At 58.0% G+C, this 127717-nt stretch overlaps 3 protein-coding genes across 3 annotated transcripts; all 3 read left to right on the forward strand.

The window, feature by feature from the left end:
• Positions 1-268: 268 nt before the first annotated feature.
• Positions 269-66959, forward strand: LOC144722805 (F-BAR and double SH3 domains protein 2-like). Its single transcript, XM_078601239.1, is given in 21 exon segments — positions 269-626; positions 3564-3661; positions 9326-9371; positions 32118-32191; positions 33052-33205; positions 33569-33705; positions 33945-34011; positions 34134-34262; positions 35174-35296; positions 35841-35933; positions 36949-37071; positions 39171-39296; positions 47797-47958; positions 52020-52151; positions 55394-55477; positions 56169-56234; positions 56236-56377; positions 58859-59133; positions 59290-59407; positions 62557-62636; positions 62794-66959. Coding segments are annotated over 21 exon segments (2328 nt in total). The 5' UTR covers positions 269-605; the 3' UTR covers positions 62872-66959.
• A 5954-nt stretch (positions 66960-72913) lies between these two features.
• NWD2 (NACHT and WD repeat domain containing 2) lies at positions 72914-89662 on the forward strand. Its single transcript, XM_078601283.1, has 9 exons — positions 72914-73031; positions 76526-76791; positions 78414-78530; positions 79982-80200; positions 80714-80846; positions 81302-81900; positions 82509-86622; positions 88334-88389; positions 89630-89662. The coding sequence occupies exons 1-9, from the start codon at positions 72914-72916 to the stop codon at positions 89660-89662; spliced, it is 5655 nt and encodes a 1884-aa protein (XP_078457409.1).
• Positions 89663-108357: 18695 nt separating this feature from the next.
• On the forward strand, positions 108358-124057 carry LOC144722806 (uncharacterized). The gene is made up of 11 exons (XM_078601240.1): positions 108358-108423; positions 108605-108756; positions 112918-113066; positions 116972-117061; positions 118080-118379; positions 118682-118966; positions 119719-119916; positions 120369-120434; positions 120554-120610; positions 120773-120844; positions 121729-124057. The coding sequence occupies exons 4-11, from the start codon at positions 117016-117018 to the stop codon at positions 121869-121871; spliced, it is 1167 nt and encodes a 388-aa protein (XP_078457366.1). The 5' UTR covers positions 108358-108423; positions 108605-108756; positions 112918-113066; positions 116972-117015; the 3' UTR covers positions 121872-124057.
• The last annotated feature ends 3660 nt before the right edge of the window (positions 124058-127717 follow it).

Here is a 127717-nt window from a genome sequence, read left to right on the forward strand (position 1 = left end):
CACCTCCTCGATATGCCGCCGCCAGCCCTCTTCGTAGGTGCCGCTCACTCGCAGCACTTGCCCCAGCGCTCTGTTGAAGGCTACACGGGGCACCTTTGTCTTTGCAGCTCCGCGAGCTCAGGGCGGTGGCTTGGCACCACGTGCTCCACCCGAGCCCCTCCCTCCCTCTTTCCACCCCTCCCCCTCTCCGCCCCGCCCCCTCTCCGCCCTGCCCCCCTCCCCCTCTCCGCCCCGCCCCCCTCCCCCTCTCCACCCCGCCCCCTCCCCCGTCCCCGCCCGGGAAGCGCGCAGCGGCGTTCGCTTCGCGGGTCCGTCTCGCGCTCAGCGCCCTCCTCCTCCTCCGTCTCCTCCTCCTCCTCTCACTCCTCTGTCTCTCGCAGCAGCAGCACAAGGCGATTCAACATCGCCATCAGCAGCATCATCAGCAGCATCATCATCAGCAGCAGCAGCAACATCATCAGCAACATCACCAGAAGCAGCAGCAGCAGCAGAAGGAACAACAAAGGTGATCGCCCCCGATGGAGGCTCGCCAGTGTGATGCTCTCTGAGCTGAGCCGAGTTGAGCCCGAGTCTGGGGCCCCCCACGATTCAGCATCAGCGTCATCATGCAGCCCCCCCCACGGAAGGTAAGATGAGCCCAGCCGGGGGTCCCGGGGATGATGATGATGATGGTTGTTGTTGGGGGGGGGTGCATGGAGTAAGAGGCGGCAGCAGCAGCATCACCCCTGGTGTGGTCCCGCAGTGCACGAGACCACGTTTGTCTTTCGCGTTTATTTAAACAACAAACAACAACAAGGATACACATCTACATCCCGTCAGCCACACGGCCCTTTTGGGAGGTCATCTTCGTCATCATCAACGTTGGTTAAACCCGGGGGGGAAGTCGTCAGGACCGGCCTTGATGGAGCCAATGTGGGACGTATCAACTTGACAGGCGCACATTGTGGGCCGGTTTCGACACTCGGTGTCTCATCAGCAGCGCCAGGCTTGCTCGAGCTGGCGAACGAGGCGATGTTCATGGGCAAGGAGCCCCCCCTCCCGCCCTCTCTTTAAGATAGGGGGCCCCCCTCGCTCCACTGCTACTCTACTACATTACACAATGCTCGCTGGTGGCCGCTGTCACTTGTTTGGGATGAGGCCCAGAAAGGTCGAAACCAGGCCACAGCTTGCCTGCTGCTCCTGCGGCTGGATGCTCGTGGTCTGGAAGGCCAACACGGGCTGATGGACTGAGCCGTGTTTGTATGGGGGCGGTTTGACCATACTTCACCACGCTGGTCATGCCGTGATTATGCAGAACCGTGCCCTTTAGCCGCTCGTAGAATCACCATCGATGCGAGTGTGGTGGAGCCGGGATGATGATGATGATGAGGTGCTGCTGCTGGTGGGGGGGGGAGAGTTGGCGTCTCACTCTGACGGCGTGGTTAGGGGAGCAGCAGCTGTTGTTGTTGTTGTGGGAGTGGTGGTGAAGTTGTGGACATTTTGTGGAGGTTGTTGTTGTTGGTGGTGGTGTTGTTTTTGTTGGAGTCACGGGGGTTGATGGGGAGAGTGAAGTGGTGGGTGACTGGGATGGGGGGGGGGCAATGTGAGGACACAGATGCAGAGATGATTGATGGGTCCCAAACGTCGGATTGTTATTAATCGTAATTTTCCATCCACTGCTGCTGATGTGCGGGCCAACTCCACGCCGCGTGGGTTGCGTTGGGGTTAATTGACCATACTTCACCACGCTGGTCGAGCATAGGAGTTCAGTACAGTAGCGGGTTTTCTTTTGACACGCTACCCTCTGCTGCCCACGTGGTAGCCACGCAAGCGCCTGTGACAGCCTCTGCGTGGTGGTTGCATTCCAAGCGCTATCCAGGCTCATCTATGCTTAGCTTCTGACGTTATCGCTCGCTACTGATGTTAGCCGTGTCCGGGAATCTAACTCAGGTCTCCGGGTGCTAACCACTGCACTAGCGCTGCCCCTTCATCTACGATCCCGTAATAATTATACTCAGCAGGTGATCTGCTTCTGGGTCCTGTCGAGGTGTGAAAATGCATGGCAGACAGGAAGTAGTGCTGGTGGTGGTTCTCCTGATGATGATGTTGGTGGTGGTGCTGGTGGTTGTGGTGGTGGTGCTGATGATGATGATGTTGGTGGTGTTGATGATGATGATTATGCTGGTGGTGGTGTTGGTGGTGGCGGTGGTGGTGCTACTGATGATGCTGCTGGTGGTGGTGGTGCTACTGATGATGCTGGTGGTGGTGCTGATGATGATGATGTTGGTGGTGGTGCTGATGATGATGATGTTGGTGGTGGTGGTGGTGCTGATGATGATGCTGGTGGTGGTGCTGATGATGATGATGCTGGTGGTGGTGCTGATGATGATGCTGCTGGTGGTGGTGGTGCTCATGATGATGTTGGTGGTGCTGTTGATGATGTTGGTGGTGGTGCTGATGATGATGTTGGTGGTGGTGCTGATAATGATGATGATGCTGCTGCTGATGATGATTATGCTGGTGGTGCTGCTGCTGATGATGATTATGCTGGTGGTGGTGCTGCTGATGATGATGGTGGTGGTGGTGGTGGTGCTGCTGCTGATGCTGGTGGTTGTGGTGCTGATGATGATGCTGGTGGTGGTGGTGCTGCTGCTGATGCTGCTGGTGGTGGTGCTGCTGATGCTGGTGGTTGTGGTGCTGATGATGATGCTGGTGGTGGTGGTGCTGATGATGCTGTTGGTGCTGATGATGCTGTTGGTGCTGAAGATGGTGCTGCCGCTGCAGCTGATGGTTGTTGTGTTGATGTTTACAATATCGACACGTGGGAGTAGTGACAAGCACATTGTGTTGACGTCGCACACACTCGGCAGTGATGATGATGATGCTGGTGGCAGCACTGCTACAGAGACCACGTTTTGAGTAATAATAATACATCGTGAGGTGTCGTAATGACAGCAGTGGTCCTCACACAGTCATGAAGCTAAGCGTGGTGACGTCCAGCAGTTGTCCAGGAAAGCTTCGTGGCGTCTGCGAACTCCTGACCACGAGGGATCCCGCTTCATTCCTTTAGAATTAGAATGTAAATACAACTCACAACATTGGTGATTAACGCTGTGCGGTGTGTAAACATCTGCACTGGGGAGACAAAGGCGGCCGGGCGTAGTGCTGGCCACGCCACCTGCTCGTGTGCCGTGCCGGCTTCAATAGGTGTTCGCTAACAGCACTTGCCCCAACAGCCTGTTGACGGCTATGCGGGGAATCTTTGGCTTTGTCTCATCCATTGTTTACATTCCTAAAACAAATAGAGGAACACGCGTGCGCTCGTGCGCTGCGTTTGGGATAGGGCCGATGCCATCGGTTTAACATGGGTTTTATATTCACCGTGTGGAGGCTGGCTACACAGGGGATATTCATCTTGTATTGGTGGCAGCAGTGATGGTGGTGGTGTTGGTAGTGCCGCTCGCTCGTGGCGTTGATGGTGGTGGCGATGGTGGTGGTGGCGCTGATGGTGGTGGCGTTGAGTGGCGGTGGTGATGATGGTGCTGATGGTTGTGTTTGTGACGCGCTCTGGTGTTGTGGTGCAGGCGAAGGTGACGCAGGAGGTGCGGTGCGCGCAGACAGAGCAGCTTGCGCGGCTCACGGCCAAACACCAGCAGGAGAGCGACCTCCTGGAGGACATCCGGTGAGACGTGCACACGTGCCTGTTCGTACGTGTGTGTATGGATGTGTACGTGTGTGTGTACGAGTGTGTGTGCGTGTGTGTGTACATGTGTGTGGGGAGCGCTGGTGCGGTCGTGAGCACACTGCTCTATGAACCCGGTGACCCGAGTTCAATTCCCGCTCGCAGCGTCGGTGAAGATGATCTGATTATCTGAACGGGTCCTGGGCCTCCGCTTGGTCGACCCAACCTTAATGACATTCGCACCTGATTGCGGTGTGTCTCAAACACCAGCACTGGGGATACAAAGGCAGGCGGGTGTGGTGCATAGCAGGCCGCCGTGCCGTGCACCGTGCCGGCCTTCGGAGGTGCTACTCACTCATGGCACTTGTCCCAAAAGTCTCGCAAGTGGATCGGGGCGGCGATGATGTGTGTTATTGTTGTCGTGCGTGTGCGTGCGCATTCGGGCGTGCCAGCTGGTCACAAGGCTGGCTCTGTGTTGGCGTCGAGCGATATTTAATTCCTGTGAGAGCGCTGCTCTATGTGCCCGTGCGTATTCGGTTGACACAACGCAACACGAAGTGGAACCACGGCGCAGCACGGCCTGACACACAGCCTACACACACAGCCTGACACACACAGCCTCTGCACACACACAGCCTATACACACACAGCCTCTACACACACACAGCCTACACACACAGCCTGACACACACAGCCTGACACACACAGCCCGACACACACACAGCCTACACACACAGCCTACACACACAGCCTCTACACACACAGCCTACACACACAGCCTATACACAGACAGCCTATACACACACAGCCTACACACACAGCCTGCACACACAGCCTACACACACAGCCTGACACACACAGCCTACACACACAGCCTCTACACACACACAGCCTACACACACAGCCTGACACACACAGCCTGACACACACAGCCTACACACACAGCCTGACACACACTGCCTCTACACACACAGTCTCTACACACACACAGCCTACACACACAGCCTACACACACAGCCTATACACACAGCCTACACACACAGCCTGACACACACAGCCTACACACACAGCCTATACACACACAGCCTATACACACACACAGCCTACACACACTGCCTACACACACAGCCTGACACACACAGCCTGACACACACAGCCTCTACACACACAGCCTCTACACACACAGCCTACACACACAGCCTACACACACAGCCTACACACACAGCCTACACACACAGCCTGACACACAGCCTATACACACACAGCCTCTACACACACACAGCCTACACACAGCCTACACACACAGCCTGACACACACAGCCTACACACACAGCCTACACACACAGCCTCTACACACACAGCCACTACACACACAGCCTATACACACACAGCCACTACACACACAGCCTACACACACAGCCACTACACACACAGCCTACACACACAGCCACTACACACACAGCCACTACACACACAGCCACTACACACACAGCCTACACACACAGCCACTACACACACAGCCTACACACACAGCCACTACACACACAGCCACTACACACACAGCCACTACACACACAGCCACTACACACAGCCACTACACACACAGCCACAACACACACAGCCACAACACACACAGCCTACACACACAGCCACTACACACACAGCCACTACACACAGCCACTACACACACAGCCACTACACACACAGCCTACACACACAGCCACTACACATACAGCCACTACACACACAGCCACTACACACACAGCCACTACACACACAGCCACTACACACAGCCACTACACATCACCTGACACACAGCCGATAAAATCACTACCACTTTGTGGGGAGGTCAACAGTGGGTTGTCTTTTGAAGAGGCCCCCCCCCCATCAAAGGAACGGGGAATTTCCACCGCCAGCTCAGCGCCGCGAACGGGAGACAAGCGCTGGCTCGATGGCCGTCACCAGCCGGTGTGCGCTGCTGCGCTCGACTTGGTGGAGCGCGCGGGTCGCTGGCTCTTTGGACGCCGCTGCGCCGGACGGGGAGGGGGGTCACGCTCTGCTTGGAGCTCGCCTCGTGTTTACCGGCGATGTCGTAGACCCCGAGGCTTGCGTCACGCGAACTCCGGGTTTGGGAAATTGCGACCGCGTAGACGAAAGTGAGGTCATCCTTGCGCCACGAATCCGTGCGGATTCCAGCCGTGGGCTGGGGGCCGGGGGGCTCGGAGGGCTGGGTGGGTGGCGGCTCCCACCGGGACGGTGCATGGAATGTGCATTCATGACAAACAGTCAGGGGCTGATCTCATCTGGGATTAAATCATTTCCGATCTCTTTCTCAAATCACACAATTGGGATTTGTAGCCAGTAAACCTGAGAATGTTGGTCCCAACGTCAAACCAACGTTGGCGTTTTGGATCTGTGACCTGTGCCGCCACGGCCCACGCGGTGTGGGGTCGCCGTCATCCAGCAGTGGATTAACAAGAGGCGTTGTGCTGGGTGACGGGGCTTGATTGTGCTACGTGCCACCAGCAGCAGCGGCAGTAGTTGCGGCATCCGTCTCTAAACAGCCTCGCGATCGCTGCTGCTGGGAGTCGTCAAACGACCCACTGTCACTACGACCTAATGACCGAGTGAGTGACCCGGTGAGCGACTTGGCGGGCGGGCGACTGGACGGATGGGCAGCAGAGCTGACTCAACAGCATGTTCTCGTTTTTTAAAGAATCTGAAAAATTCCTGGCAGGAAGCCACCAGCTGGAGGATGCGTGAACCATCGCCGCGTGTTTACTCTGCAGTGCAGTGTGACTCCGTCCACCAACCACCCACCAACCACCAACCAACCAATCACTCATCAACCACCAATAACCACCAACCAAACACAATTCAAGCACCAACCAAACACCAACCAATCACTACCCAAACACCAATAACCACCAATAAAACGCTCACCAACCACAATCGAAACACTTCACAGTCCACCGCGGTGCTTGATGAGGGCACGGAGCGTTAACTCCGTCGCACTCCACTTGGCACGGCCGCCGCCGTGAGCTGGTGGCGGTGAGCGGACACCTGAGCGCACACCTGAGCGCGCGCTCGCCCGCGCGCTTCGCCTGCGCGTCGACGCGTGTGACTGGGCGCGATGGTCACGCAGTCGGCTTGCTGTGAATAAGGCCTCGAGACACTGTGCGTGTTTACACGTTCCACGGTGTAGGTGTACGTGAGTGTATACGTGTGTACACATTTACGTGGACGTGCGTGTGTGTATGCGATTGTGTGTACGTGTGTGTGTGTACGTGTGTGTGTGTACGTGTGTGTGTGTGCGTGTGTGTGTGTACGTGCGTGTGTGTACGTGTGTGTGTGTACGTGTGTGTGTGTACGTGTGTGTGTGTACGTGTGTGTGTGTACGTGTGTGTGTGTACGTGTGTGTGTGTACGTGTGTGTGTGTACGTGTGTGTGTGTACGTGTGTGTGTGTACGATATATCAACGTTACTTGACACCTTCAACACCTTACAAACGATCCGTGTGCAAGGTGACCTGTTTGCAAGGGGCTTTCAAGGTGAAATATTTCCTTTAAATAAATAATAAAACTTCCGCGTGGTGGTTTATGATGGTAGGGTGGTGGGGGAGAGGGGTCGGGGGGGGGAGGAGAGGTGCGGGCGGCCTGACCCCGAGGGCGGACAGCGCGGGCCTCTGTTCGTGCCGAGTGTCGCGCTGGACTTTGGCCCAGGGCCAGGAGGAGACGAGGTGCAGGAGGAGAGCGAGACAGAGAGCGTCTGCGTGTGTGTGGTCGTGAGTCCTGGTGATGCGTCCCAGGGTTAAGGGTCGTGCCGCGCATGTCATCCGGCGCAAGGTCCGACGTTTGGCTTCCCCGCGTCGGCAGCTTCGTCGTGGTCGAGGAAGCTTCTGGCATGTGGAGCGAAGCTTTGGACGTCGCGTCGAACAGCGGCAGCTCATCCCGCGAGAAAACCTGCGCAGGAGCGGCCCCGAATCTGTTCACGCAGTGCCGAGCAAAGGTGGCACGGTCCCGATAGCCTGGGTTGGACTCTAGGCCACGGCGACCACGAGCTGGCGCTGGTCGCTGTCCCTGTCCTGGGTAGTGGCGCAACTCTCGAGTGTGAAGTTGGTGCAATTGCACCGGGGCCCATGCCAACCACGCTACACCCCGAGGCCTACTCCTCCCTTTGTCTGAGTGCATAGAGTTCGCCAAATCCATGGCAGCCTTAAGAGGCGCTCGCTCGCAGCTCTTGCCAGTACAGGCTGCACCTGCAGGTGTTGCGGGTGGACTTGCGTCACCAGCCTTGGCGATACGGCGCCACCGCGTGGACCTTGAACGTCGATCGTGAACTCTCTCCCACGATAAGGGACCCCCGTCCACGTCTCTGCCCCCACCCCCCTCCCGCCCCCCTCTCCTTTTTTCCGCACTCCCCCCCCCGCCCCCATTCGCATTCCTCGGCGGGGTTGCCGCTGGCCCCGCCGTGACGATTGTGTTTATTTTGGGACGGTTAAGGCGGTGGCCACGTGCGACCACCGCCCGCGTTCCGAGTGCTGGGCTCGCGGTGGTGATGTCACGGCCAGGAGCTGTCCACCCTCACCGCAGTGTTCGGGGCTCCCGGTGTCTGCGTTGGTGTCGATTTCTCGGTAAAAGTTTTATGGAACCGCACCACCCCCGCTACTACACGGCGGATTAAATCGACACGCATGGATTCTCACCGGATGGTTGGGGAGGGGGAGCCCAGGGTGGGACCAGTGATGGAGTGGCAGCCGAGGGCTGGCCACACGGGGAGATGCTGGAGGGTTCCCAGGGTGTCTTTGACGTCTCGGCCTACTCGTGCCTTTTACACTTGCGGTCGCTGCCCTTTTGAATCTCGCTATCTCGTCAAATCTCCCCACTTCGTCTGGGCCACCGTTGAAAAGGAGCCCCTTGGCTCCACGAGCATGTGCGTCGCCCCACAGTGAGCTCACTGCCGAGCGAGAGAGAGAGAGATTTGTTGTCCCCATGGCGATGTTTTAGGTGGTCTGCAGGGCCCCACACCGCTTCAGCCCGGCTGCCCCCGAGTCCTCCATCCTGCCAGATGAGCTGATATCAAGGATGGCCCAAAAGTCATGGCACACAGGGTTTTTATATTCATTTTAACAAATGGTCAAACTAACTTCGATTGGCATTAATACATGCATGTACGTACGATTTATCTTTTGAAATTAATTTAATATTTTTTTCGAATATTACAGCAGCTTTCTTTAGCGTGCATGACGAATTAAATTAGTTTTTAGGCAAACTAAGGGGGCAAGTTTCTTCAATGCCGCCCTCCCAGCCCCCCCCCCCACCTCTCCCCCCCCCCCCCAGCAGCACGGATGGGTGACAGCACAGTTGTTGTGTGATGGACGGGTTGTGTGTGGTGGGGCAAAGTGTGGGTGACTCCCACCTCGTCCAGAACGTGGCAGAGTAGGGCCCAACACCATCAGGTGGGAACCCCCAGAGCTTCATCTCGTGGGGGTCCCAGCAGGGGTGGGGGTCCCAGCAGTGGGTAGGTGGTGGGTGGGTGGTGCGTGTGTGGGTGGTGCGTGTGTGGGTGGTGCGTGGGTGGGTAGGTTGTGCGTGTGTAGGTGGGCGGTGCGTGTGCGGTGCGGTGGCAGTTTGTGGAGTTCAATTTGTTTCTGTCGGTCCGCAGGTCGTTCTGCAAGCAGCGGGCAGCCATCGAGAAGGATTATGGACAGGTAAGGCCACCTGTATGCACACACACACACATATCTGTATGCACACACACACATCTGTTACAGACTTTTGGGGCAAATGCTGTTAGCGAGCACCTATGAAGGCCGGGATGGCACACGAGGGACGGCACACATCGCACCAGGTACTCATTTGAGGCCGAGTCGACCTAGGGGAGGCCCAGGACCGGTTCAGATAATCGTCACCGGTGTTGGCCGTGAGCGGGAATCAAACCCGTAGCGCAACGCGCTAACCGCTACACTACCGCTCCCCACACACACACAGACACACACCTCTACGCACAACCAGGGTGTGCCACTCACTGCATATGAAAAGAAGTCTCAGTGTTGTAGGATGTCTCCCTCCTCCCAGTTTGTTACACCTGAGAATCTCATTCGACTCTCTTCGTAGTCAAAGAGCCCTCAGAGTCCCCCCATCTCCTCCTCTTCTCTGCGTCTGTGCCTCTACACTGTGACTGTACGTATATTGAGTGGAACCCTACTACTCGCCTACTCACTCACCTACTCGCTCACCTACTTGCTCACCTACTCACTCGCCCACTCACCTACCCAGAATCAGAATCTTTGTTTAGACGGGAGGAATCCGATGAGCTATGAAGCTCTTTTCCACAGACGCCCAGTGTGGGCGGCAGGTCACCTGAGAGGGCCGCCTGTTGCTCCTCTGCGTCTGTGCTGTCTATCGACTTTGATCTCCGCTCCATTGGGCGCCCCGTCAACATTGAGGGATCGTCTCGGTTTAACCGGCAAACAAATACAACCGGGAGGCATGGACCTTGAAAATAACAAACTTGACTTTTAAATGGCACCCTAATGTCCACACACAGGTGTGTGCACACCTGCGTGTACGCACGCCTGTATGAACACACGCCTGCATGTACGCACTCCTGCCCAACACCCTCCCTCCCCACTCCCTCCAATGTGGATCCGTGCACCGCTTGCTGACCGCACCGACCACTTGTTGCACGCACGATGGTGGCTTGCGTCATAGTAACGTGGAATTTCTACCGCTGGATCGAGGCCTCTTTCTTTTTCTTATTTTGTTCCCAAATGTGCGCTACAAGGACGGCCAGAACGGGGGCCCCTTGCAATGACACGGTCGACGTGAGCTGTGTGCGTGTGTCAATTTGTGTCTGCCCGTCAAAGCTGGGGGCGGGTCAGCGTAGCGGCCAGCTCACCGCACTCCGAACCCAGTGACCCGAGTTCCATTCCCGCTCTACGCACAGAAGCTCCTCCCCTCTGGCAGACCCGCCGAGGTTCGGCGAGGCCCGGGACCGGGAGGCCCAAGAGGGCCGCCTTTGTTGTGGGGCCCTCTGTGGTGTGAGACACGGGGGTCAAATTGCCCCGACCCCCACCTCTGGGTGGCCCTGCTCACACGTGTTCGTGTCTTAGCTTGTCTGTCTTAGGTTTTGTTGACACCGTGGTTGCGAGTTTAAACTCGGACGTCACACTGACTTGGCACAGCCTCTGATGGCCGTCTTCTCGGCTCTAGCTGGGCCCTGGCTCGGGTCAGGCTCGGCTCTGACTCAGGTCAGGCTCGGGTCAGGCTCGGTTCCTGGAAAAATCCACCGGCTCAAGTTTTGAGCTGAGCCGTGACTAAGAAGAAGGGGTCTTAGTGTCTCATCATCATCATCGTCATGGTCATCACTCGTGTGAGATGTTTATGTTTTGTGACAATGCTGCGTGTTATGTGTAATGAGAAGTGGCCAAACAGTTCAGCACAGTCGTTTATTTGCCGAAGCTGAGGTTTCGGTGTAAATGTGTGGTGTGTGTACACAAAGGGTGTACTAAAGTGCGATTGCGTAGATACAATCGCTAAAATTCCACACACGTAAACCACACACACGTAAACACACCAGAACACACACACACAAACACACACATACAGACACACACAGACAGACACAGACACACACAGACACACACGTAAACCACAGACAACAACAACCACCGTTCGCCAATAAGTGGCGGTGACGTCACCACGACGCTTGTGCCAGGCTATGTGCACCTTGAGGCACATGAAGTGTCGAACGCCCGTTCGCAGGTCACGGGACAAACCCAGGTGCCACGGGTCGACTGACTGAGATGACTGGCCGATGCACCACCTGTACCCATACTGTGCCAACTTGCTGTGCTTTAGCCACCCAGTGCTCCGCTCATTGTTGTGAGCGTCGCTCCTCCCCCCTCCGTTGTTGGAGGGCGACTGCCTCCAACCACCCAGTAGCGTCCTTTACGAGCCTCCTCCAGAGGCCGATCTTGACACTGCTGGTACCAGTCATCGGCCAGTCCACTCAGCTCCCCATCCTCCTGTACCACATCACTCCATCTCTTCTCGAGCCCGTGCCGTGCTCGTTCAGCCTCCTCTATCCGGCTGAACAAAAGCTGTTTAGGCATGCGGTGGCTGGGCATGCAGACTACATTACCCAGCCAACGCAGCCTTGCCTGCCGGAGGAGCTCACACAATCCAGCCTGGTTAAACCCAGGATGGATCGTAGGCAGGCCAGGCTAAATGTTTCTAACCGGCGAAGATGTTCCATTAGGGGGTCCACGTTTCGCAAGCATGGAGAAGGGAGGGAATGACTGGCCGAGAAGACCTGGAGTTTCGTGCGAAGTGACAGACCAGGTAGCTTCCACACAGCGTTACGCAACCGATGAAAAGAAAATGCCGCTCGACTGATTCGGAGTGAGACCTCTGGTCACACACACTGCAACGCACACACACTGCAGGACACACACACTGCAGCACACACACACACATACACTGCACACACACACACACTGCACACACACACACACACACTGCAGCACACACACACACTGCAGCACACACACACACACACTGCAGCACACACACACACACACTGCAGCACACACACACACTGCAGCACACACACACACTGCAGCACACACACACTGCAGCACACACACACACTGCAGCACACACACACACTGCAGCACACACACACACTGCAGCACACACACACACTGCACCACACACACTGCAGCACACACACACACTGCAGCACACACACACACTGCAGCACACACACACACTGCACCACACACACTGCAGCACACACACACACTGCAGCACACACACACTGCAGCACACACACACTGCAGCACACACACACACTGCAGCACACACACACACTGCAGCACACACACACACTGCAGCACACACACACTGCAGCACACACACACTGCAGCACACACACACACTGCAGCACACCCACACACTGCAGCACACACACACACTGCAGCACACACACACACTGCACCACACACACTGCAGCACACACACTGCAGCACACACACACACTGCAGCACACACACACACTGCAGCACACACACACACTGCAGCACACACACACACTGCATCACACACACTGCAGCACACACACTGCAGGACACACACGCACACACTGCAGCACACACACACACTGCACCACACACATTGCAGCACACACACACACACTGCAGCACACACACACTGCACCACACACACTGCAGGACACACACACACACACTGCAGCACACACACACACTGCACCACACACATTGCAGCACACACACACACACTGCAGCACACACACACTGCACCACACACACTGCAGGACACACACACACACACTGCAGCACACACACACACTGCACCACACACACTGCAGCACACACACACACACTGCAGCACACACACACTTCAGCACACACACTGCAGCACACACACACACTGTACTCTGCGTGCCACAGTCTCCCCCCCCCCCCCCCGCGGGGCCAGGAACTGAGCAATGCGCCGTGGCTGCCAAGGAGCGAGGGCCCCGCGACTCGGGCGTGAGATGCTCTTCAACCGCCCCCCAGAATCACGTCAACATGCCATCTACTGCTTTAATGTGGAGATATTTTTATTTTTCTGCGGTCAAAATACTATTGCATCAATGACTCACCCCGTGGAAATATTACTGTCCCCTTAGTGGGGTCAGAAAGAAGGGCCGGGGTACAAACTCGATGGCAGCAATATGACCCCCACCACCACCCCCCACCACCCCCCGCCCTCCACCTATCCCCCACCACCCCCCACCCTCCCACCTCCCTGCCCCCCTTGGGCAGATTCCTCTCCAGTGAACGGATGTCTACCCAAGGCTAATCACAACTTTGTTCCAATCGCCGTATAACTAAATGTGCAAATGCCAATAGGCCAACCCCACCACAGTCACAGCCATGGCCCAGACTGGTTTGGGCGGGGGGGGGGTCACGCTACCACACAGAGGGGGGGGGGGGTCACGCTACCACACAGAGGGGGGGGGGGGGAGTCACACTACCACACAGAGGGGGGGGGTCACACAAGGACACCTACACCTGTCTCTCTACCTCCACCTGTCTCTCTACCTCCACCGGTCTCTCTCTCTCTGTCTCTACCCAACATGTTGGCTCGGCCGTGCGGTTTGAATTCACCAGGCATGCGGTCGGACGTGGGACAACATTGTGTGTACTGTGTGTGTGTACCGTGTGTGTGTACTCTGTGTACTGTGTGTGTACTGTGTGTGTGTACTGTGTGTGTGTACCGTGTGTGTGTACCGTGTGTGTGTACTGTGTGTGTACTGTGTGTGTACCGTGTGTGTACTGTGTGTACTGTGTGTGTGTGCTGTGTGTGTGCACTGTGTGTGTGCACTGTGTGTGTACTGTGTGTGTGTACTGTGTGTGTGCACTGTGTGTACTGTGTGTGTGTACTGTGTGTGTGTACTGTGTGCATTGTGTATGTGTACTGTGTCTGTGTACTGTGTGTACTGTGTGTGTGTACTGTGTGCATTGTGTATGTGTACTGTGTGTGTGTACTGTGTGCACTGTATGTGTGCTGTGTGTGTACCGTCTGTAGTGTACGCGCTGCTTGGCAGCTTTCTCCTTGTGCAGTGCATTGTGGGTTTGATGACCGTGCGTTCCATGTTACGCGGTTTTGCTTTGCATGCCTTCTTGTTTGGAATGTATTTACCGTATAAAGTGAGGGAGACCTGCTTCCACTATAGAACTTTGACCCCCGGGTGAACATCTTGTACGTAAACTGTGCTATCTTGTACGTAAACTGTGCTATCTTGTATGTAAACTGTGCTATCTTGCACCTGCAGTGGCCGAGCAGTAGCGCGTTTACCGCTTGCTGTAGAGGTTCAGGGTTCGAATCCAGCGGCCGCCCTGGTTAATACTATGGTGTGTGATTACTGCAGTAACACTACGTGCCGTCCCCTTCACTCGCAGCGGGCGTTAAAGATCCTGTGACGTCACTCACAAGAGAGTAGGGCCATTGTGTGCGCCGGCGTCACGGTCCACGTTTGCCAAATTAGTAAAATAACGCCGCAAGTTACTTAACGTCGCGACCGTCACCCCCAACCGTGAAACGGAGCCTCCTGAGTCCTGAGACTTGGTGAGGCATCCTGGCTGAACAGGCCCCGCTTGGGCCCAGCTCCGCGGCATCGCGGGCCGTCGGTTGGCAGGCCGTGGGTCGCGGGTTGCTGGCGATCAACGTCACCGCTGCCGCTGCTGGTGTTTGTTTAGAGTCGGGGCGAGCGTCGTCGCCCGCCTACTTGCGGTTTCCTCTCCGGAGCGTTCACATCCTGCTGCCACTGCGAGGTGGCGGTGGTCGGGCGGTGTAAGGCAAGGGGCGGAGGGGTGCTTTTAGCAGACGACCGGGTGGTGGCGGCGGTGGTGTACCCCCCTGGTCACGCTGTGTGACGTGTTACCCCTCCTGACATCCTGTGACCTCTGGGCCAGGGGCAGGGTGGGGAGCGCTGCCCTGTGCCTCTCACCCTCGGCTCACCGGCAGCAGCAGCAGCTCACTATCACCGCCCTCCACCTCCCCGCTTCCCTCCCCGTCTCGCCAAACTTTTGTCTTGAAGCGAAGTCCTCCATCGCATCACGCTCACCGCCCCCTTTGTAACAGTAGAGTCGCTGTGCCGAGGTTGGCACAGCCCTGCTCTCTCCCGCTCCCTCGGCCCAGGCTCTGCCAGCGGGGCTGGTGGCGGTTCGCACTTGCAGAGCGTCTCGCGGGTGCAGAGCGTCTCGCGGGTGGCACGGTGGGGCAGCGCGGGACTCACGCCTGCGCCTCGCAGCCAGATGGCCCTGGGTTTGATTCTCGACTCGTGTGGGTTCTTTTAGCTCTCTCTACATGGGTTTCCTCCGGGTTCTCCAATTTCCTCACAGCTATTAAAAAGATATAACTGGTATTGGCCAAAATATTACAATGCTGAAATATTACTCACAAATTAGTCAATTGTGATCACACGCAACATCGCCTCCCTACTGCGGAAACTTGGCAGGACCATCCTGAAAATGAGTCTTGAGAGTCAGCGAGACTTTCCAGGGGGAACAAGTGGAATTATAATAATAATAAACATTTCACCTGGGTTCACCCTTCCATCCAATTTCAAATTTTATGCCAAGCCGTCGATTTTGTACGATAACTCTGGGTAGACTCGTCCCTGCCATAGTAACGTGGAATTTTTGCTCTTGGCTCTGCACGGCGGCTGTAAACGGAGGCCGAGCGCCAATTCCTGCAGCGCCCATTCGAGCCGCAGGAAGTCGCTTGGACCACCGCCTAAACGCTGACGACGATGTCGCCGCTCCGTCTCGGCCACCGCCGGCCACGTTAGAGGCCTGTGTGGCGGACGTGGATGCCACGCGGGATGTTGTTGTTGTCCTAGTTGAGAGGCGTTGGCAGCGCGGGAAGCGCTGCGTGCGCCGATCGGTGTTTACCGCGGGGCTCGCCGCTATTACCCCCGAGTCAGCGAGCGGCAAAAAGGAACAACATCATCAGCAGCAGCGTCAGCGTCATACATCAGCAGCAGCATCAGCAGTAGTATTTATCCTCATCAGCAGCAGAATCATCATCAGCAGCAGTATCATCATCAGCAGCAGAATCATCATGAGTGACACTGGGACAGTGGCATCGCCGAGCGCTGGGACTTTTCCGTTTGTTGTTGCAGAGGTTCGCAATTTGAATCCGGCAGGCCGACCCGGTTATTACTGCGGTTGTCATCATCATCATCAGGCATGGCATCATTACCCACACACGTGGAGCCTTCCCAGCAGAACTCTTTGCTACAGCTGTCCGATCGATGGATTTGCCAGTCATGCCCTGTATTGTCCGGTTCGATGTCCGACGTTTCACCCCGCGTGCTGAGAGTTGCATTACTAGCAGAGGTCGCAACTGGGTACCTGATACCCGTACCCTACCCGATACCCGACTACCCGTACCCGGCTGGGTACGGGTACGGGTACCCGTTTGCGACCCTGGTGCGGCCGGGTACGGGTAGGCCGTGAGTCACCGGTGAGTAACTGTTTGTCACTCATTTCCCAACGTCTTGTCTCTTCTCACAATTCAAGTTCCTAAAATCAACCCACTCGCGCCTGCAACATGGCTTCATCCCAGAGGTCGCAATCAGGTACCCGATACCCGTACCCTACCCGATACCCGGCCGGGTACGGGTAGGGTACGGGTACGGCCGGGTACAGGTACGGGTACCCGTTTGCAACCCTGGTGCGGCCGGGTATGGGTAAGGAATGAAAACCCGTTTGCGACCTCTGATTACTAGAGAGGGGGTGGGGAAGGTTTTGGGATGGGGGGCGTCGAAACGATTGTTCTCCAGTGCGGCGTGGAGTGGGACTTCCCGTGCTGGACGTGTTGTTGCACCACCAGTCAGCTCGATGGTGAAAGCTGCTGACGCTGCTGCTGCTGCTGCTGATATCCCATACCTCCTTTTAGCACGGTTGGCTATGTACGGTGCGAAAGAAGTTTACAATACATACCTAGCACGACTGCTACCTCCCTGACCTGTCCAGTGTGCCACAGAGAATGCCGGGCTCTGATTGGCCTGTTCAGCCATCTGCGCACTCATCAAAACCCAACAAAATGACAAATGTGCCGTGGTCATCATCAACTATGATGGACGAACAAGAGAGAGAGAGACTACCGCTACTCCTGCTGTTCATGATGCTCATTTTACTAATGCTGCTACAGCCGCTCATATCACTCCTAATGCTGCCACTCTTGCTGCTGCTGCTATTGTTACTTTCTGCTCCTATTGTTGCTGCTGCTATTGTTACTGCTGCTATTGTTACTTCTGCTATTGTTGCTGCTGATGCTATTGTTACTGTTGCTATTGCTGCTGCTGCTATTGCTACTGCTGCTGCTGTTGCTGCTGCTACTGCATTGCCCACTCCACGGGAGGGGCGCACTGGTAAACACAGCCACCTGGCACGCACTCCGACCTTCACACGCCGCGGTGCGATGAGCCACGGTGTGGTTCGCAGCTCTACGATGAGCGTCGTAATTGGCGTTCGTGATTGCAATTAGCGACGGCGTTGCCAGGCGGTGTGGTGGCACGGTGAGATGGAGAGCTAACTTAGAAATGATGCGTTGAGGTAGGATTATGGCATGGCGAGGTTGTGTTGGGGTGGTGAGGTGACCGTGTGGTGAGGTTTGGCGGTGACTTTGTGATCTATTGGTAAGAGATGGTGAGGTGGTGCAGTGGCGTTTGGGGTGGTAGCGACGTGGTGAGTTGGCGTGGGCGGGCACAGCGGCGAGTTACGGTGCTGGCGAGGTGCGGTGGCGACTTGGTGAGATTTGCGAACCGACGCGGCGGGGACGGCAGCGCCTCGGCGAGGCGACATGTCGGCGCTTTGGGGGCGGCGGGCGGCAAGGGTGGCAATGTTGGCAAGCCGCCGCCCGCGGCGGTGCGTGCGGTTGCGGCGTGGCGGCGGCGCGCGGTCCATCGGTGCCAGGCCACAATGCCCCGCGTGGAAGATTGATGTGCCGGGGCGTCTCTGCGGCCACGCTCGGCCTGTTCGGGAAGGGCGGCGTGCGGAGGCTCGGCAAGCAAACGTGCGGTGCGGCCACAACGGGCTCGCTCGCTCACAAAGCCGCTCGTAAATAAGTAAACAAACGACCCCGCCGCTCCCACCGCCGCCACCTCCAGCTCCAGAGCGGCACGCAAAATCAAGCGGGGGCCGCCCGGCCGATGGGACCGCGCTCCGCTGGGCCGCCCGGACGTGCGCGCTCCGCGCTGATCCACGATCGCCCTTGGGTCGACCTGCCCGGCGCTGCAGTCGGAGAATCCGTTGAGGGCCCTGGCGGAGTGGTTCAAAGCCCCGCCGGGCCCCCGCCCCCTGGTGAAAGTGGAGACACCGGCGGAGCGAGCGGTGCGAGCGGACATCGCACGCCGTGCCGATTGTTGTGGCTGTCGCGACGCGTCGTACCGTGCACCGCTTTGTCCCTCCGCGTTAAATATTTGATGACGGGAAGGGCGGCAGATCGCGTGCCCGGTGAGAGACGTGTGGGGAGGGGGGTGGGGTGGTAAGCAGTGGTGAGTATTGGTGGGGGGTGGGGGTGTCGGTGTGGAGACGTTCAACGGGTCCGCTCTCCTCCCAGGAGGCAAGGCAATTGCCCCCCCCCCCCCATTCTTGTGTATAATTATAGTAGCATGATGTGTCGTCTTGGCTACCTAACACGCGTCCCCTTGGCTCCGCCACCTACACGGGGACCATCTCGGCTACTCCGAATGGGCCCCCTTGGCTCCTCGACAGGGAGGCGGGACCCCCTTGCCTTCGGGGGTCCCGCGTTTGTAGGAGTATTAATATCTTATTATTTTGATTTCATTGATGTTTTTTTTTCCACGAAGCTAACGCAGAAAGGGGATCTTCACCAGGATACAGAGTGGGTGGAGGCGGGGGGGGGGGTCGCCTCTGTGGTCGAGACTGGACGGACCGAGAGAAGAACCTTGCTGCGAGCTAAGGCAGGGGCGAGAGGGGGAAGCAAGAGATAGGAGGGGGAAGCGGAAAGAAGTGAGAGAGAGAGAGAGAGTTTGTCGAGGAGGAGGTGACTCTAAGCCTGCCTGGCCCAGCTGGGGAAGTCGCGCCCTCGTGTGAGACGATTTGTTAACGGAGCGTTGGGGAGATGGGTGGGGAAGGGGGGGGGTACAGTTGATGACGAGGGCCGATAGGGCCACCGCACCGCCACGGCCGTGCGACGATGCTGAAGCATGGTGACTTCAGCGCGTGCGTGCGGTGTGTGTGACCTTAAAAGGAAAACATAATTTTAAGACGACGTTTCAGGGCAATGATCCTTCTCTATAGCATGAATGGAAAAGATGATTTACCGCTTCGCTACTCCTCCCGACCCAATCGTCTGGCTCATCAGCCACCCCGATGTACAATCACAGCTGCTGCTCTGCATCAACGTCACCCACGTGAGGAAGAAGATAGCATGTATACGAAGAAGGGGTTGTGGGCTCCATAACACCTGGAGCACACAGCCTGGAGCACACAACCTGGAGTGCACGGACTGGAGTGCACGGACTGGAGTGCACGGACTGGAGTGCACGGACTGGAGTGCACGGACTGGAGTGCACGGACTGGAGTGCAGGGACTAGACCACGTGTCCCCTCTAAGTTCATGGCCTCTAGGCGGTGCATGTTGTCGCACAGGCGATGCATGTTGGTGGGGAGGGTTCGTGGTGGCAGACAGAGGCAGACTGGGGTGGAGGGGGGGTACAGAGGAGACGGACGAACAGGTGGGAGGGGGTGCGGTTCCCACGCGCCACAACACAGGCGCGGGTCACGTGATGAACCCCCCCCACCCCACAGATCTCCCGTGGGGGCAGGCGGGGGGAGGTCGGGGGTCAAGGGGGGACGTGCGCGTACTGGTCTGGACGGGAGCGCTGGGAAGGAGAGGAAGATGCAGTGGCAGCAGAGACGGGAAGAGAGCGTGAGGGGAGAGGAAGATGTGATGGGAGGGGACAGGAGGAGGAGGAGAGAGGTTGCTGGGGAGCACGATTATGATAATCGCTCCGCTCCGCGCTTTTGTCTGGTGCGAGCGGCAGATTGAAAGTGGAGTGTGCGTGGGGGGAGGGGTGGGAGCAGGGGAGATGCGCCTTGCCGGAGTGAGCGTGCCTCCTCCTCCGAATCCGCGGTGGTGGCCGCATCGGAACTTGGATGGGCCAACCGCTGGAGCTACGATTGGGCCCATGATTGGTCATGGGGGCGTGAAGCCTCGTGGCGACGAGGTGATGCGCAGAGGGGCTCTGACGGCACCGCTTGCTCGTTACACCGTGAGCCCTTAATCCTTGCCTTCCTCTTTGCCCTTTGACCCCCGGATCTCCAAAGTCTGCGCCCCCCCTTGTGGGGTGGGTGATCTGACCGACAGGGGCCTGCTGATCGATATACGTCAGCCAGTTCAGCGGCATCGCTACAAGCGATCTTTCTGCCGATGAGACGCTGAATGTCGAAACTGGTCCCTGTGCTTTGCTTTCATTGAACCAATGTGGCTGAAATGCACTCTCAGAAGGCCGTACGGCTGATGGGATGTGACAGGAATACTGTTACACTTACTAACGTGGGGGACGAGATGTGGGAAGGTGGCGGCTGTCTTTCAGTGTTTGTGGCGTGTGTGTGTTAGGGGTGCAAGATGCTGCAATCGATGTTGATGCTCAAGGTTCCCACGGTCGTCATCATTGCCTCACCACGTCATCGTTTTTATCCCGATCTGGGCGGCCTGGTGGCCCAGCAGTAACACTCACGCCGTGCAGCAAGAAGCGCCTGGGTTCGATTCCCGCCATAGGCGCATTTCTGGTGTGTTCTGTTGTGGAGGTCGTGTGTTTTCCGCCTGTTCTGCAGAGTGAGATTGAGTGAGTGTGTTGTGGAGGTCGTGTGTTTTCTCCCTGTTCTGCAGTGAGATTGAGTGAGTGTGTTGTGGAGTTGGTGTGTTCTCCCCCTGTTCTGCATGTGTTTCTTCTGGGGTTCTTCCATAGCTATTAAAAAACACCGTACATTATACAGTCTGACGGTGGCCAAAACATCTCTATAGAGAAACATTCACCTGCAAATAACTCAGTTGGGGTCACGGCAGCAGCAGGAGTGACATCGTCACCCTACTGGAAAAAAAACACTTGGGCAGCCCCCTCCTGTAGAAGAGCCCTTAGACTTGCTGTGGCTTTCCTGTGTTCGCAAGCCGAGAAGTAATTGTACAATAGAATGTCCCTGGGTATAAATATTCTGCTGTGTTTTCCATTTGTGCCCCTCCAACAATTGCTTTCTTTTGTTTAGCGGAACCCTCGGCCGTGACTTGTCTGTGTTTTTTGCTCGTGCTTATTTTTAGCCACGCTTTGCTGCCGTCCTTTGTTGAGTTCATATCCTCTCGTTTGTTCGGAACGGTTTTGATGTATGTCTCTATGTATGTATGTTAAACTTCTTTTTCACCGTACGTAGCCAACCGTGCTAATCGTTGGGCCAACCTTGGGCCCAACGATTGGCCCAGCGGTTTAAACCAAAATGCCAACGCTGGCCCAACCGCTCGGTAGATGTCCGTGAGACGGAGCGTTTAGCTGCCAGGCTTGGCGATTGTGCCTCGCTGGAGTTTGGACGGCTGCATCCAACTCTGAATGTCGAGACCCATTCTCGACGATTTGCTTGTGTCCACGCAGTGCTGCTGAAAGTCGTCGCTGCCAGAAGGAAGGCCGCGTGGCTGATGGGATTTGTTTGAGGGGAAAAAAATTGCAGTTCAGGGACAGAAGCTCGAGGGAAGGCGTATCTTTGTCTGCTCGGTCATTTTGTTGTTGCGGATTGTCACGGGCAACGTTGTCACTGGAGGCATTGTCACGGGAGGCATTGTCACGGGAGGCATTGTTACTGGAGGCATTGTCACGGGCAACGTTGTCACGGGAGGCATTGTCACGGGAGGCATTGTCACGGGAGGCATTGTCACGGGAGGCATTGTTACTGGAGGCATTGTCACGGGCAACGTTGTCACGGGAGGCATTGTCACGGGAGGCATTGTCACGGGAGGCATTGTCACGGGAGGCATTGTCACGGGAGGCATTGTCACGGGAGGCATTGTCACGGGAGGCATTGTCACGGGAGGCATTGTCACGGGAGGCATTGTCACTGGAGGCATTGTCACAAGAGGCATTGTCACAGGCAACGTTGCAGTGACAGCAGCAAGAGTGGCAAGGCAGCATTCCATCGGGGTGGGGGGGGGGTCAGGAGCTGTGAATGATTGGAATGTGCGAGGTCGGTCTGAGTAACACCATCGGGGTGCACACACCTAGCAACCTGTCCATACTTCACCTTTCCTTTGTTAATGTTAAACACAAGGTGGCCCTCCCTTCCCTGGGGGACGGGGGGTTGTGATGTGGTGGGGGGGGGGGGCTTGGTGGGGGGGAATCTCCTTGTTTGGGGTGGAGCGGTGGCGCAGTGAATCACCCGCTGCTTCATGAACCACGGCGACCTGAGTTCAATTCCCAGCCACGGCTAACATCAGTGAGACCTGAATTGGTTCAGTCCCCACAACTCCCTCCGTGCCTCCCCCGCCCCATTCACTGACCCGTATCACCGACCGCGTGCTTCACAGACATGCAGGTCTGCACTCGCACAATGCTGCACGCACCTAGGACTTACACTGATACACAGACATTGACGCACGCATAATTACAGTCCTATAGAGACATACAAAGTTCGCGCACCGCGCTATGAACCTGAAAATCCTGAGTTGAATTCCGGTCACGGCTGACATCAGTGCCGAGCGATATCTGAACCGGTCCCACCACGAGTCAACCACTTTCTCTAACCCACACTGACCAGCGTGGTGAAGTATGGTCAAACAAACCCCATGACCGGTTCAGGTTCGCCGCTGGCCCCGGTAACAGTGAAACTTTACGTGAAGCGGCCAGCCCGGCGAGGGCCGCGAGGCGAGGCCTGGGTCCGCAACAAGAGACCACGCCGCTCGCAGAGAAGAGTGCTTCACAGAGACACAAACCGGGCGAGCTGCAGAAGTATTCACGCGCAGGCGACGCGGCGGCGCGTTCGCTGTTTGTTGCAGAAGGTCACGGTTCGAATTCCAGCGGCCGCCCCAATTAATACTGCCGGCGTGAACGCCGTAATAATATCGCTAGCCGCCGGCTTCACTCGCAGTGGACGTTAAAGATCCCGTGGCGTCAATCGCGACAGTCGCCCGTCATTGTGCGAGGCTGTTTACCAGCAGGGCGGGCGGGCGGAGAGTCAGCCTGGGTTGGCCTCCAGTAGCTACGAGGGTGACGTGAGCCCAGCTGCCGGGTGGAAGAGTTTGTTTTGGTTTGTGCACGGCATGACACCTGACCCTACAGTGCTTCCTGCAATACACTCGCACGGACATACCGACCACAACACCACAGACAGACAAAGATCCCACGTATTGCCTTCAACAGGCTTTGAAGAGCAAGTGCTGTTGTCGGGCAACTATGAAGGCCGGCGCGGTACACGAGGGTGTGGATGGCCAGAACCGTGCCTGGCCGCCGTGCTGATGTTTACACACCGCACCAGGTACTCGTGTAAGGTTCAGTCGACCTATAGGAAGGCCATGACCGGTTGACACATTTGTCACTGCTGTTTGTGGTCGTGAACGGGAATCAAATTCGAGTCGCCGGGTGCGTGGATCAATGCGCGAACCATTGCACTCCCACTCCAGCGCACACGCACACACACACTCCGTACGCACACACGCACACACATACAGACACCGCACGCACAAACGCACACACGCGCACACACGTACACACACACACTCCGCACGCACACACGCACACACATACAGACACCGCACGCACACACGCGCACACACGCACACACACACTCCTCACGCACATACGCACACACATACAGACACCGCACGCACACGCACACTCCAGCACAACACTCCACACGCACACACGCACATGTACAGACACCGCACTCGCGTCTTCAGATTGCTGGGTGTGTGGGTGACACTTGTGCACTGTAAAAGGGGCAAGAGCTGAACTCTGGAGAATTTTTTCTGAGAAATTAAAACAAACAAACGCGGAGCAGCCGCGGAGGAAAGCTTCTCGTGAAGGTAATGAAGCCAAGCCCTGGGCCCCGGGGTGGGTGCCACACCAAACACAAAGCTCCCCCGTATAGCCTCAACAGACTCTTGGGACAAGTGTTGCTAGCAAGGGGGTGGGTGGCCGGGTAGCAACCACGCCGGGCTGCCTCTGACCCCAGTGCTGTTTCCACAGCGCACCAGGTACTCCTTTTAAGACTGCGTCGACCTCTGGTGAGGCCCACGACTGGTTCAGTGTCAATGTCCGGGTGCCAGGCTAGGTGCCCATCTGCTTGTCATTCTGGGTGCTAGACTTGGTGCCCAATGGGTGCATTGTGCGAGGTTACTCAGTTGGGAATCTCGCTTGGCACCGAGCACATGACCCAGGTGCCAAGCTGGGTGCCCAATTAAGTTCCGTTCTGGGTGCTCAGCTGGGTAAAGGGATTCCTGAAACCCCGTGCCCTCGCCTCCGGTGCGCTGCCCGCATCACAGAGGCAGGAGGCCACGTGGTGGATACACAGTCCTCTGCTATTTCTGTACGGCAGGGGCTGAGTGATCTCCCTCAGAGCGACCTTGATGACTCACGGCGAGACACAGGCACGGGGAGAGAGAATTCGTTGTTTCGGGGCCGGGGGGGGGGCTGCAGACGAATCCAAGTGGCGATTGTGGGGGGGGGTCCCCCAGGAGTGTGTGGCGCCAGCGCCGAGTCTCCGGGAACCGGTTGGGTGACGTCTCGTGTTGACGGCGGGCGAGATCTGAGCGTGCCGTTCTATCGCACGTGTGCGCGCGTGCTTGTGTGTGTGGGCGTGCGCGTGCGTCCGCGTGCGTGCGTGCGTGTGCGCGTGTGTGCCGTTAATATTTGGTTCAGGTGACCCTTCCAGCCACTCGAGGCGCTACCATCCACCCATAGCTAGTGATAAACTCTGTAACTTGGCATTGGTCAAAACATCCCGCTGCTGAAAAATGACACCGCAACTATTTTTTATTTTACCAGCTAAGGCCCACTGAGATATGTTCCTCTAATTCAGCAGCGACCTGGCCACAAATGATAGCTCAAACAAAGTGGCTGATGATTTGGAAATGTATAGCCGCCAAACACTCTTAAACGCAACATCGGCCCCTTTCCTGCGAAAACCTGGCAGGACCCTCGTTGGTGAAGCAACGCGAGTGACAATGCCTGCGACGCAGTCCCTCAAGTGGCTTGGCCTTGCCCCGCCGTCCCCAGGCAGCACCGTGGGTGACAATGCCCCGGCCACGCGTGGTGGAGCCGGGCGGGCTCTCGGCGCCACCGCAGGGCCCCACGCACTGGCAGCTCCAACCCAGCCCCGGTTTCATTTCCCCGTGCATTACCTCCCTCCGCCTCGCCTCGGCCTGCAAGTGATATGGCAGCGGTTACTGTGGCGATTGGGCTGCGCCAAGTAAGGGGTGAGGCTTCGTGTGGGGGGTGGGGGGCGTGAGATTTTGCTGTTGCGCGCAAACACGAAGATCTTTTTCACCTGCCACACGCCCTCGGCTGTGAGTGGGGTCCAGGCAGGACACGGCACGGTCGGGGAGGCACGGCGGGCGACCGTCAGGAACGACAGTGGAGAGATATCCGAGGAACGGAACCGCGTGCGTGTGCTCCGTGGATGAGTACGTTGCGAGGTGGTGGCGTCTTGGGGAGGCCTTCATCCAGCAGTGGATTGCCCGTGGCTTCTGCTGATGATTATAATAATTCACACACTCACTCTGTTAGTGATGACGGGGGGCAGTGGGGGTTGAGGGGTAGTTTGTTCCGGCCCTCTGTCCCGCCCCCCTCCTGGCTCCGCCTTCTCCGTTGGATGTCTTCTAGGTTCACCGCCGGAACGTTGCAGGTCAACAGCGCCACCACCACCACTGCGGTGGTGGCGGCGGCGGTGGCGACGGCGGTGGTGGTGGTTGTGGTTTTAATTAGGGGAGGAAGAAAGAAAAAGTTCTCTGTGGTTTCGGTTCTTGCGGCGCGCGGCGCCAGATGGGAGGAATTAGAGGCCACTCGGCTCGTGAGGGCTCCACTCGCCCCACTTGGGGCCAAACACTCCTCCTTACTGTGGACCAAACACTCCTCCCTGCTCCAGGCCAAACACTCCTCCCCACTCCGGGCCAAACACTCCTCCCTGCTCCAGGCCAAACACTCCTCCCTGCTGCAGGCCAAACACTCCTCCCCACTCCGGGCCAAACACTCCTCCCTGCTCCGGGACAAACACTCCTCCCCGCTCCGGGCCAAACACTCCTCCCTGCTCCGGGCCAAACACTCCTCCCTGCTCCGGGCCAAGCACTCCTCCCCACTCCGGGCCAAACACTCCTCCCTGCTCCGGGACAAACACTCCTCCCCGCTCCGGGCCAAACACTCCTCCTTGCTCCGGGACAAACACTCCTCCCCGCTCCGGGCCAAACACTCCTCCTTGCTCCGGGACAAACACTTGATCATTTGCTCACTCGCCCACTCCCTGATGCCAGGGAGAATTCCCTGTGATGTATCATGCATCCCTCCTTGTCACTCCAATGGTTCCTGTTTCCGTGAATTTCACTCATTGATTCTTCCACCCGTGTTGAGGACTCGGTCCTCAGTTGACCCCCCCACCGACCACGTGGCCCCCCTCCGGAGTCGCCGCTAGTGAGTACACGTTCCGTGCACGTGAGCGTGCGGTTTTGAGTCGGACTCGTGATAGAGTACAGATGGGAGGAGCAGGCAGCCGCCCCCCCGCCCCCCCCCCCCCAAAGGTTCCTGGAGGCCTGGGGTAAAATGCCACGTGGGTGCCTCCCCCTGGCCCCCTTCCCCCCTGTCGGTGGTGGTGGTGGTGGCGAATGTGCACACTGGCGAATGCACCAACCGGAGGGCAGCGAGGCGGTTGGTGGATCACATAAGTGTTGGAACTCCCTCCCCCGTGGGCGTCGAGGTGCTGAACCCTGGCTCTCCAAGAGAAGGCGGTACAGCAAGTGGATTCCTATCCATCTCTGTAATATTCATCTCGGTTACTGGACCAGCCACCTGGAACGCTCTCCCACTGCACACACGCAGCATCCAAGCACCGTCCACCTTTAAGGGACAGCTCAAGACTTTCACCCGTCCAGACTCTCACCTGGTTCAGTCTCTCACCTGGTTCAGTCTCTCACCTGTCCAGTCTCTCACCTGGTTCAGTCTCTCACCTGGCTCAGTCTCTCACCTGGCTCAGTCTCTCACCTGGTTCAGTCTCTCACCTGTTCAGGCCCTCACCTGTTCAGTCTCTCACCTGTTCAGGCTCTCACCTGTTCAGGCTCTCACCTGTTCAGGCCCTCATCTGTTCAGGCCCTCACCTGTTCAGTCTCTCACCTGTTCAGTCTCTCACCTGGCTCAGTCTCTCACCTGTTCAGGCCCTCACCTGTTCAGGCCCTCACCTGTTCAGGCTCTCACCTGTTCAGTCTCTCACCTGGTTCAGTCTTTCACCTGGTTCAGTCTCTCACCTGGCTCAGTCTCTCACCTGGCTCAGTCTCTCACCTGGTTCAGTCTCTCACCTGTTCAGTCTCTCACCTGTTCAGGCTCTCACCTGTTCAGGCTCTCACCTGTTCAGGCCCTCACCTGTTCAGTCTCTCACCTGGTTCAGTCTCTCACCTGGTTCAGTCTCTCACCTGGCTCAGTCTCTCACCTGGCTCAGTCTCTCACCTGGTTCAGTCTCTCACCTGTTCAGTCTCTCACCTGTTCAGGCTCTCACCTGTTCAGGCTCTCACCTGTTCAGGCCCTCACCTGTTCAGGCTCTGGCTTCGGACCGCCGAGTTCTCGATCGAACATCACGTCCGATTCGCGAGATGACGCGTGCGTGATGCATTGTTTATTGTTATTGTTATAATTTTATATATCAATTCCATTCGGGCTCTGTGGGCCATGTATCTGACCAGTGGTTCAGAGTTGTGTGTGCCATGCACCAGGGGGGTTGTGTGCCCGAGGATCGAGTGATGAGAGTGGCAGAAGTTTAAATGCTGTGTGGGCCGTGTGCCTGAACCCGTGTGTCAGGAATTTGGTAAAATAAGTCGCCACAAATGATTCGCTTAGATTCCATACAGCAATCATCGCCCCCTATGGCGGAACCTTGGCAGGACCCGTCTGAAAAGGAGTATTGAGACTCAGTGATGCTTTCCTGGGTAAACAAACATAATTATAATATAATTTAAAACATTGTCATGTGTTACGGTCATATGATTCATTTGGCAGGCTCATGTGGTCATTGTGAGGTTCATGTGGTCATTGTGAGGCTCATGTGGTCAGTGTGAGGTTCACGTGACCAGTGTGAGGATCATGTGGTCATTGTGAGGTTCATGTGGTCAGTGTGCATATCACAGTCTCGTGGCTCATAGCGACTCATCCCTTGGGAAGTCCCACGTGTGTCCTAGCATCTCCCCTAGCACCCCCCTTTCTCCCCACATCTCCCTATGCCCCCCTCTCCCTGCATCTTCCCATCCCATCTTTCCCGTGCCCCCCCACGCGCCCCCCCCCCACGCGTCTCCCCCCACGCGTCTCCCCCCACGCGTCTCCCCCCACGCGTCTCCCCCCACGTGCCCCCCCCCCCCACGCGTCTCCCCCCACGCGTCTCCCAGGTGAGGGTGGAGGTGTGAGAGACCAGAGTGCGCCACGTTCCCAGGCGCCGGCACCGCCGTCACGCACGGCGGTGCCCGCCAGGCCCGGGCGGTGAGCGCTGCCACCGCCGCCACCGCCCTGGTGGGGGCGGGGGGGGGGCGTCATCCTCCACTTCCTCCCGGGAATCCGCGTGGCCAGGAGCTCCTGCGGAGGTCTCGGCGCACAGCGCGCCGGCGGGCGGCAGAGCCAAATCGCGATTCGGTGCGGTGGTGGTGGTGGTGCGGTGACATCACCGGCACCACCACCACCACCGCCGCTGCCGCACCACCTCCCACGTCCGCACAGTGGGCACGGGCAGGGTGGCGCAGTTGGGGACGCGTGTACCCAGCAGCAAGAAGAGCATGGGCTTCACTCCTGGCCCGTGTGTGTGAGTGTGTGCACACGTCAATTCCCATGGATCGCTAGCCCTTAGATTCACTTACTATGGTGGGGGGGGGGGGTTTCACTGAGTGGTAAACATTAGCCTCCTATCGTTGCTCGGCAAACTCAAAGGTTGTTGGTGGCTGTTGGGTGCCGCCGTTACGGTCCGCTTTTTCCAATTTCGAAAAAATGACTCGCGCGTCGCTCCATGGGATTCCTGCACAGGACGCATGGCACCACCGCCCCCGCTGGGACGCAGCTGCAGCAGCAGCAGCGCCTTCCGTGGCGGTGTCGCCGCACCGCACTATGAGAACGATCGCGCCACGAGAAGAGGGGTTTGGGGGGGTGGGGGGTAACGAGGGACGATGGAGAGGGCGGAATGTTGCCCACAGATGGGTTTCACTCTCCTGACTCCCCCCCCATCCTCCCGCCCCCCCCGCCGACTCCGTCCGCTAGAAACTAAGACCCGACAGGAAGCGGGGATGGTGCGGAGGAATGCTCGTGTTTGTGAGCGGGCGAGCGAGCATCTGCCAGATTCTTCTGAGCCAGAAGTCTCATTCTTGCGTTGGCGTCGGCTGTTTGAAACTATTCTCTCCATGTGCTTGATGTCTCTTCTGGAGTCACGTGCTCGGTGTTTACATAGCGAGTGACAGACTTGCACAGAGACCCGGAGACTCACTTAGACACCCGTAGACTTACATTTGCGTACATGATCCGTAGATTAACGTACAGACACTCACATGATGCTCTAGCTCTCTGTGGGAGTGTGGTTCTCTCCCAATGCCAGTTTGTGGGCCTCTAATCTCTTCTCGACACGAGCCCAACCCCTCCAAGTCTCTTCTCGCTGTCCTTCTTGGGGTTATCGGTCACAATTCAGGCCAGCGACGCGTCACCGTGCCTTTGTCACAACAGCGGCTGCTGCGTTTGTGCGTGTGGGGGAGCGGTAGCGTAGTGGTAAGCCCACAGCACCGGGAAGAGAAATCGGCGGGGTGTGGTACAGGCCACTGCACCCCCTCATCCGTGGATCGTTCCGGCCTTCATAGGCGCTCGCTCATGGCACTGTGCCCAACAACCTGTGCAGGCTCCCCGGGGTATCTTTGTGTTTGTGTGTGTATTGTACGCGTGTCTCTTGGGCCGTACAGTGCGCACTTTACAGGGCTTGGCGGTGCACGCCCGCGGAGCTAATCGGGGACTCCTTCAATACCTCCTTAATTGAGTTGTACTGGGGGGGGGGGGGCTCGTGGAGAATGCAGTGTTAAAGGTTAATGGGGCCACCCCCCCCCTCCACCCCCATGCGTCCCTCCGTCTGTCCGTGTGAGCCCTCACCGATGGCCTCACGAGGGCTCGAGTGCGAGTTCGTCCTTGGCTGCTACTGCCCACTAGGACCGCTCCTCGTGACACGCGTGACCGGCAGTGGGCCATCGCGACCTCGACAACGGCCAGCCAGGCGTGGTGCTCGTTGCCACCGGGCCTTTCGATTCGAACCCTTCGTCGAACCCCGATGGGTCTCTGTGTTGCGTTTCGCGTGTGCGATGTGTGCGTGTGTTGAGGAGCGGTGGCACAGTGGTTAGCGCACTGCGCCATGAACCCCACGCCCCGAGGTCGATTCCCACCAGTTCGTGGAGCCCTGGCGTGGGCCCTGTGCCACCAGCAGCAGCAGCGGCAGCGGGCGCCTTGGCCAGTCGTTACGGAGGCCTCCCACACGGAAGCTCGACTGGCCCCCCCATCCGAGAGGAGCCGGTAGGCTCCTCCCGCTCATGGCCAACATCGGTGACGAATATCTGAACCCCTCCTGGGCCTCCTCTAGGTCAACTCCACCTCAAATGAGACACCCGATGGCGCGTGTGTGTGGGTGTAAAACATCAGCACTGGGAAGACAAAAGTGGCTGGGCGTGGTTCTGGCCACCCACCTCTTCCTGTTCCGTGTCAACCTTCAAATTCGCTCACGAGTAACACTTGTCCCAAGAGTCTGTTCAAGGCTATACGGGTGATCTGTGTCTGTGTTTGATGTGGAACCCACCCAGCCTGCATAGGCTATGGAGGTGGGGGGGTGATCTTTGTGTTTGGTGTGATGTGTGCAGCTGTCACACGGGCCGTGATGATGATGGCTGTAATCCGGTTGTTTAGGGCACGCAGGTGTCACTCAACTCTGGGGTTAATGGGGGAACCTGGAATGCCCCTCCCCCCACACAGCAATTCGTGGTTTGAACATTTATCCTGTTTCTATGTATTTACAATTGACATATTGGGCACATCTCGTTTGCAAGGGTTTCTAGATTTTATTTGAGAATTTATTTAAAAAAAATTCTTCTTTGCGTTGTTTCTCAATATATTTCCTATAATAATGTTCGCTTGTGACACCGCTCCACTGCCGCGTGGTCGTCGCCCTCTGCAAGAAAGAGAGATGGGCCGACTCAGAGGTGCCATGAGGACGAGGAACCACAGAGAAGCAGGAAGGCAGCAGCCAGCAATTACCCGAGCTTTGCAGTTCTCTACGTATCAAGGTGTTAGTGGGCAATTCATGTGTGGGAAGGAACCGGTGTGACCGGGGAGATTCCACGGCGCCCACCGGGAAGGAGTTTCACAACAATTGTGTCATCCTCCAGGCTGTTCACAATGCTCAACACATTTTTTTATGTTATGAGCATATACTTTGCATATTCTTTGCATCGTCATTAATAATTGATTCGCTCACCCAAGATCCTACGGGTGTGTTGTCACCTTAAGGTCCGATTTGTATTTGAGGACTTGTTGCGCACCTAATTCTTGACGTGTCTGTATCTGTCGCACACACACACTCGCACGCATACATACACACACGCATACACACACGCATACACACACGCATACACACACGTACACACACGTACACACACGTACACAAATGTGTGCAGGGCCTGCAGAAGCTGTCCTCGCAGTTCCTTCGGAGAGAGTGGAGCGTGCAAGAACCGGAGGGAGGGAACAATAGGTACACACACGCACACTCGCACACGCACTTGTACGCGCACTCACACACGCGGACTCACACACGCACTCGCACACTCATGAGCACACTCACACACACACGCACTCACACACGCACACGCACTCACACACACACTCACACATGCGCACTCACACACGCACTCACACACGCACTCACACTCACACACGTGCACAAGAACACTCGCAAACACTTGCGTGCATATACACCCATACGTACGCCCTGCTCTCGCACACACACACGCTATACGTACATGTGCCTACACACACACACTATATGTACATGTGCCTACACACACACACGCGCGCCTACAATAACAACAGCCGCCACTAAGTGCTGCTGATGTCACCACAGCACTTGTGGAAGGGGACAGACCCAGGTGGCATGGGTTGACTGATTGAGAAGGGTGGCAGATGCACCACCTGTGCTTCCCACTGTGCCACGTGTGCACACACACACACACACACGTACACACACAGGTGTGCATGGTGTCGTGTGATGACGGTGGTGAGTGGGGATGGTGTGCGGGTGATGAGTGATTGCCCGTGATGGTGGCGGTGTGTCGTCGTGGTGTTACCCTGCCCGTGGTGGTGGTGGCGCATGGGTGGTATGCCCTTGACGTGCGGTGTTAACATCGTCCCTGTGCCGAGTCGCCGGGAACTCGGCGTGGGACTTCCGTCCCCGCACGCCCCCCTCTCTGTTTAGCGGCGCTCACGCGGTGCCATGCGACCGAACCCGGTGGCGCGTGGCGGCGTACAGCGCGGCGCGCGACGGATCGCGGCGCCACGCGCGGCCGCCCGTAACTCGGCGCGTGGTGACCATCGCCCCCCTCCGTGTCCCCCCAGCGGCAGCAGGAGCGCGTTCGCCGTGTGGCGCCTCGTGCTGCTCGGCACGCTGCAGGCCGCCAACAGCCGCCTCGTGGCGGCCGAGAGCTACCGGAGCCGCGTGGCCGAGCCGGCCAAGGCGGCGCGGGCGGCGCGCGACGCACAGCTCAAGAAGGTGCGGCGAGACGCGGGACCCCCTCCCCCGCTCCCCCTCTCCCCGGGCACCCACACGGGGCACCCGCACTGCTCGCCCATTGCTTGTGTAGCCCGATGATCGCCCACGGTCACCAAACCTGACCAATGTGTGATTGTCCGTGGGTGTGTGTCCATGTGTCCGTGTGTGTCTGTACGTGTCCATGTATGTGTGTCCCATGTCAATGTATGTGTGTCCCACGTGTCCGTGTGTGCCTGTGTGGCCTGTGTGTTTGTTCACGTCCGTGTGTCCACGTGCATGTGTCTGTGCATTTGTGCCATTATGTGTCCCCGTTTGTGTCCCCGTGTCCCCTCCCTCGGTGTGTATCCCCGTGTGTCCCCGCAGTGCTCGGACCGTCTGGTGACTCTGCAGGCTGAGCTCGCCGACACGGTGAAGGAGCTGGAGAAAGCCAAGAAGAGATTCTCTGAGCTGGAGCGAATGGCCAATCAGACGCGAGGAAAGAGTGGGGACACCGAGAGCTGGTAGGACAGGGAGATGGGGACATGGGGACACGGGGAGATGGAGGACACGGGGACATGAGGACACGGGAAGATGGGGAGATGGGGACACGGGGAGATGTGGAGATTGGGAGATGGGGACACGGGGAGACAAAAACATGATTACACGGGCACAAGGAGACACACGAACACGGGGACACAGGGCACACGGGGACAAGGTGGCTGGAGCAGCGTGTGACACGCGTGTGCGCTGGGTTCTCCAGGCTCAAGCGGAGCGAGTTCAGCAGCCTCTTCCACTCCAAGGCGAGCCTGCAGAAAGCCAACGCCAGGGTGAGTCCGCCTGCACCGTCACTGGCGCCAGCGCCACGATTGTGGTGTTTGTGATGTGGTGTTGGTCGTCGCCCGCGTCGTGACGTTGACCGCGGCGTGGCGGTGTCGCGCTTGCCCACCAGATGGCGGCGAGGCGGAAGGAGTGCCACGTGAAGCTGCGGCAGGCGCGGAACGAGTACGTGATAAGCGTGGCGGGCGCCAACGCTCACCAGCAGCGCCACGCCAGCACCGACATCCCCGCGCTGCTCTCGGTATGCGCCACAAATTCTCCCTCCCTCTCCTCTACACGACCTCTCCCTCAACCCTCCACAGTCTCCCTAAACTCGCGATCAAACTCTCCACAAACTCTCCACGAACTCTCCACGGCCGCCACCCTCGGCGGCGTAGCCCGGTTGGTGCGGGGGGGCACCCTGTTGCCGTCGCCCCGCCTGGGCACTCGGGAGCCGCGCCACCCCGCGGGCTTTACGGGCCACGGGCCGCCAGCGCCGCGATCCGGGCGGCGTCGAGTTGACCCGCCACGGCCGTGCCCCGCTGCGGGCGGCGTCCGCTGGTGCGGTGTCGCCACCCAGTGGCCGGTCGGCGGTGAGCGTCGCGGCCAAGCCCACGCGGCCGCAGCCCGGATGGCGGCCCGGGGGGAGGACGGTCGAGAAAGGTGACGCGACGATGAACATAACCGCCGAGTGTGGCTCTGTGCGGCGCCAGCGCTGGGGAGACAAAGGTGGCCGGGTGTAGGTGCTTGCACCACACTGGCCTCGTGCGCCTTGCCGGTCTTCTTGGGTACTCGAGCTATCTGGTGACACTGACGCTGTTGTTGTGATGGCTGTGGTGCAAGCGCACAAATAACACGTTTGTCAATAATACAACCCTGTGGCCTTAAAGATATATAATAGATGACGATTTGGGCCACGGCCTTTCGTCATGGCACATAAATAAGAGTGCGAGAACAGCACTCGCCCCAGCAGCACTGTTGGGGTGACACGGCCCCCCCTCTCGCTGTGAGTGCGAGGAGCGGATACCGCGCGGTAGCGGTGGCACAGCATCGCGAGTTAACGTCTTTACGATGATTATTGCCTGTGTGTGTGCACGTGTGTGTGCACGTGTGTGTGTGCACGTGTGTGTGCACGTGTGTGTGTGTGCACGTGCGTGCGTGTGCGCGCTGCAGGCTCTGGATGGCGACGTCTACGAGCGGCTGTGCGAGTATTTCTGCGTGCTGGGCCAGACGGAGCTCGAGTCGTGCCAGAGCACGCAGGAGCCCTTCGTGGCCCTGCTGCAGGCCGCACACGGGGTACGCACACTGGCACGTGGGGAGCGGGGGTGCAGTGGTCAGTGCACCGCGCTACGAACCTGGCGACCCACGTTCGATTCCCGCTCGTGGCCACCATCGGTGACAATTATTTGAACTGGTCCGGGGCCTCCCTCAGTTAATTTCAGCCTTAAATGAGGACCTGTTGCGTTGTGTAAACATTTCCACTGGGGAGACAAAGGTGGCCGTTCTACACCTTTGTCTCTCCAGTGCTTTTTTAAGGCTGAGCTGACCTCGGGGAAGACCAGAAACCTGTTCAAATATTTGCCACTAATGTTAGCCATGAGCGAGAATCAAAATTGGTTCGATGGATTCATAGCGCAGTGCACTAACCACTGCACGCACACAGACGCACGCACGCGCAAGTGCGGTCACGTATGCACACGCACACACGCATGCGCACGGTCGTGCTGTACGTGTGTTGCACGAGTTCCGTATACGTACTGGGCGTGCCGTGCTCTGCGCGAGGCGGTGTGCTGTCTGTGTATGGAGCGCTGTCCCGAGCGTGCCGTGCGTGCCGCCGTAGGTGTCTCGCGAGCACGACCTGCAGCTCTTCCTGCGCGAGAACGCGGTGGTGATGGAGCTGCCGCCCTTCTGCGCGCACACCGGCGACGACGCCGTGAGTCCCTCTCCCGTGCTCCATCCGCTGCCACGCGAAGGCCCACGCGGGCCGTCGCCGCGCGAAGGCCCACGCGGGCCGTCGCCGCCTCTCGCGGTCCTCGTTGCCTCCGTGCACGGGTCGATTCCACCGCTCCGTCTCCGTGGCGGCGCAGCTTTCCCGCTCGGCACCCGCTCGCCGGGCCGCACCGCTCTCCCTCTCGGCCGGTCTGGCCGCTCACCCCAACGCCCAAACGCGGGCCCCCCTCCCTGGCCCCGGCGGGGTGCGGGAGCCGTTTGGAGGTCGGGGGAAAGACCTCAATAAAGATGAACAAACGGAGATTTAATTTGAGAAGCCGCGTGGGCGCACGGGCGTGCGGGCGGGCACGCTCGACCCGGATTGAATCGGCTCCTCTGTGCAAACATCCCCCTCCCTCCCCTCCGCCGCCGAGTGGGCGTGACCTCCACCCAATGAGTTTCTTTGACTGCAAAGTTCGATGCGCGTAGGGTGTGTGTGTTGTCGTGGGTAGGCGTGTGTGTTGTCGTACGTGGGCGTGTGCATTGCGTATTGCCCTGTGTGTCCTGCGCGTGTGCTCCGTCACGCGTGTGCTCTGTCACGCGTGTGCTCCGTCACGCGTGTGCTCCGTCACACGTGCCGGTGGCGTGTACGCAACTGCATGTTCTATTTTCATCGCAAGTTTTGTTCCCAGCTCCGCCATTTATCACCATGTATCCCAAAATAGACTCGTATTGTTCTGTACTTCTGTGCTCCCACGTCTGTGTCCCCCGCCAGCACCACTCTGTACCAACCAACGTGGCGAAGTATGGTCACAAAAACCCCACAAAACCCGCGCTCTGTGGGGAACCCTAATCCAGCAGTCGCCCGAACTGTCCCTCCTCTGTGGTCTGTCCACCTGCCTCTATTCCCTGCCCCCTGTCTCCTCTCCCGTTTCCCCTGTCCCCTGTCCGCTATCCCCTAACCCTTGTGCCCTGTCCCCTGGTCCCTATCCCCTTTTCCATCTTTCTCCTGTCTCCAGGGTCCCGAGCTGCTGGGCCCTGAGGAGGGAGCGGAGGAGGTCGACCAGAGCCTGGACAAGGAGGCCCGCAAGTGGGCCTCGAAGGTGGCACGAGACCACAAGGTCTCCGTGCACGCCCAGTGGGTGAGTCTCCCACCCACCCACCCAGTGGGTGAGTCTCCCACCCACCCACCCAGTGAGTGAGTCTCCCACCCACCCACCCAGTGAGTGAGTCTCCCACCCACCCACCCAGTGAGTGAGTCTCCCACCCGCCCAGTGGGTGAGTCTCCCACCCACCCAGTGGGTGAGTCTCCCACCCACCCACCCAGTGGGTGAGTCTCCCACCCACCCACCCAGTGGGTGAGTCTCCCACCCGCCCAGTGGGTGAGTCTCCCACCCACCCAGTGGGTGAGTCTCCCACCCACCCACCCAGTGAGTGAGTCTCCCACCCGCCCAGTGGGTGAGTCTCCCACCCACCCAGTGGGTGAGTCTCCCACCCACCCAGTGGGTGAGTCTCCCACCCACCCAGTGGGTGAGTCTCCCACCCACCCAGTGGGTGAGTCTCCCACCCACCCAGTGAGTGAGTCTCCCACCCACCCAGTGGGTGAGTCTCCCACCCGCCCAGTGGGTGAGTCTCCCATCCACCCAGTGGGTGAGTCTCCCACCCGCCCACTGGGTGAGTCTCCCACCCGCCCAGTGGGTGAGTCTCCCACCCGCCCAGTGGGTGAGTCTCCCACCCACCCAGTGAGTGAGTCTCCCACCCACCCAGTGGGTGAGTCTCCCACCCACCCAGTGGGTGAGTCTCCCACCCACCCAGTGGGTGAGTCTCCCACCCGCCCACTGGGTGAGTCTCCCACCCGCCCAGTGGGTGAGTCTCCCACCCGCCCAGTGGGTGAGTCTCCCACCCACCCAGTGGGTGAGTCTCCCACCCGCCCACTGGGTGAGTCTCCCACCTGCCCAGTGGGTGAGTCTCCCACCCGCCCAGTGGGTGACTCTATCACCCACCCAGTGGGTGAGTCTCCCACCCACCCAGTGGGTGAGTCTCCCACCCACCCAGTGGGTGAGTCTCCCACCCACCCAGTGAGTGAGTCTCCCACCCACCCAGTGGGTGAGTCTCCCACCCGCCCAGTGGGTGAGTCTCCCACCCACCCAGTGGGTGAGTCTCCCACCCGCCCACTGGGTGAGTCTCCCACCCGCCCAGTGGGTGAGTCTCCCACCCGCCCAGTGGGTGAGTCTCCCACCCACCCAGTGAGTGAGTCTCCCACCCACCCAGTGGGTGAGTCTCCCACCCACCCAGTGGGTGAGTCTCCCACCCACCCAGTGGGTGAGTCTCCCACCCGCCCACTGGGTGAGTCTCCCACCCGCCCACTGGGTGAGTCTCCCACCCGCCCAGTGGGTGAGTCTCCCACCCGCCCAGTGGGTGAGTCTCCCACCCACCCAGTGGGTGAGTCTCCCACCCGCCCACTGGGTGAGTCTCCCACCTGCCCAGTGGGTGAGTCTCCCACCCGCCCAGTGGGTGACTCTATCACCCACCCAGTGGGTGAGTCTCCCACCCACCCAGTGGGTGAGTCTCCCACCCACCCAGTGGGTGAGTCTCCCACCCACCCAGTGGGTGAGTCTCCCACCCACCCAGTGGGTGAGTCTCCCACCCACCCACCCAGTGAGTGAGTCTCCCACCCACCCAGTGGGTGAGTCTCCCACACCCACCCAGTGGGTGAGTCCTTCATCCAACAACTTCAAACACCTGTGAAACGAATGTCAGCTGTTAAACAGCGTGAGTGACGATGTGAGCTCCTCTCGTCTATCGTGCACTCCGCTCTCGTCTGTGCTCTCAGCCGCGATGTAAACGGTGACCACGAGGTAGAGGACGAGAGGCTGCGACGCCCATCCCTCCGTGGCATCAGTTGCGTTGAATGCCACATTTTTCACGAGCAGTGTTTTTGCTGCGACGATAACAATCTAACAGGGGGGCTAGGCCTTCCAACTTGCCCCCCGACACTACACGGCTGTGCGGGAGCGTGGTGAGGCACCTCGATTGCGGGCCCCCTTTAGGTCAACTAAACCTAAAATAAGCAGCCGCGTGATGAAACACAAGACTCCCCGTGCCGCGTCGGCTGTGACGGGCGCTCGCCGACCGCACCGGCTGATGTGGGTCCCTGTCTGTACTGCGGCTGATGATGATGGTGCTGATGATGATGGTGCTGATGATGATGGTGCTGATGATGATGATGGTGCTGCTGTAGGTACTCGAGGGGCTGGAGGGGCAGATAGCGGGCGCGGGGGGCCCGGGGGGAGTTCCGGATCCGGCCGCCAACCTTGACATGGAGGCAAAGATGGAGGAAGCACGGGAGAGCATCCGGAAAGCGGAGGTGAGACGCTCGCTCGCTCGCTCGCTCGCACGCACGCACACACAAAGACAAGGATCCCCCGTATAGTTTTCAACATTCTGTTGGGGCAAGTGCTCTTAGCGAGCACCTGTTAAGGCCGGCATGGCGCACGAGGGGTGGGGGGGTGGCCAGCCCCATTCCCGACCCTCTTTGTCTCCCTCGCGTGTTGAGGCTTGTACATTTCACCGGCTACTAAGTTGGTCGCCGTGAGCGGGAATCAAACTCGGGCTGGCCGGGTTCGGTGCCACGGTGCACTCATCACTGCGCGACCGCTCCCCCTTGCGCACACCCACACACGCAGTGACGCACATCTACAACATCGACACCGTGTGTGGCCTTAGACGGAAAATATATCGTAGGCAACGTTTCCGGTAATGGCCCTTCTCCATAGCACCTTTATGTGCAGTGTTATTTTATGCATTATTATAATTGACAAATGTGTTGTTTGTGTGTTGAGCGTGCTCCCCATCAGCGTGCGATGTCTACTTCTTAAAGTGTCTCCCTATCATCTCTCCGTGTCTCTCCCTCCGTGTCTCTCGTTGTCTCTGTCCGTGTCTCGTCTCTCCATGTCTTTCTCCCCGTGTCTCTCTGCACACGTCTCTCTCCCCGTGTCTCTCCTCGTGTTCCTCTGCCCCCTTCCCTCTCCCCGTGTCTCTCTGCTCGTGTTCCTCTGCCCCCGTCTCTCTCCCCGTGTCTCTCTGCTAACCGCTCTCAAGTGCAGGATTTCTGAATCGTTCTCGTGCCGCGAAACAGCCGTGGGGATGAGTAGCGAGCGAGCGGAAACCATTGCGGAGGTTTCAAATGAGACGCGGCGATTCCCTGTGGCATAATAACCCCGCTGGTGTTATTATAATAATTATAATAACCCCGCTGGTGTTATTATTATAATGATTACGCTGCCTATCGGCAGCGTCAGGAGTGACGATGGTTGGGTTTGGGTGGTGGTGAGCGCCAGCGGGGGGCGGTGGGTTGACGTCGGTGATGTCGGCGTTGTCGCGATGGGCGGTCTCGTCGGGATGTTGACTTTGGTGGGTGAGCAACGATTGTGCGATGTTGCTGCAGGGCAAATCCGCAGCGGTGACTTGATGCGTATCGGTAGGCGATGTTGCTGTGACGATGATGGTGAATGTAGGCGTCACGAGTGACTCTTCAGGCTGGGTGGGGGGGGTGTTGATTGGCTTATCGTGAGAGGCGGGCAGCGGTTGGGGATGTGTCCGTGGGGGGGAGGGGTGGTGGGGTGGCGTGTAGGAGGCTGTGAACGAGACGAGGCTTGACACTTAATTAGTGGAGCGAGTGGTGGCCGTGTGGAGTGGCGCCGCCGATTGATTGACTCCGTTAATCCTTGCGCTGCACTCAGCCCCCCCCCCATACACTCACATAGAGACCCACGTGGGTCTATGGGTCTCTATGTGAGTCTATGAGTCTCTATGTGAGTCTATGAGTCTCTATGTAAGTCTATGGGTCTCTATGTGAGTTTATGGGTCTCTGCATCAGTCTTTCGGTCCAAAGTGTGAGTAGGATGAAGATGTTCTGATCGGGGTCCCGATGGGGTTTACGGTAAGGGGGCAGTGGGGGGCAGGTTTCCTTGGAAGCTGGCAGGGCGGAGTGGGGTAGGGTGCACCAGTGGTATCTCACCATCATCAGCCATAGTAAATCCACTGCTGGATGAAGGCACTCCCCAAGACGAGGCGGCAGCTCAACTGCACGACGATGATATCGATGATGACGATGATACTGATGACACTGATGACGATGATGACGATGATACTGATGACGATGATACTGATGACACTGATGACGATGATGACGATGATACTGATGACACTGATGACGATGATACTGATGACACTGATGACGATGATGACGATGATACTGATGACGATGATACTGATGACACTGATGACGATGATGACGATGATGACGATGACGGTGATGATGCACACTCGAGAAACATTAAAACAAAATCGAAGTTTCCACCTTCCTCCCAATTATCCTCCCGTTGTGCTGCAATCAGTGGCACGGTGAAAGGAGGGGGGAAGGGGGGGAGCGATCCACTCACACGCAGCCCCCCCCCCCCACGGCTTTGGGTAATGGCCTCTGGGGGGCCAAGGGGGGTTCTTTCATTGGCTCAAACACACGGTGCTCTGCCCCCCCCCCCTCACCGCCCCCCTCTCTCACCGCCCCCCCCCTCCACGGTTTTGGAGATCAAGACCGTTAATAAATGGCCGACTAACGAGCTGGGGAGAGACAGTGGGGGGGGGGGAGTGGTGAGGCGAGCTGGTGAGGGGTAAGGTGCAGTGATTTAGTTGAGTCGTAAGGAGAAGCGATGATGTGGAGTGGTAGAGCGGAGTGGTGGAGCGGTGAGGTGGAGCGGAGTGGTGGAGCGGAGTGGTGGAGCGGTGTGGTGGAGCGGTGAGGTGGAGCGGAGTGGTGGAGCGGTGAGGTGGAGCGGAGTGGTGGAGCGGTGAGGTGGAGCGGTGAGGTGGAGCGGTGAGGTGGAGCGGTGAGGTGGAGCGGTGAGGTGGAGCGGAGTGGTGGAGCAGTGAGGTGGAGCAGAGTGGTGGAGCGGTGAGGTGGAGCGGAGTGGTGGAGCGGAGTGGTGGAGCAGTGAGGTGGAGCGGAGTGGTGGAGCGATGAGGTGGAGCGGTGAGGTGGAGCGGAGTGGTGGAGCGGAGTGGTGGAGCGGTGAGGTGGAGCGGTGAGGTGGAGCGGTGAGGTGGAGCGGTGAGGTGGAGCGGAGTGGTGGAGCGGTGAGGTGGAGCGGTGAGGTGGAGCGGTGAGGTGGAGCGGTGAGGTGGAGCGGTGAGGTGGAGCGGTGAGGTGGAGCGGAGTGGTGGAGCGGTGAGGTGGAGCGGTGAGGTGGAGCGGTGAGGTGGAGCGGTGAGGTGGAGCGGAGTGGTGGAGCGGTGAGGTGGAGCGGTGAGGTGGAGCGGTGAGGTGGAGCGGTGAGGTGGAGCGGTGAGGTGGAGCGGTGAGGTGGAGTGGAGTGGTGGAGCGGAGTGGTGGAGCGGTGAGGTGGAGCGGTGAGGTGGAGCGGAGTGGTGGAGCGGTGAGGTGGAGCGGTGAGGTGGAGCGGAGTGGTGGAGCGGTGAGGTGGAGTGGAGTGGTGGAGCGGTGAGGTGGAGCGGTGAGGTGGAGCGGTGAGGTGGAGCGGTGAGGTGGAGCGTTGAGGTGGAGCGGTGAGGTGGAGCGGTGAGGTGGAGCGATGAGGTGGAGTGGTGAGGTGAACACCGGTTCACGCTGCCACCAATGGAATCCGCCGTGTTCTCTGAGCGCCCAATCGGGAGAATGTCGCCAAGTGAAATATAAATATATAATCGTCGGATGTTGGCTTAAATAAATAACGAAGACATTTAATTAGGTCCCTCGCTTTTCAAATCGTTACTCACTGATTGGTAAGCGCCGTGCTGGGAGGAGATGTGAGGAGGCGTGGGGGAGGGGAGTGATTGTGGGTAATCTGGAGCCACCTGTGACCCCCCCCACACACAAAGACAAAGCTCCCCCTATAGCCTTTACAGACTCTTGGGACAAGTGCTGTTAGCGAGTAGCACCAAGAGGGGGTGGTGGAGCCGCACGCACGCACGGGGGGGACATTCACACAAGACTCCGCTCTTGTATACCCGCGGACACCTCGGCAGCGCTTGTGCCAGGCTAGGTGCGCTCTGAGGCCCTCAGCAGTGGATAGACCACGTGTCATGGGAGGTTTTTTGTCTCGCAGTGCATAGCCCGTGTCACATGATGATGTAGGGGAAGGTATCCAGCAGTGGACAGACGATGTCTCGTGACGACGACGATGATCACGACGGCGGTGACACGCGGAGCTGCGGCCGCGTACGAGAGGGACGCTCTGCGAGTCTCGTCACCCACACGGCGCCCCGCGCCGGTGACGATCGCCGCCTCGCCTCGCTCGCCTCGGAGGCGACGCGAGTAAGGGAACCTCCGCCTCGCCACCGTGACGGAGGCGGCGTGACACGGCAGGAATACCAACGTGGGAGGCCCCTCCCCGCACGTTACCCCCCCCCCCCATGCTACCCGCGTTCTGAATTGGAATGCGGCCCCTGGCTCTGGCTCGGGTTGTCGCTGCTGCCCACCGCTCCCCTCGCCCTCCTCCCTTCCTCGCCAAGCACCACCACCTCCCTCTCCTCTGCAATCCTCCACCTCGACACCCAAACCACACCACCACCACCACCACGCATCTCCCCTCCTCATCTTGGACCATCACCATCCCCGTCCCACCTGACACCACCTCCGCCCCTCCTCCATCCGTCCACCCCTCGCCCCGGGGCTCAGATGCACACCGATCCCCAGTCCAGTGATTCATCTGCCCCCCCCCCCCTCTTCCAACTCGCAGCGATTTTGTGATTGGTCACGACTCGGCGTAGCGATTTAATTTCTCAGAGCCGCTTGTCGATAACGCACAACTCCCCATTTGCGTCGCTGCTCGCGAATGTGCAATGAGGCTCCTTCGTACGGTCGTCATCCCCTCGCTCCCTGGGCCTCCGCGCTGGCACCAGGCACTCGACTCGCTCGTACACACGCCCTGACTGGCACGTACACACGCTCCCACTCGCACGTACACACGCCCTGACTCGCACGTACACACGCTCTCACTCGCACGTACACACGCTCCCACTCGCACGTACACACGCCCTGACTCGCACGTACACACGCTCTCACTCGCACGTACACACGCCCTGACTCGCACGTACACACGCTCCCACCCGCACGTACACACGCTCCCGCTCCCACTCGCACGTATACACGCTCCCACCCGCACGTACACACACTCCCACTCGCACGTACACACGCCCTGACTCGCACGTACACACGCTCCCGCTCCCACTCGCACGTACACACGCTCCCACTCGCACGTACACACGCTCCCACTCGCACGCATCGCCATCGCTTCTAGGCACGCGTCGCCATCGCAATGCGGCGGGGGGGGGGGCTGTACAGTGGCCCCCCCAGGGAGACCGTGTGGGCCCCCCTCATAGGAGGGTGGTGGGGGTGTCAGGCGGTGCAGTCGGCCACCACCGGCACTTCTATGGCCGCCATCGTGAATATCTGATTTGGGGTCTCCCCGTTCTTGCGGTTGGTTGTGACGGTGTTGTTGTGTGCGTGCACTCGTCCGTGTCTACATGCACGTGTGTGTGTGCATGCGTGTGTGTGGCAAGACTGCCCGTATGCACGACACGCACGCGTGACTTCCGGCTCGGAGAAATCTCTATTCACTGCCCCCTCCCCCCCTCCTTGCCGCCGCCACATCTCTCCCCTCCCCGTCTCTCCGTGTCTCCCTCACTCCCCCTCACTCCCCCTCACTCCCCCTCACTCCCCCTCACTCCGCCTCATTGCTCATTTATTTCCTTGCTGCCGCATAGCTCCATTCTGCGATTTCTCGTGCTTCCCTCGCTCCCTTCGGCTTTCCCAATACCGTGTCCCTTCCCTCCCTCCCTCATTTGATTCTCTCCCCCCTCTCTCTGCTCCCAGCAACGCTTGCCTTGCACTGCACATTCATGAAGGGCAACGTGATTTGATTTACGCTGGATGTGCAATATTTGCGTTTTTAATTTGCCCTAAATTATAGAATTGTGGCTGTAAATTGCTCTGGCTGAGAGTAATAATGAATAAAGTGTGCGGAGGGGAGGGGTGGTTTGGCCGTGCGGGGTGGGGGGTATTGGGGAATGCAGGGGATTGTGGGAGAAGCGGTGGGGTTGTGGGTAGAGATGAGTACAATATTAATTGTATGAGTGTCTGCTATACGAGTTAGAAGAATGTGTGTGTGTATATGTGTCACGACGTGTGCTATGTGTGTGCGTAGTTGCGAGCAGCAGTGGTTGATACGCTGCACTACGAACCAGGTGACCCGAGTTTGAGTCCCACTCAAGACCAATAGCAGTGGCAACCCGGGCGACCTGCCAGGTTACACCTGTGACCTCTACAGCAGGCTGTGAATGCCGCGGGGCCATATTATTGCGCCTATTGGGAATAATAATAATAATGTTTCCTTTTATCCAGCAACGTTCACACAAATTGCATCTCACAGGAGCCGAGGAACCACAGACGAGTGGAGGGTCAGGAGCCGGGCGGCGAGCTGGCGCTACCAGCCGTTGTGCAAGCTCTGCAGTGCTTTACATATGAAGATGTTTCCAGCCAATTCATGAGTGTCTACACATATTTGAGGAAACCGTAGCACCCCGAGAAAACCCCACGCACGTGAGAGGCGCGGCACGTCGATGCCGTACAGATGGCACCGACGGAGATTAGTCCGCACTTTGCCGCACCGCCACCTCCTGGCCAGCCAGGGCACCGCGTCGATGCCCACGGGAACGGAGTTTGGCGAAACCTAATCGACCTCCTCGGCCAATCACCAAGGAGGTGGCAGTGCCCCCCACCGCCCCCCTTCATTGCGGCGTTCTGAGCTGTGTTCACACCGAGTCGCTGGTCCGACTGGAGCAGTCGGCACGTGGCTGGCGGTTTACCTAGCCAGGGAGGTCTCCAGTGTTTATTGCCTCTCTGTCACGGCCGCCCCCCCACTCCCACCCTCGTGAGAAATGCGGCGTGCGGCTGGTTTGTGTGCATGGTGCGATGCGGGGTGTGTGAGCGTGCATGTGCATGCGAGCGTGCATGTGCATGCGAGCGTGCACAGATGAGTGCATGTCTTTGTGCATGTGCGGCGCATGTGTGTGCGCGTACATGTGTGAGCGTGCGCATACGTGCGTGCATGTGTGCGCCTACGTGCATGAGCATACTTATACGCTAGCACACGCGTGCTTGCGTTTGTGCGCGTGAGTGCATACGTGCCTTGCCATTCAAGCGTACCACTGCCAATTACAGCTGCCAGACAGAGAGACATGGGGCCCCCTCCCCACCTCTCCCTCACCCACCCACCCACCACTCAACCCACACCATTAGTGGGGGGGAAGTGCGTTGTGTTCGTGGTGACGCTTCGAGTGGGAGTGACTATGAATGGGAATGGTTGAGGTGGCACTATCGGGAACACGGGGACGTAGCAATGTGGGACACGGACACAGGGACACGGGAAGATGAGAACACGGGGACGTGGGAAGATAGGATGTGTGGACGTGATGACACGCGATCGTGGGAACATAGGAGGAGGGAATATGGGAACATAGGAATGCAGGAAGATGAGAACACGAACCAGGGAACTAGGGAACACGGAATCATGGGAATCCAGGGAGACGAGGACATGGGGACACAGTGCCAAGTCGGCCGTGTGTCTCTGACGGAGTGAGACCCTGTCATCTCCGCTCCCCCGCTCAGCATCCCCGTGACCCCCGCGACGCCGCGACCCGCACCGCGCTTTCCCGCACCGATGCCATCACCTGCGGAGTCGCGAGTGGCGCCGACTCCCCATGATGGCAGAGAGAGAGACGTTCACTCGGCTCCAGTCAGCACGAGCATCTGCTCAACAAATCAGCCTAATGACCGCAGCGTTCCTGCGTGCGTGTTGTGTGTGCATCGTCTGCCAGTGTGTGCAAGCACCTATGCATGCATGTGCACGTGCGTGTGCACGTGTGTGTCGTGTAGCGTGCAGTAGTGTAACGGTTAGTGCGCTGCGCTACGAACCCAGCGACCCGAGTTCAATTCCCTCTCGCGGTCAACACCGGTGATGATTATCTGAATCAGTCTAGGCCTCCTCTAGATCGACTGAGCCTCAAATGAGTACCTGGTGCGATGTGTAAACAGAGAGACAAAGGCGGTTGGGCTTGGTGTTGGCCACCTACCCCCTCGTGTACCGTGCCGGCCTTTATATGTGCTCGCAAACAACACTTGCCCCAACAGTCTGTTGAAGGCCATATGGGGGGTGTTTGTCTGTGTGTTGTGTAGTGGCTGCACACATGCGTTTATTCGTGTGTGCGTACTTGTGTTCGTCGCGTGTCCATTCCTTGGTGGACATCTGTGCTTTGCGTGTGTTTGTGTGTGTACGTGCCTGCTTTCACAAAAGCTTGTTTTCATGTGCAAGTGCTCTCACGCTTGCGTGTGTGCGAGCAGACCTTGATAGGTGTGCACGCTAACAGCACTTGTATCAGTGGTCTATGAAAGGCTCGACTGGCGGTCGTGGCTATGCACGTGGCCTGTAATCCAGCACTCTGGACACAGCGAGGGTTGGTGGAACGCGCAAATGTTGTGAAACCCCTTCCCGTGGGCGTCGAGGAGGTGTTAGACCTCGGCTCGCCAGGAGAAGCCGGTACGACTCCCACACTGATAAGTACTCATTTAATTGGCTGAAAAAAATCTTGCTACATAGAGGACTGCAGAGCCTGGGCAATCGTTTGTAGTACTGGCTCACCGCCTGGCTGCTGCGACTGCTGCGGCCGCCTTCCCCGCTCGTCTGTGGTTCCCCGGCGGGTGTGAGGTTGAGCGATTTTACTGAAGGACAGCGCCGCGTGCGAACGCGATCGATCGCGATTGCGACCGCCATTGTTCACCACGTGGCCGCTGCGTGTGGTTGCGCCCGCAGACGGACCGGCTCAAGGCCGCCGCGTGCCTCTCGCTGCTGCGGCGCGTCGGCGTCGACGCCGACCTCTGGCTCGACGGCGCCATGACCAAAGCGACGGCCGAGCTGGAGAGCGAGCGGCGCGCGAGCGAGGCGCGGCGCAACAACGGGGAACTCTCGCCCACGGTGAGGACTGCGCTGTTCCTGTGTTCCCTCCTTCCTGCGTTCCCTCCTTACCGCGTAACCTCCTTCCTGTGTTCCCGTGTGGTGAGGGGCGATTGCGAGGGGGATTTGCGTGCCAGTCTACTCGACGTTAGCAGTCAAACTCTTGACTCCACTCTGTGTTTTTAAATGTCAATGTTGAAGGGGCGCCTTCGGTTCTCCCAAACCATCATTAAGAGGTCAGCCAATTAGCGAACTCCGCGATTCGTTTTCTTTGACGTCCGTAGCCAATTACCATGCCTGGTCTTGCTCGGAGCGCCACGGTCTCTGGTGACGTCACTGAACGATCCCAGCCTGCATCTTCAGACTCTGATCTCATCACAGTCAGCCAGGCTTTAGTCTCTGGTGGGTAGATGATTGTGATTGTGGTGGTGATGACGATTGTGGCGACGATGTGGCGACGATGTGGCATGATGTTCACGCATACCAGCGATGGCACACAGCAGGAGGAGGAGGGAGAGGGAGAGAAGGAGGGAGACGCAGGGATGAGGAGGAGCAGGAGGGAGACATGGGGGGAGGAGCAGGAGGAGTGAGCGGGGTGCTGGATCCATTCTAATTACGTGGGGCCGCTCGCTGCTGCCCGGGGGGGGATGCGGCCCAAATGCCGAATCTCGGCTGGAATATGAATGAGGGTGGGGGGCCGCGTGACCCCGGTACAGCTGGGCCGGTGGGTGGGGGGAGGGGGGGGGGATCTGGGGACCGCACGGCGGTGAAGGTGAGCGTGCACGCAAGTCTGCAGGTGTGCTCCTGTGCGAGTGCTTGTCGTGACACGTGCACGGTGGTTCTCGCGCACTTAAGGCCGAGTCGACTCAGGGGGAGGCCCCAGACCGGTTCAGATATGATGCTAATGATGATGCTGCCGCCCACGGCCGCCCTGGGCTTCGTGCCGCGGCTGGAGGGCTGGGAATCTCAACGCGGCGCACCGTGGGCTTACCCAGCGGCAGCAGGGATGCAGTCGCAGGTCTCCCCGAGTCGGAGGGACGCGAGTCCCCGTGCGAGTCTACGAGTCCCCGTGCGAGTCTACGAGTCCCCGTGCGAGTCTACGAGTCCCCGTGCGAGTCTACGAGTCCCCGTGCGAGTCTACGAGTCCCCGTGCGAGTCTACGAGTCCCTGTGTGGCCACGGGAAATGGCCGTGAGCCTGGACTTGGGACGGGGAGGCAGGGGGGCGGGGAAGGGGGGGGCCCGCAGGGAGTGGACGGGGGGGGGGGTGTGCGGGCGGGGGAGGAGCGGCGACCTCCCCCTCGTTGTGGGGAGCCTCGTTCGATGGCGTGGCGCGGTGATGGAGACGGGAGGCTGAGGAGGAGGGGGGGTGGTTGGAGTCATCGCACGGAGACCCATAGACACACAAACTACTGTCCCTGATGCCCTCAATCGGAAGCCGCCATTGCCATTTGGCTGCAGAGAGGCGCGTCGTGTGCCCGGTGAGAGCGTGCCCGGTGAGAGCGTGCCCGGTGAGAGCGTGCCCGGTGAGAGCGTGCCCGGTGAGAGCGTGCCCGGTGAGAGCGTGCCCGGCGAGAGCGTGCCCGGTGAGAGCGTGCCCGGCGAGAGTGTGCCCGGACCGCGAGAGCGTTGAATCAGTCGGAGGCCTCCTCCTCCTCCCTAGCAGCGACTTCACAATCGCAGCCTGTCCTTCCCTTCAGCGCGCCGCCACTCATCCCACCCATCCCCACACTCGCGTGACACTGACTCGCCACCCCCACACACTACTCCCACCCCTCCCATCGGCTCTCGCCCACTGTCTGCTTACGTTAATTAATGGACGAGTGAGCGGCATAGCAAATGGCTTCTCGTGCTCAGCTTAACTTCCTGCGTGACACGGAGTGGCACGGAGTGGCTCGCCGTGGCAGTGGCATATGACAAAGCAGGCAACCCAGGATGGGTTCTGATGCCACTCGCCACTGATGTTTGCCGTCGTTGGGAATCAAACTCGGATGGCCAGTTCACAAGGCAGTGCGCCAACCATTGCACCACCAACTCCTGCCTCCCCATGCTTTTATATATATATAAAAAAGCCCCCCCCCCCTGGTTTCCGATCGGGGGGGCACCGCCGGCGCCCAAGCGGACGTCCACCGCCGACAACAAGATCGGCTCGTGGCCTGGGGGATGCCTTCTTCCAGCAGTAGATTGATCACAGCTGATGGTTAAAAAAAATATACACAACAATCATCACCCCCACCCTCCCCCAACTGCGAAAACTTGGCAGGACCCTCCTGCTGGACGAGTCGCGAGACTCGGTGAGGCCTTGCTGGGCAAGCAGGCATTGCGATGATCATGACGACGACGATAACAAAGTGGGAGGATGGTGCCGAGCGAAGCCGCTTCCTGCGCGCTTCCCCCATTAACGGGAGCCGCACTGCAGGCCCTCGCGCTCGGCCACTCAATTATTGACGAGCGCTGCTGCTGCCGCCGCTGCTCTGCCAGACGTTGTGGGGAGGGGGTGGGCAGGGGGGGTGCAGGGGGCTCGGCGGGTGGGGGGGGTCAACAGAAAAACCGAGCGATGGGAAGATGTGCGTAGGGGCACGGAGGGGGGCGGATGTGCGGCGGTGTGGGTAGTGCGTAGTGTGTGTGCGTGTGTTGCCCATGTGTTGTGCTGTTGTTGTGAGACAAAATGAGCAATTACTTTGAGCCATGTCATTTTTATGGCAATTACAAATGTAATGAAATTACTTATTTAAATTACGTGCAATTGAAATACCGGAAGGGTGGCGCAGTGGTTATGCCCAATTACTGACGGGGAGGGCGTCTCTCAGTGTGTTCTCCCCCTGCTGTGCCTGCGGTATTCTCCCGTTTCTCCGGTTTACTTCCACGGCTATAAATAATAATGCAGTGGTGCTGGTATTTGCCGAACGTCCCAATGCTGTGAAATTACCTGGAAATGGGATTGCATATGGGAACAAAAGTACTCTCTGGATGAACTTTCTGAGCTGAGCTCAGGCTTCTCTCCGGTGGAGGCCACTCGGCCCGTCCAGCTGCCTGGTGGCCCTGGGAGGACCTGGGGCGGGGGGAGGAGGGAGAGTAAATCATTGATGTAAGCCGTGATGTCTTCCAGCCATCGATCGCTTGGCTGGGTTGGAAGGCGGGAGGGAGAGAGGGTGGAGGTGATGGCAGTGGAGGAAGAGGCAGGAAGGGAGGGAAGCAGTGGGAGGAGGGGGATGGCGAGTTGGGGTTTGTGACGTCGCTTGGTCGCCGTGACGGCTCGAGGTGGCTCAGCCCCGAGGAGATCCTCCCCTCCCTCCCTCCCTCCCCTCCACCCCCCACCTTCCTCCCCTCCCTCCCGCACTCCCTCGGCACGGGCAGTTTGTGCGCTGACCTGAATATAATCACGCTTCCTGCAGTGATGCGTGCATAAGGGTGTGCGTGCGCATCTATGTGTCTGTGTGCGTCTGGGTGTGTCTGGGAGTGTCTGTGTGCGTCTGTGTGTGGGGAGCGGTGGCGTAGCGGTTATTGAGCTGCGCTACGAATCCGGCGACCCAAGTTTGATTCCCGCTAACGGCCACCAACACCGGTGACGATTATCTGAACCGGTCCTGGGCCTCTCCTAGGTCGACTCGACCTCAAATTCAGTACCCGGTGTGCTGTGTAAACATCGCCACTCGGGAGACAAAGGTGGCCGAGCGTGGTGCCAGTCTTCATAGGTGCTGCTTGCTAACAGCACTTGCCCCATCAGTCTGTTAAAGGCTATACGGGGGGATCTTTGTCTTGTGTCCATCTCTTGAGTCTGTAAATGTGCAATTTTTTTAACACAGGTGCCAAACACAAGGACCCAAAGGGCCAAAACCACAAACGGTTCGCAACAAACAGCACTCATCACAGTTGTAATGGATTCGAGTGTAACGCATTACGTGAATCGGGCAAGAGCTTGGGAAAAGCGACATTGGGAGGGAATTCCAAATCCCGAATATCTCCCCTGCCTCTCGCCCCGTCTACAGCGTCTCAAGACCGTGGTTTCCATCGATATGTAACGTCCATACTTCACCGTGCCCAGGTACTGATACCCGCTGGCTCCCTGCCCCTCCCCCACCAGGAGGAGCTGTCGCTGGGAGGATACTACGACGGCGAGGAGTTTGAGTCGGACACTCTGGATGAGAGTGGCTCCTCGCCCTCGGGGACCTGGCGGCAGTACCCACAGACGTGCCGCGTCCTCTACTCCTATCAGGTGCGTCAAACATCCACGCACACACACATAGACACGAACACACATGGACACGCACACGCACAGACACGCACACGCACAGACACACACGCACAGACACACACGCACAGACACACACGCACAGACACGCACATACACACACGCACAGACACGCACAGACACGCACACGCACAGACACGCACACGCACAGACACGTACACACATAGACACGCACACTCATAGACACGCACACGCACAGACTCGCACACGCACAGACTCGCACACGCACAGACACGCACACGCACAGACATGTACACACATAGACATGCACACTTATGCACATACACACATGCACATATACACAAGTATGCACACGTGTGCACACACACATACTCGAGCGCACACACACATACACGAGCATGCACTTACACATCCACACACATACGCGCACTCAGGCACACACGCACGTGCAGATGGAACAGGAGGAGTCCACGCTCTGTTGTACCGCTTTCTCCTGGCAACCCAGGGTATGGCACTTCCTCAACGCCCACAGCAGCAAGGGAGATTCGCAACATCTGTGCGGTGATCCACCAACCCTCGCTGCTTCCTCCACAGCGATGGACGATTACAGGCAGCCACGTGCAGCAGCGTAGCCACCGTCGCGTGTGTGTGCGCGCGTGTATGCGAGTGTGTGTCCGCGTGTATGCGAGTGTGTGCGCGCGTGTATGCGAGTGTGTGTCCGCGTGTATGCGAGTGTGTGTCCGCGTGTGTGTCCGTGTGCGTGTTATTTATTTCTGTGCCAACCCTCTGCTTGCTCGGGCAGCGTCGAGTCGTAAATCCGGGTGCCACAGCCGCTGGGCGCACATCGCTCGAGTGGCCGCACCCGGCCTGGCGAGCTACGGAGCGCTGGCATGGCGGCGCTAGCACGCTGCGCGACGGACGCCGAGACCCGAGTTCGATTCGACCTAGGGGGGCCTCCCTTAGGTCGACTCGTCCTCATGAATAACTGGTGCGGTGTGTAAACATCAGCACCGGGGAGACAAAGGTGTGTGCTGTGCCGGCCTTCGTAGGCGCTCGCTAACAGCACTTGCCCAACAGTCTGTTAAAGGTTATACTGTGAATCTTTGTCTTTGTGTGTATTTGTGGAGTTGTATGTTTTCATCTGTTTATTTGTCCTCGTGTGTACACATGTGTTTGCGTACGTGTGCATTTGTGTGTGCAGGACGTGCGTGCGTAAGTACGTGCGTACGTGCGTGCCTGCGACTGGAGGAGCATATACTGGAATGAAAGAAATGGGAGTGGCAATGGGAAATAGAGAGGCAAGAACAATGAGAGAGAGGAACACGGGGAGAGGGAGGGAGAGTTAAAGGCAAGCTCTGATAGTTGACAATGGAGGAGCAGTGGTGCTGTATCAACCCGATTGAAACATCTGGTGTGAAGTAAGCTGCAGATGTACCAAGACGGGGCGAGAAAAAGACAAGGAGAGCCAGAGAGCACGACAGGGCACAGGGCGAGAGAGAGAGAGAAAGAGTTAAAGAGGAGAAAGCGAGAGTGGGAGGGAGAGAGAGGGAGTTGGAGAATTAGGGTGCGAGAGGGAGAGAAAACCAGAGAGGGAAAGATGGAAGGAGCCAGAGAGCCAGAGCGAGAGAGAGGAAGAGAGCGAGAGAAGCAGGGCGAGAGAAGCAGGGAGAGAGAGCGAGAGAAGCAGGGAGAGAAGCAGGGAGAGAGAGCGAGAGAAGCAGGGAGAGAAGCAGGGAGAGAGAGCGAGAGAAGCAGGGAGAGAGAGAAGCAGGGATAGAGAGCGAGAGAAGCAGGGAGAGAAGCAGGGAGAGAAGCAGGGATAGAGAGCGAGAGAAGCAGGGAGAGAAGCAGGGAGAGAAGCAGGGAGAGAGAGCGAGAGAAGCAGGGAGAGAGAGCGAGAGAAGCAGGGAGAGAGAGAAGCAGGGATAGAGAGCGAGAGAAGCAGGGAGAGAAGCAGGGAGAGAGAGCGAGGCCTGTTCCCGGCAGGGCGGTGTCTGCGTGGGGAAATAAATCCTGGGCCTGCGCCCGACGGGCCCGGGCGTCTGGCAGCGCGAGCTGCACTGCCAGGCCGGAGCTGGCGCCAGCGGCAGCCGCGCCATGCCGCCCCGCTCCTCGTTATTTATGCCACATGGTGGGGTTATGTGCGGCGTGTGTGTGTGGTGCGTGTCTGTGTGGTGCGTGTGTGTGGTGCGTGTCTGTGTGGTGTGTGTGTGTGGTGCGTGTGTGTGGTGTGTGTGTGTGGTGTGTGTGCGCGTGGTGTGTGTGAGTGGGTGCCAGCGTGTGTTGCAGTCTGTGTTGTTTGTGATGGGTGTACGATGGGTGCGGTGTGCGTGGGGGTAGAGAGGATACACGGCGCAGGTGTAGTATGTGGGGTGTGTGTGGTGTGGGTGTAGGGTGAGGGTGTTATGGGTGGTATGTGCCTGGCAGTGTTTGTTGGGCCATAGAGTGGGTATGGTGAGCGTACGTTGTGGATGAGTGTGTTTGTCGAGGTGGGAGGGTGTCAGGGTTAGGAGGGTGTCAGGGTTAGGAGGGTGTCAGGGTTAGGAGTGTGTCAGGGTTAGGAGTGTGTCTGGGCGGGAGTGTGTCAGGGTTAGGAGTGTGTCAGGGCTGGAGTGTGTCTGGGCGGGAGTGTGTCAGGGTTAGGAGTGTGTCAGGGTTAGGAGTGTGTCAGGGTTAGGAGTGTGTCTGGGCGGGAGTGTGTCAGGGTTAGGAGTGTGTCAGGGTTAGGAGTGTGTCAGGGCTGGAGTGTGTCTGGGCGGGAGTGTGCCAGTCGCTCATTAGCTGGCGGTTGTCAGAAGGAATGAGCAACAGGGATGCGCATCCCCGTGCATCGTGGCACGCGCGCAGCCCACGGTGATGAAGAACAGAAGCCCCCGCACGCGTACACGCTCACACGCACGCAGCAGTAACGTCGGGCGTTCGCCACTTAGTAGCCGTGATTTCACCACGGCGCGTGTGCCAGGGTAAGTGCACCCTGAGGTCACTTGAAGTGTCGAAAGCTTGCTGACAGGAGATCACGGAACGGACCCGGGTGCCAAGATGACCGGCAGATGCACCAGCGGCTGTGCTGCCCACTGTGCCTCCTCGCTGCGTTTTAGCCGCCCGGCGCTCCGCTCGTTGTTGTGAGCGTCGCTCCCCTGCCCTCCGTTGTTGCTGCAGGGCGACTGTCTTCGTGCGTAGCGATCGCGTACGTGTGCGTCCGTGTAGGTAGGCGACACGGGGTGCTTTTGTCTTTGTCTGTGCAGGCGAACATGCCGGATGAGTTGACGATTGACAAGGATGAGATGCTGGAGATCATCGAGGACGGGGACATGGAGGACTGGGTCAAGGTGAGGACGTCCCACGATCCACGTGTCCCGTGGCTCCGACGTTCTGCCATCCGTGCGAGCTGAATATCAAATCCCCCACACATTGTAGCTGGCATTGACCAAACTGACAACCTGCAAATCACTCCACTAGGATTTCACTGCAGCAGCAGCAGCAGCAGCAGCGTCACCCCCCACCACCCCCCCCCCCCCGACTGCCAAAAGCTTGACAGGACCCTCCTGAAAAAGAGGCTTGAGGTTCACCGAGACTTCCTGAACATGTTACACGATCTACAAGTCTCATGAGCGCCCATCCTTACATCACACCGTCCCACATCACATCATCACAGGTGCCACCGCCACCACCACACTTGAGCTCATTGCCCTTTGTCCTGTGTCCGTGCGTGTGTGGTGCGTATGGTGTGCTATGTGTGGTGTGTCTGTGGATGTTATGTACAGTGTGTGTGTGGTGCGTATGGTGTTCGATGTGTGGTGTGTGTGTGGAGTTCTATGTGCGGTGTGTGTGTTGTGTGTGTGGATGTTATGTGCAGTGTGTGGTGCGTATGGTGTGCTATGTGTGGTGTGTGTGTGGTGTTCTATGTGCGGTGTGTGTTGTGTCGGTGGATGTTATGTGCGGTGTGTGTGTGGTGCGCATGGTGTGCTCTGTGTGCTATGTGTGCTCTATATGGGGTGCGTGGTGTCTGTGTGAGCGCAGGGCCGGAACGCGGCGGGCAAAGTTGGCTACGTGCCGGAGAAATACCTCCAGCCGCTGGAGCCCGGCGGGGGGGGGCGGGGGGCCCGGGGGGGGGTTCGGGGGTGGCGGCGGGGCCAGCGGTCTGCGTGGCAGCACGTCGGCGGACGTCATCTCCTACACGTCGGGCAACTCCATCGAGCCCGAGCTGCCCACCGAAGCCTCGCTCGGGGGTGAGCGACCGTACGGAGACGCCGGTCCCCCCCCCACCCCCTCCACCCCGACTGCCCCCCCCGCCCCTCGATAGCCTGAGCGTTGTAGAGAGCCAGGTCGATCGCTTGCACTCGTCCTGGGACCCTCTTCACCGTCCAACCCGTCCTCGTCACTCGACTTGTCGCCGGGCTTCAACCAAATGAACTTGCCAAATATAAAACTTCACTCTTTCCTGAAGGTCGACGAGACAAAAGACAGCGATCCACCCTCGATAGCCTGAACACACTGCAGGTGCTGTTTGCGAGCACCTGTCCAGGCCAACACGGCATTGACGCACTAAGTGGGGCTGATGCTTCCTACGCACTGCATCAGGTACTGATTTCAAGGCTAAGTGGACGTCAGGCGTGAAGCCGGGGACCAGGTTCGGAGATATTCGTCACCGATGTCGGCCGTGAGCGGGAATCGAACTCGGCTCGCCGGGGTTGGTAGCGCAGCTCGCCGAGCGCGACCCTGCCGCTTCCCCGGGCGTACAACACACACGCGCAGACATGCGCACACGCGCAGACATGCGCACACGCAAGACATTGGCTGGAGCGGGAGGGTGGACACTCCTGGAGCACGGAGATGTAGGGGTAGCTGGCAGAGGGAGCCAAGGGGAGGGAGGAATTTCTGGACGGCGAGGGGACAGATTGGCTACGTACTGTGGGAGAGAAGTTCTACAAACATACATACAGAGGGACTGCAGGAGCAAGCAGTTGGCTGTGCTCAGCACCACGGAGAGCGCCCAGGCCCTGCTGCTGCTGCTGCTGCAGTGGCGGCTATTGATCTGTGGGCAGCCGTGGCGGAGATCGCAGCCACGGCCAGAGACGGCATTGACGCACTAAGTGGGGCGCGTGTACCTACGTGCGCATGCGTGCGCGTGTACGTGGCGACGCGTGATGTCGCTGCGCTAATGCAGCTCCCGAGCGCCGAGGCACATTCCCCGCAGAGAACCACGCTTCTCCGCTTCTCCGCTTCCCCCCCGCCACCCCGCCCTTACTCCCTCCGCAGTGGTGCGCACTGATGCGTGTGTGAGAGTGCGTGCGAGCGTGTACGTGTAGGAGTGTGGAGAGTGAGTGTGTGTGGAGGGTGTGGATTGTACGTGTGGAGGGTGTGTGTGTGTGGAGGGTGTGTGTGTGTTGAGAGTGTGTGGAGTATGAGTGTGTGTGGGGAACAGTAGTGTCGTGGACAGCGCGCTGCGCTACGAACCCAGCGAATTCAATTCCCGCTCACGGCCAACACCGGTGACAATTATCTGAACCGGTCCTGGGCTTACCCGACGCAGCTTCAAATCGGTATCTGGAGCAATACGTAATCACCGCTACTCGGGAGACAAAAGCAGCCGGGCGTGGTGCTGGCCACACTTCCCCCCCTGGAGTGCCGTGCCGGCCGTCATAGCCGCTCGCTAGCAGCACTTGGCCCAAAAGCCTGTTCGAGGCTACACGGGGGACCTTTGTTATTGTCACGTGCGCGTACAGCCCCTCGGCGGCGATCGCCTTGGCGCTGCTCCACTCGTCGCCCCCACCTTCCCTTCCGCTCGGCGGTTTGGGGGGTGGGGGGCTGCGCTCTCCGTGTATTGCCGACTCGCTGTTTAATCCGCCGCCGGGCTGAGCCGCGTGCATTGTGCTGGGCGGCGTGGGGATTTGCACCCAATGAAGTATTTAGCGCTCTTTAAATATTTACGACGTCGCTTTGTTGCGAGGACTTTCCGAGTCTTACGGACGCAGAGAGACGCGGGGGGGGGGGGGAGGGCCGGTGCGGGGGTGATGGAGGGGTGGAGGGTGGGGGCCGTGCAGAGCGGAGTGGAGGGTGGGGGGAGGAGTGGGGGCTGGGGGGAAACAGAAGAGGTCTCCTTGCCTGCCCCCCCCCCCACCGCATTGGGAGTTTGAATTTCGGTCAAAACTGAAAACGCCGTCGCCGGGCTCCGGTGGATGCCACCGCGTGGAGCCCGCCGTCGCGCCGGCTATTTTTTATTCTCAGCCAGGCGGGCGCGGTGCTCACCGCACCGCTGCTCCACGCAGAGCTGTTGCGCTGACGGACGATCCCGCGATTCGACTCCAGTCGCCCTCGCTGTCACCGTTCAGCCACCTCCTCGTAGCTTTCTTACAGCTACTGCCACGGTCGTTGTTCGTGTGCGCTTCTTCACACTTCGGTATCTTTTCCCCGAGTCGAATACGTCGTGAGTATTGACGCCTTCAAAGGGTGGCGGCCCTTTGACCCTGTCATCATGGGCACAGTTTAATTCGTATTGGGTCATCGTGACCCCCACGTTACGCACGGACGGACGAGCACAGCTGCCGCGTCAACGCGGTCTAAACTCGCGGGCGCAAGCGCAACGGCGGCGCCACCGCTCCCCCTCCCAGGTGCCTGCCCTTCCCCTTCCCGCCGCAGCCCCGTCGGCTGAACCCCCGAGCGCCGGGCCGTGACCCCCGTCCGTCTGCGCGCGACCCCCCTTCCCGCAGTGTGGCTGGCACGGGCGCTGTACGACTACGAGGCGCAGACGGAGGACGAGCTCTCTTTCCCCGAGGGCGCCATCATCCGCATCCTGCACCGCGGCGGAGCCGACGAAGAGGTGGAGGAGGGCGACGTGGACGACGGCTTCTGGAAGGGCGAGCTCAACGGCCGTGTCGGCCTCTTCCCCTCGCTCGTCGTCGAGGAGATGAGCTCCGGCGCCGGCGCCGAGGGCAGCAGCGGGGGCAGCAGGAGCCCCGACGAGGAGCGCCGGCCGTCCCCGCTGGTGCGTGCTGCCCCCCCCCCCCCCCCGCCCCACCCCCTTACTGTGACTGCGGGACTAGCGCCGTCGTACTGGTCGGGTACCGGTCGGGTACCAGTGGGGAATTGTTGAACTGCCAATGACGCCCACTGTGTGTGCGTGTGTGCGCGTGTCCCGTAGTCGCCCGCCGCCGGCCTGTCCCGCTTGTTGAGGCCGGTTTCACTGGCGCACAGCGGCCCCCCGAGCCCCGAGGTGCCCCGGCCGGCCCGGCCCCCGCGGCCAGCCTCCGCCATCATCGGTGAGTGCTCCTGCCGCTGCAGCAGCAGCAGCAGCAGCGCATGAATCGTGCGGTGCACCCAACACGCTGATCTTGCAGCAGGCCAATCGCACACCGCATGAGCCATCTGGGGTCTCCACGGATCCAAACATTTTATTCCCTGGATGTACTGGTCTCTGTCATATGAATGTCGAGTTTGCAAAACTGGCTCCGAGTCATAATGCATCTTTGTGGACTGAGACGCTATGACTTTGACCCGACGTTTGAAGAACACAGTGATGATGATGATGGTGGTGGGTTTGTACGTGACGAAGGCAGAGCTGACGACGACGATGACGACGACGATGGCTGTTGTTAGCGAACCCCGCCCCGACAGCTCCGAGTGCGTGGGGCTTGAGGCTCCCGCGCTCTGAGCACCTCATCGTCGCTTTCATTGCCCCCGCAGAGCCCCCCCTCCGCTCCTCATGAACCGCCACCCCCACCCCACCCCGTGCCAGCCTCTGAGATGTGTAGAGAGGACAGGGTACTGGGGGAGAGAGAGAGATGGGGGAGGGAGATGAGAGAGAGATGGGGGAGGGAGAGAGGGAGATGGGCATACAGAGGGGAGTGATGGCGATGGGTTGGAAGGGATGAAAACGAAGACTAATCGGTGGCCCTGCAGAGTGGGTGGGGGGGGGCGGGGGTCACCTGCAACGTCGTTTTGTCGTTTCCCCGACGTCGCTATTGGCGGCTCGTCGTGAGACCCCTCGCGCAACTCTCGTAGAGCAGCGCAACGGCCCACGGAAGCGGATATTACAGAGCTGGCTCGGATGGAGGAGAGGCAGGGAGTTGAATGGAGAAAGGTAGGGGGAGAGGCGTGAGGGAGGGAGGAGGGGAAGGGTGGGAGGGTTAAGGAGGCGGGGGGGGGCCCACGAGGCGAGCGTCGCTTGGGAGAGGGCGGAGGCGGTGACATTTGTCAGGATTTCATTTCCCGTTGCTCGCCGTGGCGATGAGCGCCGCGCCTGGCACGAGAGACGGTACGAGCGGGCGTCTCTCCCCCCGCGCTTGCGCTGGAGGAGAGTCGCGCGCCGCCCGGTTCAGATTTGTTTCAGCGGCGTTCTTCGTCACGAACGCCACGAATCGCCCCGGAGCAAATATAAAAAAACACCTTCGCTCGTCGCTGAATAATGTGAACCAAGCACGGGACGGCGATTTCGCGCTCGCTCAGACGCGAGTTTTCCCGCTGGGATTAAATTTAACGTGAAACCGTACGCGTTTTTTTACTTAAATATATTTATTGTTTGGCGATGCGATTGGTTTCGTAAAGTTTCCGGCGTGCTGCCTGCGACACCCGTCGGGCGATTGTCGATGTCACGGTCACTCCAGGGTAGACGATGCCCGGTAAACGCGCCCACCCACTATACCACCGACGTTGCTGGCACATCGTACTTAGCGTCCATGTGGTGGGAACCGTTGGCCCAACGTTGGCTGAAGTTCAACGATTACTGGGCGCCTCTGCTCCGTTCGCCTTTCGCTCTTACAATCCAGTTCGGGTGACGGCCTCGCGGAGACAAACGGTCTTGGTAGCATCCTGTCCTCACGTCTGCCACAGGGATGTGGAATTTCTCTCCACTGGCTCTGAGCCACGACTGGAGGTGATTCGCTCCCTCTGCTCATGAGAACAACGGAGACTGTGACACGACTTTTGCCCCATCGAACTCCAGTTCGATTCTGGGCCACGGCTAACATCAGTGGCAAGTGATGTCCACAACGTGCTTCACCAACCCCCCCACCCGCACCGTCCAGCATGACGAAGTAGAGTCAAACAACCCCCACGAGCGATACAGCATGGGGAGGCCTTCATCCAGCAGTGGATAACTACAGAGCCGTACATGCAGGGGGGTGACCCGGGGCTCGAACGCCGACTCTTGGAGGATCTGGCGCAATATTCCGTGAGATGGGCAGACTCGGCAGACTCCGGCGTGTGTGGGCGGCTCTCCATGTCCACACGCCCCATCGTGCAGTTGCCTCGCCACCCACAGCTTCGCGAGATTTTTTAATTGACTCAAACTTATTATCGATTCCAGTTCCCCCCCTCCCCCCTTCCTCCTCCCCCTCCTGTTGTTTGTTGTTATTGTTATTGCTATTTGGTGCCTTCGTCATTGAGTGCAACTCTAATGAGATCTCGCCGGGGCTGGAGCCAGGCCGGCGCTATTGGAAGCTCATTAACGAGATGCTGCCTGCTGATTAATCACGTCCACTGGGCAACCCCCCACCCACAATCCACCACCCCTCCTCGGATGGTCTAAGACGCGACCGACGTTGCGTGCTCCGAGCGCGAGTCCCGTCCGCACGCAACACCTCCATGCCTGCCGTGCCAGGAGCAGGCTCAAGGAATCCGCGCCCGCATACCCACACCCCTCCATGGAGCGGCCCCCCTACAGTCCACGGTTTCCCTCCTCCACCATCCCCCCCAGCTACTCGGGTTAGCCGAGCAGAGGCGTTCGTGTTCAAGTTTTGAAGAAATATCAAAAACTCGGTGGTGATCACCTCCACGCCCCCCCCCCCCCTCGCACGTGGAGATGATCATGGGGAGGCCCTGCACCGGCGTAGACATTCATCCCTGGGGTTGGCCGTGAGGAATGGGATCGAACTCGGGTTTTTCCGAGTTCGTAGCGCATGGCACCTACGACAGCCCCACCGCACGCTCCCCCACCCTAACCACAACCTCAGCCACCACCACCGCTACCATCGAGATGGCTGCGCCAAACGCAGCGAGTGTTGATGGTGGAGAGCAGGCACCGTGCGACGACACTCACCACGTCGCTCACCGTGCTTTGTGCCGTGTTCTCCGCGTTGTATGACCACGCAAATTGCTATTTTCTGGATATTGACTGGAAAAACACATTTCAGTTGTTATCCATATAGGGGGCGCCCCCCCCCCCACTCCGAGGAGGTTTCCCCAAATCTAACCTCGCTACGAACTCGGACATCTGGGTTCAATTCCCGCTCGGGACCAATATCGGTGAGGAATATCTGAACCGGTCCTGGGCCCTGCCCTAGGTCGACGCAGTCTTAAATGTGTGCCCATTGTTGTAGTGTGCACATTGCCAGTGTGTAACGGTGATGTGAAATGTGGGCAGGTGTTGAAGCTACGCGGGGGATCTTTGTCTTTGTTGTGTGAATCTCAGCTGGATCTAGCGGATGTGCCAACGGAGACATAGGAGGCGCATTCCGGCTCCCGCCCATACAGAGACCCTCGCTGCGGCCGGTACGACGCACCTGCCGCTCCGCGTGAACCTGCACGCACGCACGCACAAAGATGTATACACACACGTACGCATGCACGGATGCACACATGGTGTTGACCACAATGATGATGGCCATGAAGACCGTGGTGACCTTGATGACCATATTTTGTCCCGCAGGTGAGGGCAGCTCCCCCGCCCCCAACAAAGAAGGCCGCCGCCCTGCAGGACGAAGGCTTAGAGGTCACGCTGGTGTGACCTCGCCGACCCCATTTCGGGGTCAAAGTGTCAATCGTCCCTGCTCTCCCCCCTCGCCCGCTGGCCGGGAGAAGTGTCCCACGCAGGGGTCTCGCTGGGGGGGCCCCAGAGCCCCCCTGCCCCGCCCCCCAATCTTCCTGTGGTTGCCCGGGTCGGTGGGGTGCGGGGGGTTGGGGAGGGGGTGACCCCCACACCCAGAGCCGTGTGGATGAACTCCCCACCGGTCGGACGCCAGAGCCGCCCGCGAGGCCCGGAGTCGCTGTCCGCCCCTCTGCGTGCCCTCTCGCTGAGGCTTTGTTGTCTGTGCTCTCATAGCAAGTGTAATATATTGTTATTATAATAATTATTGTTATATGATTACTGTTATCGGCGCGTCGGTGGCTCATACCTAGCCCCCCCCCTCCACCCGCAAAATTCTGCCAACTGCCAAAGGGGGGGGGGAGGGGGGCACCCAGGGGTAGCCCCCCCCCCCCCCCGCCAGAAGCCAAGCTGTGCTTCCCCCATCTCGCCCCCCCTCCACCTCCCCCCGACCCTCGGTTCCCCAGCCAGCCTCTGCCACCGTAAAAAATATGCCGTGGCATTTGAGGCCGGTGGGAAGTGGCATTTAGAGCGAGCAGGTGGCACGGCAGATCTGAGTGGTGGCTCGAACTCGGCTCTCGCCGCCTTGGCCGCTCGCCAGTGAGCAGCCCCCCTACCCCCCCCCGCCCAAGCAAGCCACCCCCCCCACCCAAGCAAGCCCCCCGCTTCCCTCTTCATCCTCTCTCCCCTACTAATTCCACATCCTCTTCCTCCCACCTCAATTCATAACCGAAGGAAGTTGGGACCATGGGGGGGGATATGGGTAACCCCAACCCCAAACGAACAGACAAAGATCCCCTATATAGGCTTCAACAAACTGGCTGGGCATGTGCTGTTGGCGAACACCTTTTGAGGACGAAGAGACGCAGAAAGGTTTTGGGGTAGGTGGCCAGCACCACGCCCGGCTGCCTTATTGTCCACCAGTGCCGATGTTTACACACCGCACCAGCTAATCATTTAAGGCTGAGTCGACTTGGGGGAGGCCCTGCACCGGTTTAGATATTCATCCCTGGTGTTGGCCGTGAGGAATGGGATCGAACTCGGGTTTTGCCAAGTTCGTAGCGCATGGCACCTACGACAGCCCCCCACCGCACGCTCCCCCACCCTAACCACAACCTCAGCCACCACCACCGCTACCATCGAGATGGCTGCGCCAAACGCAGCGAGTGTTGACGGTGGTGAGCAGGCACCGTGCGGCGACACCCACCACGTCGCTCACCGTGCCTTGTGCCGCGTTCTCCGCATGGTGCGACGCAACCTCGCCCCATCGTCTCTGGATTTTCAAGAAAACGTTGGGGGGTCCCTCGTGTAACCCGGTGGGCGTGGGGCGTGTGTGTGGCGGTGCTCGCTTACAGCACTTACTCCAAAAGTCTATTAAGTATGTGTCTTTGTGTGTGGGGAGCGGTGGCGCAGTGGTTGGCACACTCGCCCTACGAACCCGGCCACCACCGGTTGTGTTCCTCCTCACGGTTTAATTTTTACGAATATCTCGAAAGGGTCCTGGGCACTCCCCTAGGTCGACTCCGTGTAAAAAATGTTACCTGGAGCGGTGTTAAACAAAAAAACATCAGCACTGGGAAGACAAAGGCTGCCAGGCATGTGTGGTGCTGGCCACCCCCACCCTGGAGGCTCTCCAAGGGAGCTCCCTAACAGCACTTGCCCCAACAGCCTGACAGAGACTATATGGGGAATCTTTGTCCGTGGCCAAATTTGTGTGACTATTGACACCGGCACAAGTCCGGGATGCGCCTCGCTGGAGCGTCTTGAAATCCAGGGAGTACAGCAATAGGACAATAGTCACAACGAGTTCGAGTTCGCGTTAGTCCACTGCTGGATGGAGGCTTCCCCACACCGTTCGGGTCAATCATCGGGGTTGTTTTACCATACTTCACCACGCTGGTCCGTGCGAGTTTGGTGAAAGGGGTCGGCCAACCCTGAATCTATTTCCCAGCATCCGGCACACCACGTCGAGTATGCGCCTCGCTCTGTGGCGACTGCGAGCCACGTTCCGGCCTGGGGAATCTTCAGTGAGACGATGTAGGTGACGTTCCTTCTTCAGGGCCATGAAAAGAAGGGTCCTCGTCCGAAACGTCGGTTTCGCTGCCGTCTATATTGTTAATTGTGTGGGACGATGGCCAGCGGTCAATACGTGCGACTGGAGTGTGGCAGTCAAAAGAAGACGCCCCCCCCCCCCCGTGGAGACGGAGCGATGAGGTCAGCTCGCGTTTCCGGAGCCGGGTGGGTATCATTGCATCGCACGCCGAGTCGGAGCACGCCGACGGCTCGTGGGGGGCCTTTGTCCAGCAGTGGAGAGACCATGGCGGCGCGATGATGATGGAAGCCGCGGTGGTGAGCGCGGTACCATGAGGACTTTCTGTTCGGCGCCTCCCCAGCCCTCCTTCACCCCCTGCGATTCAGCTCCTCGTCGTCGATGTGCCATCACTTGTGCTGCCGTTGCAACGAACTCGATTCACAGACGCCCACGTGGATTGAAGCAAATCGATTGTTGCCGCCGACTCTATGCGCGAATCGTGCCCTCCGTAGACGATATTAATCGATGTTAATCGGCGTGTCCGTCCACCCGCACTGCGTGACGCAGAAGTGGGGGGCGGGGGGAAACCCACGACCCCGTAACCCCGTGGACCCAACCCGACCCGCGACTTGGTTTCACACGCGCCGCGAGCACACGATGCCGCCTCGTACCGCTTCCAAAACGGCGGCCCGCATTCTACTATTGAGCCTTCGCTGCACGTCTCCTAGCCACACTCATCGGGTGCCGGGCGGGGAATATTCCCGACCTAGCGACAATTTAAGATGTGCAAGTGACCCGAGGTGTGTGTGTGTCTGTGTGTGTGTGTGGTCTGTGTGTGTGTGTCTGTGTGTGTGTGTGGTCTGTGTGTGTGTGTGTCTGTGTGTGTGTGTGTCTGTGTGTGTGTCTGTGGTCTGTGTGTGTGTGTCTGTGTGTGTCTGGGTGTAGAGTGGCGGCGCAGTGGTTAGCGTGCTGCGCTACGAACCCGGCGATCCGAGTTCAATTCCCGTTCGTGGCCAACATCGGTGACGATGATCTGAACCGGTCCTGGGTCTCCTCTAGGTAGACTCAGTCTTTAAGTGAGTACCTGGTGAGGTGAACATCAGCACCAGGGAGACAAATGCGGCCGGACGTGGTGCTGGCCACCCCCCCGGCCATCATGGGTGCTCGCTAACAGCACTTGTCCCAACAGTCTGTTAAGGCTATGGGGGGTGGGGGGTCTTTGTATATCCGTGCGTTAAAGCATTTGGTGATGCTGCTGCTTTTGTCTTGGCAGTGGTGAACACAGCAAGTTAACAATGGACACGCTCATTAACGCTGTGCTTGGCCTTTAAAGAAAACATCATCATAGGTGACGTTTCGTGCAATGACCCTGAGTTGTATAAAAAACGGTCGTAAACTGAAACGTCGCCTGTTAGAGATGTTGTTCCTTGTAATGCCGTGGTGTTATGAACGAATGTTGAGTGGTGGTGGTGACCTGCCCAAAGTGTGCGATCATTGCCACTGGGCATTCGGTGCAGTCAACGTTCATCGCCGTTTCCGTGTTTGTGCTGTCCAGCAGCTCTCCGGCTGCGTTTGTGCGTTGTACTCGCGCGTTCTTCGGCATCAGTGTCCGACGTTTCGCTCCGGTTCCTGAAGAAGCTGCCACTACCACCGCCGTGGACCGAAACGTCGGACAATCATACCAGACAACACGCGGGTTCAAGCAGAGAGGACACCGAAGCGTTATCAATAACGGAAACTCTGCCCGCTGGTGACACGTGCTCGCACACAGCTCCTGCGCTCCATCTCCTCCTCCCTGGCTCCTGTGGGGTGATGGTGATGGTGGGGGGGGGGGGTGTCGTTAATTTGAAGCTGACCCAGCAGCCAAGAGGACGAGTAACGGTTCGAGTCCCGTCCTTTCGATTTCTGATTCAATAAGCTCCGTGACGGTTGTGGTTGTTGCGCTAAAAGGCAAATAAATTGTACATTTCTCTTCGCAGCGTCGAACACGCGTCCACTCGCATCGCGTTCATGGGGAATTGCCCATCATCCCTCCGAGGGTGATGCAAATGACTAGCACCTCGTGGGGAAGTCACCAGTGGTTGTGATAGTCAGAGACTCGCCTTCGTCATAGGAACGTGGATTTTCATCCACTGGCTGAGGCTTGTGATCCGAGAGATGAGCAAATCCGCGGCCCATGCTGCCCGTTTCCACCGTTCCACACCGCCGAAGCGTGAAGTTCGGTCAAACAGCCCCCGCGACAGGTACAGCAGGGGGCGGCCCTCATCTAGCAGTGGTGCGTTGACGGAAGGGCTGCTCCGTGCTGATGCGAGCCCAGGTGGGGAAGGGGAACACGGGTCGGAGAACGGACGCAGCAGGTTAATGACGCCATTGAAACTGTCACGAAGAGTGAGCGGGGCTTGGCCAGGGCGCGTCGTTGCCAGCAGGGAGGATGGAGGATGGAGGATGGGTGATGGTCGAGGCTGACGACAGAGTGGCAGCAAAAAGCGGCGGGGGAAACGCGTCCGAGAGGTGGTCCAACGATGAGACGGAGCGATGGAATTAGCTCGCGTGCGAGTGCTTGATGGATCCCTTGCATTGCGAGACTGTGAGAGATGGCGACGGCTTGGGGAGGCCTTCACCCAGCGGTGGATAGACCATGACTGAAGATGATATAAAGAAAACCCGTTACAATTGTGCCAAATTGCAATAAAATTCCTGTACACGTCTAATATCGTCAGCCGCGATCGATCCATTGCTGGGTCAAGGCCTGGATGATTGTTTTGACATGGATGACTGACGTCATTATTTGAATCGTTTATGAAGAGAGATGACATGGCAAGCGGTGGGAGCATCGATTACAGCAAAACTGTTGATCGATTATTGCAAAATTCACATTTGTAAGAACCCCTTCGGGAGAAAGTTGGTGTACATTTTAAAATATCACTCCCTTTGGCAGCCAAGTGAACTGTTAACCCACCAGCAGTGGGTTGACAAAGGGCCGAAAATGATCCTGTGTACCTAATCGATTACTCTGTATAACCATTAAACACGTGGCACACAGTGCGATTCAAAAGCACGTGCTCTCCTGTTCTGCCATGTCGGCGACTGTGACTCTCCACGGCCACACTGACAGGGAGGGAATGCTTCTTCACGTCCATAGGGATGTCCATTTTGATCCACGTGCCCACAAGGAGCCGTCGCGGTTGGGGGGAAATAAATAAATAAGTTTCCAACAAATCTCACCTTCGCTTTAGTTTCCTTGGCAGCTTACAAAGAGACGCGACCCCACAGCACATACAAAATAAATAAGCAAGCAATGTCTCCTCCTCATACCCGTCTCTCCACATCTATATATATACTCTATATATAATTCACAAGTGTCGGTCCATCCATCCGTCACGCTCTGTATCTCCCAAACCGTGACGTCGGAGAAAGACGTGAATACAACCGAGGATGTTCCTATCGCCGTAGACATTCCCGCGAAATTGTCTCGATTTCCAACATTTTCTCGCCAAAAATGCGACCAACCTCGCTGGAACATCCAAATTTCCCGCCACGTGTCCATGACCACTGGAATGCGCCTGGCACTTCCCTGCTCAAACCGGATCCTGCAAAAGCCAAAGGCCTATACGTTACTTCAAATCGTACAGCCGTGTAGACAATAACGTCAAGACATTACAGGGGTTCATGCGAACATCCAAATCGCTTACATTTCACTTTCGTCACGCGGAAATGCGCGGGGGCGGTGCGAGTGAAGCAGACGACCCTTGATGACACAGACCACCAGCAGCTGCACGGCCTTGTGGGAAGTGCGTCATTTCTGGCGGCATTGATTCAAGACAAAGCAAGCCTCTGCACCGGTTTCGACACGTCAGTGTCTCACCAGCAGAGCCAGGCTTGCTTCTTGAATCAATGCTGGCGAGCTGTCAGATCGCACCGGACTTCCCCCCCCCCCCCCCACCAGCAATGTGGCTCCCAGTCACAACTCATGCAGCTCTCGTCTTGCAGCTGCACACGCGCGGGGCTGAGTTGCAAGCTTCGCTCGTCACAAGCCACCCCATCTATCCTCTGCTGAAGGCTCTCAAAAGCCGCCCCTCCCCCGTCGCCATTCCTCGCCGTCTTGCAAGAATCCACATCTCGAGGCACCTGCACACGACGCTCAGTTCATTGCTCCATCTCCGCGGCGGGCGGGGGGCGGGGTCCCCCCAAGGGGCGCGTTTCCCTCCTTTGGCTGCCGCTCCGTCGTCAGTCTCGGCCACCAGCCGTGAATTCTTTGAGCGAAGCGTCGTTAATGACGTCACCGCACCGACGTCATAGGGCATGGGTGGAGCGTTACGGTTGACGTCACTGGAGTCCGCAAGAGGCGCCGGAACGCCAATTAATGTGTTAGTTGGAATTTCGGTGGCACTCCAAGTCGAGCAGCCCGGGACGCATAGCCCGGGACGCATAGCCCGGGACGCATAGCCCGGGACGCATAGCCCGGGACGCATAGCCCGGGACGCATAGCCCGGGACGCATAGCCCGGGACGCATAGCCCGGGACGCATAGCCCGGGACGCATAGCCCGGGACGCATAGCCCGGGACCCATAGCCCAGGCGTGTAGCTACGAGATAAGAGCTGCTCGTGAGAGACGGGGGGGGGGGGGCGGACGTGCAGTTCTACCCCGTAGGGGGGGCGAGGGGATTGGTGGATTGCAGGGAGGGGGGTTGCGGATTGGGGGGTGGGAGTGGAGGGGTGGGGGCAATGTCCCGGTCGCTCAAAATTTTCCTATTTGATTCGCACGGCGCGGCCGTTATCAGCGCGCGCAGCCGCGGCGGCGTGAGACCCCCCCCCCCCCCGCAATTCCATCTCCCCACCCCCCATCTCCCCACCCCCCATCCCATCTCCCCACCCCCCCATCCCGTCCCCCATCCCATCCCCCATCTCCCCACGCCCCATCTCATCCCCCACCTCCCCACCCCCCATCCCATTCCCCACCACCCCGCCCCCCAGTTCCATCACCGCCCACCCCGGATCTCATCTCCCCACTCCCCATCACATCTCATCTCTTCCCATCTCGTCTCCCCACCCCCTCCATCCCAACTCCCCCCGCACCCCCCTCCCCCCGCACCCTCCAAACACCCCTCCCCCACACAGACCCCCGCCCGCGGGATGTCCCCCTCCCACTCTCCCTCCGATTGCTGCAGCGCGCGCCGCCCATCGATCTTCTCGGTCTGAAATCCCGGCTCTAACGCCCCGCTATTCATGAGCTGGATTGCGAGGTGAACGCGGCCCCGCGGGGGTCGGGGCCCCACGACAAGACCCCCCCCCCCTTCCCCTCCGCCTTGAGAGGAGGGGTTCACGGTTGTGGTGGAGCGAGATTCTTGCGAGCGCTCGTGGGTCTACGTCTGTGTACGTGTGTGTGTGCTCCGAGTTTGCTCGCTAACAGCACTTGCCCCAACAGTCTGTTAAGGCTGTACGGGGGATCTTTGTTTTTTTGCTCCGAGTTTGGGGAGCGGTCGTGTAACGGTTGTCTCGCTGCGCTATGAACCCGCTGGCTGACACCGGTGCGAGTGATACGGGACTGGTGCTGGCCACCCCACCCCCTCGTGTACCGTTCCGGCCTTGACAAGTGCTCGCGAACGGCACTTGCCGCAGCAGTCCGTGAAGGCGATGCTGGAGAGATGTGTACACAAGTGGGGAGCGGTCGTGTCGCGGTTAGCGCGCTGCGCTCTGGACCCAGCCATCCGACACGCGTATCTCGTGTGGCCGTACGCGCGTATGCGTAATTCTGTTTAACACGTAGAATTTTTTATATTTACGCGATCTAACCCAAAAAATAACGATATTATAGATGCGTAATCCTGTCAGTACATGTACTTTGTGTGCTTGTGTATCGGTACGGTGCGTTTGCTTGTGTGCGTAGGCATGCGTGTCCGTGTGTATGTGAACGTAAGTGTAAATGTGTACGTTTGCGCATGCACGTGTGTGTGCGCGCGCTTGCAACTGGACGTGTGTCCGTGTGTGTACCCGTGCCCGTGCGTGTGCCCGTGCGTGCGCGTGATTCGGTCTGTAGGACTGCATGTGTGTGTGTGTGTATACACTACGCGTGGGTGTATTCGTGTCTCTGTGTACGTGCGTGAAAATAATATGCATGTGTATATACAACAGATGGCCACGTGTATCTGTGTGCGTGCACACACGTGCGTACATGTGTGCACGTTGACGGCGTACGTGTGTTCCCGTGCGTGTGCGCACGCGTATGTGAACGCGTGATTGCGTCTGTACGTGCATTGTGTGCGTGTGCGTGTCGGTGTATATGCGCCTGCTCACCCGTGGGGTTACCGTCGTGCGTGTCTATTCTCTCGCGTGTCTATGCCTCTTTGTCGTGTGTCTAGGTTTGTCCCATGCGCGTGCACTTATGCATTCGCGCGTGCGCGTGTGTGTACGCGTGTGTGTGCGTGCGCGTGTGTGTGCGCGTGTGTGTACACGTGTGTGTACGCGTGTGCGTGCGCTAATAGCCTGGCTACGAACCCGGCGACACGAGTGCGAGTCCCGCTCATGGTCAACACCGGCCGGTGACGATAATTATCTGAACCGGTCATGGGCCTCCCCTAGGTTGGTTCAGCCTCGGTTGAGTACCTGGTGCGATGTGTGAACATCGCCACCGGGGAGACAAAAGCGGGCGGGCGTAGCGCTGACCACCCACTCCCTCGTGCGCTGTGTGCCTTCCTTCATAGGTGCGCGCTAACAGCACTTGCCCCAAAAGTCTGCTCAAGGCTACCCGGGGGATGTTTGTCTTTGTGCACGCGCTAAGGGCGGGGCCAGCCCCCGCGGCGAAGGGCCGCCCTGAGCGGGACGCCCACGCGTGCCGCCCCCTAGCGGCGGGCGGCGCGCGGGAACCAAACGGGAACGGGCCGGGGCGAGACGAGTGGAGGAGGAGGAGGAGGCGCGGCGCGAGCTCTCCTCTCGTTCACACGGCGCCCGCGACTCTCCCGCGGAGGGAATCTCAGCTCCGACATCCTCGCTACCGTCACCGTCCTTCATTGACTTCGCCGTCATCATCTGAACAGTAATTCGAACAATATTTGCGGTACATCTTTGTGGGACGAATCTTCGGAGACGGGAGTCGCGGGGTGCTTGCAGCGGTTGCGCGTGCGTGCGTACGTGCGAGTGTGCGTGCGTGAGTGTGTGTTGTGCTTGCGTGTGCGAGTGTCTTTGTGTGTGTGTGTGTCCCCGTGGTAAAAGTGTGGTCTCCGCTGGATCGAGACTCGCCGTGGCCTCCTTTACGAGGGGGGGGGGCGCTGCTCGCTGACAGCACGCGCTCCGTGGGCTTTTAGCGAAATTAAAGAGCGCGAGGGGGGAGAGGGGGGGGCGACAGGCGGGGGAGGGGGGGGGGTGATGGCGAGCTGAAGACACCGCTGGAGAAGAAGGGACGCGAGACCTCTCCGCCTCGCTTCGCCATCCAGCGTGGACCCTGACGCAACCGCGTGAACCGCGCAGCGCTCTCCCGGCTCCCGCGAGCGAGCGCGGGGAGCGAGCGAGCGAGGGAGCGAGGGAGTCGAGTGGCGACTCCCGTCCGGGCTGGCGGGCGCGAGGTCCGTGGGCTCCTCCCGCGCGCTCCGCCGCCTCTGCCAGGGGGACGCAATGCGGCGCTCCGCGTCTCCCAGCCGCGCCGGCCACCGGGGAGTCTAGGAGCATGGCGGACGAAGCGCCGAGTTGGTGACATTAGCACCGCCACCGTTGCTGCTGCTGGCATATCGTGATCATTGTATTTGTGTCGTTATCAAGACACGAGGAGGAAGCTGCGTGGGGTCATCGGTCAATGGGAACCGCTGCGGCGGCGGCGCGCGCTGAAGGATTCTGAACGTCGGGGCAGAGGCGAGCGGAGAGGGGGCGCGCGACAAAGGGCAGGGCCCGGCCAGGGACGAAGGGCAGGGCCCGGGCAGGGCCCCGCGTGCAGGCGGAGTCATGTCGGGACTGCGCGACCCGGCGTCTCGACACGCCGTGCTCAGGGGCCACCTCGCCGCCATCCCTCCCGCGTCGGCGGCGCGATGCGTGCGCGTCTTCATCAGCGCCAATCCTGAAGGTGACGCCCCCCTCCCCTCCTATCCCCCCCCCTTCCCCCGGGGCTCGACCTTACGCTCACCTTGCCCCTCACCCACCCACCTCACTCCACTCCCTCACCTGGGCCAGCGCGGGACCACGCGATAATGGATGAAGGCGCGCTGCTCATTGTCATCATCATCATCCCAGTCTCTGCGCGCGCCCCACGACATTGGTTGCCCGAGTGCTGTGAGCGCGCGCGCGCGACTGAGAGATCTCCCCGCGCGTGAACCCACCACACGGAACGGTTCACGCGCGGGGACGATGCGTTCGTGATCTCGCTGCAGAATCGTGCGTGGTATGCGACAGCTGTGTGAAAGCGCCCCGATCCAGCAGTGGATAAGACACGACGACGATTGATCTGATGAATGTCGAAGTGATGTAACGCGTTCCGTCGCGACAGGGGCGCGCTGTCGCGGCGCTAGAAACTCACCACGCCAAGCGCACGCGACCGCGCGCTCCGAGCTCCACCCGGGAGGGGGCGGGGAGGATTCCGCGCCGGGTTTCGCTGCGAACGCGAGCTGACATCGGCAGCAGCCGTTTAAACACCGCCTGCAGTACGCAAATCCCGGAATGGATCGCGCAGGAAAAAAATGCGTAAAACCGCGGCCTTCGCTACGCGTTAAAGACACTGGGCAGGAACGACGACCCCTGATCGCTAGCCCCGCCGATTCCCCCTTACAGAGAGAGGGAGACTCCCTTACACCTCTACCCGTCTGTGGGGTCTTTAAGCTCAATTAGCAAATCCGGTGAGACACGGAGACCCCCCCCTGGTGAGGGTGCCGAGACACCTCGGAATAATGCGGGAAGAGGCGGCATGGCGCGCCCCACGTGAGACGCACGCCACGTCACGCCGATCCGTGTGTGTCACGTGTGTCACGTGTTGATCCACTGCTGGATGAGGGCCTCCCCACGCCGTGCGGCTTGTCGTGGAGGTCATTTGCGGGTTGGGGAGGAAATTTAACATCGACGAGTGGGAGGGGGCATAGAATCACTACCATACAACGTAGCCCCGCCGCATACAACACCTGCTGTGCATGGTGGTCTCCCATCCAGGCTCGAGTTTGCTTAGATTCCGAGGTGGGAGGCGTTCCGGGTGATTGTCACAATAGCCTCGTGCCATCTACGAGTGGTGGCGCAGCACAGAGAGCTCGATACCCGGCAACCCGAGTCCTGGCTTCCTCGAGGCCGACTCGACCGTAAAGGGCTGATGAATTCGAGCACGAGTGAAGCTGCGTGCGAACGCCGCCACTCGGGCACGGTGGTGAGTGGGCGTGGTGCTGGCATTAATAGGTGCTCGCGAACAACACGTGCCACAACAGCCTCTGTAGGCTATACAAGGGATCTTCGTGTATGTGCTGTACAGTATATACATAGTACAGATATACTCAATTATCGCTATTTGTTGGCTATGTCTTCACATGTCTACGTAGGGGCTAATGACGTTTTGGTGTTTAGCAAGGTGTTTAGCACGGTATTGTTGGTGTTTAGCACGGTGTTTAGCACGGTATTGTTGGTGTTTAGCACGGTATTGTTGGTGTTTAGCACGGCATTGTAAGCAACGCAGAACTTTAGGCAGGCCATGCCCTTTCAGTGACATTTAAACCTCTGGGCCGTGATTTCTGGTCTATCAAAATCGAACATTTCGGCAGTCGGATTGCTTTAGCGATGAGCGGAAATCCCAAAGTGTTTTGGTTGTCGGATCACACGGAGGTGTTGCGATCCTCCCTTCCCGTGGGCCGCGAGAAGGAGCCGTAGATCCTGGCTCGCCAGGAGAAGGCGGCAGAGCAATAGATGTGGACACTATCTGTTCCACCTGCACGAGATGGACGATCGAGTGTCGACGCCTCGCGCGTGTGGGTATTCTCCGGGTGCTCCGCTTTCCTCCCACGTGTATAACTCTCATCCTTTGGCTGGACACATCCTTACATGTAGCGAACTGCAGAGATTGGGTAAACACTTGCTTGCTGCTGCCTTCCAGCTCGCATCTGTGAGCGATTGCGAGAGACGACACTTGCATAAATAACGCCGCTATCTGTACAACTAAAATAAGCACACTTTTTTATTATTATGCCAAATTACAGTCTCTTTCCCCTTCTAGAGCACAACTAGAATTAGAATCAGTCACCATCGCCTTGTATTAGATTAATGGCAAGTGGTATCGGGATGTGTGGGGCTCGCGTAGGTCAACTCAGCCTTAAATGAATGCCGGGCGTGGTGCTGACCACACCTATTTGCCGCGTGCGGGGAGAGCGGTGGCGCTGTGATTCGGGCACTGCGCTACGAACGCTGCTACATTACTTGTGTTTAGTACACCACCACCACCACGGAAAACAATCGGTGGCAAGTAGAACCTCGACATTATCTGGGATTCCCTGTAGATCGACTCAGCCTTCAAAAAAACATAGCACTCGGATATCTTAATCATCACGAGTAGTCGTGGTCTACGCACTGCTGGATGAAGGCTTCCTCGCGCCACGTCGTCAGCATCCCTCGAGAGCCACGGGGCTGGCTCCGATCCGTCTCACTCCTTGCACTCCAGCCCGATCCCATCGCTCCATCTCCGCGGTGGTCGTCCCCGTCCATGCCACCTCCACGTGCGCCGTGCCGGCTTCACCAGTGCTCGCTAAGCGCACTTGCCCCGCACATTTCACGAGGTTAAATGTGGAATCTTTGCGTCTGTGTCGCGTCCTTCGCTCGTTGCGTCTCGTGACCAGCTCACTCCTCTGCTCGCCAATTAGCGATGGAGCTATGCGATCGATTCATATTGATGCTTAAGTTCACGGCACGTGCAGCGAATCGCGCTTGGATTAAGGATCGATGTCTTTCTGTTTGCCTACCTTTTGTACGTCGTTGGTTCACGTGACCTCTCCAGCCTCTCCAGGCCGTTACATTAATTCAACACAATGTTCTGGAATCGCGACAGTTACATGAATAGCAAGTGGGATGAATCGTACGACCATCCCCGTGATACCGGTTACCGTAACCGGTTATAGAACCTCCACTCACCCCCTCCACGCGATGGTACACTCCGAGTCGCACACGGCCATGCGCAGCGTACACAGCGTGGCGCGAAGCACGTGCGGCACGTGGGGAGAGCGGCGAGACACGAACAGCGGACAATCATAACAACACCCTGTGGTGGCTACCCAAGGAGGGTTCGGCTCTCACTCACTAGCCACTGATGTCAGCCGTGGCTGTGGCAATCGCCGGATTCGTAGCACGGTCCGCTCACCCCCCCTCCCTGCATTCCTCCACGCGAAGCTTTAGCGAGTCTCAGGACTCGTTCCGCAGGAGGGCGCGACCAACGCTGGGATGGTTGGTCCATGATGAGTGTGGCTACCCCGTGGGCGACAACCCGATAACTCAGAGGAAACCCACCCCTCATACGAATGGGGGGTAAGCACTCACAAGTTCCGCACAGATGGATTCATATACAATCGCCGTGCCGCCTGCCGTTCCCACGCGGCACTGCAGAGAAGTCGGCAGCCTCCAGCATTGAGGGTGACGCGGGCGCAGATGGAGGAGAGGAGGGGAGGGATAAGGGAGGGGACCAGGGCACCTGGCGGCTGAGATCAGGACCCTGGGGGGGGGGGGGGTCAGGATCCCGGGGGGGAGATGGCGGATGGGGTCTCATCGAGGCGTTCTTTGCAGACACGGAGGCGGAGAGGCAGGCGCTGCGGGAGCACGTCTTCCCCAAGCTGCGCGAGTTCTGCCGAGACAACTATGGCCTCGACTTCCAGGTGAGGCGACGACAGACGAAGCCGCCCCCCGTGTGCGCCCCCCATCTCCGCCTCGAACAGACGCTGGGCGACGGTGCTGTGAGCGAGCCGGCACGGCGCACCACGCCCGGCCGCCTTTGTCTCCATAGTGGCGACGCTTTGCACAGCCGCGCCAGGTACTCGGTGGAGACCGCGTCGACCTCGGAAGGGCCCAGAACCCGGCCAGAGACCCGCCTCTGCTGTTGGTCGTGAGTGGGAATCGATCTCTGGTGGCCACGCTACACCCACACCAAACACCACACCACGCTACACCCACACCAAACACCACACCAAGCACCACACTGCACACCACATGCAGAGTCCATACCAACGACGCCACTACATCTACACCATCACACAAACCACAAACACCACACTCCACATTGAAAATACACCAACGCCACTCAGACTCCAGACATCCAGCCCACACCGCAACACACACACACACTGCGAACATACATACATAGTACGGAGACTCAACACGCACCGCTATGCCACACACACCGCATACATTACTCCCACACCACGCATAACACGCACACCACCCGCCACCATACAAATACCACATCAGCGCCAACACACCATCTCTCCACTCTCAATCAAAACCACCGCTCCACCATCTGACACCACACCATCACTGCAGACATCACACCACACCATCACACCTCATGGGTTGGCTCCACACCCATCATGTGCTGAATAACCGAGCAGCACCGGTTCGGTTCGAGGCAATGACATCGACACAGAGACTCCTCAGTCGCATGTCCTACCGAGACTCCCCCCTGCGAATCGCAGTGCTGTGAGATGGTGTGGCACAGGTGGTGGGGCTACCGAGGTGATGGCGCTGTATAGAGGTGATGGGGTTAACACGAGAGGAAGAGGCGAGGCCAGGGCATTGGCATTGCACACACAACACACACGCTGCACCACAGCACGCGTAGCCTGCAACCGCACCCCGCTAAAGCGATTGACTCTCAGGGACGGATCATCCAGGCAGACGTCTTGAACCGCCAGACAGCGGCTACTGCCTGAATGTCCAGGCATTCTGTGCAGGCAGTCCCACGAAATGTTTCGCAGATTATCCGGTGATGTTGCTGCTGCTGTGGATGCGTTGGCAGTGGTGCACAATCAACAGATGTAAACGTTTGTCAAGAAGGCTGTGTGTGAGGCCTAAAAAGGAAAAATATGTAATAGGCAACGTTTTGGGCAATGGACCTTCTTCATAGCACGTGGCGAGGCCAGTAGAGATCGTAGATGATACAAGTCGATGACTGCACTTGTTTACACAATGGGACCTGATGAGAAGTACATTTTAAACGTTATCTGATGTCCAGTTTTGAAATTGTCATTTGAATAGTTATCTTACATAAATTGGTTTATTTAGTAGGCACTGTTTAGTCATTGTACTTTTTGAACATTGAAGGGGCATTCCTGTTCGACAACAGCAGGGACCAATCCCTGTGTGATCCACCAATCAGAATAATTATTGAAACTGGATGAAATCCGATGTGCGATAAAGGGTTGTATGACAGGCGCACGTGACCCCAACCCCTCCCCTCCCCGTTTCGTGGTGCCTTCCTCTACCCCCCCCGCCGCCCCCCCAGGCGGTGGACGTGTTCTGGGGGATGGAGCCGGGCGAGTGGCACGAGCACGAGGTGCGGGAGCTGCGCACACGCCTGCTGCTCGAGTGCATGCGCACCTCGGTGGGGCCCTGCTTCGTGGTGCGTGTCACCCCCCCCACCGCCGCACGCCCACCGGCACCAGCCCTGCCACTAGTGATGCTGATATCACCGCCGATACCACTAGCCCTGGAGTTAGCCCTGCTGATAGCAAAGCTGCTAGCACGAGCCATGGAAATAGCCCTAATGATACCGCTTGCACTGCTGATAGCACTAGCCCTGGTACACTAGTCCTGATACTAATGCTATAGGCCTGATACTAATACTAGCCCTGCTGGTAACACGCCAGCCCTGGCAGCAGACCCGATGCACACACGGCCCCAGTAACCCCCACTGTGTGCTCCTGGCGCATTCCCACTCCCCGCGTCACTGCTGCTGATGTTGCTGCTTCTGTTGGTGCTGATGCTACTGCTGCAGCTGATGCCTCTGTTGCTGATGCCACTGTGAATGCCACAGATGCGGTCTGCTGTTGAGGCTCTTGTTTCTGATGCTGTTGAGTGTTGCTGATGCAGCTTTTTTATATTGCTGATGATGAGGCTTCAGCTGCTGCTGTTTTTGCTGATGCGGCTGATGCTGTTGTTGTTACTACTGTTGCTGATGCTGTTGTTGCTGCTGTTGTTGCTGCTGCTGCTGCTGCTACTGATGCTGTTGTTGCTGCTGCTGTTGCTACTACTGCTGCTGTTGTTGCTGCTGCTGCTGCTGCTGTAACTTTCGACTCTTCAACTCGGGACAACTCACTCTGCAACACCCCACCCGCCCGGGAGTGCTCTTTGTAGAATTCGAGGGGGAGGGGGGGCTGAAAGGATGGAGGGGGGCCCCTTGGCAAGAGTGAAACTGCCCCCCCCCAGCTTCCTATCCTCCCCCCACCCCCCTCTGCTACAAGGGTCATCGTACCGCCCAGGTTGTGCTGTCCATCTCTCCGGGGAAGGGGGCGTCTGTGATATGGGATGATCGCCCGATGGCCCTCCTCCTTCACAGCGCGCGAGCTTGGTCATGATTGGACCGTGCCGCTATGCATGCGGAGTGACTGACTCAGAGACACTAAGAGTAGGAGGCACTCTGTTTATTAACACGGCCTGACAGTAACACTTAGCCGAGATGGTGAAGACTCCAGCAGCAGCACGACGGGGACCCCCCCACTCCACACGACAGCCCCGAGCTCCTCTCCCGGGGCCCCGCTTATACTGTCGGCGTGGCCTGGCTCCGCCCCCAGCCACGCCCCCTTCTGGAACCTACCAGCGGGTTCTCGACGTGCCCCTTCCATGACCTTTCTCCTACATCCCTCTCTGGTCTACCACATGGCCTGCTGTCAGTCAGGGCTGCTGCACGCTGCAGATCCCCTTCCCTGCCAGCAGCCAGCGCTATGCTGCTACCTGACCGATTCTATGTCACTACACATGTACCATGATGAACTTGAGTCCCACCGTGTGGAGCCAACCGTGCTAACCTGAGATGTCCCCCCCCCCCCCCCCCCACCTGCCACGACCCTGCAGGGGCTGCTTGGGGAGCGCTATGGGGACGCGTGCCTCCCGGGACAGATCGAGGCGGCGGAGTTCGAGCGGATCCTGGAGAGCGCCCTCGGCGCCGGCCTGAGCACTCGCGCCCTGGAGGAATGGTACCGGCGAGACGAGAACGCCGTGCCGCCCGCGTACTACCTCCTGCCCCGGGGGGCCCGGGGGGACGCGGTGAGGAGCCCCTACCACCCCATACCAGTTACCATCATCAAGACTCCGATGTTGTTTACGGATTGTTTGCGCCGTGTATAGATTTGGAACAATGTCTGACGTTTTCACTCCGTCGTCTTGGCACCGGGGCGCCTCGGTGATGAGACGTTAACTACCTCGCCTGGTATATAGGAGGTCATGGGTTTGATCCCCACCCTGACACATGTATATTTGCATGTTCTTCTGGTGGTCGTGTGGATTTTTCTCCAGGTCTTCTGGTTTTTGCCTCCACGTTTAGAAACATACGTTTAGAGTATTTTGCTCTCAATTTCCACATGATAAGCCACTTCGCTGAGCTATCATTTGTGGCCAGTCGCTTCTGAAAACGAGCTATATAGCTCAGTGGGCCTTAACTGGTAAAATACAAAGAGTTAATTTTTTCCTGAAGAAGCCACAGGAACATGGAGCGAAACGTCAGAACAGACGTTATGAGCAACCCAAAGATGCACAACTGTTCACTGACCGCGGCGGTGCACGTGGCGGCAGCAGGGGGATGGGCAGAGCCGTGCCGAGGAGCGGGAGGCCTGGATGTCGCTCGCGGCCGAGATGCGCGCCGTGCTCAAGGCGGCGGTGACGCTGTGCCAGTCACGCGGCCTCATCACCAGTGGCCAGGCACAAAAGTACTTCACTTCAGGTACATCATCATCCTCATCATCATTGCCATCATTGTCGTCGTTGTCTCTGGCTCAGAAAAGCCGTCTCAGAGCCGTGCTTTCTTCAGCCAGCCAGAGGCGAGCCGTCGCTAAGAACACGGCCGCCCTCGAAGTGGATGGAGGACGCAGTTGACGCGAGGAAGCCTTGAGCGGCTTCACGCCTCTAACGAGCCGTGAGCCGGAGGGGTGCCGTGGGTGTGAAGCGGTGGGGGTGGAGAGCGGCAGTGTGAGCCCCGGGGATGAATGCAGGGGACTGGGAGCCACCCCCTGAACAGAGGGTTCACGTGAGGTGTCTCTAGTCGCAAATGATGTCATCGCGCCATCACCACCACGCCCAGTTATGCAGCCTCCAAAACACGCGTGTACAGCAGAATGAATGAGCTGCGGCGCCGGTGACACAATTGCGACGCCCCCCCACCTCCCCTATTCCGCGCAGGCGTGGAGGAGGAGTTCATGTGCGCGCTGGACAAGCAGCCGCTGAGCCAGGTGCGCCGCTGCGTCTGCTACATCCGCAGCATCCAGGATGCGGAGCGCTTTGCCTGCGTGCCGCGCATGGCCCGCTACCTCGACCTCTCGTCGCCCGACGCGGCCGGCATGGCCAAGGTGGCGCGCGACCCCAGGGCCCTGCAGAAGCTGCAGCGGCTGCGCGACTCTTTCGTGCCGGCGTGCGTGAGCGACTCGAAGCTGCGCGTCTACTCCTCCGTGACGCTGTGCGACGCGCGGCTGGGCTACACAGAGCAGTTCGAGCGCCAGTACGTGGAGGGCCTCTGCCGCCAGTTCTACGAGGACATGATAGACATCATGGAGACGACGGTGCCGCGCGCGTGCGACGCGGAGACGGAGCGCGCCTACGAGGAGGTGCTGCAGCACGTGTCGCTGTGCACGACGTACCGCGCGCTGTACGCCTACGCGTGCGACGCGCTCGCCGTGCTCGGGCAGTACGTAGCCGGCCGGCGCTCCCGCGTCTTCCCGCTCGTTGTCTTCGGCGGGCCCTGCAGCGGCAAGACACTGCTCATGGCCGAGGCGGCCGCGCGGGTGAGAGCGGGCGGGGAGCGTGCGTCGTGCGGAGAGTTCGCCCCTCCCCAACCCCCCCTGATTACGCGCGTCATCCGTGCTCAGACCTGGCGCACGGTCAACTCGCCGTGGGGTGTTGTGTTTGTGGTTCTTGTTCAAATTTGTTTGCTTTGTTGCTGCACAGCTCCCCTTAAAAGGGAAAATCTGTAATGGGCAACGTTTCGGGCAATGGCCCTTCTTCATGGCACGTGAAGTTTCACGTATGTAGGTAGAACTTATTTCGCACCGTACCTAGCCAACCATACTAATCGGAGGTGTGGTAGACAGACAAACTAAGTTCAAAATAAATTAATTATCAATCTAGATGAAAAAGTGCGTAGCCCCAGTGGTTTCCTAGCATTCCAGACAGCCGCAGAAGCGCATCTGAAAGCGGTGACCATCTTTTTTTGATGGCCAGCCAAAAGTCACTGCTGCGAGGATGACTGGAGTTCACGTGATGGTTTATGCTTCTTGACGAAGTAATTGTGGTTAAATTGTGGCAAGCACTTTGCGTGTAATGAGTGCAACTTTATGCACGTTTCAGACCGTGCCTCTAACCATTCGCCCCTTCTCTCCTCCGCCCCCCCCAGGCCTACCAATGGCTCAAGGAGCGGAAGGGTCCCGAGTATTTCCCCACGGTGCTCGTGCGCTTCCTGGGCTCCACAGACGACAGCAGCACCCTCCGCGGCCTCCTGCGCAGCCTGTGCCAGCAGGTGGCCTGGGTCTACGGCAAGCCGCTGGGGCCCTTCCCGGAGGGGGTGCGCGAGCTGCAGGCACTGTGGCTCTCGCTGCTCACGGCGTCGAGCAACGACCAGCCGCTCGTCATCATCCTGGATGCGCTGGATCAGCTGGCGGAGGACGACGACGCGCGCTCCGCGTGGTGGCTGCCCCCGACGTTGCCCTCATCGGTGCGGGTCATCGTGTCCACGCTGCCCAACAAGTTCGGGGTCCTGCAGTCGCTGAAGAAGAAGATCCCGGACGAGCACAACTACGTGGAGATGGTGGCGCGCGACAAGAAGACCTGCAACCAGATGCTGAAGGCGCGGCTGTTGCAGGCCAAGCGCAAGGTGACCTCGGGCCAGCAGATCTACATCAACGAGGCGCTGCTGCGCTGCACGCTGCCCATGTACCTGAACCTGCTGCTGGTCGAGGTGTCACGCTGGCGCTCACACAAGGACGTGGACGACTCCACGCTGTGCCGCACCGTGCACGAGAGCATCGAGAACCTCTTCGCCAACCTGGAGCTCAAGTGCGGCCCCCGCTTCGTGTCACGCGCCCTCGGCTACGTCACCCTGGCCAAGCACGGGCTGTGCGAGGCCGAGCTGGAGGACGTCCTCTCCCTCGACGACTACGTCGTGCAGGAGACGCTCGCCGCGGCGCACTGGAACGCGGCCGCCTCCGCGGCCTGTGGCGACGGTGCCGTAGCGGCGGCCGCCACGTTCGCGCGCGTGCCCTACTTCAAGGTGGCCACGCTGCGCTTGGAGCTTCAGGGCTACCTGGTGGAGCGCGACGTGCACGCCACCCACCTGCTCGTCTGGGCCAACCGCCACCTGGTGTTCGTGGCCAACAAGCTGTACCTGAGCGACGCGGACGCCGTGACGGAGATGCATGGCGTGCTGGCCGACTACTTTTCCGGCCAGTGGTCGGCCGGAAGGCCCAAGCCCCTGCAGGGCCCGCGCGAGACGCTCGCTCCGCGCAGGGGCAACGCCGCGGGGGGCGCCGCGGTGTCTTCCTCGTCGTCCTCGGCGGTGGCCGTGGGGGGACGTCACCCGAACCACGACAAGAAGAACCACCACCACGGCGCCGGCGAGTTCTACGACCGCCAGGCCGTGTCGCAGCCCTGGAACTTCCAGTGTCGCCTGCTGGAGATCAGCCAGCTGTTCGTGAACCTCCGGAAGCTCAAGGAGCTGCCGTACCACCTGACCAAGAGCGGTCGCGTGGACGACCTCCTCTTCAACGTGATCCTCGACTTTGGCTACATGCACGCCATGGTGCAGTCGGGCCGCCTGCACGCGCTCGTGCTCGAGATGGAGGCAGCGCATGCGCTCACGCAGGACAAGGACGTGCGCTTTCTGGCGGACACGCTGCGCGGCGTCTCCCCGGCGCTCATGGAGGACCCCAACTCCCTCTCCACCGAGCTGCAGCAGCGCATGCTGCCCTTTGTGCGCGTCTACCCCAAGATCCGCCACATCCTGCAGGTGTGCGACCGTGAGGGCCTGCGCTACTGCTCCATCGTCACGCTCCTCTCGCCCATGGACCGCCTGGGCGAGCCCAAGCGCGTGCCGCTCACGACCAACGCGGTGCGCATCACTGACGTGCTGCCCACGTCCAAGCCCGGCGTGATCGTGGCGGCGCTGGACAACGGCACGGTGAGCACGTGGGACCTGGCGCGCGGGCAGCCCGTCAAGCACATCACGACGCACGGCGTGCCGCTGCTGAGCGCGCAGCTCAACGGCGACGAGAAGTACCTCGTCGCGTCCACACTCAACAACACGCTGCTCGTGTTCGACCACTGCTCGTCAACGCTCCTCTACGAGGTGGAGGTGAAGGCGCCCAAGCTCGCCGCGCAGAACCACCACCAGCACCACCACCAGCAGCACCACCATCAGCACCACCAGCAGCAGCCTGCTGCACCGCCGGAGCCGGTGCAGCAGGCGATGGGCGGCTTCCGGCTGTCGACGAACCACGCGCTCGCCTGGCTCGAGAGGAGCACGGAGGTGCACGTGATCGACCTCAACTACGGCTGGCCGCTGTGCGTGTGCCACTGCTGGTACGAGGTGACGTGCGCGCAGTGCTCGGAGGACGGCATGTACGCCTTCTGCGGCCAGCAGCTCAACACCACCTCCATCTTCCGCCTGGAGAGCGGCGAGCGCCTCGCCACTGTCACGTCCGAGTGCTCGGCGGGCTACGTGCACGCCATCCTGTTAGCGGCGCAGGCGCAGGAGCTGTACGCGGTGGACAACGGTGGCAGCCTCGCCGTGTGGGACCTGGAGGAGATCACCAACCCGCAGCTGGTGGAGGAGTTCGACTGTCGCGGCGGGGAAGCGGGCGACGTGGCGAGCGTGGAGCTCTCCAAGCAGCAGAACGCTCTGCTCATCTGCAAGCGCTTCAGCATGGAGGTGTGGGACACCTTCTCCTGGGCCATGACCGACAAGTTCAAAGCTCGGCGCAACGAGAAGTTCCTGTGCGCCGTCCTGTCGCGCAACTGCGAGTCCATCGTGGCGGCCATCGAGATGATGGCGTCCATCTTCATCTGGAGGCGCGACACGGGCCAGTGCCTGGCCACGCTGCCCGGCAACTCGGGCATCGTGACGAAGCTCATCAAGTCGGCGGTGAACGACACGCTGCTGGCCGTCACCTCCAAGGGCGTGCTCTCCGTGTGGGACATGGAGGCGATCGACGCCATCTCGGCCGTCGACAAGACGGGCAAGGCCATCCGCTGCGTGCTGCTGCCGTCACGCGGCGAGTGCGTGTTCACGACGGACGGCACGGACACCATCTACAGGTGGAACATCCACTCGGGCTTCATCGAGTCGCTGTACAAGCACGAGGGCGCCGTGGAGCAGTGCGTGCTCACCTCGTCCGCCGAGGTGATGGTGTCTGCGGACGCGACGGGGAACCAGTTCGTGTGGATCACGGGCAGCGGCGAGTGCCTCTTCCGTATCACGGGCCAGCGCGCGTCGCAGCTGCTGGTCACGCACAACGACCTCTTCGTGGTGTCGCTGTGCGAGAAGAAGGCGTCGCGCGTGTGGCGCCTGGCCACGGGCAACAAGGTGTGCAACATCCTCGTTGGCCTGGAGAACGCGGCCATCACGGCGGCCAACACCTTCCTCGTGGGCCTCAACCAGAACTCGCTGCTCGCCGTCAACCTGTGGACGGGCAGCGTCTCCAAGAAGTTTGCGTGCGAGGACGGCACGCGCATCCTCGCCTACCGCCTGCTGCCCGACTGCCCGGACTACGTGGCCATCGTCACCACGGCGGGCACCATCTTCACCTGGAGCCTGGCGGACGAGGCAGTGCGCCGACGCGTGCAGCTGCCCGCGCAGTTCCACAAGCGCCTCGAGGACTTCCAGATCTCGCCCAGCGGCAAGCTGGCCGTGCTGTCGACGGGCGACGAGAGCGTCAACGTGCTGGACCTGCACAACGGCAAGCTGCGTGTGCTGAACGCGGGCGGCGCCGTGTGGCAGCAGAAGCTGTCGACGGACGGCCGCTACGTCGTCTACGTGTGCTACAAGCGGCGGCGCGACGAGCTGTGCGCGCTGCTCGTCGAGGACCCAGCCAATGCGCAGGCCGTGACCGCGTGCCTCAAGGTGGTGCGCCTGGCCGACGGCAAGTGCATCGGCGCGTGCACGCTCTACAAGGCGCCGTCGTGCTTCGTCATCTCCAAGCGCCACCTCAACATCGTCATCGGCTTCGAGGACGGCAGCGTGGGCGCCTACACGGTGGTGGACAACGTGGACGCGGCCATGAAGATCAAGATCGCCTCGTCGCCCAGCCGCCGCATCAGCGCCATGTCCAGCCAGGTGGCGAGGCCGCGGCGCCTCGTGCACGCCCACAAGGCCACCGTCGACGTCCTGTGGAGGGAGTCCAGCGAGGAGTTCACCAAGGGGGGCGCGTGCGGGGGAGGTGGGGGGGGCCTGGGGGGCGCCGGAGGGGCGCACCTGCTGGGACCCACCAACGTGAACATGGGAGGGGGGGGCGGAGGTGGTGGGGGCGGAGGAGGCGGGGGGGGAGATGTCACCTCCTCGCCCCTCTCTGGGGGGCCCAAGAGCGGCCACAACTGCTGCTCCCCCCACCCCCTGGAGCAAGTGGATGCACACAACTCGGCCAGATGACGAGCGCCAGTGATGATGACGAGCGCCGGTGATGATGATGATGTTCGAGTGGTGGTTGGGATGCAAGGAGATTGACATTCCTCTTGATACGTATTTGTTGATCATGCTGGTTATGATGCGATTGAGGGTGACGACTATGTGATAATACCATTGTGGTCATGTACCACGATGATGCTGAGGATTATTGAATCAAATCGAGGTTACTGATGGCGTTTGATAAAATCACATTAATTATTGATGATTGTTGCAATGAAAGGAGATTGTGGATGGGTGTGATAATGCTGTTCACTGGTGATAGAATCTTAGAGGATGTTGATGCTTGTGATAGTGAAAATACTTGCCCATGGCCGTGAAATGAGATTGAGGATGCTGCTGTTCGTGATAATGACTTTAACTATTATTGAAGATGCAATTGCACGCCGTTGCCGCGTGTGTGTGGACAATGTCCACTGTGACTGAAAACTTAGCAACGTGGCCGGATCTCTCCCTCCCCTTCTCTGCGTGGTGATGCAAGGACCCAGTCGACAGGGGGCACTAACGCACATTTCCAGACCCCCAGCCTAAGACTCCCCTTGGTGCCACGAGACGAGCAGACACGGAGGCCAGGTGGTGGTGCCTGGTGTGGTGGTGCCTCGTGCCACGACTCCCAAGTCGCCAAGCTCTTGCAGAAGGACGCGATGGCGAGCGCCGCGTTGTGGCGACCTCGGCAGCATTGTCCGTGATGAACTCTTGACTGAGTGCCCACCAGGGGACCCGACGCCGCTGCCTTGGAAAGAAAGAACCAAGCCCCCACCCCCTTCCAATGCCCTGCGCCCTGCCCCACACTCTGGCGAGTGCTTTGCTGGGTGGTTAACTGTTGCGTGTCCGTGTTTATCTTGGGCCAGAGTGAATCGTCCAAACCTAGGAACTACTGGGAATCCAATGAGCTGATTTGTTTACCTATGTGTGTTTATCTGTTTACGTTCATACATTTGGTTGTTTGAGCAAGTTGCTGGGTTGGTACGTGCAGCACGGAGCGCGTTTAGTGAACACTCCCCCTCCCGCGTGTGAAGTTGCGAGGCCGAAGCGTCCAGGTTTGCTCCCTGGCCAAGTGGCCATCATGAATTCTCACCCTCCCTGGGGGCCGAGTCGCTCCATTGGTGGTAATGGAGACATCGCCGAGTTTTTTCCACAAATCGGACGAAACACGCAGAGTGGCCCCGCACGCTCCCTACAGCTCAGGCGCCACCTCCATTCCTCTACCGGACCCTCGCCACCCCGAGCTCCTGGTCGGGTTCCACGTTCACATGGCTGCGACGCCTCCATACAACGATGGACGCCCTTGGTTTTGGGAGTGCAGTGGTACTCGTTCTCTCAACAGTGACTGGACGGCAAGCTTAAATGTCGCCACCACTAATCGAGCTGGATGGGCAGAGCCCCACGCGGATGAATGGCGATGCGCAGGGCGAGTCACGGGGCAACCCCCCCACGCCGTCACCCCGGAGCAGCAGCAGCTCGGCCAGACCAGGAGCCCGCTCCGGGCGCGACCTTGGGGCCCTGCAATGGTATTTTTCTAATGGCTCTCGCGCGTGCAATGACAGCGTCCCTCTGCTCCCCCTCCTCCCTGCCTCCCCCGCGCCGCGAGGCCGAGCTCCTGGTACCCGCAGCATTAAGCAATAAAACCGGCTGATGTTGGAGTTGACTCCCTCACCCTGCATTGTCAAAGCGGCGAGTTTGTTGCGAGAATTTCCAAACGAGACGTGCACATGTGTACACATGACGCGGCCACGTGATGTATGTAAACATCCATTAGCAGTTCCATGAAAAACTGTTTTGTGGTGCCCTTTTAGGTCATCACCAATTACATTCTGCGCAGATGTGATACACAAGAGATAGACAACCGTGGACCATTTCATCAATTAGGACTCATTAGCAGAGTAGTACTGTTGTCAAAACAGTTACTGTACTGACGAGTCCTAATTGAGGAAACCACTCCAGTTAGCCATCTTTGCATCACTGCTGCTGCCTCACATTTGCTCAAAGTCATGTTTATGGTGACCACAGACAAGAGGGACCACAATATAATTCTGGAACTGTCGATGTTTTTTTCCATGATACATAGGGCTGTGTGCTGTGTTTTAACACGGTGTGCGTGTCGTGGGTTGCACTGTTGCTGTTACGTCTCATAATTGACAGATTAAATGTTAGGTTTGCAAGAATTTTCGCGATTTTGTTTTTCGCTCGCAATACAATGTTGTCAGTGACTTACGAAGACGAACACAGGGGCAGTGGGGGGTGCGCTGGGGACACTCGTGCCTCAGCCAATAACGTCGACGTTCGATTCCCGACCCAGGCGCCTTTCCGTGTGGAGTATGGATGTTCTGTCTTGCATGGGTTTCCACCAGGTGCTTCGATTTTAGCAACAAAATCACAAAATGTAACCGATATTGGCCAAACATCTCAGTGCTGACAGAATCCCTGCATATATCCGCATTGGCATCACACACAGCAGCAGCACCAACATCGCTCCGTGTTGCGGAAAATTGGCATCAAGCCCTCCGGAAGAGAGTTTAGACTCGGACGGTCCCGGGTGAAAACGCACAACAATAATCATGACCACGGGGCGAGGGCATGATGCAGATTTAGCGGCCAATCCACGGAAAATCGTTACAAACTTTCCTCGAGTGGCCGGAAGCCTCGACACGCTTCGCCCTCAAATCCGGTCACCTTTGACCGCATCAAGTTAAATATCCAATGGATAGCAAAAACAAAGGTCACGTGCGGGGATCGTAACACGAACGGCGAGAAAATCTGAGCAAATGCAGCAATCTTCGTCACGACCACGAGGTGGCGCTTGTCGCCCCCTTTGAAATGGCACAGCCCAATTCTTCCTCTAGAAAGGCTCCATCAAGCAGCTGCGGAACCGCTGACAACCGCGAAATTTGCCCACCTCTCGCCGTGCCCTCTACAACAACAAAAACACAACCCCGCGACTCGTCCCGATCCGGCAGGCCCCGTAACCACGCACCGAATTAAAGAGCAAACGCACAACCAACACCACAAACGCGCGACGGTTCCAACCACTGCAACAATTCCGCAAGAGAATCAAAGTTAAGGAACGGTAACATGAGAAGCGTCAACCAAACCACAAAGATGGAGAAGCATCCCCCTCCCCCCAACCCTCCACATGCATCGCGCAGCCTGGGTGACAGCCTGCACCGCCAAGGTCGCTACAGTGCGGCATATGCAGCGGTGCCAACGCTCGTGTTAGGAAGCACACAGCACCATGTCGCACCGTAGTATGCACGGCTGCACGAACAGCTGGAGCACGGGCGAGGCAGGGCAAGAGGCCGTGTGAGATGCAGCGGGGACGGAGCGAGGTCCCGCAGATTTATAATTTCACGAGCCACGGAAGCGGTGATGTGGCTCATGTTAACCAAGTTTTCGGCGCTGTTATTCAAATGTAGAAGTCGCGCAATTGCTTTTATTTATTTGGCCGTATCGAAGCGAGCAGGTGTTGTAAATGTAATCGGCGAGGAGGTAACGGTAGGTGGCACCGGTGGTCGAGGGCAGGCTACGGAGACGCACATTGGAGTGGCTCCCAGTGGCCGGAGATCCAGAGGGCAAACCTCCAGCCAGCTAACGGGACTGTATCGTGCTTGGTAGAAGTGATATCGAGCTAATCATATTGGGCCGGTTCCAGGAGGTGCAGTCAGATAACTACAGCTCTGGGTGTGTTTACCCACAGACACGGCCCGGGGCTGTCGGGGCTGTCGGGGACACCACCGAGACCATCGCCGCTTCGTGCCCCCGAGTGGAAGCGACTGCACCAAGAGCAGCCCCTCCGGAGGTTGCGTCCATTGTACAGCGCGGTCCAGATGTCTTGTGACCCCCGATTAATTTGCTCTTAACAGTTGTTTGCCCTTTACACGTTAATTTCTGTTTTAAATAAAAGTTACTTTAAAACAAATATTGTTTTAGAGAATTAAATGGGGGGCGGGGGGGTCACAAGACATCTGGGCCACTCAACAAGCAGACTTACTCAGACGTTGGTAGTGACGCGACCATTTTATGGGCACACCTTAACGGTGGAGGAGCCGAAGGGATGTTCAAGAGAAAGGGAGCCATGGGAACAAGGTGGCGCGGTGACCACCATGGCACGGGCCATCACCACTTCCAGGACGCGGTGGTGTTGCGGCTGTGAAGCGGCCCAGCATCTGTCCGAGGCGGCGAAACAGCTCCACGAAACCACAGAAGCAGCAGCAGCAGCAGCAGCTCATAGGGAGCGACTGCTACAGCGTCAAGAGAAGCACGTGGAGCAGCAGCAGCAGCAACAGCAGCATGCAAGTCCGCAGCAAGAGCAGCTGCTGCTGCAGTGGCAACAGCAGGCGTTGGGGGAGCTGCTTGGCAGCAGCTTCAGCCGTTCCATCGACACAATCTGCAGCTCCAGGAGAAGCAGCCGCTGCTGGAGCAAGAGCAGCAGCCGCCGCAGCAGCAGAACGAGCACCGCCAACGACAGCCCCGGGAACAGACTCACACAGCTCCACTTGGAATGAGTTGAGGGTTGTATCGCGCAGGGCACCATGCAAAGTTCCTCCTCGATCACCCACCGCCATCCGTCAGAGCCAACGAAATGAAGTTGATTTGGCTTGTCAGGAAACCGAGGCGTTAACAAGTAGCGCGACACCACCGGCGATGTCCGTGACGTTCCGGGGGAGGAGGCACCGCCAGGGGTCCCAGCAGCGCCGCGCTCCCAGCGCTTCCTCATCCGGGTCCTTCAGTAGATGCTCTGACGTCACCACACCCATGCACGTGAAACAATTTACGAATTAACGCTGTATTGCTAGGGTATTTCGGTAAAGTCACGTAGATAGGTTCACTTTACCGAAAGACCCAAATAATATTAATTCCTGCAGTGACGAAAGCTTTAAGTCAAGATTTAATTAACGCTCATTGCGGGTTGATGAGTGTCTGTGATTGGCGGGTCAGATTGGTTCAATGTGAATCTATTGAGTGGTTGGTGAGAATCGGCCGGCCTTGATTATATTACGGCGTATTGTGATGCTAATGAAGCGGACGTTTTCATAGCATTGTGATTCGAGTTAAGCGTTGATTTGTTAATGGGGTTAATTATTTACAATGGTGGAGATTAGCACGATGAGGAATTAGTGAACCTGCTTGATGAAATATATTGCTGTTGTTACACAATTACAATAAACGATCAGTTGATTAAGTCGTAATTGGCTAGAGTTGTCTGTTTCCATTAATGCAATTAATCGATACTCGCTCTGAGTGAGTGCCTCTGATGTGACTTTTCTGGCCACCACCGCTGAGCCCAGGGAGGGACAGAGCCCTTCCTGCCGGGTGGGAGGTCGCTGGGTTTCACTTGGAGGAGGGTGACGTCCTCCCTCCTCGCCTGCACGTGCCACCCGCGAGTGGGCCACAGGGTGCCACAGGGCGCCACAGGGTACTACAGCACCCTCGGAATCGTTCCTCATCCTGGAGGAGGAACCTTATGGAACTATGCAGCCCCTTCTTCTTCACAGATGTCCAGTAGGGGCCGGGTCAGCAAGATACATGAACACACAATACAATGAATGATATACGAGAGTAAGATAAAGACAAGTTAAACGAATCAAGATGAATAAATAGAGATGTAGCATGGACATATAAATTGCACCAGTATATATACTGGTACACACACACACACTTGCAAATTTGTCAAGTTCAAATGTAAGCTTGTACCGTAATCTCATCAAAGAGAAATATCTCCTGCATAGCCTTAACAGACTGTAGGGGTCAAGTTCTGTTAGCGAGCACCTATAAAGGCCGGCACGGCATACTAAGGGGTTGGTGTCCAACACCACACCAGGCCGCCTTTGTCTCCCTAGTAGCAATGTTTACACACCGCACCAGGTGCTCATTTAAGGATGAGTCGACATAGGGGAGGCCCAGGACCGGTTCAGATAATCGTCACTGGTCTTGGCCGTGAGAGGGAATCGAACCCGGGTCGCCAGATTCGTAGGGCAGCGCGCTAACCGCTACGCCACCGCTCCCCATTAATCTCATTCACACAGACACACGAACATTCACATCGCCACTCAGAAAACAGTAAAAAAATGTAATTATCACCAGGCCCCGTTGTATGACTTGAAGTCCCCAACTCTGAGAATCCACTCGCTTCCGAGAAGGGGCCATTGCCCAAAAACGTTTAAATTGTATACATTTTAAGGACACTGTTGTTATTGATACATCTATTATTGATTTGAAGCTTTCGTGACTGCAGGAATCCATACTCTTTGGTTATTTCGATAAAGTCACGTGGGTATAAATGTTATTTTATTTTATACCTACGTGACTTTACCGAAAGAACCAAAGAGTATACATCAATTATATGTGTTATTTGTGCTTGTGTACCACTGCAGCAGCAGCAGCATCGTTAAACTATTTGTAAAAGTTTAGCCTGGAGTTTAAACTCGGCTCGTTCACTGTGAAAGCAGCCGTCTTTTCCACAACCCCACAAGGGGCTGGCGGACTGCAGCGATGTTCTCGTTATTCAATCTGTCGTTGGTACATTGAATGTAAAAAAACACACGAAAAATTAACGCCCCCCTAGTTTGCGAATCTCCATTTATTATTATGAACTTAATAATAATTTAAGGTGGATTTGAACTTCAGAACTCTACAACGTGTGACCCTTTGCACTCACCACTCAGCCACCACGTGAATCTGGAATCAGGCCGTGTCGCTATTGTATTGATTATCATTCACGGACTGTGTCATGAGTATCATATTTACCAGAACAAAATAGGAAAAAGGTTTTATTTTAGGCGCCAAATAGACATCTTTATGGTAATACAGTAATTAATTATAGTACATTTTCAATCGACTGCTGGATGAAGGTAACCCCATACCGTGTCGGCCATCGGGCTTGTTTGGCCATCATACTTCATACATCATACTTCACCACGGTCGGCAGCCAGCTGCCTTCTTCGCGTGCCACCTCGCACGCTGCGCGCGTTTAACAGTTACCACTCACGTGTAACAGTTACCACTCACGTGTAACAGTTACCACTCACTCACGTGTAACAGTTACCACTCACGGCCACGAGACGTCGCCCTATCCGCTGTTGCAACAGCTCCATTGGGGGGCGCAATTGCCACAGTTCTCCGTATACTAACCACCCACGCAGCAACTCGCCTGAGTAATACCGTTCACCAGATATGTGTACATGACCTGTTACGAAATGGCTTGAGAAACATACCCATGTATAAGGAAAAAGGAACTACATCTGAATACGAGTATTGTGCAAAGAGATGGAGAGAGACGGAGGAGCACTCGGGTTAGAAAACGCCCACAAGCGAGTGGGCGTGGTCGAGACTAAGCACGGATCGGCAGTCAAAGGGCGACACGCGCACGCGAGGACGACCACCGCGGAGACGGAGCAATAAGTTCACGTGCGGGGGCGAGATTGATTTTTGGCATCCCAGGTTCGGGTGGGGTGGTCGACAGTGTAGAGAGGCCTTCATCCAACAGTGGATAAAGCACGGTTGATGATGCTGACGGAGGAAGGTGGACTTCATCCAGCAGTGCATAGACCATGTCTCACGATGACGATGATGGAAAGAGCCGGCCTTCATCCAGCAGTGCATAGACCATGGCTCACGATGACGATGATGGAAAGAGCCGGCCTTCATGCAGCAGTGCATAGACCATGGCTCACGATGACGATGATGGAAAGAGCCGGCCTTCATGCAGCAGTGCATAGACCATGGCTCACGATGACGATGATGGAAAGAGCTGGCCTTCATGCAGCAGTGCAGAGACCATGTCTCACGATGACGATGATGTAAAGAGCCGGCCTTCATGCAGCAGTGCATAGACCATGGCTCACGATGACGATGATGGAAAGAGCCGGCCTTCATCCAGCAGTGCATAGACCATGTCTCACGATGGCGATGATGGAAAGAGCCGGCCTTCATCCAGCAGTGCATAGACCATGTCTCACGATGACGATGATGGAGAGAGCTGGCCTTCATGCAGCAGTGCATAGACCATGTCTCACGATAGCGATGATGGAGAGAGCCGGCCTTCATGCAGCAGTGGAGAGACCATGGCTCACGATGACAATGATGGAAAGAGCCGGCCTTCATGCAGCAGTGCATAGACCATGTCTCACGATGACGATGATGGAGAGAGCTGGCCTTCATGCAGCAGTGCATTGACCATGTCTCACGATAGCGATGATGGAGAGAGCCGGCCTTCATGCAGCAGTGGAGAGACCATGGCTCACGATGACGATGATGGAAAGAGCCGGCCTTCATGCAGCAGTGCATAGACCACGGCTCACGATGACGATGATGGAAAGAGCCGGCCTTCATCCAGCAGTGGAGAGACCATGGCTCACGATGGCGATGATGGAGAGAGCCAGCCTTCATCCAGCAGTGGAGAGACCATGGCTCACGATGGCGATGATGGAGAGAGCCGGCCTTCATGCAGCAGTGGAGAGACCATGGCTCACGATGGCGATGATGGAGAGAGCCGGCCTTCATCCAGCAGTGGAGAGACCATGGCTCACGATGGCGATGATGGAGAGAGCCGGCCTTCATGCAGCAGTGGAGAGACCATGGCTCACGATGGCGATGATGGAGAGAGCCGGCCTTCATGCAGCAGTGGAGAGACCATGGCTCACGATGGCGATGATGGAGAGAGCCGGCCTTCATGCAGCAGTGGAGAGACCATGGCTCACGATGGCGATGATGGAGAGAGCCGGCCTTCATGCAGCAGTGGAGAGACCATGGCTCACGATGGCGATGATGGAGAGAGCCGGCCTTCATGCAGCAGTGGAGAGACCATGGCTAACGATGGCGATGATGGAGAGAGCCGGCCATCATGCAGCAGTGGAGAGACCATGGCTCACGATGGCGATGATGGAAAGAGCCGGCCTTCATCCAGCAGTGGAGAGACCATGGCTCACGATGGCGATGATGGAGAGAGCCGGCCTTCATGCAGCAGTGGAGAGACCATGGCTCACGATGGCGAGGCCTCGTCTCCCCGCGCCACGGCAGCTCTGCAGGCGCTGCCGCAGTCTCCGCTCGTCGCACCGCAAAGCCGCACCTGGCACGGCGGTCACTCGGCCCCCCCCCTCAGCCCCCACCACCTGCCCCCTCTGCAGGGCGCCCCGCAGTAGCGGCGCCCGGCCACGTGACACGTCGTGAGCCGTGACACGTGACGCGTGAGCCGTGACACGTGAGACGTGACACGTGACACTTCGTGAGCCGTGAGCCGTAAGCAGTGAGCCGTGACACGTGACACGTCGTGAGCCGTGACACGTGACGCGTGACACGTGACACTTCGTGAGCCGTGAGCCGTAAGCAGTGAGCCGTGACACGTGACACGTCGTGAGCCGTGACACGTGACGCGTGACACGTCGTGAGCCGTGACACGTGACGCGTGAGACGTGGAGCGTCGCCTTTGGCGGGGTGGTCGAGGCGCCCAGTTGCGGTGTCGCTATCGCGGCCCGGGGCGCCCTGGCCGGCCCGGCTGCTTCTTGCGATTTGGTTCTCAGTCCTGACTCACCTCCTACTCCTGCTGCTCCTGCTGCTGCTGCTCCTGCTGCTGCTGCTCTCTGCCGGGAAGGGAAGCGAGATCAGGGGGCGGGCGGCGGGGGTCAGGGCCCGAGATTTTGAGTCGCAGACTTCATTCATGACTCGAGTAAACAAATGATGTAATGCTGCTGGTCATCTGTAGTGCTGCACAAACAACAACAGCCACAACAACTCAACACACTCATCAACAACATCGCCTTAGAAGAAACACAAATGTAGTTGGCGACGTTTCGCACAATTGCCGTTCTTCATAACACGTAACATGACATTGTGTGTGCGGTGATTAAGGGGTGTGGAGTGGGTATTTGTTGAGGCGGGTTTGTGATGGAATGGGTATGGGGTAGTGGTGGGAGTTGGTGGGTGTTTAGGTGGAGTTTGTGGTGGTGGTGGTGACTGTGGGATGGTGGTGGTAGCTGAGGTGTGTAGTGGCTGTGGTGGTGAGCTGGGCGAGCGCTGTGGTGCTCTGTGAGCCCGGCAGTGCGAGTGTTGACGCGGCAGCACGCATCACCACTCGTGTCCCCCGTGGCCCCTCCACCCGTCCATCATCACCTCGCTACGTCTCCTCCCTTCATAGTCAATTTGCCCGGAGCTGCGCGATTGAGCCGAGTCAGCCCTTTGAGCCCCGAGGAGCCATCGTCTGATGAGGAGGAAGAGGAGGAGGCACTTGCCGCGGAGGAGGAGTGCTCACATTAATCCGAGAATCTCGCTCCGATCCCTCTCACCCCCTAGCCCATTCCTCCCCCACCCCCCAACTCCCTCCCCCTCCCTATTCACCTCCCCCACGCTGTCTACACCCCGTGGTCCCTGCTATCCCAAACGCCCCTCTCATCCGCCAATTAGAGAATTATGGAGACGTGCGCGTTCACTCGGAGCAATTAAGATACATTTGGCAGAGTGCGGTGTCCCCGGGGTGATGGTGGGTGGCGTGGGGGTGGACTGGAGTTGCGAGGGATGGTTGGCGAGTGGGTGGATGGGCTGCCGGGTGGGTAAATGACTTCCTGAGTGGATGGGTGAGTGAACGGATGGGGTAGTGGGTGAGTGATTTGGCGAGTGGGTGGGTTAGCGGGTGAGTGGATGAGTTGGTGGGTGAGTGAGTGAGTGAGTTAATGGGTATAGGTTGGTGGATGGGTGCGTTGCTAGGTGTGTAAGCTATTGAGTGGGTGAGTGAGTGGATGGATTATCAGCTGGGGGTGGGTTGGTTCGTGAATGCATGAATCCCCGGGTGCATGGATTCGTGTGTGGGTGGGTTAGCCGGTGGGTGAGTTAGCGGGTCGGTGAGTAGGTCTACGTCGACTGGTTAGCGAACCCACGCACTAACCCATTCTTCCTCGTCTCGGGTCTCCACGTGTACCTCAGTGGTCACCGATACCCGAACGTCTCATCGGCTCTCCGTCGGTAGGGTTGTCCGTCTCTGCCCCCTACTCGCTACAATAACAATGCCAGCTTCCATCGCGCCGTCACACTGCGAGCTCGTGCCAGGGCGCTGCAGGGTTGTCTCTGTTCGCTTCAAGTTTCAGGTCGATTTTGTTTAACCAAGCGAGAACTCAAGAGACCAGGTTGAGTGTCATTCGTCAGAGCGACCTGCTTGGCCGCATTGGCGAGTGGCTCACCCATGCGGCACGTGTCCCGGCTTCGTCTCACGCGACTTCGCGGGACAGATCGGGGCGGCCGAGGGGATTTCAGTCACCGCCGCGTCGCCACACAAACGACAGGAGTCCCTTATATGGGCACGGAGCTCTCGGCTTCGTCTACTGGGAAATCTTTTGATATTGAACTTTGCGTTTCGCGACGCGGTCACTGACTGCCGCGTTGCGTCACTCGCCCGGGAGTCTCAACCCTCTCTCCGCCTCCTCTCCCGCCAACTCGGCGCGTCGACGAGTCCTGAGTGACAGGTCGACACACGCGGCGTGACGAGTCCTGAGTGACAGGTCGACACACACGGCTTGACGAGTCCTGAGTAACAGGTCGTCACACGCGGCTTGACGAGCCCAGAGTGACAGGTCGACACACGCGACTTGACGAGTCCTGAGTGACAGGTCGACACACGCGGCTTGACGAGCCCAGAGTGACAGGTCGTCACACGCGGCTTGACGAGTCCTGAGTGACAGGTCGACACACGCGGCTTGACGAGTCCAGAGTGACAGGTTGACACACGCGGCCTGACGATTCCAGAGTGACAGGTCGACACACGCGGCTTGACGAGCCCAGAGTGACAGGTCGTCACACGCGGCTTGACGAGTCCTGAGTGACAGGTCGACACACGCGGCCTGACGAGCCCTGAGTGACAGGTTGACACACGCGGCTTGACGAGCCCTGAGTGACAGGTTGACACACGCGGCTTGACGAGTCCTGAGTGACAGGTTGACACACGCGGCTTGACGAGCCCTGAGTGACAGGTTGACACACGCGGCTTGACGAGTCCTGAGTGACAGGTTGACACACGCGGCCTGACGAGCCCTGAGTGACAGGTTGACACACGCGGCTTGACGAGTCCTGAGTGACAGGTTGACACACGCGGCTTGACGAGCCCTGAGTGACAGGTTGACACACGCGGCTTGACGAGTCCTGAGTGACAGGTTGACACACGCGGCTTGACGAGCCCTGAGTGACAGGTTGACACACGCGACTTGACGAGTCCTGAGTGACAGGTTGACACACGCGACTTGACGAGCCCTGAGTGACAGGTTGACACACGCGGCTTGACGAGTCCTGAGTGACAGGTTGACACACGCGGCTTGACGAGCCCTGAGTGACAGGTTGACACACGCGGCTTGACGAGTCCTGAGTGACAGGTTGACACACGCGGCTTGACGAGCCCTGAGTGACAGGTTGACACACGCGGCTTGACGAGCCCTGAGTGACAGGTTGACACACGCGACTTGACGAGTCCTGAGTGACAGGTTGACACACGCGACTTGACGAGCCCTGAGTGACAGGTTGACACACGCGGCTTGACGAGCCCTGAGTGACAGGTTGACACACGCGACTTGACGAGCCCACCGGCTCTCCTGCTATCCCCTGGCCACGCTCAGAGTGTCACGGCGCGTGATGATATCTCGACGGCGTCATCCACCAACTCTCTTACCACCCTGATCACAGGCAGCGCTGCCTCGCCTCTCCCGGTGCCCAGAGGCATGTGCGTGTGGTGAGTGCGTGTGGTGAGTGCGTGTGGTGAGTGCGTGTGTGTCGGTGTGAGTGTGTGAGTGTGGGTGTGTGAGTGTGTGTGTGGGGAGCGGTAGTGTAGCGGTTAGTGCGCTGAGCTATGAACCTAGCGACCCGGGTTCGATTCCCGCTCACGGCCAACACCAGTGACGATCATCTGAACCGGTCCTGGGCCTCCCCTAGGTCGACTCAGCCTGAAATGAGTACCTGGTGTGGTGTGTAAACATCGCCACTGGGGAGACAAAGGCGGTCGGGCGTGGTGCTGGCCACCCACCCCCTCGTGTACCGTTCCGGCCTTCATAGGTGCTCGCTAACAGCACTTGCCCCTACAGTCTGTTAAGGCTATACGGGGGATCTTTGTCTTTTGTGTGTCGGTGTGAGTGTGTGTGTGTCGGTGTGAGTGTGTGAGTGTCGGTGTGCGTGTGTGCGTGTGTGCGTGTGTGCGTGTGTGAGTGTGTGTGAGTGTGTGTTGTTGTGAGTGTGTGAGTGTGTGGGTGAGTGTGTGTGTGTCGGTGTGAGTGTGTGAGTGAGTGTGTGTGTAGGTGAGGGTGTGTGTGTCGGTGTGAGTGTGTGAGTGTGTGTGTGTCGGTGTGAGTGAGTGTGTGTGTAGGTGAGTGTGTGAGTGTGTGTGTGTGAGTGTGTGAGAGGGTGTGTCGGTTTGAGTGTGTGAGTGTGTGTGTGTCGGTGTGTGTGAGTGTGTGAGTGTGTGTGTGTGTCGGTGTGAGTGTGTGAGTGAGTGTGTGTGTGTCGGTGTGAGTGTGTGTCGGTGTGAGTGTGTGAGTGTGTGTGTGTCGGTGTGAGTGAGTGTGTGTCGGTGTGTGTGTGTGTCGGTGTGTGTGTGTCGGTGTGAGTGTGTGTGTGTGTGCAAGCGCTGCGCGTCTTTAGGAGATGCCCGTCTGCGGGAGGAGTGCGCGCACTGATAACAGAGCGCTGGTCAGTGGGGCAGGAAAGCTCGCAGCTGCGACCACGACCGATACGACTCCCTCTGTGCTGCTGACTCAGTGTGTCCGGGCCCGGCACAGTCGTCTCCCCATTCTATGGATGTTGAACTTCTTTCGCACCGTACGTAGCCAACCGCGCTTATCGGAGGTGCGGGCGAATGATAACAAACACTGAGCCGCTCTCGGAGCGCCCGGCACACGGGACGAGCGACTGCTCACCACCCCACTCACCATGACCCACCAGTCACGTGTTCTCACCACCCCACTCACCACCCCACTCACCATTACCCACCAGTCACGTGTACTCACCACCCCACTCACCACCCCACTCACAATTACCCACCAGTCACGTGTACTCACCACCCCACTCACCACCCCACTCACCATTATCCACCAGTCACGTGTCCCTCACCACCCTACTCACCATGACCCACCAGTCATGTGTTCTCACCACCCCACTAACCACCCCACTAACCACCCCACTCACCACCCCACTCACCACCCCACTCACCACGACCCACCAATCACGTGTACTCACCACCCCACTCACCACCCCACTCACCATGACCCACCAGTCACGTGTTCTCACCACCCCACTCACCACCCCACTCACCACCCCACTCACCACCTCACTCACCACCCCACTCACCACCCCACTCACCACCCTACTCACCATTACCCACCAGTCACGTGTTATCACCACCCCACTCACCACCCCACTCACCACCCCACTCACCACCCCACTCACCATTACCCACCAGTCACGTGTTCTCACCACCCCACTCACCACCCCACTCACCATTACCGACCAGTCACGTGTTCTCACCACCCCACTCACCATGACCCACCAGTCACGAGCACTCACCACCCCACTCACCACCCCACTCACCACGCCACTCACCATGACCCACCAGTCACGAGCACTCACCACCCCACTCACCACCCCGCTCACCATGACTCACCAGTCACGAGCACTCACCACCCCACTCACCACCCCACTCATCACCACACTCACCACCCCACTCACCATGGCCCACCAGTCACGAGCACTCATCAACCCACTCACCACCCCGCTCACCATGACTCACCAGTCACGTGTCCTCACCACCCCACTCACCATCCCACTCACCATAACTAACCAGCCAAACAGCCACCAGTACCAACCATTTCACATCTGAGCTTCAGAGCTCATCGGATTTCTCCAGGATATATAAAGATACTCAGTCTGACTCACTCACCATAACTAACCAGCCAACCGTTCAATAATACACACTCCTATTTATCATAACCAGCATTTAGCTCGAGCCAACCAGCCACGATTACTCGGCCTGGCACGACTCTAACCTCAGCCCTCACCCCCCTAACCCCTGGCGCTCTGCCAGGCCCCCTCCATCTCTCCTCGTCCTCTCAGAGTCCGTGGCCTCGCGTGTTTTTTTTCTCCCCGCGGGTCGGCAGCGTGAGAGCGGATCGCGCCGACGGTGAATCCATGACGTATCGATTTGCACGAGTGGCCGTGGAGTGAGATCATGTTGAGCGGCAAATGCCGCTGGCTGGCTGATGCCAACGAGACGTCCTCTTTGGCTTCCATGAAATTCGTGTGAATACAGTGGCAGCGACGGATGCCACTGCGAGGGGGTAAGGGGGTAGAGGGGGGAGGGGTGGGAGGGGGTGTTGGCATCAATGAGACCATGGAAAGACATCCTTCCAATCCTGTGGAACCTGCAGACAGTTTGAATGATATCATACAAAATAGCCTGCACACACACACACACAATTGTCCCACCTCCACTCAGCAGTTCGCTTTTGAGGTCATCTCTGCCCGGGCGCTTTAACTCGGTCTCAGGCTCAGGATCGCTCTCCGTACACCTCCTCGGCAGATGGCACGTCAGCCACGCAATCACAGGGGGTGGCTACTTCCTCCCTACCGGGGTGAACCCCAAACTAAAATATAAAACACACACACACACACATATACACACACATACACACATACACATATACAATAGGCGACCTTTCGGGAAATGGCCCTTGGCACCAATGCGATGAAAAGAGACTCTTGTCCAAAACGTCATCCATTATATATGTGTTTTATTATCATATCAAAATTGTTTCATTATCGTTTAAGGCCACAGTGTGATTGACGATGCGTCGATGTTGTGAAATGTGCTCGCTCACCACTGGGTCAACCACACAGCAACAGATCGAGTGCGCGCACGTGTTCACTCCGTAGCCGGAGTTGTTGGATCACGCAGAGATCACCACCACCACGTGCTGTGAGATTCCCCGCTCTGCTAGAGAGGGTGGTCACGAGGTGGCAGCACAGCAAGTTGGACCCTGGTCCATCCGTGCCGATTTGTTGACGGCTATGGCAGTGCGCGAGTTTCCCCGGCGCGCTCTGGTTCCTGCTGCGGTGTCATCAGCCTCATCAGCCTCATCAGCCTCATCAGCCTTCTCCGCCAGAGGGAATCGCCCAGAGCCCCTCCGGTCTGGGAGGGACCACGTCCTCTCTGGGGCATCGCTGATGCTCTTCCTGGACAATTATGGAACGCGAAGGTTTATTTTATTTTATTTAGAACATCGACGCAATCGTCAAAAAAACAACACCGTGGCCTTAAAAAGGGGGGAAATGTCAAAATTAGATTGATAATTTAATAAACACATATTTATTTATTTTATATATATATATCCTATTGCATGTTTGAGTTTGCTGTTCTTAGCTGTAGCACCACTGCCAACGCAGGAGTAGCATCATCGAATTAGTTTTTATAACGAACACGTATGTTCATATGGAACACGTATGTTCATATGGAACACGTATGTTCATGTGGAACACGTATGTTCATATGGAACACGTATGTTTAATTAAGTGAAGAGCGGAGTAGTTTCCGCTTGTCGCTAAAAATATCGTCGTGGGCAAGCTGCTGATCCTGCTGCTGCTGATGATGCTGCTGATGATGATGATGCTCTGATTGTTGTCGCTGTTGACGATGACAACGAGTATGATCGTGCAACCGCTTGTGCTGGTGCCGCTGCTGGTGCCGCTGCTGATGATGCTGCTGATGATGCTGCTGCTACTGCTGCTGATCATGGTGACTACGTTCCTTCCGTCGCTTCATGACGACGATGCATGTTTGACGCTTCTATAGATCGTTATGATAAAGCAGCAGCTGCTGTTGTTGATGACGACGATGCTTATGTTGATGCTGCTGCAGCTGCTGATGGCGTTGCTGCTGCTGCCGCTGCTGATAGTGATTGCTGCACCGCTGCTGAGATTGCAAAGTCGACCGCTTTTGTGGGGTCCATCCGCAGTGCGAGGCAGCTCCAATCCAAGTTATTTCCTCCGTGAAGTTCTGCGAAGCCCCCTCCCCCGTCCTTCCCAGGAATGGTGGCACGTGTGCTGCTTGCAGCGAGCAGCACACGAGGAGGAGGAGGGAGGACATCGTTGAGTGTATGCAGGATGGCTGCGCGCAGTGCCCATAGGCCCAACACGCCAAGCGGCCAGCAACAAAGAGCACGATCGCAGTTGTCGCAGAGGCTGAGCAACCACGTAATGCACACCGATCGGAGGGGCGGGTGGGGGGTAGTGGGGGGCGGGGAGGTGACGAGGAAAGGTGGGGAAACGCGATCAAAGGGGGAGGTTTGCACGAGTATTGTTGTTGTCGTCGTCGTTATCGTGGTTATTGTTGTTGTTACTGCCATTGCGGTTGACGCCTCATACGAAACAGTTTGCCTGTACACACGGTGCTCGCTGTTCAGAGCGATTCACAACGAAGGCTCCGATAATAACAATGAGACCCTTGGGCCAATCAGTCCAGCTCCAGGGTCAGCGGGTGCGAGCACGTGTTGTTTACATGTTGACTCGTAAGATTCCACTCTGCTTGCTGCATTCTTGATATGACTACAACCTATACACTCACCCACTCACCCACCAACCCACTCGCACTCATTCATCCACTCACCCACACAACCACTCACCCGCTCATTCATCCACTCACTCACAAACTCACCCACTCATCAGCTCACTCACCCACTCGTTTTTCAAGCCACAAGTTACTGAAAATCAGGGAGCATAGCAACAAAAATCACTTTCCGCTCTTGATTTGCCGGTGGTTATGATGTTAATGGTCATGGTTACCATTATTATTATGATTCAGCAGTGCCCGCAGAGCGTGGTCTACGCGATCAATGAGTGAGTGCGGGTGCTTGATGACTGCTTTCGTGTACGAGTGTGGCGTTGTGAATCAGAATCTTTGTTTAGACCGGAAGAATCTGATGAGCTATGAAGCTCTTTTTCACAGAAGTCCAGTAGGGGCGGGTCACAAAGTGACACCAACAGAAAGTATCAAACACGATCAAAGTGCAAAGTATAGGGAAGCTAAGCAATGATGTAAGTGCAAATTGCATAAGTACATCAATTCCTGCCGATTAGTAAGTATGTGTAATTGTGTGAGTGTGGTAGTACGTGTGTATGTTTGTATGTATGTACGTGTGAGTGTGTACATGTGAGTGCGTAAGTGAGCGTGTGGGGAGCGGTGGTGCAGTGGTTGGAGCGCTGCGCAGCTAACCCGGCGACCCGAGATCGATTCCCGCTCACAATACAACACCGGTGACAATTATCTGAACCGGTCCTGGGCCTCCCCTAGGTCGACTCAGCCTTAAATGAGTACCGTGTATGGTGTGTAAACATCACCATTCTGGGAGACAAAGGCGGCTGGGGTTGGTGTTGGCCACACACCCCATCGTGTACCGTGCCAACATTCATAAGTGTTTGCTGGCAGCACTTGCTCCAATAATCTGTTAAGGCTATACGGGGGATCTTTGTATTTGTCTTTGCGTGTAATGAGAGTGCATGTTCTCCCTATGTACCTGCACTTACACGGCAGCGCTCAACCCACTGCGAGCAGCGGCCCCCTTAATAATTAACGTGCATTGATTATGCCCTCGCAAATTTGATTTCTCCTGCTATGCATCGGCCATGCGCGCGTAAAACCCCGTGACGTCACCCCGGCGCTTGTGCCAGGCTAGGTGCACTCCGCCCAGGTGGTTCAGTGGTAGAGCGAGCGGCTGGCAAGGGTTGAGAATTAGCCCATCATCCCTGCCGGGCAATTAAACTAACCACCACTTTGTGGGGAAGTCAACAGTGGGCGTGCTTTGGAGAGAGAACGTGAATGTGGAATTTCCACTACTGGATCAGGGCTCTATCAGGAGACGGGATCACAAACCACTGCGCCACCGCTCCTCACCTGCTCACCCCGACGCACACACGGGCGGTGTGTGGACTGAGGTGTCACTCCTCCCCCCAAACCTCACACAAGGGCTCCGCAAACCTGCGGATATTATCTTGGGGTTCTGAAAATGAAACAATTGATTTGGTGATGTTATGTGTGTATGTTGAACTTCTTTCGCACCGTGCGTAGCCAACTGTGCTGATCGGAGGCGCTGCGACTGAGTTGGCAGTGGGGCACGATCACACACAATAAACTCAACACGTTCGTCGAGAAATCTTGACTTAAAGCTTTCGTGACTGCAGGAATTCATATTATTGGGTCGTTCGGTAAAGTCACGTAGATAGGTTCAAAGAAACCTATCTACGTGACCCAAAAATACGTTCGTCGATAATATATTATTATGATCCCTTTTAAGGCCACACACGGTGTTATAGAGGGATGTGTTCAGTAGTGTTTGTTCGTTGTGACTTGGAGGTGCGGACACCAGAGATCCTTGAAGCCGGTGATTGGGGTGGCGATGCGATGAACGAGTGGCTTGTGGCGGCGAGCTGTCGAGGGCGGTTTTCATCTCCACTTGTCCGCGCCACTCGGCTCTCCGAACCTCTGAACGAAGGCTGCCATTAGCGTTCTCATTCTCAGACCTCGGAATTTGTGCTTGTGTTATATTGGTGCCACGACGCGTTGCCGATGGGTGCGTCAACTGGCACCCTGGATAGCCGTGGAGACGATCAGCCACATGGCCGGGTGGCAGTGACCACGCTCGTGGCGGCCTGTGCGGCCCAGCCCCGTGGGGGCCGCAGCGACGGTTGGTGCGTCACGGCACACACAGATGTTGTGAAACTCCGTCGTCGTGGACGTTGAGGAGGTACCACACTGCTGGATCCCCAGGAGAGGGTGGTGCAGCAAGTGGACTCATCGCCGTCTGTTTCAATCTGTACGGGGATGGAGTGTTGCCCCCTCGCACAAGGCGTGGGTTTCTTCCCAATGCTAAACACTCATCGTGTATTAGCTGAACTAGTCTTAATATAAAACAAACCAAGGTAGGGCTCTCTTGAATAAATATTCCGAGAGAACATAGCATGGCTTTACTGGATAACTTAATAATTGTTAATAGTATTCGCAATATGTTATTACAAAGGTGTTTCCAGGTTAAATTGTTCGATGAAAAATTGTGAATTGTGAGAATAGGCCAGCTGCTTTGTCTCATGTCGCTGGATCTCCTGCAGTGAGCCAGGGCTTCTGGGGATGTGTGGACTGGGTTCCCAGCGGCTGTGCGAGCTGCAGTGATGAACCTCACGCATTTCCCCTCGGTATCAGGAGGAGGTGTGGATGGTGCCAACCCCGGCTTCGAGCGATTAAAATAAATTCTCGCTTGCAACTTCCAACAGCTGTGTTTGAATGGGGTGCTAGGTGCACGCCCACCACCACCACCCCAGTGGAAGAATGACAGCCGCATCTGAGACGCAGCAACGGCGATGGTCAGTGGGCAGATCAGCGTCACGGTGGGTCCTGGTCGCAAGGTGAAGAGTCGCCACTGCACCGTTCAGCAGCAGTGGTGGTGGTGGTGGCCCCCATTGAGGGGGCGCCTTCATTCAGAATTTGTTGTGCCCACCGTCACAAACCCCTCACCCCCTGCGCATTCAATTAATGAACTCATAGTGAGATGCCAAAATGTGATGAAGGAGATATGGGTAAGGGATATAGATGAAGCGAAATGAGAAAAATGTGCACAGACGATAGAGGAGTAAGTGTTAGGGGAATGTGAGATGTCGGCAAAAGAAAGATGCGTAGTAAGACAAGAGCAGGGAGATGTCGACATGGCAGAGATGATTTCAGTTCGACTTGTTATGTTGATTGGAATTGTATGTTTAGCAGGATCGGATTTCGTGCAGATTTTTTTGGAACATCCAAATTGTCCATGAAAATCCGAGGTGCCTTTGAGGTTCTTTCACTTCGTTTGTTTAGGTCTCGTGCGTGCACCCAACATGGTTCACGAGGACGGGTTCACCGGCACGAGGAGTGGGAAAGCGACGACGTTGAATTCTCTCCTCCGTGTGATCACGCGTCGTGCGGGACGACTCAGAGGGATGCGTGGGAGAAGCGGCGGCGGTGCGGGGTGATGGAAGTCGCGAGGAAGATGTGGAATTGGGTACAAACCGCGGCTTTAAATAATGACCCAGCTGGCCGGCTGCATGGCCCAGATCAGAGGAGGCAAATGCCAGAAACAAGAAGTTCTTCAAAACCACCGTGACGCATTCACATTTTCCTTTTGTGTTCGTGAGATATCGCGCGTGTGGGTGGATGCATGAATGAATGTATGCACGTTGCGACCACGCGCGCGTGTGTGTATACACTCAAGTATTTAAGCGTTAGTCGTCGCCAGAGTAGATATTCTCTCTCTCTCTGCACGCGCGTAGTCTAGTAGCGCGAGGTTAGGGTTGGGTGCTGAGATCGTCGGCTTGGCTGAGCTGGGGGTTGGTTTGAGCTGCGAGGAAGAGGGGGGAGGACACTGCAGAGCGAGGCCGCGACGTCACCACCCCCCCTCCCCCCAGGCACCGCCACCAGCACGAGCCGTGCCACGCTACCTGCGAGCAGTGAATGCGTCGCGGCTGCTATCGCTGCAGTCGCTCGCACGCGCCCGCGACCGCAGCCGCCGGCGCGTCTGGGTTCGCGCACCGACTCCCCCCACGCACTCCCACAGAGGTAGAGAGAAGGTGGAGACAGAGAGAGGGAGACAGAGAGAGAGAGAAGGTGAAGAGAGAGAGAGGGAGACAGAGAGAGAGAGAAGGTGAAGAGAGAGAGAAGGTGGAGAGAGAGAGAAGGTGGAGAGAGAGAGAAGGTGGAGAGAGAGAGAGAGGGAGACAGAGAGAGAGAGAAGGTGGAGACAGAGAGAGGGAGACAGAGAGAGAGAGAAGGTGGAGAGAGAGAGAAGGTGGAGAGAGAGAGAAGGTGGAGAGAGAGAGAGGGAGACAGAGAGAGACTCCGTCACGGCCAGCGCTCCGCGACGCCTCGCGCTCAACATCTGGACGCGGCTGCACCCGCGAGTCCTCCACGGCCTCCCTCCAGAGCGTCTCGCTCATTAAGGTACCCCCCCCCCCCCCCCCGTTGCAGCAGCAGCAGCAGCAGCGGCAGCAGCAGCGTAATCAAGGAACCCTCACTCGGGAAGGTCGCACAATCTCCCTCACTTCCCCCGCCTACCCCACTCCCAAAGTCTCGAAATTCCTTCCCCCCTTCATCCCGTCCGTGCTGCCAGCTCCCGGCCACTGTTCAACTCGAGGGCCGACAGCGTCCTATGCCCCCCTCCCCCCACTCGTTAACTAACTGCACCCCTCTTGACTCTGCAGTGTAAGTCGACAAGCCTGCTGTTTCTGCACAGCGTCTTGGGATTCGCTCGCTGTGTTGAAGTCGTATTCCATGACGAAGCCATTTAAATCCTGGTTGGGGGTTGACTCAACCCATCATCCATCCAGGGTCGATACAATTAAGACTACTTTGTGGGGAAGTCAACAATGGTCGTCGTATGGATAACATTATACCCCGTCATAGGAACGTGGGATTCCCCCCCCCCCCCACCACCCACCGAACTTGTGTTTTATTCTCAGATGTGCCAATGTGACCGATAGATCAGTTATCCGAGTGAGAAAACCAGGTTCCACCCGTTACGGGCGAATGTGTCTATATTCAGTGGGGATTTTGTTGTTTGATTGAGAAAGTATGGGATCTTTTTTTGGGCATTATCATTCAATCTGGGGGGGGGGGGGTGGGGCAAATTGCCAATCTGATGCGATGCGTTTGGACCCCTCCGCGAGGGCTCTGCGTCACGCGGCGTTGTGCTGCACCAGTCGCTGACTAATGCTGGGTGCCCTCCTGTGATTGGGGGTCCCAGTAAAGTTTCACTTAATTTTGTTTGACCGGGGCGAGACCAGAATGCGTCTCGTTTGCTAGAGTGACTGAACGAGTGAGTGGATAAGTGAGTGAGTGGATGAGCGGTGGGTGAATGAGTTGGGGGTTGGGGGTGAGATGTTGGGTGAGTAAACTGAATGCGCTGATGAGTGCCTGAGGGCGTTCAGTTATTTCGAGTTGATTTTGTTTATCCAGACGAGAACTCAAGAGACCAGGATGGCTCTCGTTTGCAAGAGTGACACGTGGTCATTCGTCTGCCGATATGGGCCAGTGCTTGCTGCTGTGAGTGAGATCCTAATTGAGAACTTTCGTGGGATAACTTTAGAATTTGACAAACTTGGAGCCGGCTTCTTGCAGCCACAATGACCGTGGACTGGACATCCACTCCCCCAGCAGTGAACATGGGTTCACCGCAGTCTGTGATCGCCAGCTCGCGCGCGGTGGCGTCAAGTGTGGGCACTCCCACGTCGTCCAAGAAGTCTTGTCTGCGTAGAAGAGGAGGCCAATTACCGTCTAGAGAGGGGCTCACTCGCGCTCCATCGGTAGTGCAGGCGCTTCCGCTAGCAGTGGCGTGTGCAGGCACTTGCAGGGCTGCGCCTTAACCTCGCACCCGTGTGTATCGGACTGATGGGACGACGCGGCTAAGGGTAGAATGCGTCCAAAGAGGACAACCACGGCGGAGATTGAGCAATGACATTCGTGAATAAGTGCGAGTGAGATGGATGGCAGCAGTCATGCATTGTGAGGGATGGTGACGGCGTGGGGGAGGCCTTCATCCAGCAGTGGAGATTCACCATGGATACTGCTGCTGATGATGAATGTCGAACATGTAGTGCGTGTACCGCATGTGTGTGATACTAAATATACATTCATGAGGTGAGCGGTGGCGCAGCGGTTAGCGCTCTGTGCTACGATACCGGCCGTCTGGGTTCAATTCCCGGTCATGCCCAAAATCAGTCATATTGTGCCTTATCTGAAACCTGTTATCGGGACGTCTTATAGGTCAAATCAGCCTCAAATGAGTAACCGACCGTGGCGTTTCCACGTCTTTCGCACCGTACGTAGCCAACCGCTCTAACCGGAGGTGCAGGGGAAGGACAACAACACTGAGGACAAAACGCATCACCTAGAATCGAGATGATTTACAAGTGCATCGCTCCAGTGGCTTCCTCATATCGGAACGTGCTCGCTCACAGCACTCGCCCCATTGTCGTCATGAATATTTAATCGGAGCCGAGCGAGGCGCTCGCGCTCAGCCTTGAGATGGGAGCCGAATGCGATTTGTGCTTACACGGCACCCCTCTGAGCCCCCCTACAAACACCACAAGAGGCGACCCCCCCCCCCCCACAAACGTTCTCCCGCGCCCCCCACATCGACAGCTCGACCATCACCGCCTCCCTACCTCTGCTGCGAATTTCCACTGCCACCTGACGTCACCGCCCCACTCATTTAACAACAACAACAACTGCTATGCATTTAATCGTACCCAGGAAATTCTAACGGAGGCTCAAGATTGTGTTTAAAGAGAGTCCTGCCACATTGATGTTTTAGATCAATAATCTCGCTGACATTTTGGCATGTGGTAGGACATCAGCAACATCATCAATTCAATAACATCATCATCAACATACATTCCAACATCATCAACAACATCAATTAAATAACATCATCATCAACATCAATTCATCATCATCGCCTCCGATCACATAATCCTGATTGCCCACCATATCGTCATATCTCGGAAACTAAGCAGGGTTGTGCCTGGTTTACTACTTTAACGGATTATTAAATCAATCTGTGCGGAGCTTTGAATGACATTTTCCTTGTATATGTGGGACTTCTCTGCGGCCAAACATACAATTTGCAGGACCGCCTCAAACAGAGCCTGGAGACTCCGTGAGGCTTTTTGGGATAAACAGCGCGCTGCTCACGGCCAACACCAGTGACGATTATCTGAATCGTCCCTGGGCTTCCCCTAGGTCGACTCAGCCTCAAAAACGAGTACTGACGAGAGACAAAGGCGACCGGGCGTGGTGCTGGACAACCATCCCCTCGTGTGCCGTGCCGGCCTTCATAGGTGCTCGCTAACAGCACTTGCCGCAACAGCCTGTGAAGGCTATAAGGGGGATCTTTGCCTGTGTGTGTAGGAGTGCGAGTGTTTCTCGGAGCTGGGTGAGAGTGTCGACATCTCGCCCCACCGAGCGAGGGCTCCATCACGGCTCTTATCCGCAGCTCCGTGCATCGATCCCGCGAATACAAAAAATTACACATCCAGCTACATTTCCTCCCCCCCACCTCCACTCGCCCCCACCCCCTCCACCACTTCACTCGGCAACCACCGTGCACACCCCCCCAGCCCCATCCTTGCTACAGACCCCCCCCCCACTGCCCCCCCCCCACCACTGCCCCGCCCCCTCCACCACTACCCCCCCCTCACCACTCCTCCCCCCACTTCCCCCCCTCCACCACGACCCCCCCTCCCTCCTCCTCGCTCGCTGCTGACTCCAACTTCCGGCGTGATTCTCTTGCTTCTAAAAGCTCTTATCCTCGGGAGGGTTAATGATGATGATCGTGATGATGATCACGATGATCGTGATGATGATCACGATGATTGTGATGATAACGATGACACCGCCACCGATGTTGTTACTGATTCTAGTGATGAAGATCGTGATGATTACGATCGTTATGACGATGATTCTATTAATGATGATAACACTGCTACTCCTGCTGCTGCTGGTGATAATGACACTAGCGATACAGGGTATCTTACTGATGTTGCTGCTGATGAAGATGACGCTGTTATTAGTGCTGCTGATGCTTTCGCTGCTGTTGTTATTTCTGCTGTTACTGCTGCTGCTGCCGTTGACACTGACGATGCAGCAATGTTTGTGGGCGAACGAGGTGAACCTCGTCATCGGTCTCGACAACTCCGGCCGCGAGCTCTCACGTCCTGGGCCCCTTCGCCCCCTCCCCCCCCCCGTGGGCGGCAGCCGCGTCCCCCCTCCCCGCCCCCTGGACACACCGCCCCCCCCCCGGGCGAGGGCGTCCGTCCGTCTTTGTTTACACGTCCAGACTAAACTGTTTGCTCACCGCGTCGTCGCTTCTTCACGCGTGTGGCCGTCCACGGAAATTCCTCTTCCTCAATTGGCCCCGCGCGGACTCAGTCCGACTACCCTGACAGCTCCAGCCGAGCGGCAGCGCTTCACCTCCTCCCCGCCCCCACCGCCGCCTCCCACTCCCATCCCCCCCCCACTCCACTCGCAGGGGAGTGCAGCGGCGCTCTCCGGATCGCGTCGTCGCCTCGCCCCAGCTGATTGCCTCTCTCGTCCGCCCCGCAGACTCTGCCGACTCCGCGTGCTCACTAACCCGTGGCTGCCTCGCGACTCGACGTCCGACGTTTAACGGCCGGCCCTTCGCCAGTAGCCACCCCGCACAGGGACGGCTGAGCAGGACAGCCGGGAGGAGTGAAGCGCAAGCCGACGCACGGGTGAGCTGTCCACAACCTAACGGGACATTACCCAACACATTGCCACCATCACCATCATCATCACCATCATCATCATCACCATCATCATCAGGAGTCTTGCTTATTCCACTGCTGAATGAAGGCCTCAAACAAGCCCCACGCCGTGCGGGTCATGGGGGTGGGGGGTGGTTGATTGTAGTTCATCACGGTGGTCATTGCAAGCGGTGAAGGCGGAGGAGCGAATGCGTGGGGTGCAGAGAGCAGTACAGTTCAGCAATGGATCTGGCTGCTGTGCCGTCTGATGCCGACGGCACAGCAGCCCTATAACAGCACCCTGCGTGTGTGCACAGCGGGAGTCACATTCATCCGAGTCCTAGCCAGGCTCAAGGCTGCTTAGCTTCCGAGACCCAGACGAGATCGGGCGCATTCCGGGAGATTTACTCAGAGCCTCCTCCCGCTCGCGACTGTTTAACCAAACTCCGCGTGTGTCTGGAATTTGCCTCTGACTGGGACCTGTCCTGGGTAGGGTCGTGTCCATAAATTCGATGGTTTCCGTACGGATGCAGCTGCGTTGAGCCTCTACATGAACCCGCGTTGCACTGTGCACTGAAGGGTACTAGACAAAGGCACAGTCCTGCAAGTGCCGACTCATGCCAATTCTGGCAGAAGGGCCTCCGCTTGAGGGAGCGCTAGAGAGCCACTCTAAAGGCGAGACGTCTGGTCACCCGAATGTGTTTTAATGTAATTATCATCAGGCCGTGTTAAGCGCATCTATCTTGATCTCTTGGGCTCTCTCTCTCAAACCTAGGAGCGCATCTCACGTCTCTGCCCAACTCTGGCTCCATAACGCGACTTGAACACGACTGGGGTGGGGAATTTGATGTTCATTCTGAGTCATGAATTTGACACTCGTCCTGGTTCCCCTTGGCTCCCCGTTACTCCCAGGTGACCTCCTGTATCCCCAGACGGGCCCCTTGCTATCCCTCTGCTGTTCGGGCTGCGTTAGCCCACACTGCGCCCCCAACACCACCCCTCTCTAAGCCTCCCAAGATCTGACCCCGCTGATATCTGAGTCGCAGAGGCAACAGCGCGTGGCGTTAACGGGGTCTGCACACTTGGAGGGTCCCGCGAGGGGGCGTCACGGGGGAGGGGGGGGGGTTGGAGGTGACCTTGAGCGAGTGGCCCTGAGTGACCCCCGAGTCTCCCACTCGCCACGCTGACAGGCGCCCCGTCGCGTCAGCCCGGGTGCTTCCGGCCGGGTATTTTGGGGTCGGCGTGGTGCATGTGGCGAGGTGTTCCTAAAGAAGAACTGCACGGCGCAGGAAGCAGTAGGGCGCAATCATCACTGAAGTCATTGGAAAGGGAGTGCATGGGTGGGGCAGGGTTGATGGTGGTGGTGCTGCTGACGGTGATGATGGTTGTGGGTCTGCCCTGTGACTTTCTGCCGACGGGCGTTCGACACTTCACGTGGCCTTAACGTGCACATAGCCTGGCACAAGCGCCGTGGTGAGGTCACCACCACTTCGTGGCGAATGGCGGTTGTGGTTGGTGGTAATAGTGCTGGCCGCAGCGCTACGAACCCGGCCACCCAAGTTCGATTCCTGCTCAAGGCCAACACCAGTAACGATTATCTGAGCTGGTCCTGGGCCTCTCCTTGGTCGACTCAACCTCAAATGAGCACCTGGTGCAGTGTGTAAAAATCGCCATTAGGGAGACAAATGCGGCCGTGCGAGGTGGCGACTACCCACCTCATCGTGTGCCGTGTTGGCCTTCATAGGTGCTCGCAAACAGAACTTGCCCCAACGGTATGTTAAGGTCACACGGGGGATCATTGTCTTGAATGTTGCTGGCGCTGGTGCTGCTGGTGCTGCTGGTGTTGCTGGTGTTGCTGGTGTTGTTATTGCTTGTGGGGGGAGAAGGGGGGAGGGGGATCACGCCCTTGTTTTTCTCTCCGGCTCTCACGCGCGGGGAGGCAGGGGCTGGGCGTCTGACACCTGCCCCGGGTTACGCCGCTAACTCGGCCCGGCTGCCGGGAACCGTGGCACCCACGCGAACCGCGTGAGACGCAGACGCCCGCGTGTCCCGCTGTTTGGTGCTCGAGACGTCGGATACATCGGCACGTTTCCCAATTGCAGTCGCCACCACAACGCGCTACGACCGTGGCCACCGTGCCCGAGAATTTGATTCGTGGAATTTTCCTCCAATGTCGAGAAAACAGCGAGGCCTGTACCAAACTTCACTGTCATCGTTTCATCCAGCACACTGGGTGTTCAACCACCACCATCCACCACCACCACACTGGGTGTTCAACCACCACCATCCACCTCCACCAACCACCACTACACTGCAGGTCAAAACAAGCCACCCGCTCATTCACCATGCTACACGTCTAAACACCACACACACTCACCCATTCATACGCTCGCCCACTCACTCACCCATTCGTAACTCGTTCTCCCACTCATTCATGGATTCGCCATAATGCAGCTAAAACAACACACGAATTCACCCACCCACTCACTCACCACACTGCAGGTCGCCTCACGTCTCGTTCCGCTTCCTCCCTCGCACTGCTGCAATTTGGAATTCACTTCGATGAACATCTCGGAGTAAATTTCCCCCCAAATTCTTAGAACAAATAACCTCGCCCGATTCACGCGACGAGTTAATAAACAGCGAGTCCGCCTCTTATCTCGCAGCGACTCCTGGACAGGGCAGGGCGTGACGAGTGGAAACCCCGGACTCGCCACGGCCTCGCCACGGCCTTTGGCGGCCCCCACACGCGCGGCGGTTTCTGTAGAAACGTCTTGGGGGGGGGGGGCCTCATCCTAGCACCCCCCCCTACCCCAGGCGACCACCTCTCGGTGGAAGGTCGCTCGTTCCGGACCGCTGACACCCCCCACTCAATCCTGAACTCCCCTTCCCAGCCCGTCGTGCGGTCGATTCTCTGCCCCCGTTCACGTGCAGGCAGCCTCAAGGCCTTCTTTAGTAAACGATCTTCTATGTATACACACACAGTGTAGTACTGTGTGTGTATACATACAAAAGCAAATCCACCTTGTATATCATTGGCGCACACAGATACCCAACTACACGTAAAGAGGCGCAGACTGGCACACAGAGACCTGTTGTAGCGCCTCTCTCAAATAAAGACGCGCGCTCTTCTCTGTACGGCGCCTTTCGAGAAGGTCGCGTTTAGACTCCACGTGGCTACTGCAGCTGCCGCCTTCCCGCTCGTCCGTGGATCCTCCTCGTGGCACCTCTTAATTGTCCTCTCTCTCTAAGTCGTCCTCTCTCTCTCTCTGAGTCGTCCTCTCTCTCTGAGCCGTCCTCTCTCTCTCTGAGCCGTCCTCTCTCTTTCTCTGATTTGTCCTTTCTCTCTCTGCAAGAGCGTCGAGCGATTGAATTCTGTGCAACGGTGGCAGCGCGCTACGAGTTTGCATCATTGTTTTTATGATGTGACATCGTTTTACTGTTCAGTTACCCACCGTGCCCGTCTCTGCATGCAGAATTGAGTTAACCAACAGAGAACACGGCAACTGTGCCCGTTATCTAAAGCAGCGAAGATTTCGTGAGCCGGCATGCACTCGCTCCGCCCTTGATTGGACTTCTCACGACGGCACAGCCACGCGCTCGCTGGAGCACTGCATAGTGTGGGTGTGTGTGGCCGCGCGTTTGTGTAACTTATCAACTCCCACGACCAACACGCGGGGAGGCTTTCATCCAGCGGTGGATTGAGAAAGGGCTTTCAAGTAACATGAGTAGATTCTTACACCGAACCTGGTACGATACCCGAGTAAATCCGCGTCTCCACCCGCTGCTCTAACCCTGCTGGTGTCTGCCCTCGTGTCTACCCTCGTGTCTACCCTCGTGTCTACCCTCGTGTCTACCCTCGTGTCTACCCTCGTGTCTACCCTCGTGTCTAGGTGAAGCCGCGGAGTTTGGAGGCAACCGGTTGGATCCCAGGCAAATGGCGCCTCTGTGGGTCCTGCTCGTCATGGGAGCCCTCGGCTCAGGTGAGCGCCACGACCCCTCCCCCAAGTGAATGTTTATCATCCGAATCGCTTCCCACGCAATAGTCGAATCGGATGTTCAGAGCAGCATCACCATACCAACGCCCTTCATAACCATCATCAGCACCACCACTACTACCATCATCGGTAGCAGCATCAACGGGTCACCGTTTCGCCATCACTGCCGTCAATCTCATCGAGCTCTTGTCGGGACATCTCCGACAGCCACCGGCCGTTTCCCTTCTCCCACTCTTGACCGGAAGACGAGCGCGTCGCTTATTGCGCTGAGCGCCCTCTACTCCCGAACGCCCCCCACCCAACACAGCCCCCCCCCCCCCTCGCGTCGTCTCCCACCCCCCGCCTCCCCCCACACCGCCCCCAGTCGCGTGCGCGTGTTTACGTTCAGGGCGAGCCCCGTCAGCCTCCTGTATGCGGTGCGACTCATGACCCACGCGCTATGAAGAAGGGTCATCGCCCAAAACGTCGCTTTCTATTGCCAGCAACGTTGCCCATTGTAAACACACGTTATGCTGTTGTTATTGTGCCTTAATCACGTATCGTGGCAGTGCCCTTGACGCGCTCCGCACAAACGTTTGTCGAAATGCAGGGAATGTCCCATGGGGGAGTGCCATAGGAATCAGTGAAACAGCTTAAACGTTTGGTACAAATCAATGAGGCTCCAAGCGTGTGTTTGACAGCACGAGACGCACACACACTATTAGACGTTTAGCTAAAGATAAGAGCTGCCCGTAAGTAAATTGGGTTGCGTCTTCCTGTAAGACGTCTGCCGAGGACGTAACTCTAAGAGAAGGACCATTGCCCAAAACGACAAATAGCCCAGTATATAGTTTCCTTGCAAGGCCACACACACGTGTTATTGGCGAATATGCTGAGTCGTTATCACTCGCCCTAGCCCGAGAGAGATACGGAGTGTTACAAGGCAGAGTCGCAGGAACACGCGAACGGCTGCGTGTGGTGGTCGTGACGGCCCTCGGGCCAACCCCCCCCCCGTCCCCACCAGGCTGCTGTTGGAGCAAGCCGGAGCAGGTGGTGGCGGCCGAGGGCCTGTCGGTGACGCTGGACTGCGCCGTGCGGCCCAACTTCACGGAGGTGACGTGGAAGTGGATCCCGCACCACCCGGTCTGCAACGGCCACGCGGACGCGAGCGTCAAGTTCGCGGCGCGCACCCTGTTCCGACAGGCGCCGCCCAGCAGCTGCTCGCTGGAGCTGCGCGACCTCAAGTCGAGCGACACGGGCTCGCTCCTCTTCGAGATGCCCGGCGGCGCGGAGAGGCGCGAGGTGGAGCTCGTCGTGAGACCCGGTGCGCACCGCGTCGTCATCGGTCACAACAACGACTGGTCGAGTCAAACTCTCATCCATGCTAGCATGCAGAAAGAGACTAGAGTTGTAGACTAGAAGTCGCGTAGAGACGCACGCACACACGTCGAGACCCATGCATTCACGTAGAGAACCGCAGACTAGCAAAGACATCCAAAGGCTCATGCAGAGACCCACAGACGCACATCGAGAATCATAGACTCACAGAAATCAGAGGATTTATTTAGAGACCAGTCAACTCACACAGAGACCCCCCCCCCTCTCTCGCCCCCCCACCCCGCGCAGCGTGCTTGGCGGACGTGGTGCTGCGCGCAGAGCCGCACGGCGCCGTGACGCTCGGACGCAGTTTGGTGCTCTCCTGCCAGGGGAGCGCTCGCGCCCTGCAGTTCTCGCGCGCGGTGCCCACCTTCGTGTGGTGGTTCAAGGGGAATCGCGTGCCCCCCTCGAGGCTGACGGAGGACGGCAGCAACATCACCATCCTGGCCGTGAGCTTCCAGGACCTGGGCCTCTACACGTGCTCCGTCAACGGGCTGTCCAAGCACACGTCGGAGTACTGCGTCAACAAGGATGGTGAGCAACGCTTAGCATCCACCGCCACCGCCCCCCGCAGTCTCATGTAAAATAGAATTACAAAAAATATAGAGGCGTGGGAAAAGGCAGCCAAAGCCGTTGCGGCTAACAATTGGCCAAGCGCTGCGGTCCTATATTGGGATGTATGGCCAACTCCACCCTACAACAATATCACCAACACAATACCATCACCAACACAATGCCACCACGAATGATATCCACCTTCACCCAGCAGACGAGGGTAACAACAATAAGACAGTATCACAGTCGCCGTTCGCCACTAAGTGGCGATGCCGTGCACCACAACCATCGCGAATACCATCACTGATAACAACATCGACACCGCACTCCACCCTCGTCCCAAGAGGCGTTCGCTCTTCACGGGGCCGCGTTGCTAACCCGGTGGCTGAGGCCATAAACGCGGCCAGCGGCCGCACTTCTCTCGCACTCGCCACGAATCAATGTCGAGCCGTGCCGCCGTCATCAGCGCGCATCGAGCGCTTCATTAACCCTCGCGCGCTCCGCGTCTCCCGCGTCTCCGGTGTCTATTCGTCTTTCCCCGCGCCTCCCCGCGCCTTTTCGCGTCTCCCTGTCGATGCATTTCGCTCCACGTCTGCTTCCCGTGGCCGCGGTGTCTCCCCCCCCCCCCCCGCGTCTCGCTTTGCAGACCGATCCCATCATCCCGGTGTCTTTCTTTGTGTGCCTCGCCGACCTCCCCGTGTGCCCCCCCCCCCCCCCCCCCCGTCTACCAGGCAAGAGCAACTCGCTCCCCGCGTGCATCAACGTGACGACGGTGCCGTTCCCGACCCCCACGAGCATGCTGGAGGTGCGCGGCCAAGTGATGCAGCTCGCGCTCTTCTCGATGCTCGCCGCCTGCTGCCTCGTGGCGGCCGTGGCGTTCACCGCGTGCCTCCTCACGCGGCGCGGCCGCCACCACCGCGATGAGAAAGGTGCGGCAAGGCCTGGCCGTGCTCGCTGTGGACGCGTCAATGTTTCAATCGACGCACTGCTGGACAGACTTGCAGATGAGAGACGAAGAAGAAGAAACAAACCCTCGACGCATTCGTCAATACCCCGTTTCTGTCAATAGCCCTTTCCAACGCAGATCGGATGCGATGTTCTGTCTCAAGGGAAGTTACAAGTGAAAATGTTAATTAATTCCACTAAAACATACATTTATTGCCGTGGATTTCACACCTCATGATGATTGCTTGTGTTGCAGTCGAAACGTCGTGAGAATTTTTATTGTTTTATATATTTTTTGTTTTATTATTTCCCTTCTACGTGACTTTACCGAAATAACCAAGAATATGAATCCCTGCAGTCACGAAAGCTTTAAATCTAACTTTAATTACACTAATTTAATGTATTGTTCTGCTGTCCCCGCCCTTGCCACGCCTAGACGCTACGGGGGAACTGAACCTAGACAACGCGTACGAGTCTATGGGACGAGCTCCAGACGGCAGAGGTGAGGGCAGGGCACAAACTCACTCACGGGCAATTCGCTCACAGACTCACAGACTCATTGGCCAAGTTGCTCACGGACTCGAGGACTCGATAGCGAGGGGGTTTCCACGTGTGTTTCAGATGTCGGGCAGCACAACCCGATTTACGAGAACATCGACAACGTGATGAAAGGAAACGGTGAGACATCCTCATCACCATCTTCGTTACGTCGTCGTCTTCAATTCGGTCCTTAATCCCCCAAATCGATGCTCACGCACGGGATTCCACGCTTGTCCCGTGGTACGCTGAGAATCGTGAACGTCGCTCTGACCCTGACCCTCCGCCGCGCGTGCCGCACAGGGAAGCGCGCGGGCGAGACGCACGAGCTGACCGTGTACGAGGTCATGAAGCGACCCCTGCCCGGGGCTGCAGGTCAGTTCCCTAGCCCCGCCCCGTACAACCCTCCCCTCCACCCCAACCCCTCTACCACCCCAGCCCCCACCTGCCTCTACCACCCCAGCCCCAGCTCCCTCTACCACCCCAGCCCAGCTCCCTCTACCACCCCAGCCCCAGCTCCCTCTACCACCCCAGCCCAGCTCCCTCTACCACCCCAGCCCAGCTCCCTCTACCACCCCAGCCCCAACCTCCCTCTACCACCCCAGCCCAGCTCCCTCTACCACCCCAGCCCCAGCTCCCTCTACCACCCCAGCCCAGCTCCCTCTACCATCCCAGCCCAGCTCCCTCTACCACCCCAGCCCCAACCTCCCTCTACCACCCCAGCCCAGCTCCCTCTACCGCCCCAGTCCAGCTCCCTCTACCACCCCAGCCCAGCTCCCTCTACCACCCCAGCCCCAACCTCCCTCTACCACCCCAGCCCAGCTCCCTCTACCACCCCAGCCCCAACCTCCCTCTACCACCCCAGCCCAGCTCCCTCTACCACCCTAGCCCCAAACCTCTTCCTAGCCCCTCTCCCTTCTGCTCCACACTCCCTCCCCTCTCTCACAATGGATGACGTTTCGGGCAATGTCTTCTATGTGCGATGAAGAAGAGCCATTGCCCGAAACGTCGCGCATTATATATTAATGTTAAGGCCACGGTGTTATTGGTGAATGTGCTTTTTGATGGTAGAGGAGTGGGGATCAGGGAAGATGGAGATGTGGTGGTACACGTTTCACGAGTACCACCAGACAGACACTGCGCTCATTGCGAGCACAGTAGTCCGCGTGAGCCGTGTGAGAAGGCCGAGTTGGGGTTGGCTTCTTCAGCGCGGTGCGCGCCACGGTCGCTAACGCGCTCACGGCCTCCCGCGTGCGCAGTGCCACCGCCGCCGCCACCGCCACCAGGGGCCACTCCCGCGACCTCCGACTCCATCGCCGCCGTCATCGTGAGCGGCTGCGGCTGCCCGGAGAGCCCGGCCTACGACGAGTTGAGCGGCTTCAAGCTGCCCGAGCCCCTGTGACGCGTGACCCGCAGCGCCTCCCGGTGGCCAATGGGGGGGGGGGGGGGTCGCGGAGATTATTTTATTTTGCGGGAGACGTGGACGGGAAGGGGTTGATGCGTGCATGCGGGGAGCGACGGGCGCGCAGACGCGGAGCCTCCACCCCTCTTCCCGCAAGTCCCTGGACCAAGCAGACATCCCCCTCGCAGTGTCAGCGCGCACATCGCTCGCTCGGCCTGAGCGGCGGTCAGTCACGGACTGACACGCGGTCGCTGTGCCATGAGACGTTGTCGGTGTGGCGAGGCGATGCGGCCGCGGTGCGTGGCGTGTGGGTGTTGTTGTTGTTGTGAACGTGAGACCGAGGTTCCGTGATCCGAGACGGAATGCTTCCGTCAGGTTGATCAGCCCCCGAGAGTTGGAGGTCTGCAGCTCAGGGTCGTGTGGCCAGAGTTCGCTCGCCGGCCTGAACCGTCTGGCCCAGGATTCAGAGCCGCTGGCAACACAGAATTCGACATTTAGTTTCTGTGGCTACCAATCACCGATTGATGTTGCCAGCAACGCGGTATTGACCGAATTACTTGACAAGCAAATCAACTGCCCCGAGTGGAACTTGAGCAGCTCGGCGACTCGTGGGAGCGACTGCGGCAACTGTAGTTCCCATCAACTCCACCCGAGGTGGCGGAGGAATCAGAGCAACTCGAGTCAACTCTCGTAGATTCGGGTCAACTCGAACGGACACGCACGCCTATTCGGGTGGTTTTACGTGCTATTTACCTGCCATAGGAATGTGGAATGTACACCAGGGTGGTAATCGTTAGGGGAGTGTCTCCCCGCGTAAGTTTGAGTGGAGATCTAAAATAACGTAATTATTTCAGGGGTTATTCTAAAATAATTTACCATAGATTCTGTAATTCTCCACCTGAGGAATCAGGGCAGCTGACATTGTGTTTCATGGTGACTGGACCCAGGATGAAGGCATTGCTCGGTTGATCGTGCCTGCAGCATTGCATATTTTCACCTTGAATATAAATTTGTTTATTTAGCCGTAAATACTGTGCGTTAATCAATAGCTACGATAAGTGCAACTATAGCGATGCCCATTTAATAGCTGGTTTCATCACGAAACATGGTTTGAAATGTAATTCTCCCCAGGGCCCACTGTGTATACACGCGCAGTCCCCCCCGCCCCCCTCTTGTCGTCACCTCTCTTCCCTGGCCTCTCTCTCTCTATGTCCTATGAAGAAGGGCCATCGCCTGTTGAATATTTTTCTTGATAAGGCCACAGTGTTATTGTTGACGAACGTGTTGATGTTTTGATTGTGCTTGTGCACCACTGCCAACGCAGCAGCAGCACCACCACCAACACCACCAAATTACACGTCTCGCTGTAGGTTATAATCATCCAACGTTCTCTACGAACGTTCGTTTCGGTCAGACTTCGGACGCAACGGCGCCATCGTCCCTCGACACCGACAAGGCAGCGGGGATACTCGGCAGAGGCGAGCGTCTCTCGTGCCGCGAACAGGCGACTCGCTGCCCAGGTCTGGATGTGACTCCCACCGCAGAGGCGACAAGCCTGCACCCGTCTCCCCGCCTCTCGTTGGCCACGAAGACGATGCGATTGGCGACCACGCGAGACTTCACCCACCACCGCGGGCGCGAGACTCGCCGGGGCCGTGGACTCGCGTGACGAGAGCGACACCGCGCGGCACGGAATGCGCATTGTGTTGCACTCGCACAGACAAAGACCCCCCGTGTAGCCTACACGGCCCGTCGGGGCAAGTGCTGTCACCGAGACACCCTGTTGAGGCCGATACGACACACGAGGGGATGCTATGGCCAACACTACGCCCGGGCCGCCTTTGTCACCCCAGTTATGATGTTTACACACCACACACGACACTCATTTAAGGCTGAGTCCATATAAGCGAGGCCTAAATAACCGGTTAAGATATCACTCGGCCTTGATGTTAGCCGTGGCCGATTTACTTAATCACACGTGTATATATATAAACACACACGACACGTACACCACAGCGCTGGTGCCAGGCTAGGTGCACTGAGGCGCGCGCGCACACGCACGGTGTATCTTACATCTCGAGATCAGTGTTACTCCGCGAGTTACCTGTGTACTACTGTATGACATCGCTCACGACGTTCATGCCAAATGAAAGAGAAGCCTTTATAAACGTGGACTGTACATACAACAAGGTGCGCTGTACGGACAACAACCGGGGCGACGGCGTGGTCTCTTACTCACCATCGTCACCACCGCCACCACCATCAGCCAGGCGCAATCCCCGGGTAGACGAGGGCCTCCCCCCACCCTCTCGCTTTCCCTGCGGTGGTTATGGGCCGGGAAGCCGCGGTGAGAGTGGGAATTTAAACCCGACCGACTGCGTGCCGGGAGGAATCAAGGATTTATCTTTTATTTTGCCGTAGTATTTCACTCACAGCTAGACCCCTAGACTAACAGAGAGACCCACAGACACGCACAGGGACCCACAGACACGCTCAGAGACCTACAGACACACAGAGACCCCCAGAAGCAACCACGCTCAGAGACCCACAGACACGCGTAGAGACCCACAGACACGAACAGAAACCCACAGACACGAACAGAGACCCACAGACACGAACAGAGACCCCAAAAAAACCCACAGGCACGCACAGAAATCCACATAAACCTACAGCCACGTTCAGAGACCCACAACACGCACAGACACCCATAGGCACACGAGACAACCTCCTCCTCAGATCTAGTGGGGGGTGTGAGGAATCATTGATGAGTTCCCAGCCATTTATTCACATTCCCAGCCCTGCTGTTACCGGTTTGCCGCACGCTAATATATGAATGCCCAACAATAAAAATGAACGCTTGCCCTGAGAAACGAATCAAGCTGCGGCAGTGCTGGAGTAATGGTGAGCAGCACGTGCCTGGACCTGCGACCCAGAGGTCTCCGGTTCGATTCGATCTCCCGGCACGGCATCTTAAACAATGGGAGTCGATTCTGAAATCTCCCCCGCCCTGCCCCGCAAACTCTGTCCGCTCAGCGGTACCAAGTGGGTTCACCACGGTCCGTGACAGGCAGGTCACGTGTGGTGGAGTCAAGTGTGGGTACCCACATCACTTCAGTCACCAACATTACACACACAAAAAATAGGACCGTTTCTTGATTTTCTGAACCAGTAACCGATTACAAAAACTGTAACAGGTTTACCCGTTACTGGGTTTCACAATCCTCGTGGGAACCCATCACTGACCTCCTCCACACCGCCGGCTTGTGAGTTGCGGAGACCTCGATAGCTCACAGAGCCTCACGCCTCCCCGCAGCCACTGGTAAGCACAGGTAAGCACTTCGTATAAGGAGCTCGCTTCAATGCATCAGCAACTCTCAGCGTCTACAATCACTTATTGTCTTCACCATCGCATTTTCCGGTGGCAGACTACCATAGGAGACCCCCCAGTGGCAGCTGCCCCTAAGCGCGGCACGAAGGTGCGCGCGGTACCGCCCTGCACGTGGATTTAGACGCTCACTGAGACCCAGAGACTCGTAAAGCGACAATGGAGTGGTACGGGCATCCGTCGACTAACGCGCGCTCAGAGTGAACGCAGCTCCGGCCTGCCGATGGGTCCAGGCTGCCAGTAGGCGGCGGTGTTGCTGCGTGGTTCTACCCCGGTCGAGTCACCTGCGGGGCTTTCCTCGAATCACACTCCTCGCCTCGTGCCAGGAGGTGGCGCGCCTCCTCCTGCGCCTCCTCCTGCGCCTCCTCCTGCGCCTCCTCCTGCGCCTCCTCCTGCGCCTCCTCCTGCGCCTCCTCCTGCGCCTCCTCCTGCGCCTCCTCCTGCGCCTCCTCCTGCGCCTCCTCCTGCGCCTCCTCCTGCGCCTCCTCCTGCGCCTCCTCCTGCGCCTCCTCCTGCGCCTCCTCCTCCTGCGCCTCCTCCTGCGCCTCCTCCTCCTGCGCCTCCTCCTCCTGCGCCTCCTCCTCCTGCGCCTCCTCCTCCTGCGCCTCCTCCTCCTGCGCCTCCTCCTCCTGCGCCTCCACCTCCTGCGCCTCCTCCTCCTGCGCCTCCTCCTGCGCCTCCTCCTGCGCCTCCTCCTGCCCGCGTGCACGCCCTGGGGGCAGCTTTCTCAGGCGGCTGCTGCTGCTGCCCCACGGGCACCTCGTGCTGTTGGCTGCGGTGGGGGGGGGTGCGCTATGGGCAATAGGAAGGCAACAAAGAAAATTATTGAGAACGGGTCAGGGGTATGTTTGGTCATAGTCGCTGGTGGGCTGGTTAATCAGGGTTAGGAATAAAAAAAAAACGATTTTGATTTACCAGGTAAAGCCCACTGAGCTGTATGGCTCTTTTTATAAGCGACCTGGCCACAGATGATAGGTCAACAAAGTGGCTTACCAGCCAAATACTATTAAACGCATGTTCTAAATGTGGAGGGGAAAAACCCGAGGACTTGGAGAAAAATCCATGCGACCACGGGGAGAACATCTGAACTCAAAATATACAGCAGGCGTCAGGGTCGGGATCGAAGCCAGGACCTCCTGCATACCAGGCGAGGTAGTTAACATCTCGCCACTGTGGCGCCCCTCATAGAGTTGGTACTAGTGGCTGGTTGGTTAGGGTAGGAATTGTACTAGTGGCTGGTTAATTAGAGATACGGTCGAGGCTCGTAGCCTATTGGCTGGATAACTAAGATAAGTTTGTGTATTGAACCAATGCTGCTGAACAAAAAACACTCCCACAGAAGAGCATTTGGCTGATGAGATGTGTAAAACATTTTTTTTAAATACGGGGAGTGCGTTGACTATTTTGTTAAATGAGATTGGGATGGTCGGAGGTCTGTTTCCTTTGGATAGGCTGCCTCCTTGGTAGTGGTGGGAATGAATGCTTGGCTATCTGGGTAATGGCTAAGGGTGGCTCTAGTATTTGGTTGGCTTGTGCTCGAGTGTTTGTAATAACGGAAATGTTGACTCGCATCGCGCCGCCAACCCGCGGTGCTCGTTCGCTCGCTCTCGGAGAGAGACGCAGACCGACAGAGACGCAGAGGCGTCATGAGGAGGAGGAACCACAGACGAGCGGGGAGGCAGCAGCAGCCTTGCGGTGAGCCGGCGCTACCCAAAATGCCCAAGTTCTGCGGTCCACTATATATGAAGGTGTTATCTGCCAAGTGAGTGGTTACATGTGGGAATAAAACAGGAGCACCCGGAGAAAACCCGCGCCATGCGCGAGGGGGCAACACGCTATCCACATACAGATGGAACAGATGGAGTCCACGTATGTTTTTTACCGCCATCTCCTGGCGAGCCAGGATACGGCTCGTGCATCTCGACACCCACGGGGAATTGAGTTTCACCAACAACCCTCGCGGCTGGATTACAGGCCGCGTGTGGCATAGCCACAACCACCACCACCTCCACTACCGCCAGCAGCACCGCCGCCAGTGCCCCACCCCATAATTCGCGACCCTCCTCCTGCTCCTCGTCCCCTTCGCCCCGCGCGGCAACGCCGCCTCCGCGCGCTGCCTCACTGCGCCGCCTCCGCGTCGTGCCGCTGCGTTATCTCTCCACGAGCACGCGCCGCGCGGGGCCCTTATCTCCCCCCCGCGCGCACGCAAATCCGGCTTCGCTTTCCACCGTGGGAGCACCGATTTGCGTATTTATACAGGGGAGCCGCACTGAGTCGTAGGACTCAGTGGAGGGTCCTGCCGCTTGGGTTTTTATTTTGTAAAAATGTTTTTAGCCAGTTTCTTATTCAAATGTGGGAGGAAAGCGAAGCACCCGGAGAAAACCCGCGCCTTACGCGAGAAGGCAACACTTCATCCCCCTACAGATGGAAATAGATGGCAATTAGTCCACTTGTTGTACTG

This window comes from Lampetra planeri, chromosome 15, assembly GCF_965212315.1.
Source record: "Lampetra planeri chromosome 15, kcLamPlan1.2.h2, whole genome shotgun sequence".
Lineage (NCBI taxonomy): Eukaryota > Metazoa > Chordata > Hyperoartia > Petromyzontiformes > Petromyzontidae > Lampetra > Lampetra planeri.

Coding starts and splice junctions, on each gene's coding strand:
- NWD2 (XM_078601283.1), top strand. CDS start 72,914: ATGTCGGGACTGCGCGACCCGGCGTCTCGACACGCCGTGCTCAGGGGC. Junction 80,201..80,713: donor GCCCCTACCACCCCATACCA/GTTACCATCATC, acceptor GGGGATGGGCAG/AGCCGTGCCGAGGAGCGGGA. Junction 81,901..82,508: donor TGGCCGAGGCGGCCGCGCGG/GTGAGAGCGGGC, acceptor CGCCCCCCCCAG/GCCTACCAATGGCTCAAGGA.
- LOC144722806 (XM_078601240.1), top strand. CDS start 117,016: ATGGCGCCTCTGTGGGTCCTGCTCGTCATGGGAGCCCTCGGCTCAG. Junction 118,967..119,718: donor GTACTGCGTCAACAAGGATG/GTGAGCAACGCT, acceptor CCCGTCTACCAG/GCAAGAGCAACTCGCTCCCC. Junction 120,845..121,728: donor ACCCCTGCCCGGGGCTGCAG/GTCAGTTCCCTA, acceptor CCGCGTGCGCAG/TGCCACCGCCGCCGCCACCG.